The 143,126-nt window shown below is 37.3% G+C and overlaps 2 protein-coding genes and 1 pseudogene across 11 annotated transcripts; 1 reads left to right on the top strand and 2 right to left on the bottom strand.

The window, feature by feature from the left end:
• Positions 1–21,435: 21,435 nt before the first annotated feature.
• On the top strand, positions 21,436–82,072 carry Creb1 (cAMP responsive element binding protein 1). Of its 8 annotated transcripts, none has more exons than XR_013092329.2 (10): positions 21,436–21,643; positions 39,814–39,935; positions 45,127–45,273; positions 46,049–46,090; positions 53,416–53,516; positions 55,525–55,667; positions 59,579–59,761; positions 61,645–61,795; positions 75,940–76,350; positions 77,813–82,072. XR_013092329.2 is itself a non-coding variant. In XM_076866271.2 (9 exons), exons 2-9 carry the CDS (start codon positions 39,822–39,824, stop codon positions 76,082–76,084), a joined length of 1,026 nt encoding a protein of 341 aa, XP_076722386.1. In that variant the 5' UTR covers positions 21,436–21,643; positions 39,814–39,821; the 3' UTR covers positions 76,085–82,072. The 8 variants fall into 8 exon arrangements, 6 of the variants coding, with proteins under 6 accessions (XP_076722386.1, XP_076722388.1, XP_076722389.1 ...); XR_013092328.2 differs by having other exon boundaries at positions 75,940–76,525; XM_076866271.2 differs by having other exon boundaries at positions 75,940–82,072.
• On the bottom strand, positions 70,780–100,770 carry Mettl21a (methyltransferase 21A, HSPA lysine). Of its 3 annotated transcripts, none has more exons than XM_076866279.2 (4): positions 100,635–100,770; positions 99,579–99,752; positions 98,065–98,176; positions 70,780–71,709 (listed from the first exon to the last, which is right to left on the bottom strand). In XM_076866279.2, the coding sequence occupies exons 2-4, from the start codon at positions 99,723–99,725 to the stop codon at positions 71,663–71,665; spliced, it is 306 nt and encodes a 101-aa protein (XP_076722394.1). In that variant the 5' UTR covers positions 99,726–99,752; positions 100,635–100,770; the 3' UTR covers positions 70,780–71,662. The 3 variants fall into 3 exon arrangements, with proteins under 3 accessions (XP_076722394.1, XP_076722393.1, XP_076722395.1); XM_076866278.2 differs by lacking the exon at positions 70,780–71,709 and adding an exon at positions 87,484–88,809; XM_076866280.2 differs by lacking the exon at positions 70,780–71,709 and adding an exon at positions 97,518–97,821.
• A 22,656-nt stretch (positions 100,771–123,426) lies between these two features.
• Positions 123,427–124,317, bottom strand: LOC143407338 (large ribosomal subunit protein uL18 pseudogene; annotated as a pseudogene).
• Between the last annotated feature and the right edge of the window lie 18,809 nt (positions 124,318–143,126).

The following is a 143,126-nucleotide window of genomic DNA, read 5'->3' as shown; positions in this document are numbered from 1 at the left end:
AGTTTCCTTCCCTCAGCTCACACAACCGAAGCAATGGGCTGTCCGCCTGCCCTGATGGCAGGAATAGAAGCTCCGCCGCTGTTAGCTAGCGGGTAAAAGGAAACCAGACGGTTCCCACTTCTTCACTCTATGTGATAAATCACTTCAGCCCGAGAGCCGTCATGAAGTGACCTGGCAGCGGAGGAGAGAAATGTAACCCAAAAATGAAAGGAAAGAATAAAGAATCCTGTTAGTCACAGAGCTTTTCATTTGAACCACAGAACAGGCTCTTGCTTTCTGGGGAAATAATAAAATCACGGCCTAGTGCTCTATCAGCTCCTCAGAAAAAAGCAACTTCCTCGAATGTGACAATTTGGGGTTGGATTTGGTTTTCACCGGGTAAAGGCATAAATTAAAAAGAGGGATTGGGCACCCTTTAAAAAAGTCAAAGAAGTAAATAAGCTTGCCATTCAAACCAGAGAGCGCAGGCTGTGAGCAGCCCCGCTCTGTGATCTGACACCTGGTGAACAAACAACACAGCCTCTGCCCAGGCTGGAATTTTCCCACAGTGGACCAGCAACTTCAGAGGTCCCATTGAGTGCCAGGGCTGAGGAGTGAAAGAGTTATTTCATTCCAAAGCAAAATCAAAAAAGCTTAAAGACATTACAGGAGAAAAGCCTCAAAGCCCATTACTAGAGATGGGATATTAAAAGTAAAGAAAGACTTTGTGTAAAAATTGCTAAGGGGGAAAACCACAAAGAGAGAAAACCTATCATATAATGGGAACAAAAGTTCTATCCAAAATGAACAGAGGATATAGAATTGGTTGTTTTAGCATCACATAAGCCTAATTCGCATCTCCTAAGCAGAGAAACTTGGGCTCAGGACTTGTAACTTAGAAGTCTTTCTTGCAGGGAGAGGAGGGGTGCTGGGGATAGAACCCCAGACCTGGCACATGCTAGGCGAGCACTCTATCACTGAGCCATATCTCAGCCCTTACCAGTCCATCTCCCTACCCACTGCCTGCCTCTCGGCATCCCCTTCCTCCAAAGGCTTCTGGGACTCTCGGAATTCTTCCACAGAGGAGTGTTCTTCTAAATTATTCATACTATAGTGCTACTTATTTCCTGTCCTGTCCTTCCCAGAAGTACTTTCTGTGTTAGAGTGCAGTGAAAGTGAGCAATGCTCAAAACAATCAGTGACTCACTCCTGCATTCTGAAATCTCAAGCGTGTGTAGAAATGCCATGGGGTGGGGGTGGGAAGAGGAGTCTCTCAACATCCTGACTGATACCTCATATAAAAATATACTATAAATTTGATCTCTTTCACAGTGGCAATCACATTCTCTGGGTAGGATGACATTATTTTTTAAATACTGGCTTTCAAAAGTTGAAATCCCCATCTTTCAATCAAAATAGTCATGTATCTAAAGAAGGCTAACAGGAAGTTATTTATGAGCTTATTTCCAGAATTTGTTCTCAATCCTCATTTTTGAATTTTCATATCAATGAAGGCATAGGAAAGTTTTTTCAATAACCAAACAACCTTTCTAAAACCTCATTTGATCTGGCCACACTTTTTTTTCTATCAGTACACCAAAATATTTGGGAAGTGTTTTCTCCAAATTACACTCTGGTCCTGATAGAGCGAAATCCCAGTGAATAACAAGTCTGTGTCTGTATGATAATAATATTGGCATTCCGGTTCTTGTCTGTGGTGGACCATGCAGACAGCTGCAATAATTCCTCTCAACTGCATGCTTTTTTTTTCCTTGTGTTTTTGCCACTCCTCCCATAAATAGGTGACCATGGTCTCCCCTCTGCTTGAATCTGGGCTGGCTTCATGACTTGTTTTGACCAATAGAATCTGGCAAGACGAACTCAGAATAACTGGTAGGCTTGGGCCTCAAGAAGACTTTGAATTTCCATTTTGATATATTGGAGCTTCTATGTAAGGAAGTCCAGGCTATTCTGCCAGAGAGAGTTTCAAAGAGCAGACCAAAGTGCCCGCTCTTAACAGCCCAAGCATGTGGGGAGACCATATTGGACCTGCCTGCTCCAGCACAGGCACGCCTTCTCCACTAAGTCCTGCTCACATTGCAGATCCACAGAAGCATAAGCAAATGACTACTTTAAGCCTCTGGGCTTTGGAGAAGTTTATTATGTAACCATAAGATCACCAAAACAGGGACCTAATACCAAAATGACTAAATTGTGTTTAGCTACCCAGAACTTATATATCAAAGATGAGATACTTGATCTCATTAAGCCTCATCTCAATTCAGTAATGTAAATGATCAAAGACCAAATGACAGTCTGCATCAAAGACTTCTGCCCCAGTATCTGTGCTCATGGCAATGAGTCTCCAAATGTAGTCTTGGATGAGCATTATCAGCAGCACATGGGAATTCCTTAGAAATGCAAATTCTTGTCCCCTATACTAAATGAGAAACTAGGGGTGGAGCCCAGCAATCTGTATGTCAACAAGTCCTACAGATGACTTGCTATAGTTTTAGAATCACTGTTCTATAGCAACAAAACTGCTGATATTTAGTTGATATACATGCCCTGAGTAAAAACTAAGGGGCCTGGGTGAGGCCATTTTGACAGAGTTCTAGCATGCAAGAAGTAAGCAGACAGGGAAAAGGGAGGAGGTCTTTGTCCCTCTTAATTTCATGCTGGCTGGAATTCAGTTGTGACTGCTGGAGCTCTAGAAGCTGTCTTAGGCTATGAGCTGATCCTGAGAGAATCCATGCAGAACAACAAGATGGAAGGAGCCTGGGACATTGACACTACAAAACTTCCATATTAGCCCTGGGCTAACTCCCTGACATGCTGAACATAAAATAAGTTCCTTATTTTAAGTATTTTATCTCTCAGAGTTAAAATTAGAATCTAACTCAGTAGAATGAATCAGACATATGTTCATGTATGAATACACTACCAGTGTAACTCTAAATCATGTACAACCACAAGAATGGGAAGTTATACTCCATGTATGTATGATATGTACTGTCATGTAGAATGTATATAAGTAAAAAGAAAACAACAACAAAAAAGATTAGCATCTAACTAATAAAAGATCTTAGTTTCCCTTTCTCTCACCTACTGAGATATTCTTTAATATAAGGATATTTCAATTTCTGTACTTCTTACAAATTATCTTTCATAAATTTTATTTCTCTAGTTGTTTATTAACTGTCTGCCTACTTGACTTGAAGCTCCATGAGGACAAATGTTTTGTTTGTCAGTGAATTCCCAGCATCCAATATACTTCTACCTTCATAATAGGGATGTAGCAAATATTTACTGAATTGAATAGACAGATGGAAGGTTGGATGTGGGCAAGCCGAATTTTATCCAAACAGTTCTTTCAGCACTGATAAACTGACCAAGCTTTAAAAAATCAATATTTCTTTCAATAATGAATCTTCAACAAAACTTTCCACCACCCACATTACACTTCTGTTTCACATTTTAATCTGAACACTAAGCAATAACAGTAATCAACACTTTTAGATGTCTTAAAATGTGCCAAAGACAAATTTCAACAGAGAGGGCCCCTACAATGTATCTGGTTAGTGTTTCTCAAACTCTCAAGTTCATCAGAAACAGAAAAGCCTGAGAAACTGTCACAGCCAAGGGAGACTATGGAGATAACACAATTAAATGCAGTAAGTATCCTGGATAGGATCTTGGAATAGAAAAGGACATTAGGCAACAACTAAGGAGTTCTGAATGGACTTTGACCTTAGGTAATAACGATGATGCAAACAATATTGGTCATTAATTATCACAAAAATTCTATATTTTTATTTGTTCTAATAAATTGTACATGGCAGTAGAATGCACTTTGACACATCATACATAAATGGAATATAATTGCTCATTCTCTGTACATGATATAGAATCACAATATACATAGGGTAATAATGTCTGATTCATTCTACTATTCTTCCTATGCCTATACTCCTCTCCCCTCTTTTTACTCCTCTCTACCTAACCCAAAATAACTCTATGCTTCCCTAGCCCCTGCCCTTACTGTGAATTAGCATCTGCATATCAGAGAGAACATTCAGCCTTTGGCTTTGGGGGATTGGCTTATTTTGTTTAACATGATATTCTCCAGCTCCATCCATTTATTGGCAAATGCCATAATATTATTCTTCTTTAAGACTGACTAATATTCCATTGCGTATATGTACCACGTTTTCTTTATCCATTCATCTGTAGAAGGGCACCAGGGTTGGTTCCATAATTTAGCTATTGTGAGTTAAGCTGATATAAACACTGATGTGGCTATGTCACTGTGGTATGTTGATTTTAAGTCCTTTGAGTATAAACGGGGGAGTGGGATCACTGGGTCAAATGGTGGTTCCATTACAAGTTTCCTGAGGAATCTTCATACCACTTCCATAATGATTACACCGATTTGCAGGTCATTAATCATCACAAACATTCCATATCAATTTAAGATGTTCATGATAGGGAAACTAGATGGTATGGGATGGGGGGGGGTTGTCTAGGAATTCTCAGTATTAACTGTTCATTTTTTCTGTAAGTCTAAAACTGTCCTTAAAAAATAAAATCTATTAATAAAATAAGTTTTACTAGTAAACGTATTAATATAAGAAATGTGCCAAAGACTTTACCTGAGTAATTCATAGGACATTCACTCATAAAGACTGAGGTCAATGCTATGATGAACCCTATTTCACAGGCACAAAACAGTTTAGTAAGTTCTGTTTCCACAAGTCCTTAAGACTTACACTATGTTTCTTCTGGATCAAAATTTATTTGATTCAGTCATTTAAATAATGTATTTTGATTACTGTGTGCCAGGGAGGGACTGAGTTTAGGCTATTCTATAAGCAGAGTCAAAACTGGGAGGGAAGAGGGACTTAGCACCAACCCACTGAAATTTAAAGGTCACAGGCAAACATTTTCAAGAATGCACAGTTCTAAAATGTGTTATATTTTCATGTTGACAGTATATACAATCCTCCAGCAGCTAAAAACAACTAAGCTTGACATCTAATTATCAAGAATAATTACTTACATATGAAGCTAGCAGATGGCACCTATTGTTAAAAACACATAAATCATACATCATAAATTAAGAAGCTGATTCAAGAATAGGTCTATGTCTCATTCCAGGTACTAATATAGCAAACACATTGACTCTGAATACAATCCCTGGTATACACTAAAAGAATATGTCCAAGGAGAAAAACCTCTATCATAAAATTTCCTTCTAAAGATATTGAGTGTAAACTTCTTTAACTGCTATTCTGGCTAGCAGAATCTTAGAGCTGTGGACTTCTGGAACTGTGAGGAGTAAACTTTGTTGTTTAAATCATCCAATTTAAGGTATTTTGTTATAGCAGGACCAGCTATAAGACACCAAGGGAATATTTGCACCTTTGATTTCATTGCTAGTTCTTTTACCAGCCTCAGCCTTTAATTCTTAAAAGCTCAACTGAGGCATTGACTCTCAGTCTCTCTTAACCTCCTCTTTGTGTGGACTATCTCTATATCCCCATGGCACTTGTGCTGGCCTCAGTCATAGGGCCTATCACAATTGGGTGTGATTTAAGAAACATATTATGAATGCCTATAAGGTACTGTTTCAAGCACTCAGGAATATCAGTGGATAAATCAAAATGCTTCTACCCTTCTGAGGAAAGACATAATAAACAATAAACCATCATACATAAGTAAATTTTACAGTATATAGTATATTATATACTGGGATAAAGAAAATACAGAATAGCTTAGAGGGCATGAGGTGTACTGGGGCTGGAAGAGGTTCAGATCGCAGTCTTTAACAGGGGGGGTCAAAGTAGGCTTTGATGAGGACATGAGATTTGAGCAAAGTCTAGAAGAAGATGAGGGAGCTCACTGTGCAGACCTAGAGGAGGAGGATCCCGGGAAGAGGGAAGAGCTAGCACAAAGACCCCATGGCAAGGACAAACCTTGAAAAGACTGAGAAAGAGCCAGCGAAGTCTGGAGCAACATGCAGCAGACGTGAGGAAAGACGGAGAAAGGGGAATCAGGGAGCCTCAATTTTGTAAGTCCTGGGGGCCATTGCAAACACTTTCACTATAAGTGAAATGGGAATGGTTTTTTAGTAGAGGGGAAATATGGTCTGACTGAGTACTGCAAGATTTGCTCTGGCCACTGTGTTGAGAACAGGATTGTAGTGGGGCCAACACGAAAGCAGAAAAACCTGTTAAGTGATAATTATAGGCAAGAGATGAAGAGATGGTAAGGCCACAGGCCAGAACAGCAGCAGTAGAGGAGGGCAGATTCTGAGTTTAAAGCCTCATTGAATTGGATATGGGGTGTAAGAGACAGAAAAGATCCAAGGAGGACTCCAGGGATTTTTGTCCTGAGGAACTGCAATCATGGGGTTAAGAAAGGAGAAGAAGAAACAGGTTAGGAGGTGAAGAGCAGGAATTTGGGGGGGGGGTGCAGGGAGGGTTGGGGGAGGGATCGGGGGGTGGGGGGGCGGATATGAATGTATTTGTTGTCTAAGAACTTCCATTGATACTTTCTGGTAAGATGGAGCAAGCACAAGGAGAGTGGGTGTTAGTGGTTTGAGAGAGAATCTGGGATCCAGAAGAGGGGTACATTTTAGAAATGCTGTGTTTCTTATTTCCAACACTCCTAATGTGACAGACAACACCACCATGAGAGGGAAAAAAAAACAGAAATCAATGTCTCTGCAAAGAAAAATGATTTAGAGGAATTAGACTTTGAACATAAGTTCTTTAGGACTTTTAGTATCTTAAAATACTTAAAATGATTTGACTTTTTATATATAACCTAGGAAAGAAATATGATTTAAAAATCTGCCTAAATAAGTCTAAAAGTTTTTCAATTAATATAAAATAATTTTGGTGATAAGAAATCATCATGTCAAAGTTTAAATGGCAATTAATTTTTCTTAGTGACATAAGAAAGCTCTGTTTTAATTAGATGCTATGAATTATGATAATATCCAATATCACTAATCACTTCCCATGTACCAGAGACAGTGTTAAATGATGTATGTGGGTCTTTTCATTTCATTCTCCCAATATTCTTATGACATGATGACTACTATTTTTCCCTTTTTAAGAGAAATTTCAAATCAGTAAAGAAAACTTCATGTCTGTAAGTTCTATAGGTACCACATTGTACTTTATACGTTTTGGGGGAAAAAAATCCTCAATTGTCATTTAACATAGGCATATCTCAGAGATACAGGAGTTTCAGTTCTAGACCACCACAATAAAGCTAATATATCACAATAAAACAAATCACAGATTGATTGATAAAACTTATATTTATACTATACTATAGTTTATTAAGTGTAAATGACACTGATGTCTAACAAACAATGGGCATGCCTTATTTGAAAGGATCCTTTATTGCAAATGATCTTCTGAGCCTTCAGTGAACCATAATCATTTTGCTGATGGAGGATCTTCCCTCGATGTTGAGGGCTGCCGACTGATTGGGTGGTGGGTTACTGAATGCTGCATGACTGTGGAAATTTCTTAAAATAAGGCAAGAGTGAAATCTGTCACATTGATTGACTCTTCTTTCAAAAGCGTTTTCTCCATAGCATGCAATGGAATTTGGTACCATATTATCCAATTGGCACTTTTTTCAAAATTGGAATCAATCTTTTTAAACCTTGCTACTGTTTTATTAACAAATTTTAGTTATTATTCTAAGTATTTTGATGTTGTTTCAACAATGTTCACAGAATCTTCACCAAGAAACCACTTTCTTTGCTCATCTATAAGAAGCAATTCCTCGCCCACAAAAGTCTTATTATGAGATGGTAGCAATTCAGTTATGTCTTTAAACTCTTCTTCTAATTCTAGTTCTCTTGCTATTTCGGATACATCTGCTATTACTGCCCCCACTGAAGTCTCAAACCCCTCAATGCAATCCATGAGGGTTACCTTCATGTTAATGGAATCAAACTTATGTTGGTGCTGGTATTTTGACCTCCTTCCATGAATCACAAATGTTCTTCATGGCACCTAGAATGATAAATCTTTCCTAGAAGGTTTTCAATTTACTTTGCTCAAATCCATCAGAAGAATCACTATCTATGACAGCTATCCCCTTATAAAATGTATTTCATAATAAGACTTGAAAGTAAAAATTATTTCTTGATATATAGCTACAGAATGGATGTTGTGTTAGCAGACATGAAAACAACATTAATCTCATATAGCTCCATCAGAACTCTTGGGAGACAAGGTGCATTGTCAATGAGCAGTAATATTTTTTAAAGAATCTATTTTTAGCTATGCAAGATAGTACATGCCTGTAGTCCCAGCTTCTTGGGAGGCCAAGAAGGAAGTGTCACTTGAGTTCATGAGTTCATGAGCTCACAAGTTTGAAAGCAGACTGGGCAAAATAATGAGACCCCATCTGAAAAAAAAAAAAAAAAAAAAGAAGGAGGAGGGCGGGGGGAGGAAGAAGAGGAGGGGGAGGAGGAAGAGAAGAAAAGATTTTTTTTTTTTCCTGAGGAGTAGGTCTCAACAATGGGCTTAAAATTCATCTAGGCTTGCTCCATTTATAAGGCACAGGCAGAGTAGATTAGTATAATTCTTAAGGACCTAGGATTTGGTAAATGGGAAGTAAGCACTGGCTTCAATTTAAAAGTCATTAACTGGATTACCCCCAACAAGAAAGTCAGCCTGTCCTTTGAAGCTTCAAAGCCAGGCATTGACTTCTCTCTAGCTATTAAAGTCCTAGGTGCCTTCTTCCAATAGACGGCTATTTCATCTACATGAGTTTAGCCACCTTCATTAGTTATCTTCTGGGTAACTTGCTGCAGCTTCTGCATCAGCACTTGATGCTTCATCTTGTACCTTATGTTATGGATTTGGCTTCTTTCCTTAAACCCCAGGAACCAAATTCTGCTAGCTTCAAACTTCTCTTCTGCAGCTTCCTCACCTCTCTCCACCTTCACAGATTTGAAGAGAGTGAGGGTTTTGCTCTGGGTGAGACTTTGGTGAAAGGAGTGTTGTGGCTGGTTTCATCTTCTATCTAGACCACTAAAACTTTCTCAGCATCAGCAATAAGCTATTTGCTTTTTTTACATTTTTTTTTTTTAAATCACTTTTGTGTTCACTGGAGTAGCGCTTTTAATTTCCTTCAAGAACTTTCCTTTGCATTCACAGCTAGGCTAACTGTTTGGCACAAGAGACTTGGCTTTCAACCTTTCTCAGCTTTGGGTTTGTATTCCTCACTAAATTTAATCACTTCTAGTTTTTTATTTAAAGTGAGAGACCTGAACCTCTACCTTTCTCTGGAACGCTTACAGGCCTTTATGGGTTATTAATTGAACTCTTTTTAATGTTGTTGTGTCTCAGGGAATAGGGAGGCTCAAGGAGAGGGAGAGGAATGGGGAATGAACAACAGTCAGTGAAGCAGTCAGAACATAGGCAAGGCCTACCGACTAAGCTGGCCTGTTATGTGATGGACATTCATGGTGCCCCCAAACAACTGCAGCAGTAACATCAAAGATCATTAATCATGGATCACTGCAGCAGAAATAATAATAATGGAAAAACTTGAAATATTGTTAAAATTACCAACATTTGACCCAAACACATGAAAAAATGGTTTGAACAGGCTTGCTTGACATGAGTTTGCTACATTTGTAAAATAAACACAGAAACCCCACAATATTTGAGAAGCACAATAAAATGAGGGATGTCTGAAATTTCTCACCTGTAAGAATATGAGAACACATCTTCACCATGGGTCTTCCATGACTGCTCTGTTATGTCACCCCAAGCTGTGGCTGCTCTCTCTGCTCCACTTAGACTACTTATTTCAGTCTTTTGGGTCCTGTGGGTTTTTTTCCCCTCTGTTCAGGTCAAAAAACAGGCCCAGAAGAGGTATTGAGGCTAAGGGGAGGGTTCCTGGTCTTGAGGCACTTACAAAGTCTAGTGGGTTAGACAATTACATGAGTGGCTAATGTAGCTCCTAACACCTGTCAAGTGCTGTGCCTCTGTGTGTGCAGCAAGCTCTGACAGGGAAGGGATGACTTAGGGAAAACCCTAAGGGGAAGAAAGGGTGTGTTTAAAAACCTCTTTTGGCTTCATCATACATTTTGGATAATTCCAGAAAGTATTCTTGGCCGCAGAAAGCCACTTAGGGAGTGTTTCAGCTATAACCCTTTCACATTTTGTATAATGTAGGCCACAGGCACATACGGTATTTGTTTAATCTTGGACTAAAGATGATAGACTAAGTTATATAAAAGTTCTGAAAATAATTCAGTTCCAGCTTCCTGGAAAAAGCACCAGAAACTCTGACACACAATTACAAAAGCATTCTACTGGCTCAGCTCAAAACCACAATGAAAAAAACTACTTAGTATTATGCCTCAGAGTAGATATGAAACAGTAACATCTACACAGTATCAGACAGTAACATACTAGATAACAGTATTTTTGAGTTCAGTCTGTAAACCTGTCCAGGGTCACTGTACTAAAAGAAAAGAGGGACAAAAAGGGTAGTCTATTCTGGAAGATCACAGTCTAGTTAGGGAGATTGTGAACTTTGATTAAGAAGAAGTACTATTAAAATCGAGGGCTGGAAGCGTACGAGAACCCAGCAAATTCAATTTCATTTCACCATTTATAACCCTCATTCATAATTTGAGAATATATATACTAAGGGTTCTCTTAAACAGATCTCAGAACTGTAAATGTATCTGTTCTGACCAATAGGTTGCTATGGAATAAAGAGGTTTTTTTTCTGATCTACAAATATAAAACCCTAATGATAATTTTTTTTTTCTTTTACAGGAGACCTGTAGATATTATAGTTTGGATGTGAGGTGTCCCCCAGAAGATCATGTGTAAAACAATGCAAGAACATTCAGAGGAGAAATGATTGGGTTATGAGATCCTTAACCCAACCAATCAGTCCCCTGATTGGTAACTGAAGGCAGGTAGGGTGAGGCTGAAGGATGTGGGTCCCTGGGTGTGCCTTTGGGGTGTATATTTTGTATCTGACAGTGGAGTTTCTCTGTTTCCTGATCATCACTGCTTCCTTCTGTCACACCTTCTGCCATGATGTTCTGCCTCACCTCAAACCCTGAGGAATGGAGCAGGCTATCTATGGACTGAGACCTCTGAAACCATGAACCCTCAAATGAACTTTTCCCCATTAAAATTGTTCTTGTCAGAAAAAAAAAAAGTGTGTCACATTAGATTGGATAGAGAAAAAGGATGGGAGAGGAGGGGAGGAATAGGAGGATAGGAAGGGCAGCAGAATAAAATAGACAATATGATTGATGTATGTACATTCATGTATGTATTATATGTCAAAATACATTCTGTTGTCATATATGACTAAAAAAATAAAAATAAATCATATGGTTTAAAAAAAAAGAAAAGAAAAAGAAAAAAAAATTGTTCTTATCAGATCTTTTAGTCATAGCAGTGAAAAAGTTGACTAAATCACATAGATGTGTGTGTCCTCCTCTAAGTCCTATTGGCAAGAAGACATTTCCTGGAAGTGGTAACAAGGTAACAGATATGATATACACAAGCACACACACTGTATCATTGTCATGTTTGACAGGCTTTTTTAAAAGTATATCAAATACTAGACTATAAGAATCCAGTCAACATGACTAGATTCCTTGCTAAGAAAAATCTACACCAAAAAAAAAAAAAAGATTATGAACAATCATGACACTGAATTTTTATTCTTAATTGCTGTCTAAGAATGTATATAAATGAGAAGATTTATTCTTGGCTCTAGAGATCTATTTGTATAGAATGGTGACTACAGTAAATGATAATGTATTGTCCACTCAAAACTTGCTAAGAAAGGGCTGGGGTTATAGCTCAGTGGTGGAGCACTTGCCTAACATGTGTGAGGCACTGGTTTTGATTATCAGCACCACATATAAATAATTAAAATAAAGGTCCATCAACAACTAAATATATATATATATATATATATATATATATATATATATATATATATTTAAAAATTGCTAAGAAAGTGAATCTTAAATGTTCTCATCACAAAAAATAGTGTGTTTGATGATGAAAACATTACTTGATTGGATCATTTAATGATGTATGTATGAGTATATCAAAATATAACATTACATATTGTAAATATATACAATTTTTGTCAATTACACCTTCATAAAGCTGGAGGTCAGATCCTGAAAAGAGAGGTAATATTTTACAGTCTCACTGTTATAGGAAAAAAACTAAGCTTAAGGTGAAAAAACAACAGCAAACAAAATGTTATTCTTCCCTTTCCCGTTATTCTTACACATATAAATAAGAAATCCCTTCCTAAATTCTTGCAGAAGTGGGAAGGTGGGAAGAGGTTTTGAAAATATGGAACTAAAAATCTTTGGAAGAGGTTTTGAAAATACAGAACTCCCCTCTCTCCTTCTTTGGATGCTATTGATGGATATGTGCCTTTGTGTGAGAAAAATGGAGAACATGAAAACTACCCAATAAGTATTGGACAGCTGAAAAAAGATTAGTTTTAGGAAACACAAGAACTTCTACTTTGTAAGTTTACCATGCTGTGATAGCTTTTCAGTCTGTGGAGATAGGATGCTGCTTCCGGCATGGTTTGAACCACTGTTTCCTATACCTGAGCTTAGGTCATGTTAGGGCATGCGTCAGCTATGTTCTGTTTTCCAGGGTTACCACGACGACATTCATAACTGAAGGAAAACCAACACAGAAGAATTTTAGAAAGATGGGTATGAACTTCTGCATTTAGACTGGCAGAATTACTGTCCATTTTATCATTTTTATTCATATATTGAAAGAAATGTTACTTAACAAGAAATGTTCTTGGGAACTTATGGAATACATCCTATGAGAAACTGTTCTTTACTTTTATCACAGTAAAGCACCAGTTTTTAAGCCCCAAAAGATATTTAATGTAGATTTTTATTCACTCTTCTTTAATAAGCTTTAGAAAGCATGGGCATAAAGCTCAAAAAGAAAGGAGGAAGAACCTAATAAGCCAGTTAAAAAGGCAAGAGCCTCCCTGATTTTGTGTGATTAGACTAATGTAATGCCTTGGATATGTGACTAACAACATTTATATGAGAATAGTACAGTCAGAAATGCAGAATTTGGGTGGGATTACAAAAAAAGTAAGCTTGTTATCTTTGCAGAGTTCAATGTCTCCACCTTGTCAGGGTTACCAATGCTTCCTGGAAACTACCATTTTTCCCATGGCTTCTTGGAAAATACTACTGTTTTCTTTGGGTTCTTTCCAGGTGCTTTATTGAAGGGTCAGAGTGGAGGAAGAGGAGTATGTTGTAAACAACTTAATTAGGCAGGACAGGGAGTGAAGACTTCAATGTGCTTCTGTTCTTTCTATATCTAATTTCTCATGGATATAACTGTGGAGTGGAAAGGATAGTCAGAAAATGTAGTTTTGGCCATTTTCTGGTTGTTCTATCATAATAATTCTCAAATATTTTTATCCTATAGCATTTTCTTCATACCCCAAACCAATGTTTCTAAGACAGTTGGGAAGGACCAAATTTTTAAAATTTACAATGACCAACTAATACTTTTGGAAAATTCAATAAAAAATGAATTGCCAGAGAAAATATTTTTAAATGCAAAGAATAGAAAACATAAGCCTGCAAATTTGTATTATTTATTTTAAGACATAAAAATATTCTGTCAAATTACTATTAAAGATGATAGATGCTTACACTGTTTCTGTACTTGGTCTTTTTGTAGACTGGAAACAAACTATTTCTAATTACAGTTTGAGAGGCACTGCCCCATCAGACATACACACACAAACATAGGACTCATACACATCAAAGAAGCACATACCCACAAACTTGTCAGACAAAGTAGAACTAAATTTCTATCCATTTAGAAATAATTTAAATTTGAGTTATTAATTTTTTAAAAATCCACCTCATACAAAAAAGATAAGGAAAAAACAGTCTTACTTCTCCTCTCCTTATCTTCTAGACTCCACCCAGAGAGGCAGACATCTAACAACAAAACCTGTTAGAAAAGCCCACAAGAAGGTACTACTTTGATGGAGACACCATTATTCAGGCTGCAATACAGAAACCCGCTATTTAGGGGCTGGGGTTGTGGCTCAGCGGTGGAATGCTCACCTAGCATCTTCAAGGCCTTGGGTTTGATCCTCAGCACCACATAAAAATAAACAAACAAACAAATAAATAAATAAATAATTTTTAAAAAAGAAACCCGGTATTTAAAGATGCACCAGACACAATCAGCCTAAGGAAGACATGCTTGTGCAAACTAAATGCCCAAGAGATGAAATCTAGAATTTTCAATTACATTCATCCAACAAACATTTGAGTAATGACTATACACCAGGCACTCTTCTAGATGTTAAGGACACTGCAAAGGAAAAAGAGAGAGAGAGAGAGAAGTCCTTCTCAATAAACAAAGGAGATTGAGAATAGTCACCAGTATAGGACTGAAACCAGGAGAGTGAAGTGTACTACAAAGTAAGGGAAGACAATGTCCAGGAAGGAGGGAGCCATCAGTTGTGTGAAATGCTGCTGACAGGCCAAGTGAGATGGAGACTGGAATCAGCCACTGGATTCAGCAACACTGAGAGTACTTTCAGTGGAATGCTGGGTGCCAGAGCCAGCTGAGGTAGATTTAACAGAAAATGGAAGAAAGTAACTGGGACAATGAATATAAAACTCAAGGGTATTTATTGTAAAGGAACAACAACAAAATGATAGGGTAGCTGGAAGGGGGAAGTTGAAATCAAGAGTTTTTGTTTCTCCAGAGTTTTCTTAAGAATAAGTTGATTTTAAGATGCAATATATTAGGGGGCTGTAGCTCAGTGGCAGAGTACTTGCCTAGCATGTATGAGGCACTGGGTTTGATCCTAAGCACCACATTCAAAAATAATAATCAAATAAAGGCATGTTGTCCATCTACAACTATAAAATTTTTTTAAAAGATGCAATATATTAATTTACATGAGAAATTCTAACTGGCAAACAGACTACTAGTAGTTGTGAGATCAGTGTTTTCTCTGTATTTAGAGAATCAACTTAAAATTACAAGATCGTAACAAGCATTGATAATGGTGCAATCTTGCCCAAAGATTTCAACTATGAAGGGTCTCAAGCTTTCATCTACAACAGAGGGAAAGAAGTACTGAGTGGACCAGCTGCTTGTATCAGCTGGACAGGGCATGCCCCCTTGACCAATCCCATAGAAACTCTAATCATCCACTCACTCTTTCATTTAAGAAACACCACCAAGCACCTATAATGCGCCAGTCTACTAGGGATACACATCCAGCAAAACAAGCTTTGCCTTCAGAGAGCTCATAGTTCAATAAAGCACGTAGACAAGTGAATGAATAATTATAATGTCATAGTGTTAAAAGAGATGCATGTACATATATGGGACAGAAATGAATTAAGCAGTCTACTAGTGGAGACATTTGGGTCATTCATGAATTTTGGGATTTTGACATTATAGAGGGATATTAAGGATGTCAATGAAATCTCATCCAGAAATATTTGATAGCTATCATATTAACACTGTATGAAAAGCTATCAAATAAAAGGGAAAGCTATTGTATACCTCTCCATTTTAACTGATTGAATAATCAAGAAAATGAACCAAGACTGAAGATAGGCAGGTTGGAAATTCATCTGACAAATATATATCGAAAATTTATTATGTCAGGGCATGGTTCCAAAGATTCTATTTTTTTGTTTGTTTTTTTATTTTTTGGTACCAGGGATTGAACTCAGGGGCATTCAACCACTAAGCCACATCACCAGCCCTGTTTTTGTATTTTGTTTAGAGACAGGATCTCACTGAGTTGCTTAGCGCCTTGCTGTTGCTGAGGCTGGCTTTGAACTCCTGATCCTCCTGTCTCAGCCTCCTGAACTACTGGGATTACAGGTGTGCACCACCACACCTGGCTGATTCTGGTTTTTTAAGCTTGTATTTTAGCAGGGGAAACAGTCAACATCAAACATACAAAGAAATATATTAGTATGTTTGAAGGCAGTAAGCCCCATGGGTGTGGGTGTTGGGCGAGGTTAACAGGTAAGAGGATTTTGGAAAACTGGAATGCATATGGGGTGGTTGAGGAGAGTATCAGTTGTAATTTTAAGTTGTTATGAGAATTTCAAAACTTCTCAGTGGAAAGATTTGAAGGTGAGGGAGTTAGCTCTCTGGTTATTTAGGAAAAAAAGCATTTTAAGCATTAGAACCGCCCAAGGTGCTAAGGCAGAAGTACAGTTGGGCTGCAGCAAGATGCAGAGGAGCTTCTTAAGATGTCATTGCATCTAACCCAGGCAACAGATGAAAGTGTCGTGTACCAGGCTCACTTGAAGTAGTGGTAAGTCATTAGTTTGAGATATATTTTGAAGATACCCATAAAGTTTCCTGATGGAATATATTTGGGTGAAAGGAGGGCTCGATGAATCAAGATTTTTTTTAATCTCACCAATTAAGGTGGGAAAGACTGTAGGTGTAGGAGCGAAGGGAACAACTGGTTCTACTCTGGACATACTGAATTTAAAGTCTAGTGGGAATCTATAGTACCTCAGTTCCTCTTGATCTTGCTTGCCTGTGGGCCTTCAGCCACTGGTCAACCTACTCAGGTAGTAGCCCCCGACAGTGCTCTGCCTCATGCCCAGGTCTCTTTTATCTTTTAAGAGTCTATACATTCGACTCTTGTGGAGGTATGTTTGCACTAGGGCAAGGGTTAGCATTCTTTTAATGGAATCCTGACCCTCTCCCCTGATTTACTGCTTTTCCCCACCCTTATTTCCCTGAGATTTGACTCCTTAATAAAATAGCAGCATGGAAACTTTTGCCTCAGGTTCTGCTTTCTGATAGAGCACAAGCTGGAACAATACTAGTGGTTATATGAGTTAGGTAGTTGTTTAAATGAGTCTAGAGTTTGGGAGAGTGATTTGGGGAAAAAAGGTAATTTTAATCACTGTCAACATAAACAATAGTATTTATAATGAGACTAGATGAGAGCACAAAGAAGTGATCAAAAAAGACAAATGTCCAGTAGAGAAGTTGAAGGTTTTAGTTTTTTGATAGTAGAGATGATGTTTTGTTCACTGCCAGGGCCCCAGTTTCTAGGAAAAAACATGGTAAAAAGTTGGTGCTCAACAGATATTTTTAGAATAAATAAGTCATCATGACCTTGGGGTTAGGTAGGAAAGAAAATCAAGTCATGAGGGGTGATGAACTAGGAAAGACAGGGTTCCTAGAACTTAAACTTTGTGAAGGTGAAAATAAGATTCAACAGCAGGAGGAAAAAAAAAAAAAAACAGGAAAAGGAAGCTGAGGTTAGCAAAAAGCTCTCATATACCACTTTCTCCTTGAAAACTTTTATAAGCATCTCATGGAACCTTCCCTTTTTTGCTGCCTCTTTCAAGATATTCATCTATATTTGTGTTAAGTTATATCCATGTGCTTCCCTCTACTTTGATCTGTTTCTTCTCCTTAATATTGACCATATCTTCAAAATTGGGAAAATGAATTTTAAAATGAAGTGGCTTCCAAGTCCCAGAGACAAAAATCGGATGCTGAAAGTTTAACCTTTCCAGTTCATGTCTGTTTTATGGAGAGGTTGGAGTAGAATAAATGAAATTAGGAGACTGAATTTCAAATCTGGACAAAATCCAACTGAGTAAAATAACCTGAGTTTGAATGAATGGATAACTGAATGAATAAGTGAATGGGTCAAGTTAAATGAGTAGAGGCCACTAGAACAAAAATCAAGAGGAACACGATTTATTAACTTGAGTCCCACTGGTTTTACAGAATGGCACAAGTGAAAAGGGGAAGCAGGTTGGCAATTATAAAGCATGTAGGATTAGCAAAATAATAGAGATGTGATAAGGACTTCATGAAGATTAGTGTGAATAAAAGGGAATAATCATGAGAAAAATCTTAGGATAAAAAAATCATATTTGGTGGATTAATATAGACTATGGGTAGAACATTCCAAGACTTTGGTATTGTGTATAGGGCCAGGGTAAGAAAAGGAACAGGAAAATAATGAACTCAATTTTGAAAATGTACTAAAAATTATTATATGCCAAACATTGTTCCAAGTGCACTTTACATGTTTGTCTCATGTCTCATTAATCATCAGATTAACACTATTACCATTTTTATTTTAGAAGCAAAAACTGAGGCACAAGAGTAAACAATTTGTCTAAAGTCTGTAGCTAGTAAGTGGCTGAACCAGTGCAATGAACTGAATATTTGTGTTCCCCCAAGATCCATATGCTGAAACCTTAACTCTCAATATTATGGCATAAGAAGATGGTGAGTTTGGAGGTAATAAAGGGTCATAAAGGTAGAGCTTTTTTTTTTTTTAATGTTTTTGAAGTTGTAGATGGACATAATGCCTTTGTTTATTTTTATGTGGTGCTGAGGATTAAACCCAGTGCTTCATACATGCTAGACAAGTGCTCTGCCGCTGAGCTACAGCCCCAGCCCAAAGGTAGAGCTTTTATGAATGTTTATGAATGGGATCAGTGCCTCAAGAGAGCTCTTCCCTCTTTCATCATTTTGAGACTACAAGGAACAAACCATTATCTGCAAACTAGAAGAGGGTCCTCACCAGACTTAACTATGGCAGCCTGATCTCAGATCTCCAAACTCCAGAACCAGAAGAAATAAATTTGTTGTTTATAAGTCACCCAGTCTATGTTATTTTATTATAGCACCCCCCCACACAACTCACTGAGAGCCAAGATTTGAACCTAAAAAGATGGGATGGGAGGGGGGAGGGAAGAGGAAAAGAAGGCAGTGAGACAGATATGGTCTTTCCCTGTAAAGAAATTCCAGGATAAAAGTATGATAAGTATGATAAATCTGTAAAGTTCAGTAGAGGGAGTGGGTTGAGAGAAGAATTCCAGGGAAAGGGGATGGCATGTGTAAATGCCTTAAGGTGAGAGGCTAGTAGGGAAAAGGGAAATGGCAGAGGGGGCATGATACATGACACAAGGATACCTGGAAAAAAAGAAAGATTAATTAATATGGCTGAAGTACTGAGAATTAGGGGTGGACAGTTGGGCAGGCCGAGAAAAAAGACAAGTCCAGATAATGGAGCTTATATAATGTTCAGCTAGCAAAGGGAAGATACTGAAGGAATTTAAGAAGGGTAATGACTTGTTCTGATTTACATTTTTAAGATTACTCTGGCAGCAGTGTGGCAAATAGATTGGAATAAGGCAAGAGCAGTTTGGGGGGACAGAGGTTATTTCAGGACTTCAAATAAGAGACAAAAGTAGCTTAGACTAGAGTGGAAGAGAAAAGGTGGCATGGTATCACAGAGGTCAGAAATCCATTTTTTTTTTTTTTCAGGAATCTGGAAATTCTGATACGTAGTGCAGATATATGGCCTCTACATGTCTAACTTGCACCAAACAAATACTCCCAGAGGACACACTTTACAGACCCTGGGGCTATAGGAAGAGAGTTTTGGAGGGAAACTATAGTTTGATATGCCCCAGTTATGCAAACTAGAGTGTACCAAAGGTCACTGGTGAATCTAGAGTTCAAGGTAAGATCTGAGATAGGAATTGGAGAGTTTTGATATGAGTATTGAAGCACTGGAAGGGACCACCTAGTAAAGTGAATATTGTGGAACTCAAAAAGAGGATCTGAGCTTAGATCAGCAGATTCCAATATATGAGTTGGATAAAGACAGTGGGGGAATGATATCAAGCATGGTGGTGCATGCCTGTAATCTCAGTCACTTGGAAGGCAGAGGCTGGAAGATTGCAAGTTCCAGGCCAGTCTCAGCAAATTAGAGACCCCTGCCCTCCCTGTCTCAAATAAAAAGTATAAAAGGACTGTGGATGTAGTTCAGACGTAAAGCACCCCTGGACACTGGGTTGTATTCCAAGTACAAAAAAAAAAAAAAAAAAGTGGCTAAAAAGCAAACACCAAATACATGTAAAACTGACTTAAGAGCAAAAGGAAGAGTATATTTGGAAGAGGGTGTGATGCAGTGTCAAATGCTGGGATGAAGTCTGGTTGAAAACCATCTGGTTTCACAGACATGAAGCTTGTCTGTTAACAATTCAGAGCCACTTCAGGTGAGTGGTAGGGACAGAATGTGGACCAGAAAGGATAAAGCAGTGGGATATGAGAGAAAATCTATGGGGTAAGAAACAGTTGGAGTTGTTAGTGATCTAAGGAGGTGAGAAATCTTTTTAAAGAAATGAGAGACATTAGCATGTTTAAAACACTGGTAGGGATAGAGCTTGTAAAGTAAAAGCCAAAAATAAAAGGATACTCTTCAGTGTAATGTTTCTGAGAAAGCAGGATAGAACTAAGAGAACAGGAAGGGCAACTCTTTGGAACAGAAGTCATTAAGGGGCGGAGTCCAGAATGAACAGAAATAATTTAAAAACTTGAAAGCCCAGGGAGAGGACTGCAGGGTTCAATAAATAAGAGAATGAAGAGTTATAAGAGAATGGTTGGCCTTGGGCGACCTCGGAGAGCAGTTTGCAGTAGCTTGGAAGCCACGGAAGTCACACTGTCAACTTAGGATGGGTGGGTGAAGAAAAGGGTGTATGGGGTGCAAACCACTGCTGTACGAAACGGCTGAGAAAAGAAAGCGACACAGGATGTTATCTGAGGGAAGGCGGGCTGGTGGAGTGAGGACATATTTCGAGTGTCGCAGAGCAGCTTCGGTCAGGGCAGGTCATTGCTCTGCGGCTGAAATCACCCAGGGCCTTGCCTGTCCTCACTGCTGAGCTGAACCCCGCGAGATGTCACGACTTCCGCAACCTTCATCCTAGAAAACGAACAGCTCGGCCAGCGGCCACGGAGCTCTCCGAGGCGCTCGGAAAGGCGGGAGGTCGGAAAAACTCTTCCCACAGAGGCCCACAACGCCCCGACCCCTCCCGACAGGCAGTCCAGTGCAGTCCCCAGGCACCGGGGACGTTGGTCGAGGGGCAGCAGCAGGACTCCCGCATTTCAGCCATGTCGCAGCCCCGGAGGCGCGTCCCAACGTTTGAAAGTTCCCGGGCTCGCGGGGCCAGCAGCTCAGACCCGCCCCGCCGCAGCCGCCCTAGAGCCCGCTCACCGCCGCAGGGGCAGGCTAGCGCGGGGGTTTCAACACTACCCACACCCCGGGAATTCCCCACCTGGCCACCACAAACCCCGCTTCCTGCAAATTTCCGACACCCGGTTTTATGCATTCGAACGCCGTGGAAGGGCTTGAACCGCTCCTCCCACAGCGGGTCTCCTCCCACCTTCTCCTTCCCTCTCCCCGCACAGGCCCTCCGCCTCGCCCGAAGGAGCCCGAAAGTCTTCGGCAATTTTCGCCCCCCACCGCGGGGGCGGGGCCGCTCGAGCTGCTCCGGGCTGAGCTCGGCTGTTTCCGTGCGCGGCCGCTGCGCACTCGGCACTGGGCGGCGCTGGCTGGCTCCCTGGCTGCGGCTCCTCAGTCGGCGGCGGCTGCTGCTGCCTGTGGCCCGGGCGGCTGGGAGAAGCGGAGTGTTGGTGAGTGACGCGGCGGAGGTGTAGTTTGACGCGGTGTGTTACGTGGGGGAGAGAATAAAACTCCAGCGAGATCCGGGCCGCGAACGAAAGCAGTGACGGAGGAGCTTGTACCACCGGTAAGAGGAGCAGGAGGAGGAGGCAGGAGCCCGAGAGAGCCGGGGGGACGGAGGGGGGACGGGGAGGCGCCGGACACCCGCGCTCGGGGCCTTCCCCTCGCAGGAGGGGCCGCGGTAAAGATGGAGCCTCCGCCCGAGCCCCACAACATCGCCGCCGCTCGCAGCGAACAAAGAATAATGGCGGCGGACTGGAGCCAGCGGCGGCCGGGGCGGCAGCGACTCTGCCTGCAGCCAGCGGCGGCGCTCATGGTGGGGGGCGGCGGGCGGGGTGGGAGCCGGCGGCCGGGGGTGTGTGCGGGCGGCCGGCCGGCCGCGGCGAGCTGGCGCCCGCGTTCCCGCCGCCGGGCTGGGCCGGGCGCGGAGCTGGAGCCGGAGCCGGGAGCCGCCCCGGGGGAGGCCGCCCGCCCGGCCCGGCGCTGCCCCCCGCGCCGCCCGCCGGCCCCCGCCGCCCGACTCGGCCCGGCCGGGCTGTCCGGTCCGCCGGGGCGGCCGCCGCCTGGTGCCTGTGGGGGGTGGAGGAGGAAGAAGGCGACAGTTGAGGGCAGAGGAGGTGAAGGTGCCTGCCGCCTTCTCGGTCGCCTCCGTGTCCGCCGCGCCCGCTTCGCGAGGGGAAGAGCGGCAACGTCCGACCTGCTCTCCTCTCGGTTCTTTGTGCAATAAAGTTCGAAACCCAAGGTTTTCTCTGGTGCTGTATTTTTTTCTTGCCCTTTCTCCCTGCTCCCAACACCGTTGGGGAAATGTTGTTTTCTGCCCTTCGCTGCTTACTTGAGATGAGAGCTCGTGCTTTTTAAGGGAATTTTTGACTCTTTCCCCCACGCCCCCCCACCCCGCTTAAAAAAAAAAAAAGTAGTCATGGGAATGCATTCTTTTTGAGTGGAAGGGGGTGCTAAGAAAAACAAATTTATAACTTTTTTAAAGAAACTGTTGGGATCTTGTAAAAGGGAAGCTGGTGTTTGAAAACAGTTTCGGTTTTAACCCTTTTCATTAAGGTAATAATCTCTTGAAGTCTATCATTCTGAAACCCTTCTTAGAAACGAATATTAGCCAAAGTACTCTTGTTTTACATCATTTTTTTTGGTGGGGGCGATCTTGCCAAAGGTGTTTGAGTCATCTGGATCTCCCTTCACCCCGGGGTATACCACGTTTCTCTGGTATTTTGTCTAAACTTTAATGAGTAATTAATTTAATACTGTTTATTAAAATGGGCATTATAGAGATCCATTATTTGTCTCTGATGCTGTAGATAACTCCACTGGAAGACCGACAACAATTTAAGCTAAAAAACTTTTTTTTTTCCTCTCATGTGGGGAAAAGGGGACCTCATAAGTCATTGACACATTAAAGATTAAAAGGCATTTTTAAAGGACTTGCACTATGACCTATTTAAATTTGTCATACCTTCTCAAGAAATTAAAATTTCTTTCTAGCCACAGCTTGCATCAGGTCTGCCTTCTAAAGATTTAGTCTAAGATAGTTTTGATTGCTGTCTATTGAAATATTTTACGCTTATTGCTCATTTTCTAATTTAAAGTCCTCCTTACAGTTAGGTATGTGGTTTGAAAGATGAGGTTATTTTTAATCTATACCTGTCGCTGTATGATTGAATTGGGAGTGATACATACAAAACTTCTGGTTAGGAATAAATTTATTGATTGATAATAAGCACTGTCTTCTGATTTTTTTTTTCCTATCCAAGTCCAAAACCAGCTTTGCATTGCTAATTGTTGAATAAAGACGCCATTAGCAAATTGTCATTGCCAAGAAAATTAAAAGATACAGTAAAGTGAGTTTTTTTCTGTTAGGATTGGGAAAATTATTTCCAAACACTGAGGAAGTTAAATATAGTATTGATGATAAGTAGTTATTATTTGTTTAAAGATTTTCTACCAACCAGCATCGGTTTAGTAGAATTTTTTTCCTTTGTAGACAACATACAACAATGATTATTAAGAGATTATTAAAAAAATTGTTTTCTGATGTGCTCTTTCTTTAGTCTTATCCAAAAATTCTTTTAAAGTTTATTTATGGACTCATAATTTGTGATTCTTAGCAATTTCAGGTACTTTTCAAACTTTTATGTTCTTTAATATTTGAACACGCACCTGGAATCTGGTTCTAGAATGTACTTCTACTCTGGGGGGGGGGTCAGTAAAATGCTTCTTTTTTACATCCCTCCTGATGGATACATGTATTTATAGAGCAAAGAGCAAATGAATTCTTAGAATTTGTCTAAAGAAGGTTAAAAGAGGACTTCTTTTGGAATTTAAAACTCTCGTGTTTTGCACAAATTATTTTTCATATAAAAGCTTGAAGAAATGTAGAAAACCTGATCCATAAAATTCATTTTTCTGCTTTCCATAAACTCATATTCTTGATTACATCTGATTAGTAGAAACTTTGATTTCTTAGAGAAGTAACTTATTTTGTTTTTCATTCTAAGATATTTGATTTTGTTTGGGTACAGTATAGTTACAGAGAATGATGTATGTTCCACTTCACCTTATTTCTCCTTTTTTTCACAGTAGAAAGTATTATTGTAACTTAATGCTTATAGGGTATCAGTGAAATTTGTCATTTCATTTATTCCATAGATATTTTTGTAGCCATACCTACATAATTTTGCTTATAGCCAAGTCCATGAAATAGTCTTGCAAAAATCTTTATGTATGGTATAACTTCCAATAATGGACTCTTTATTTTGAATAGAGCTCAAATATGAATTTAAGAATGTAACAGATGTCAGGGAGTAGAAAAATGCAGGATTTTTTTTTTTCTTGCCCATGTGTGAACTAATTTCTATTTCAGAATCACTTAAGACAACATTTTATGGGAATTCAAATATTTATTTAGCACTTACTGTGACAGAGAATGTAGTTGAAAGAACATCTGGTTTGGAATAATCCTAGGCCTGGGTTTGAATCCCCGCCTTGCCACTACTGTCATGTACCTACCCTCAAAGAATTTTGTGACCTAGGGTAAATTTTTTTAAATCTTTCTTAGCTTCAGTTTCTTTATCCATAAGATTAGAATAATAGTACCTGCTTTATAGGGATGTAACATTAAGTACCTGAGGGAAGAATCAACTAATTACAGCTTTTCATCTTGAGCTTTATTTTAACTTCCTCTCTGTGGGACCTTCGGCAAGTTTCTTAACTTATCCATACTTAATCATGTTTAATACATTGGACCAGAAGCTGCTGTAAATCCAAGGATGAATTACACTATATTTCCTCTACCCTCAAGGAACTGTTGTGAACACAATGACTAATAAGGCAGAATACTTTTTTGTCAGAAAGCAATCAGAGGAAAGAGAAATCACCCTTAGTGAAGTAAGGAGGAAGACTGTATTTTTTATATTTTCAGCTTTGTTTTTGGAACATGTAATGTATTCACATGGTTCATAATTCATTTGCATAAAATAAGCAAAATGTCCTGTTCTCTTTCCCCATCACTGAAATGTTGCCTAATTTTTGTCTTTTCAGAGATATTCTATATGTATACAAGCAAATATGTATGTACTGTATCTGCCTTTAAATAAATGATAGCATATTGTACACTCATAATATTCAGTTCCTTTCTCATCCCCAACATGGCTTAACAATTGGTTTGTATCAACATATAAAAGACCCTTTTATTTATATAGATATGTAAATTATGAAGCATTTCTTTAGGTATGCTTATAACTGTTAACCAATTAGTGAGCTGATTTTATTTTTAGATCTTTTGGACTTTTTAAACAATGAGAATTTGCCATTATGCCATGAAAAACATTTCATTTGAATGAAAAATACAAAATAATTTGTGACCGGAAGTTGATATTTCAACTGCTTTATTTTTTTTTTTTGCTCCATTAAAAAAAATTTCTTTTCACATATACATGACAGTAGAGTATATTTTGACACATTATACATATATGGAATATAACATTCTAATTATGATCCCATTCTTGTGTCTGTACATGATGAAGAGTTACATTGGTTGTGTATATATGAGCATAAGAAAGTTCCATATGATTCATTCTACTGTCTTTCCTGTTCCTATCCCCCTTCCTTCCCTTCATTTTGTCCAATCCAGTGAACTCCTATTCTTCCCCTTCCCACCCTCTCTTTTTGTGACTTAGCATCCACATAAGAACACTCAGCCTTTTTTGCCTGGGGGGGGGGGGCGGGCGGGGGGGGGCTCCTTTATTTCACTTAGCATGTTAGTCTCCAGTTCTATCCATTTACCATCAAATGCCGTAATTTCATTCTTTGTGGCTGAGTAATATTCATACTCATATATATATATATATATATATACACACACACACACACACATACACACACACCACATTTTCTTCATTCATCTCTTGAAGGGCACCTAGGTTGGTTCCATAGCTTAGTATTGTGAATTGAGCTGCTATAAACAATGATGTGTTTTGCTCCAGTTTTTAAAAGTTTTATTAAAATCAGTATACACAAAGGAGGCAAGCAAGCTGGGTGTAAGAGCTAACTCACAGAGTGAAATTCATCTGAGTTTAACTTTGAGATTCTTACAGTCCTCAAGAGATTGCTTCCTTCAGGTATTCTGGCCAAAAGAGTTTCTAAAGGTCTCTGAAAAGAATGTTTCATGTAGTCCAGATTTTTCCCCCTTTAAAAGAAGACCATTTATGGATATTATTACCCAGTAAGGTTGATTAGTGTACTAGCTTTCTCCCTGCATTCATTGTTTTACATACTCATTAACTTACCTTGATAACCAGGTAATACACATTTCTTCTCATGCACAAAACAAGTTTCAGTTTCTCTTAGTGTATTTATCTTTAAAATACACATGCTGTAAATTTTCTAAGTTGACTAAAACTCAAAAGTGATTACTGATCTAGATACAACTTGTGTTCCAAAAAATTATTAAATAAAACAGTGATTGTGTAATTAATTTTCTGAAGTTGATAGTTAAGCAGTTGTGACCATAATACCAAAGGTTTTAATATAAAATTACCTTTTTACTAGTGTATATTCGGGTTTTGCTAGTATTTGAAATAAAATGTTGATATGTTCTATTTTTTAAACCTGCTATTTGATTAATGGGTTTACAAAGCCAGGTGTCTTTTTACAGATTTTGGGGTTGGAGTGGAATAGATGACTGGATTGTGTAAAAGCAGAAAATTTCCTTCTGGAACACATCTGCAGGCTACCAGAGAGTTAAATGATTTTGCAGCTTGACAACAGAATCAGTGATTACCTCTTGGGGTAGAAGTAAAGGTCATTGAACTAAAGCAACTAACTGATGATGTGAAAATGGCTGTATGTTATTCTTCCAGCTAATTTTAACATATAGGCTAGCTCCAGCATTTTATACAAGTCCACACCTAGTCAGCTTATTGAAGTTGTGGGAAGTAAATATGATTTTGAATTTCTTCCACATTATATCTATAAATTTTAGATTTTTGAGATGAAACTTAAGTAAGACAAATCATTTCTTTTTTAAATTCACAATACATTTCTCATCGAAACATATGCACACTCCTAGTTTTTGTTTGTTTTGCATTCTCTTTCTTTAGATCTGCCAGACAAATCCTTATGAAGATATGTTTTATTATATTTTGCCCAGATATTTGAATATTTGGTCACCTATCAACTAGGTTACCAAAATTTTAAGAAAGAGTTAAATGAGAAGATAAATCTAATCTTTCATATTCTGATGTTTATTCCAACAGATAAAAATTGCTAACCTAAAGAAGACAATATCTCCAGTGATGAATAATTATCTGTAATTTGATACAAACACTGTATATCCCCAGCAGTGAAAACTTATTTAAAAAAAAACTGTGCACTTAGTGCTTTAGGGTAGTTAACATATCTCAACTTAAAAAAAAAAAAAGAAGTTGGGCTGTGCGCAGTGGTGCATGTCTGTAATCCCAGCAGCTGAGGAGACTGAAGCAGGAGGATCACAAGTTCAAAGCCTGCCTCAGCAAAAGTGGAGTGCTAAGCAACTCAGTAAGACCTGTCTCTAAATAAAATACAAAATAGGCTGGGTTGGCTCAGTGGTTGAGTGCTCCTGAGTTCAATCCTGGGTTACCCATCATCACCCCCCTCCTCAAAAAAAAAAATAGTTGGGGCTAAGGATGTGGTTTGGTGATAAGAGTGCATGCCTAGCATGTATGAAGCCCTAGAGTTCCATCCCCAGCACCACAAAAAAAAAATAAAATAAAATAAATAAATAAATAAATAAATAAATAAATAAACCAGTACTACTCTTTTATAAACTCTTAAATGCTTACGTTGTTTTTTTCTCACTAATGAAGTAAATTAATAAAGAAATTTACCATACATGAGATTGGCTGTGTGAACAAAGATGAAAACATCTATCAGTTTTCTTTCTCCTGTCAGATTAATCTAGGATCACTAATCTAAATAGAAGCATGTTTGGAGAGGAAGAGGTCAGAGGGATTGATTGAAGGAGAGAAGACTGACATTTGGCTGAAGAAGAGTTAAGTGAGAAGATAAAATAGCTAGCTAATGACCTTTCGTAGGAGTGGGAAGCAGGTCTAGAAGTTGACTTACAGTAATAAGTTTCTTTCCCAAAGATTAGTGAATTTTCCCTGAAATTTCTGATTTCTTTTATCAGTTTAAGTGTATTCCTAATGAGCTGGTTATCTGCATGTGAGAGTGGGTTTTAATAGTATATGTAATATCTATATGATGGTATAGATGTTAACTAAAAATGTAATCTAGCCAAGGGTGAAGAAGACCCCCCCTTTTTCATTCTTAGTTGTTGACAGGCATTTATTTATTTATTTATTTATTTATTTGCAGTGCTGAGAATCAAACCCAGTGCCTCACACATGCTAGGCAAGTGCTCTACCTCTTAGCCATAACCCCAGTCCCAAATGAGTCATTTTGAGTGGTTTATCCTTGTTCATATAAATGGTAATAGGAGGCTCAGAAGTATCTTGTTTTAGAACACCATAGTGAAGAAATAATAGTAATACATGGACTTTGTGTACTGCCATTTGTCTAATTATTTATTCATTGAACCTTCATTGGCCATGAGCTTATTATAATTGGTAAAATGATCACAAGAAATTTTATTTAGGTATTTATAGAAACAATACCTGGGTATTAAATGAAGATTGTGCTAGTTTTTATAAACAATAAAGCCTGAGGTACAGCTCCTACCCTCAAAGTATTTGATGCAACAGTGGGGATGATACTTAAGGAAGAATGTTTTTTATTTTTTTTTTAATGGCAGAATATCAATTTTCACTGTTCCCTTGAAGAATTGTTAAGTTTAGAATAGAAGGGGCTTTGTGGGAAAAGTAGAATTTAAATTGAATTCAAAAGAACTTGAATAGGTGAGGTAAAAGTGTATTTTAAAGCATTGAAAGAGACAAAAATGAAGGAACTGAAGTAGAATGAGCTTACTATGAATATGTACAGAATTGGTAAAGAAAGATTATGGATTCATATTAGGAATCCTGACTTTAAGGTAGGGAGCTTTAAATATATAAGAGGGAGGAAAGGTAAATACAGAGGAATTATGTGATCAATTAGCCTAAAATGTAGATTTCCTGACTTCCAGGTATTTTAGTTTAAAAATGGACCTTACAGACTGTTTATCAGCTTCATTGAAATATAATTTACATGCCATACGCTACATCCATTTGATGGTATAATTCAGTGGTTTTAGTATGCATATAAAGTGGTGCATCTATCACCATAGTCAACTTTAGGACATTTTCACTACCCCAGAAAGGAACACCACATCTGCTAGCCATCCCTGATAATCTCCCTATATGCCAGTCCTAGGCAGCTGTTAATCTCCTTTCTATCTCCAGATTTGCACATTCTGGACATTGCATATGAATAGAATCATATTGTTCATTGTGATTTACTTAGCATAATGTTTTCAAAGTTCATCTATATTGTATCAATTTCATTTTATTACCAAATAATAGTCCATTTTCTGAATATTCAGCATTTTATTCACTCATTAGTCATATGCATTTGGATCTAAGAGACACTTATGTGGACATGTTTTCTTTTGGGTATATATATATCTAGGAGTGTAACTGCTAAGTTATGTGATTACTACACTTAACTGTTTGAAGAAATAACAGACTGTTTTCCAAAGCATCATAAATTTTTATATAACTGTTTCAGGTATTTTCTAAATATCTATAAAAGCCCAACAAACAGGATCCCATTATTTAATGAAAAATAACTAAAGCCACTAATGTATATTTGGAGTTATACACCACCTCCTAGTTTTCCCCCTATTCTATGTTCATATTCCTTTTCGGGAGTGACTGAAGAAAAGCAAAGTTGAAAATCAGGAAATGAAAACTTTGAATCAAACGTTTTAATTGGATTTACCATTGAGGATTTATTTATTATTATAAGAGTATTCATGATCTCAGTGTGGGCATAATATATTACTCATAAACTATACTGTACTGGGGAATTCAACTACAGACTTTTATGCATGAAGGGAGTAATGATTCTTCATTTTTCACGAATGACTAAACTGAGTTCTGGAGACCTTAACTAAGGTATTTGCTATGTAAAAGCCTCATAGTAAATCAGAGTTGTCTTCATTCTTTTGTAGCATTCTTTCTAGTTTTCAAGGTTCTTGTCTTATTATGACTACTGAAATTTTTGTTCATAAGTATTAGTTTGGGTTTATAAGTAGCTCACTTGAAGGAAATATTTTACCAAGTTATGGAAAAATGTATTTATTTCATTATGTTATTAATCAGATCTGTTGATCAGTATAAAGATTAAGTGGCCAGCTCATGTTTTCTTTTTTTCCATAATTCATTGTATTCTGTCATTTCCAATTAGAAGTTTATATTTTTAAATCACTTATTACATGTTTGAAGGGAATTTGTAGGTAAATTGGTCATAGGATTAGTTTGTACTTGTCAAGCTTTTTTCATATATTGTACATTTTTTGTCTCTTGTTAGATTGTAAGCCCTTTGAGGAAAAGACTTTTGTGTGCTTTATGCTATTGCCCCATAGTTTTCAACAAAACACTTATGTAGGAGGTCCCGACATTTCTTTCATGAATGATTTCCTATTAGAGGGTCACCAATTTGAAAGGAAAGGTTAAAAGCAACCCTGCCGCAGATTAAAGGAAGCAGACATGCATGTTTTGGTCAGTTTAAACCTAATAAACTTAGATACTTTTTTAAAAAACATTTTTTAAATATTTATTTTTTAGTTGTAGTTGGACACAATACCTTCATCTTATTTATTTATTTTTATGTGGTGCTGAGGATCAAACCCAGGGCCTCACATGTGCTCTGCTGCTGAGCCACAACCTCAGCCCAGATGCTTTTTTTTTAACTGAGGAAATTAGATTTATTTTCCAGTATTACCCTCCTCTGAAACACAAGAATAGCATATTATGTTAATCAAAATGATCTTTCCAGAAGTCAGGCCCATGGTGGTAAAAAAATAGTTGCTGTACCTGCAAGGTTAAACTTGATGCTGATTGTTTCAAGATTAAAGATAGAATACTTGACCTTGAAGTGAGTTTTTTGTCTAAACTGTCCAAAGAGGAAAATATTTTGTATGGTACTATAATGATAGATGCATGCCATTATACATTTGTCCAAATCCGTAAAATGTACAAGCACAAGAGTGAACTCTAATGTAAAAGAAACAAAAACAATCTGTACATAAAGTGCTGTTGACTGCATGTCATTTATCAGCCTTATGGTTTAGCCATGGACAATTTTAAAATATAGTCCAATATATCTTTGTTATCTTGAGTTCTTGGGCTTTTTTCTTTGCTGCCTGAATAGTGAGCAGCATGTAATTGAAATAATTTGCATTATTGCTTCATAGTCTATGCAGTTTCATTGCCAAATACGTAGTTTTTATAATACTGAGAGCTATGTGGTGTAACATTTCCAGTTCTCTGTGAAGTCAGGTAAAACCAGGATTCCTGTCATTATGACTCCTAGCGTAACATGTGCTGAATTTTCACTCTTCCGTGTCTTATTTGTAAATAAATCACCAACAATAGCATTTCAAATATTAGTTCAAAACAGAACCATCGAAGTAACAAATGTTACATCATAAACTATGGGCAGAAAAACCAAAAACACTTGGCTATTTATTTCCCATTTGAATGTAGTGATTTCACATAGTCACTTAGGTTTTGTTGAGTAAATGGAATAGTAGGCTATAAATATTTAAATTTAGGGTATAACTTTTTGAGTCCTTACAGTTTCATCATTGAGCTAGTTTATAAAGCAAAACTTAACATGATAATGAAGATAGCTTTACTTGTAATTCAACATAAATGTAGCCTATATAAAAGTAATTATATTGGAGGTGTAAATCTTTAAAAAAAAAAAAACTAGCTTCAAAAAGCCATGTAGTAGCACTTCATACCTCAACATTTCTTGAAAGCTACAAACATATTAGGCAGGTGTTTATAAAAAAGGGGAATGGGAAGAGATGGGATAAAAATGTTACCATCTAAAATAATGCATAGTCATGGTTGCTGCTTTGCTAAGCAGCACTGTCTCTTGGTGACCAGATACATGAAAGCTTGTTTCAGAGCTACCAGTAGTCTTACCTCAGGGAAAACAAGGCAAGTAAATTTTGCCAGTATTTTAAAAATAAGAACAAAAATTTTGATTTGAGAAAGTGCTAAGGTTTTCTTGTTGAAAATTCTATAGACTTAGTCATATATTCAGAGATGTCTATCATAAATCATGCAGTATTTCCATAAATCACATAACATTTTTCTGATTCACTTCTGTTAAATACTAACTTTGAGGAAAGTATCTTTTTCATGAGGTGTGCTACATGCTTTAAAAATAGACTTTATTAAAGTTGATAGTCAAATATCCTGGTAATCACAAAACTACAAAAATCATAAAATATGTTGAAACCAAACCATTCACTGAGTTAAATCCAATTAGTGAATAAATTGGAGAATTTGTTTATTAAATAACATTGCAAATATTTCCTTTTGCTGTGTGCCCCCCCCCTTTTTTTTTTTTTTGCTGGTGGTGGTATGGTGAGGTTTTACTAGTGTTTAATAACAAAGAATTTATGAATGTAAGGAAATCTTTAAGCTTGTTCTTGTTTTTGTCTTATAAGTAATTTAAATGTCATCAAGTCATGGAGTTAACGTCATATTACAACTTTTCTTGACTTCTAATATGAAGATAAGAGCCTGAAAGGAAGACTTGTTCCCATGAAAGACAGACAAACCTTGGTAGGAGCACAGAGAAAACTTTCTGAAAAACATCAGAATTTTTTTATTCTGATAAACACACTGGTTTATTTTATTTAAACACATTCCTGTTTTTGACTTCTTTCTTTAAGATGTATATCACCTTATTTTGTTGTGTAATCAGTCTATACATTATACAGATGAGGCTGACATATGTTTTGTTGGGTGTGGATATGTGTTTGTACACATGTGCATACATACTTGTACAGTATTTGAAAATCCTTTGTTTCCTCTTTGGTTTCAATGAAGGTATGCCGTATTTAACACCAGTAAACTATTGTTAGCATCAGAAATGTGGAGCATTGCTAAATTTGCAGTATTGATTGACTACAGATTAGACATAAAGATAAATGACAAATATGTCTAGGTTAACATTGTTGTTGATTGTTTCTTGGAAAGTCTGTTGTTTAGTACCTGAACTTTCTTTAGTAAATTAGTCATAATACATAAAAAAATTAAGACATGTCAAAGGATGTGTTAACAAAACTTTGAATCAGTTATCCTGAAACCTGAGTACAGAAACAAAATAACTATAAAAGATTATGTATCACTTGTAGGTGTTTGAGGGCATACTTCTGCAGAATATTTTTAGTTAAGGTAGTTGACAGTGACAATAAAATAGTCATTTAGTTTTAAAATAATGTGCCCAAATATGCCTTTTGCTATGAATAACCCGGAGACTTTGGAGTTTTACTTATGTGATTATCTTAAATCCCTGAAATTGGTAAGAGTTCCGGAGTTCTCCACTTGCTAGTGTGCAGAGGAAGCTTTTCCCCTCATTTTTAATTGAAGTCGTTTCCATTAAAAACAACAACAACAATAAAAACAACCCAGAATGTGTTTCATTAATTACAAAGGCATTATTTCTTCTTTAGCCAAAATTTACAGTTTATTTCTCTGAATACTTACCCCATCCAAAACAGGATTAAAGTTGTCATAAATTAAGGGGGATTAAAAAGTTGACTGTGGAGAAGGTAGGCTTATTTTTCGTAAATTACAATGTTAAGAATCTTAAGGACTGGAGCATTTCTTAAAGGTCAATACATTTTAGGGAAAACAACAAATTGAAGATATACAGCATTCCTTTTATTAGTGATTTTTAGCAAAAAATGGTGATATGGGCTTTCTTGGGTAAGCTTTAATTGCAGTTTGAAGATTTGTGTTAAACTTTCTATAGAAAAATAGGGAATTAGTACTGTCAGAATTAGTCCCTTTTTCAGTATAGTCCTGTATAGATGAATTTAAATGCTACCTTGTCAGTAAGGGTCAGTGATTAGCCTTTATAATATTGAAAATCAGTTCAACATCTTTCCCAACTTTATTTTTCTACACAGTTCTCACCATCTGACTTGTACATTTTATGTTTGTTTCCTGCCCCCACCTGCTAGATATAGACTCTAGAAAGTCAAACTTTTTCTAAAGATTTATTTTATTCATTGTTTTATCTCCAGAAGCTTGAACAATGCCTGATACATATTCAGATATGATACTTTAAAACAAGACATCTATAATGTAAATTGACAAAAATATTAGACTTTATTTTAGTTTTAGTAAAGTGTATTGTTCACTTATGGCAGATTCCTCCAGGTATTGCTATATAGACTAGAAGCAAAATCCATTGCATTATAAAAGTTCTAAACCAAATGACTTTAAAAGACAATATTATTATTATTTTTAGTTGTTGATGGACCTCTATTTTAATTATTTATTTGTGGTGCTGAGAATCAAACCCAGTGCTTTACACATGCTAAGTAGGTGTTCCACCTCTAAGCTACGACCCCAGTCCTGAGACATCATTCTTATATTCTTATTTTACCTGTTGCTTTAGAGTGACTATTCTGTATTACTGTTGTTTTTTTTTCTCGTTTTCTATAGAAAGTCTGATACCAACCACTGACTTTCACCTTTTTCTTAAGTTCTATATATAGTTTCAGCCTTTGTTTATGTACCATTTTTTTATGACTTTTCTGATAAGTTTATTAATATTGTTTATTAATACTCCAAGTTTATTAATACTGTTTTCATTCTTAATGCCTCTTTGGAATTTCACTATTTTCATGACTAATATGTTCTCTTATTTCAAAGGTCATGGAAACATTCATTTGACACTTTACCTAAACTAAAACTTTTAAATACCTGTTATTATCTTCACTGTGGAAAGGTGCAAAAGTAATTTAGCCCTTTACTCTTAGTAAACCTCCACAGATTAATAATTTCTTAGTGCTTTCTTAGAGGGAAAGGAATAATTGCTTGTTTCTTTTTTTTTTTTTCTAATTGAGAAAAGGGACTATTTAATTGTTTAATAACTGTAACAGTAGTTATGACCTGAGCAATATAGTAAGACATTGTCTACCATGTGAAACAGAGGCTCTTTATTGGATGATGGTCTGGTCTTGTAGCACTTTTTAAAGTACTATCTCAAAATTCTATTACATTCTCATGGTAATGCTTAAATGATGATACCACTGTCCCAAATCAGGAGACTAGGTGACCTATTTTTAAAGAATCTATCTTCCTTTACAGTGTAAATTTGCATCCTTCATTACGAAGTACTTCCTTAGTAGTAAATATTATTTTCTTATATGGCCTGTGTAATTATGTGTACGTACCTACCTCTCATGTGGTCTTAGTTCCTAAGATTAGAAGTTTTAAAATTGAAGCGAGGACTTTTAACCCATCCTTTTTGTTCTTACAGATGAGGAAACTGAAACAAAATTTAAAGTAATTTATCCAGCAGCCACTTGGTGACAGTGCCGCTTGGCAACAAATCCAGCTCCACCAAGGGTTAGGCTCCTTCCCCCAACTACCTACAGCAGTATTCTTTTTTCCTCAAGATTGGGGAGTAATACTACAGAATTGCTTCACTTTACTTTCCAAATTAAGATGTAGAATTCTGAGGACCATGATAGCAAAATGGTATGTATGTATCTTTGTGAATTGATTTTTTTCAAAAGTTATTTTTTAAAAATAATTTTAAAAATTATTTCTTTGAGGCATGGCACTGTTATCAATTCACAGTTTCTTAAGGATTAATCTCTCTTTAATTTTTTAGGATAAATTGTGAACATCCCCAAATCTTAAACATCGATTCCAAATAAATTTTAAAATTCAGAATAATTGGAAGAACAAAAATCACAAAACTATCAGGCCTATGTTATATTTTCAGATTCATTCTGTTTCTCATATTCCAGGATCAGTATTCATACAGCATTCTGAGTTCATATGTACCTGGTATTTTTCTTATTTTAATGCATTATTCAGTGTTGGTCCTCCGCACCCCCCAAGATTCCCCAAAAGCTTGCATTTGTTTAGTGAATTAGCAGTCTTCAAACAACCTTAGCAACCCATGTACTGGTTCTAATTAAGCTAATCCTGTGTCTGGATATAGCACTGCTGTCTAGATTGATACTGGATTAATAGAAAAACTGGAAATTCTGTACCTGATACTTGCTGTACAGTCTCTTCTCCCCATACCTGAAGATGTAAACAAAAAGAGCAAAAGCTTTCAAAGACCTGAATTAGTGTATTTACTTTAAATGTGAGTTTTTTTCCAATTGGGAGACTGCTTTTTTTTTATTACCTTCAAGTTGAAAAGTATAAAAGTAGTATCTGTTTTAGTTGTGTCTTAAGAGTTTGTTATCTGAAACAGTCGTTTCTCCTGAAATAATTCTTACCAGCACTTTGAGAAAGGCCTAAATTTTCCAGCGAAAGACTGTATTTCTGCTATTGCCCAAGTGGGTAGTATTTACTGAAGCTAAAGGTTTTTAAAACTAAGGCTGTCTCCTACCCTGAAAAGATTTATAGGCCATCTGAACTAAAGGATAAAATATTAGAAGTTTAAATGAGGACTTATATTCCTTGGAAATTTTGCACCTTAAAAAAAGGAGGGGATATAATCCAATTAAGGAGGGAAGTAAGATGAAAGCTTTCTGTTTTTAGTGTGTCTTTGTACCTATTAATAATTAATGGCTTTGTTCCTTCATTAAAATATAGTGATAAATCCCTTTTTTTTAAGAGAGAAATTTTATATATATATATATATATATATATATATATATATATATTTTTTTTTTTTTTTTTTTTTTTTTTTTGTATGTGGTGCTGGAGGATGGAACCCAGGCCGCTCGCATGCCAGGCGAGCGTGTTACCGCTTGAGCCACATCCCCTCCCCCATTTTTTTTGGAAACAAAAAGATGTAAAGATGTCCTATGCCTTAAATTAAAACAAAAACAAAGCTAAATAGTCTCCGTATATTAGATTTAAGAATGTGATTTATCTATGCCTTAGACTGCTTTTAACCAAATGGTAGAGAGAAACTGCATATGGATAACGGTATAACTAAAAAAAACATGGCTTGGAGTGAAGTCTTTTAAAATTGTTATGTATGTTTTACCAACTGTGATAAATTTGTATTTGTTTTCATTCTTGTTTAAAGTGATGATTTAGTGGAGAACAACTTATGGAGTCTATTTACTTTGTCCCATACTGTTGAATGGATTCATTTATTTGTTTTATTGTTATTGAGATTAAGTATTTGCTTAATATGCATATGCCATCCCCCACTACCACCACCACCAAAAATGTAGATAACTTTTAGGAGAGATGAACTGTTGTTGTTGTTGTGTGTTACATTTGACATTTTTTTTAAAGATTTTTCTATTTTAAAAGAGCACAGATTGTAAGTATACCTGGTATAACAGCTGAGGGAATTATGTCAAATGATGATAACCAAAGTTATTTGATAATTTTTAAAAAGTTTTCTGTACTATTTGGAAATGTAGGGTAAACAGTTTCAATTAAAAACTAGCTGGGATTTGGAAAAATTTTGTCAGCAAATATCTTGAAATCATGACTGGAGTATAGATCTGATTCATAGTTTTAAAATGTTTTACATTATATCTGATATGTTTCTTAAAATTAGCTGGGCATGGTAGTGCACACCTATGATCCTACCAACTTGGAAAACTGAGGCAGGAGGATTCAAACTTTTAGGCTACCCTCAGCAACTTAGCAAGACCCTGTCTCAAAATAAAAAAATAAAAAGGGATAGGGCTGTAGCTCATTGGTAAAGTGACTCTGTGTTCAATCTCCAATATAAAAAAAAGGTTTCTTAAAATTGTACAAGTGTAATCCTGAATCTATGTTCACAGAAGGGAAATTCAGACAATACTGAATTCTAAAGTATATAAAAAATACAAATTAAAAGTCATTGTCTTATAAAATTCTATAAATCCTCTTTCTCTTCAGAGCTACCACTTTAGTGCTTAATTTCTCATACCTTTTTGAAACATGCATGCATCTTTATAACCACTTGGTTTACTTGTATGTGTATGTGTTTTACATAAATGGTTATCTGTTAATAGTATGTCATTATATTGTATATAGATTTCATGCTTTTTTACTGCTGTAATGTTTTTAAAATGGTTCTTCTAATTATGGGTGATTATTTTATTTTTTTGGTATTAAAAAAAATCTTACAGTGAAAGCCCCTGAAATGTATCTTTGTGAACTAGTCAATAATGAGAGTTGTTTTGTAGTTTGGATGTTACTGTGTTGATTATTTGTGGAAGATATTTCTCTCAGAGCACTTTTCTTGGGGACTTCATGAATGTTTTAAATAATGATGTACTCAAGTCTGTTACGTTTGCCTTTGTCATCTGTGTTTTGTGGATTCTAATATTTCTAAACTATTTATATTCATTTCCACAGAAATATTTTCACTTCCATTTTTGTTACTTGTAAAACACTTTTGTAGAATTCTATAATGATACCAAGATGTATAAGCATGCAATATATTGTTATGATGTATAATAATAACATAAGGATCAGTAACAATTTTTAATATTAATTTCAGAGTAATAAAATAAATGCAATTTATTCTGGAAAAGCATTGGGGTTTTTGTGTTATTTGTGGAATAACTATAAGTATTCCCTCATAATAAATTCATTTTTGTTGGGTAATATGGTAGGCACTGAACGATAACAATTGTACACTAGAAACATCCCTTTTTTCCCCAAAGTTTTAGACAGGATTGCTTCCCCAGTTATCAGAAATTTCCCTAACCTAACTATTTTTGCTACTAGTAATTGCTCTTCACTTAACTCTTGCTGCCATGCAATACCAGATTACACAACATGTATACCTTTAAGCTCTTAGCAAAACAAGGTAAATTAACAAATGTCAGTTCTGATTGACTTAGCCAGAACTTCATAATTAAACATTTCAAAAAAGTAGTTTATTTCTCTGTGTGAGTATGTATGTTGATAGTGTAATGTTGCATACTATACATGAGTAAGGAGTCAGAACACTTTTTCAATATTTGGAGCCTCTACTTTGGCTTTGGTGGTCTTTTATTTCACCTTTCTGTATTGCTAAACACAACTTAGGCTCTTAAAATGTGGGCTGATTTTTGTTCTACCACCAATAATCTCCTATGAGAGTGCCTTATAATTTTTGTGCTGCTTCCTTTAGGAGAAAATACTTTTATAGGGCGTACCATAAAGCCAGTGTCTCACAGACTGTCATTTTTAGCTTGCTTTTCTTCCCTACCCTCTCTCTACCTGATGGATATTATTTGGGAAAATTACAATTGTTGGTGCCAAGAAGGGAAGATTCAAGGAATAAAGAAGTCCCTTATTTCGACATGAATTAATATCCCATTCCGAAGAATAATCAAGGGAATAGGTTGTTGTTTTTTGATGTTGTTGTTGTTGGGTTGTTTTGTTTTATTAAAGGGACTAGAACTTTTATAGCTAAGCAAATTGGGACAAGTTGGCTAATAATTCAATTACATTATATCTTAACTAGTTTTCTAAATGCATTTGCTTTCCTAACCACCACATATACCTATTTATAACTTGAAATTTGCCTTTAAAGTCACAAAAGCACAAAGCACTGTAGTGCTTGTAACACTCTTCCATATTATTGTAGGTAACTAAATGACCATGGAATCTGGAGCAGAGAACCAGCAGAGTGGAGATGCAGCTGTAACAGAAGCTGAAAATCAACAAATGACAGTTCAAGCCCAGCCACAGATTGCCACATTAGCCCAGGTATAAAATATGGAGAGATTCCAACCTGTGTCTCTTCCAAGAGGAATATGTTTCCAAGAGAATTTCGGTTCTATTGCAGAGATGTTGTTTGAATATCACATTTCCTGTTCACTTAATATTGGGCTATGTTTAGAAATAATAGTATTAATTCAGTAACATAACAGTAAAACACTAATACAGTATTTGTAGTTACATGATCCAGAAATATTGACATTTTTAACTGATGTGTAAATTAATTGTCTCTTTCAAACAAGGGCGAGAACCTTGGTTATGACAGATTTTTTTTTTTTCCTATCATAGAATCTATCAACATGGAGGTAGAGATAGTATGAAAGCCACTGCTTATATATGCTTAAACTAGAAAATAGGATAAGGCAAATAAATTGATATTTTAAAGATAATACTGAGTTCTTTGATTTTTGTCTTTGTCTTAAACATCCTGTCTTTAAGGGTATATTCTCTTGTACTAAGTTTTTGTTCTCATTTTTTTTCCCTAAAATATTTTGTTAACAACTTTGTACCTGGACACACGTGAGAAAGGTGGTTAATATAAAAAGCAAATAGGAAATGGAAATCTGCTAGGCAAGAAATTGGTATTGCCTATTTAAGATGAAAGCTCCTAGGAAAAATAACCCTGGTAGAAGTTCTGGTGTATCTAGCTGTAGTTTCCCAAGAGTTTAAAAGTTCTGAGGGAAGTTACTGAACAAGAATGAGTCTTAAAAAATTGAGGACTCATCACAATTGGGGTCGTGTGTCGTGGCTGGGGAAACTGGCTAAGCTAAAATGTGGGCCAGATCCTGGAGCTCCAGCAGGAATATAGTCAGGAGTTTTTCCTAAGATACCCAGGGCCCACTTCTAGCTCTTAAGATAAAGTGAATACACTTGGAGATGGTGAATTTACCCAGACAAGGCAGGGCATAAACATTATAGGGTCAAGTTAAACAAGCACAGATGAGAATCTGAGCTCATCCAAGCATTCTGCCCTGCAGGAATCTTAGTGATTCAATTCTCAATATATATGTTTCTGGTCACACTATTCTATCTGGTCTGGATGTCCTCTGAGTCCTCTATATAGTGTCATCATGGGAATTCTTTTCACTCTACTGATTTTTTTTCTTGTAGGGTTTGTATTCTTGATACAGAAAAGTGTGTATAGTGGTATCTTGAGAAAGGATTCTTGGTATAAAGACGAAAAAATTTTTTTTTTTAATTTTGAAAGCATTAATCCACAGTCAATTTATTTTAATGTTGTTCTTTAAAAAGACTAAACTTATGTTTCATCTCTGGTATCTTATAAAATCTCTTTGGTCATGGTACTTCAAAATTTCACTATCATGGGGATTGATAAGTTGGATCAGTTTTTATCCTGTATGTTCAATGAGACCTTTTGTAATGAAAACTCATGTCTTCTATTATTGGGCATTTCTTTAAATTATTTGTTGATGATTTTTCCCCCTTCCTCTTCCTCAATTCTTGCTAGGATTCTTATGATCCAAAGGTTATAGCTCTAGGAATGTTTTTCTCATTTTCTTTTATTTTCTCTCCTGTTTTCCCTCATTTTGTTCTGCTCTCTGGGATATTTCCTCAATATATTCCAACCCATCTGTTGAATTTGTATTTCTACTATCATGTTTCCAAGAGTTTTGCTGAATAGTCCTTTAATGTTTTTAATAGCATCCTGTGTTTCAAAAAGATAATATTTCTTCTTTATCTTGAGAATTACTTTTTGTTGTTGTTTCCAGTTTTTTTTCCTACATAGACTTTCCATTATACACTTCACCTCCCATTTGTTTTGGTCTCCATCTTTCATATTAGAGGCTTTCTCCAAATGTTTGATAATGTGGTTATCTGCTCAGGTTTAAAATTGTGGGTTAGGGATGTAGCTTAGAGACAGAGCACACACTTAGCATGTATAAGGCTCTGGATGAAGTTCCCAGCACCAAATAAGTAAATGAAAGTAGAGGACTAAGATGCTATATTAGAAGTTTTGTAGATGTGTTAGGGTCCTAATAGCTATGAACATTGAACTTTGCTATAGGGTAATTATGGTTGTCCTAATGTCAGTATCTTTAGATCTTCTTGGTAGTAAGTTCCCCAGAGGATTCACTAGTCCCCTTACAGGGAAAAGGCCTGGAGCCAAGTGAGAAAAGAAGACTAAGGTTTAGTAGCCACCTACAGCAATGCTTGATGTTAAGCAATCAAACCCGTTTTTCAAAGAATAGATCTCCATTTTTCTTTTAGAATATGGTGGATTATTCTTCCATAGGGAGTTGGGATCGGTCCCCAGTTGCTTCTCAAAGAACCTTCAACCAGCATTTCTTGTTTTCAGCCTCTTTTCACTCTTATCTCCCAGGATGCTATATATCCTGAGAGTTGTGATTTTGTGCTGCCAGTCAGGCTTGCCCCATCTTAGCTCATGAGACAGTCTCAGATCCTAATTCATTACTGTTCTCTCCAGTCTCCAAAATAACAGGTTATTACTATTACTTATTTCCTTTCGTTTTGTCCTAAACTTTGTCTGTTTCTGCCTATAAAAATTAAGCCGTTGAAGCCATTAAAGAAGATTATTAATAGTATTTATTAATAATATTTAAAGATGGAACAGTTTCATAATAGTGTGTCATAATAATCAAATGTTCCTATATGCTTTAAAACACATCTAGAAAATTCACAGCAAAATACTAATAATGATTAGCTCTGTGTGATAGGATTATAAAGGCTTTCAATTTTAGACATGTATGTGTATTTTATAAACTTAAAATGAGAGGAGCTATTGCGCAGAGTGATCAGGGTAGGAAAGGGATTATCTATTAAAGTCAGATCTGTTATTCACCCTAGAAGACTCAGTAAAGAGAATATAATTGCTTCAAATATTAGAAGAGTTTTTATGGAATTAAGGTGAGCTACTCTGAATAATCCTAAGGTTGTGACTTTAGGGTTGAAGTATCTTTGAATCCCTTCAGATTCTGACTTTACAAATGACACCCCGTATGATTAATGCAGGTAGTCCAGGGAACACATTTTGAGAACCAAATAAAACTAAGCCTTAAAGTGGCCAGAGAGAAAGTGATTAATATGGAAGGATTTCCTAATATTTTAAGATGGAATCTCCTGGTTTTAACCTATATGCCAAAGACTTTTCTTTGGTAGGGATCTTTCCCCAAAACTTTGGAGTGAAATGTTTACCTGCATGCTAAACATCTTTGCATATTCAGATGTCAGTAATTCTATTATCTTCTACCATGACTTCTGCTACCAGAAACCTTGTCCTTACGTCTTGCATTCTCTTATGATAGCATAGTTTATCCATATTCTCATACATGAATCAAGTGTGTCATCTTTGATTTTTTCCCTCACCTATTCATAAAGTCTTTGTTTTTCCTCCAGATCTTCATGAAATCTCTTTTCTCACTCCCATCCTTACCACTGCTACTGCACTGTGTTCTGCTCTCATCTCTCACCTTAACTACTGCACTGACTTTCTCATTTTGTCTCTACACCTCTATCACTCCCCATGTATAAATCAGTCATGTTGCCACTGAAAGTATCTAATACGAACTCCAAACCTCACCATCATACTGAAGAAGTTAAAAAGCTTTTCATTGCCTTCCCTAATACTCAGGATAAAATACAAGTTCTTTTTTTTAACTTTATTTTTTAGTTGAAGGTGAGCATAATAGCTTTATTTTATTTTCATATGGTGCTGAGGATCGAACCCAGTGACTCAAGCATGCTAGGTGAGCGCTCTTCCTCCGAGCCACAACCCCAGCCCAAAATACAAGTTCGTTATGTGATATATACTAAGGCTTTTATGACTAGTTTATTTATTCCCTGCCTACCTCTGTTCCTGGATGTCTCCTGATTTCGTACATGATACAGTAACAAACTTATTTGCTGTAGTAGTACTGAATTGTTTATCCCTCTCTACCCTGTATAAACTACATTGTTTCTCTTTGCTTTTGTCAGTGCTACCCTCTCTGCTTGAAATTTTGTGCCTTCTCCCCTGTAAATCATCATAAATACATGTTTAACTTGTATTCATTGTTTTAAATTCACATTCTTTGGTAGCCTTCCCTCTTAGATTGGACTGAGTAGCTCTCCTCAGTATGTTCATTTTTTTTTTTAACAAGTCTCATTACTCCATTGAGTGGCATTTACTAGTGTGTCTTCTCCACCCCATTCCTTCATAAACACATGTCAATAATTTTTTTTACTGTCAGGGACCCATATCTTTGTTTCATTTTTGTAGTTTCAATTTATACATTATTCCTGACAGTAGGTCCCAGTAACCGTTTACCAAATGAGCAAATAAAATTCCTACCCTGAATGTGTTAAGAGTGTAAGAACAATAAGTACCATCTGATACACATGACTTACAGTCCCTTTTAACTTGACTATTGACTCATTAAAATTGCATACTTTTGCTATAAGGGAAAATTGTTGTTTTTTTTTAATATTCTTTTAGCTCTATCCCATTATTCATTCAAAATGAAAACAAACTTCTAAAACATCATATATTGTCACTTTATAATCATTTTTAAGAAGAGGATTAGAAATTTTCAGTTATAGTGTCTATTAATACTTTCTTATTAATGAAAAGGTATGCTCGGGAATAGTTAAAAAAGAAAACTGAATTGCATACTATAAGGTGTATATTCTTAGGTCAGTTTTGCTCAAGTTGGAGAACAGTAAAGGTTTTAGAATGTGTCATATTTAACATGATACTCTGAAGAATTTTATGTTCCTTCAAGGCCACTATATCTGTTGACCTTGGGGAAATCCATCTCTTTGAAGATTTGTTATTAGACAGCAGTAATTATGCCCAGTCTTCGGTTTCTTGGAAAAATGAAATGATAGTTGGATATGCAAGTAGGTGGGAAAATGTAACATAACGTACAAATAAAGTGGTACTTAGTTTTTAGAAGAAGTCTGTTAGAATTTTTATATTACATTAAAATAACTTGTGTTTTTTCTTCACTTAAGAGGAGTTGTAAGTGGAAGGGAGAGGGATATGTAGGAGTGTTGTGTTTTAAAAATATTAAATCTAATCACTGGTTTCTTTTACATCAGTGAGTACTTGTGTTGCAAAAAGGTCATGTTTTTGGTTCTAAAAAGTTACTTCATATTGAACCTGAGTAATCCCAAGAAAGTATCTGTAATGGTAATTTTTTTTCCATGTTCAACACTGTAGGTTTCTATGCCAGCAGCTCACGCAACATCATCTGCTCCCACCGTAACTTTAGTACAGTTGCCCAATGGGCAAACAGTTCAAGTACATGGAGTTATTCAGGCGGCCCAGCCATCAGTTATTCAGTCTCCACAAGTCCAGACAGTTCAGGTATGTGTATAAAAAGTTCTGCATATACTTTTATATATGTTGTTAATAGCCATTTCTGTCTCCTTTCATAAGTTATGAAAATAAGGACACGTCTAGTTTAGAGTTTATTTTAGTTCACAGTAAAGGAATGTGCTGCATCTGAATAGTTACCTTATGTATAGGAACATATATACACAAGAAGAGACATTAAAAAAATGACTCTTTCTTAAGCTTCAGAAAAAAAAAAGAATTGATTGGGAAATAGTTAAATACATGAGATAAAGTGGAAATGTTTGGGAGAGACTGACACATCTAAGTTAAGGAAAATTAAGATATAAAAATTGTAATTTTGTAATTATAAACCCTCATTTGGGTGAAAAAAGAATCTTGATAAAAAATAAAATAATAATCTTACTTGATATTATTTGAACCAAGGGACCACATAAAACATTTTAATATTGACTGTATATAGGACTTTCATTTATAGTATATAACTTTGAAATAATAATATATTTAGAAAGTACATTTTCAGGGCTGTTGATTGTACTATGTGTTATCTATCCTATTCTTTGGAGAGTTTGTTCCTTTGGTTTGATCTCCAAAGGGAATAAAGGCACTTTAGACCTCTGAAGTGTCTACTCTGTTTAACTGTAGGGAACCAAGAGCAGTATAGGATATTTGCAACTGAGCTTATTGAAATTAAAAAAAAAAAAAAAAAAAAAAAAAAAAAAGACTTGAACATTCATTCAAGTAGGCCATAACCCCAGCCTCCCATTTCATATTTTTTGCTTCACAGTCTTCCTGTAAGGACTTAAAAAGACTTTTCTCCGGAACGCAGGTGAGTCCTAGGTCCTAGATTTGAAGAGAACTATTATTAGAAAGGAAGGTGAGAAATTACTGTTTATGTCTTTGTCCTTCTCTATAAACATGGAATTTCATGGTTTCAGTAATAGTCTTAGAGGTCTTCAGATCTAAGCCAAACTTGTTGACTACCTACCCCTTACTTTATTACTTGTATCCCCTATATAACATTTCCCTTCCAAATTGTAGTCCAGAATTACTTGAATACTTTCATAGAAAGGAAGCTGTATCTCTTGGCGTAATCTATTTAGAATTAGGGGTGATTGCTAAAATGTTCTTTCCTGTGGTTAGCCAGAATATCTTTCTAAAATTTTCACCTGGTGGTGTCATTTTCATCCTCGGAAACTAGATTAACAAGTAATTCCTTTTCTGTTGATCTGCTTTCTCTTCCCCATTTCCCTCACCCTTCCTATTTATAAGAAAAATTTCAGATTGGACAAAGTTTTGTTTTTCTTCAGGCTTTTTATTATATGGTATACCTTTGGTAGTCCTCTTTACCATCCTGGTTGTTTTCTACTGAGTGAGAATTGTGTTTTCCTTGAGTATGATAGCCAGAACTGCTTAATATCGATAGAGTGGGGAGGTGCCCCCTCTCTCCTGGAAGCATTCTATTAATGTCATCAAAGGACATACGAGATTTTGTCAGCCATATTATACTGATCATTGAGCTACTATTAGTTCCTCTACTTCCTTCTGTCCTTGTGCTTTCAGTTTCCTTCAACTCTTTACTTAAGCAGTGGGGATAATGTTTCCGTGTGAAATCAAGTTGGATGAATATCCATAAGATACTGGGAATAGACTTTGTTCGTAAGTAGGAGATAGTATTTCCAAATAATTATAAAAGAATTTGATGTTTCTGTGGAATCACAATGACTGATTCCTTCGCCTTAGTTTTTAATTCATTGAATGCTACCTTACCATTCTCTATACTCTTCTGTTACTAATTCCCCACCCTGTCTTCTTCTTGATGATAATGAAAAGAACTTGGCCTGCTAATCAGTCAGAACACCTAAATTCTAGATCCAGTGTGCATATTTATAAGTCAAATGACTTTGTTCATGTTAGCTTTTACTTTTTACTTTTTCAATTAAAGAAGAAAGTCTTGCTGTGAAAAAGATTACAATTTTTGGTTATAATATATGATTTAATTGATTATATTCTTAATTCTAATGTTGGCAACATAATTTAATTCTGAGGATTTTGTAAACATGAATAGAAATATGTATTCATGTTTTCAAGAACATATTTTACATTAAGGTGAATTTACAAAAGAAATGTTGAATTTCTTGAAAACTAGATTCTATAAATAGAGATACAATTATACGCTTTTTTTTTTTCTTTAAAGGGCCTCAATGGTCACTTCAGCTGGCTAACAGAAATAATTATTAATAAGTAGGCTCTAATGTCTGTCTTTCCTAAGTCATAATAAAGCTACATTTATTCTGCAAAAAATTAAAATAACTAGGAAATAATTTACATTAGAAAAGTGATCAAACAAGAATAGAAATTGCCCCTCAAACTTCTATATGAGAGAATATTGGAACATAGCAAAGTTTCAATATTATGCATGATATATACTTCTTTTGATGGGAAGAATAAGATATTAAGACTTCTGTTTATATATTTTTGTTTAAAAATATTAGAAACTAAGCTAAAATGATATTTCATACACAGCTTGACTTTTGGTACTCTAACTTTATTCCTATGTATACGCATAAATTCCCTCACACATTGTGTGAGAATGCTCACAGAAATACTGGGAGTTGCATTGTGTCTGGGGGTTGACAGTTACATTCATTACTTTTGGCCACATTTTACTATAGTGCAGTTTAAATGTGACAGAGGATTCACAGATTATATTACTTAATCCATTTCGTCAACAAATGTTTATTGATCACATCCTATGTGCCAGTCATTGTTCTAGGTGCTATCAGACAACAGTGAACAAACAGTACATCTCTATTCTCATGAAGATCACATTTGAGTGAAGAGAGACAGTCTATGAAAAAATAAAATATGTCAGGTGAGGATAAGTGCTGGAAAGATTAATAAAATGATAAAGGAATAGAGAAAGACATAAAGGGGAAGGATGTTTAATTTTATGGAAGACGGCAGTAAAGGTGGCTAAGCCAAGAAGATAACCAAAGCATATCCAAAGATTTGGAAATAAGAGTATGATTAGGATATCAAGGAATAGCAAGGTGTTGCTGGAATAGAGTAAGCAGGGAAGAGAGTAGAGATGAGAATTTTGATAGTCTTTTTAATACTTTGTAATGTGGGAACAAAAGTAAAAGTTTGTGCAACATAGTCTATTATTATATAGCAAAGTATTTAACTTCAGAATGGATTGCTTTTAGCTTTTTTGTTGTTTTTGTTGTGTTCTTTTGTTTTTAACTAAGATAATTTTCCCCAATTTTCTGATCTTTTCAATGATGGCAGGCAAGAACTTACAAGGGATATCTTACCTAAGGTGTTTTTGAAAAAAGAAATCCATTTTAATTACCTTTCATGGGGGAAGTGCTATTTTAATCATGAATGTGATAATTTTTCAAAGAAACTTTTGCTGTGGAGATAGCATTTTGAAAATAGAAATTTGAAAATTTTTTTTCTCTTGCAAACCATGAAAGTTTGCCTTAAGTCTATGTACTTTAGAAGTTGAAAGTGCTAGTAATGCTGATTAGTGGTTAAGCGCTTCTGGGTTCAATCCCATTTTTTTTTTTTTTTTTTTTTTAACATCCCCAGAGAATAGAAAAAGGAAAAAAAAAAAATAGAATTTCCTCAACTGTTCAGAAGACTTCTAGTTTTAGCAGGTGTTGAACTTAATTTAAAAAATGAAATTATAACACCATCTTCCTGTTGACTTGAAGCATGCAATAATTGACTTAAAGCCAGGGAGTGAAAATACACTAGATAGATTTCATTAATGACTAGCAAAATTTGTAGAGAAAAATGGAAAAGCATTGTTTTATTTTGTAAGTACAGTCTCAAAGTGTACTTTTGAGACTTAACTTTTGTTATCTACATATTCAGTTGAGTTCCCCTTTTCAAAACTAGCAAACTTTAAATCAACATTTAAATAACCTAAGCCCAGAATCATATTCTGAATCACTTTTATAATCTTTTTAAAAGATTATATTATATATTATAAATATATTTATATAAATACTTTTATATGTTTATATAAATATGTAGATACTTTTAAAATTTATATATTTATATAAACATAAACAAATCAAAGTTGAGGAATATAGAGCTAAAGCTTTATATCTAAAAGTAGTGACTTGGTGTTTTGAAAATTTCTTGACTTTCAAAAGTAGCCAAAATGAAAGATGTATCAAAGGAACTCAGGAAGAGATTAATAAGAGAGATGGCAAGAGGTGAGGGACAGAGGAAGTTATACTATCTTTAGAATGAGATTGATTACCTGTGATACTTCTAGTTGGAATATATGGTTGTTTTAAATCTGTTAAGTTTATATTGAACTATAATTAATAACTATAAAATGGATTTTTAATATGATTTTTATTCTCAAGTATGGGTTCAATATAATTTTTGTTTTTAAGGATTTAATTTTTTTAGAGCAGTTTTAGGTTCACAGTAACATTATGGAAAATAGAATACCCTCCCCACTGTATAGCCTCCCTCATGTTAACTTTCCCCACCAGATTGGTACATTTGTTAAAACTGAACCTACATTTACAACATTGTCCAAAGCTCATAGTTGACATTAGGCTGCACTCTTAACATTGGTGCATTACATGGTGGTTTGATTTCATTTAGGGTAGGAAGTGTTACATTCATTATGTGATATTGAATAGTCACTATTCTGTTTATATTAAAGAGTTAGTCACTAAATAGTGGTAAGTTAATTCCGTCTATCTGAATTGACTTTTTTTTTTTTTTAAATCTTTTATCTTTGCAGTTCAGTAATCTAAATACTCCCTGTAAGGAAAGGAAAGCAGCATTTTCATTTATTTGGGAATTTTGGTTTTGGCACTATTGGATATTGAACCCAATATCCAATACTGGGTTTATCACTGAGCTACATTCCCAGCCCTTTTTTGTTTTTTATTTTAAGATGTCTTGCCAAATTAATGAGGCTGGCCTGAAACATCTGATCCTACTGCCTTAGGTTCCTTAGTTGCTGGGATTCCAGGAGTCTGCCATTCAGTGCAATATCGTTTTTTAGTGACAGAAACAAATGAAACTGCAAAAACAGAAGTTAAAATATTGTTTCTATACATTGTTGGGGCATTAACTAAACTGTGAATGAAGTAAGGGATAAACCGATACTTCACAGCTTGAAGTTATCAGGAAGAATTTGTGGCTATGAAAGAACATTTTGAATTCTGTTTCTACATATATTAAAATTCTTGGATCTAGAATCTGTTTGTCCAAAGATAATGTAAATTTAGCAAAGATTTACAAAATGAATTATTAAAACGGACTACTACTGAAGGACTAAGGATAAATTATTTTAGATAATAGTTAATAAATATCCTGAAAAAATTGCTAAAATTGCTTTAATATGTTTTTATTTCTGTCTTTACCACATAATTTAGATCAGAGAAGGGCAAAATTTCTACTAAGGGCCACAAATTCACTTCGAGGGGGAGGGAATCAAAGGCCACATATAAAAAAGCAACATCATTTCAAAATTATTATGTGGGTGGTTTATATCGCTTGCTTTAATAAGTTTCAGCTTGGAAGAAAGTCCTCCTATCCTTAAGAGATGGTTTATCTCTAGCAGTTAGAAAAATGCAAATCAAAACTACACTGAGACTTTATCTCACTCTAGTGAAAATGGCAATTATCAAAAACACAAGTAACAATAAATGTTGGCAAGGATGTGGGGGAAAAGGTACACTCATACATGCTGGTAGAGCTGCAAATTGGTGCAGCCACTACAGAAAGCAGTATGGAGATTCCTCAGAAAACTTGGAATGGAACCACCATTTGACCCAGTCATTCCATTCCTCAGTTTATACCCAAAGGACATAGCCACATCAAGGTTTATAGCAGCTCAATTCACAATAGCCAAACTATGGAACCAACACAGTGTCTTTCAACAAATAAATGATAAAGAAAATGTGGTATATATACCCAATGGACTATTTCTCAGCCATAAAGAAGAATGAAATTATGACATTTACTGGTACATGGATGAGCTGGAGACTATCATTCTAAGTGAAATAAGTCAATCCCCCAAAAGGCTGAATGTTTTCTCTGATATGCAGATGCTAATTCATAATAAGGGATTGGGGCGGTGGTGGATTAGACAGAGGTGAAAGGGAGGGGAAAGGGATATTGGGGGTAGAAAGGGTAGTAGAATGAATTGGATATTATTACCCTATGTGTATATATGATTACATGACCAGTGTAATTCTACATCATGTACAACAAGAAGAATGAGAAGTTATACTCCATTTATGGAGTCAAAATGCATTTTATGTGTCAAAATGCATTCTCCTGTCATGTGTAACTAATTTGAACAAATAAAAATAATTTTTTAAAAAAGGTTATTATATAAGAATGGGCATATATAAGTGAAGCAGAGGGCAAAGAAAGAAAGCCACAGAGGAACTAAGTAGATTCTGAGTGCAGTATTAATAACGGTAACAACTATTTATCAGTACCATCCACTTTGAGTTTAGTCTTGTTCCTTGAATTTCTGACGCTCTGCTAAGACCTGTTCACAGATCCGTTATCTATGAGAAAGTTTATGCAGATGGCTGTGTTGAGTGGGCTAGTTACAGCAGCTGCAACTAATAATTGGGAAATTTTCCTTCATGTTCCTTTGGCAGTACTTTGTAGATTATTACTCTGTTGAATTATATACTGAATTCAGCCTTGCCCATCATTTCTGGATCCATTAATTGTTGCCTACTGATTCTTAGGTCTTTCAAACTAGGCTTCATATACTTTAAAGTTTGATGGACATATTACTTTACTATAGGTGTATTTTACAAAGCATTACTAGATTTAACTGATTTCTTTGTAAAGTGAATGTCTATTCTCTAGAACCCTTTGGCTCTGACTGCATACAGAATATCTCTGGAATTTCTCAAGTATCTTTGAAGTACTTATGATTTTTCATATTGCCATGGTCATATATTTTGATGTGGACCTAACCCACAGAGATCCCTTTGTCTTGGCTAAATCTAATTCTAATTCTGATAACATCATGTGCACCTCTTTCGGAAAAGAGTATGTGACCCCTACAGTTTAGACTATAGAAATCTGTAAATATGAATTTGACAGACAAGCACATTTAGGTGAGAGAACTTCTAGTTTAGAAACAGTCTAAAAATGCTACTGGGTTGTTGCTTCTGACAGTACTGGTTTCAGACTGAAATAGTCTGGAATGAGACTGGAAGGAACCACCAAGATTTTGATGATAAGGATGTCTAAAACAGAGATGCTAAGTATTAACAGGAGTTTTACTTCTTCATAGCTTTGTTACTTGGGTGAGTTACCTAACCTCTTTGTGCTTTAGTTCTTTTATCTATAAAATGGATATAGTACTATTAACTATCTGGTTCCTGATGTTACTGTACTAAGTAATGTACTATATATAAATATATGCAAGTGCTTTTAGTATAGCACCTGACACATAGTAAATTTTCAGTATTATTTTTTCTATTATCCCATATAAAATCTTTATTCACATATCTTCATTTATTTTCAGTCTAGGGATGCTTACCAGAAATGCATGATTCTTTACCTTGGATTTTAGCTTAAAAATTAATTGTAGAATGCCAACTTTTAAACTTGTCTATATGAAACAGGATTTTTCCCTTACTTGCTAGAAACAACTGGGGAATGTGGTGAGGGATCATTAATTTTACTTGTACAATTTTAAGTAGTGCATAAGTGTTTGCATCAGAGTTAAAGGGGAAATATTTTTTTGTATAGTCTCTATATAGACTTCTGACCAAATATTTAGTCATTCCTTCCTTAATGTCAGAAACCTTGTTTAAGTTGGCAGTTTTGTCCTAACAACTGACAAGAAAAACCTGACAAATAATACTGATGAGTTCAGGATTGATTATATGGAGTCTTGAAAGAAATTAAGGATAGATGTTTTCAGGACAAATATTTTAGTTTCTCTAAATTCAATTTAAATATTCTATAAGTTAAGTAAAGGGGAAGGGAGAGTGGTTGGTGCGGTTGTCTCCCATTAAAAACCTAACCATGTATAAGACTTAAATATATGTATTCTTTTGTATTCAACCTTAAAGTTAATGAAATTTTTTGGAAACTAAATTTGATTATCAAGATCAAGTTCTTCTTTATTTTCAGATTTCAACTATTGCAGAAAGCGAAGATTCACAAGAGTCAGTGGATAGTGTAACTGATTCTCAAAAACGAAGGGAGATTCTTTCAAGGAGACCTTCCTACAGGTATGAAATTTAATAATTAGAACTTGGAATCAAAGATGTACAGGAAGCCTTAGATAGTTGCAGGTAAAGATATGTCAGAAGATTGGTTTACTGATCAAGCCAGTATTATAGGTGATTTATCTTTATCTCAAGTTACTTCCCAAATAAGTTTATCATATAGAATAAGCTTGTCTTATAAAATAAATTGTTCTTAACTCTGAGCATTTCTGGATAAACACTGCTTTTTTCTGGTTCTGTTTTTGTAGACTGCTGGGTGCTGCTTTTTTATTAAAAAAATACATTTGATAGTTACTGGATTTTCTAGTTACGTGTCAGTTCTACGTGGCTACATGTTTACAAGCCATTTTTATTCGATGGTACTTAGCAGATAACTATTTATTAGTTGTTTTAGGGTGATGCTTTGCTAACATTCTCTAACTTTAGAGGCACCATACTATACTTTTTGTTTTCAGCTATAGATGTTGCTTAGTCCATGCTTTGTCTCCAAGGTAGACAAAAACCATTCGTCATATGTAGAAACATCTGCAGGAAGGACAATTCCAAAAATATTGATTAATTTACCTTAGAGTTTAATGAATGTAGAGTTTAATGACTTATAATTATCTTCCTTTTTATTAGTCTAACATTTCTATTTATGTATATGCCAATTTTTTTGATGAGGTGGTTGTCACTCCCTGCTCCCACTTGTTTAGCTACTAAGCCAACCCCTTTCTCTATCCCCACGTTTAGATTAAGGATCCTAGGTAAATATAAATAAATTGATTTTGAAGGCATAACTTTTATGATACTAGATATATGTTGTATGCTTTTATGCTAATAGTTTCTATTTTTTTAATATAACTAGTGTTAGATTTTTTTTTTAAGAGAGAGGGAGAGAGGGAGAGAGAGAGAGAGAGAAAGAGAGAATTTTTTAATATTTTATTTTTTAGTTTTCGGCGAACACAACATCTTTGTTTGTATGTGGTGCTAAGGATCGAACCCGGGCCGCACGCATGCCAGGCGAGCGCGCTACCGCTTGAGCCACATCCCCAGCCCACTAGTGTTAGATTTTAACTTCAAAGTATAACTCATGATAGTATATATAACACCTTCAATCCTGAAGCAGATCCAGCCAGGAATGCATATAGCTTCTCTATAAATTTTAGTCAAATATTAGCTATAGGCCTTTTAATGAGTTTTTTATTGAAAAATATCCTAGTTTTTCTTAATTGGCTTGCAGCCTACATTGTAGTAAAGGTCATTTAAATAGTAACACCTTAATGATCAATCAAAAGATGCTTTTAATTGATTAAAATTACATGTTGTTTGGAATCTCAACTAAGTTTATTTATTGAATTTCCTTAAGTCTAGATTTTTCTAGTAGATCATTATGTAAACCTAGAGACATAACAGTTATTTGACTTCTCTCTGGGAAATCTACTTGGGAAGTCCAGAGAAAGAGTTATTAAAGATAATGACATCTTCACTTACAATCAAACTCTCCACTAGGGCACCTTTAGTTTAAGTTTATGAATTCCTGAAATGTAGCCTCTGTGTCTTGATTATAGTACGGTATGTACTAAAGTTCTTAATATATATGTGTAAAGCTGGAGAAATAGGAATTAATTGATAATAGAAGATGCATTTTTTATTGGAACAACTTTTTGTCTTTATAGTGATAAATTTATATCCAGAGGGAAGTACTTGAAAAGCACTCTTCTTGGTCTCATTTGGCTTGATATTTTTAGCAGCAATCTAGCAGAAAAACATAGAAGTTGTGCTTATCAAATTTTCAAGTGACAGAACCTTAACAGATAAGTACCCTCATGGATAGGAAAATAAATAAGCTGAAACAAACAGGATAAAATGGTAGTGATAACTGTAAAATATCTGAAGTTGAGTATAAAATAAAAACAATTTTTAAATTTCTGTTTTAACCACCTTTCTGCCAATTTTCTAATCTTTAACTACTATTTGTATTTAGACAGTAAATTTTACTTTTAATTAAGATAGCTCTCTATTTTTCTAGGAAAATTCTGAATGATTTATCTTCTGATGCACCAGGAGTGCCAAGGATTGAAGAAGAGAAGTCTGAAGAGGAGACTTCAGCCCCTGCCATCACCACTGTAACGGTGCCAACTCCGATTTATCAAACTAGCAGTGGACAGTATAGTGAGTAATAGATATTTCTGTTTTGTAAAGAGAAAAGAAAAATTAACGTTTTATTCTCTTTAAGGGAATTATGTAATTTCCAATTTTTTTCTCATTCTTACTGCCACTTTATATTTCCTCTATTGCTTAATATGCAGAGGTCTATATGTAATAGGAGTATTTTCTTCAGAGTTTCTTCAGTTACTCAATTATGTGAGCTGTTTACACGTTCCTTTGTTTTATGCAGATGCATAATCTGAAGTTTTTTGAAGAACTAAATGAACCTCTATAGATTTTAGTCCTCAGGCTGGGAATGTAGCTCAGTGATAAGTGTGCTTACCTAGAATGTATGGTTCCTGGATTCAATTCCCAGTACCAGCAGCAAAAAAAGATTTTAGTTTTCACATAATATTCAAGAATAGCATGAGTTTTTTCAGATAAAGGAAAAAAAAATTATACTTTGACTATGTTTAAGGCCAAAGATGCTCTTACTATTCATCTATTTTAATACTTTATCTTACCTTCCAAAAGTTGCATTTAAAAATATTCATATTTAATAATGTTTCAAGGGGGGTGGGGTTGACTTTGTTGTAGTCTGCTAGCACATTCAATTATTATATCTTTTCATGTAAAAGGTAGTATAGCAAATTAAGATTATGTAAACACAAGGAAAATTAACTGGATACTTGGTTTTTTGGCTCACAAAAAGCAAAGGTTTCTATTACAAAATATTCAAATTTTCATTTCATGATGTCTCTATCTGGCACTTAGAGGTCTCTTCTTATCTCTTACTTTTTCTTATCTTTCACCTCAATCTATGTAAAGTACTTTCAAATTTTGCATTTTCAAATGCATTTGTATGAATGGTACTCTTTTATTTACTCAATACCTTTGCCTTTTAGTGTGCCTAATGCTTGACACCTAGGTTACTTTTTGTTTTTTAACCCAATGTCAGTTTGCCTAACAGTAATTTTCATTCTGTCTTAAAAACAGATTTCTCAAGTAGCAAACTTTTTAGCTCTCTCAGAGCTAAAATTTTTGATAGTCAGACCAAGCTACTGGTTTACTATTAAAACTCAGTAAGCTTAGTTATTCTTTTTTTCCTTAAGTTTCTTGTTGACAGATGCAAAGAGATACATATCTATACCTGTGTGCGTGTGTGTGCATTTTTTTTTTTTTTTTTGCTTTGTGTCCAGGTAAACATCTTTATTCAAGATGTGATTTTACAACATTAACACATGACTTTTATTTTTGCCTACTTAAGCATCCTGGGGTATAACATTCCCTTTGGTAACAGATTCACTACTGGAGAACTTCCTAGAACTCACTTGAACTAGAAAGTATGCTTTTTAGGAAACAGACATACCAGAAATCTGAAAGACGGAAGTGAAATTTAGAGAACTCCCATTATCCCCCTAAATGTCTAATTTTGCACACCCTTCTCCAGCTACCAAAAATAATTTCAAGAGATTAACATTTTGAGATTTTTAAAGCTTTATTTTTATTTCTGCTCTGTATGTGCACACACAGTTTTTGATAGAACTAGTTGATTTTTCATTAAGGAACAATATAACTAATACATTTACAACAACATTTATAATTCTTAGCTCAAAAAATGAACACGTCACAATTCAAGTGGTAAAGTATTAGAGTGTTAATAAAACTTAAAATGCTCCTCTTCAATAGTAAGGTGAAATAACCCTTTGTTCCTTCTGTTTACATACACATGTTGTCTTATACATTTACATGTTGTATGGAATCTCAACTAAGTTTATTTATTGTATTTCCTTAAGTCTAGAGTTTTCTAGTAGATGGTTATGTGAACCTAGAGACATAACAGTTTTTTGACTTCTATCTTTTTAGTTGTGTTTTATTGGAACTCTCAAATCCTTTTGGAATAATCAAATGTATAAATCAATGTTATATAGGAAAATATGTTCAGTAGGACCAGATTTCAGTTTTGAAAGTACTTTGATATACATAACCTTATTTAATGCTTACAGCAATTATATTTTGTGGCTACAACTAGATGTGTTTATTTTACAGAAGAGATTAGAGAATCAAGTAATGATTTAGTAACAGAACTTGGACTATAGCCCAAATATTTTCAAGTGTAGTTTTGTTTTTTGGGGTTTTTTTGTTTTTTCCTTTTCTAAGTATAGTTTTTTTTCTTCCTTCCTCCCACATTGAATTCATGGCTGTAACCAAAAAGAAAGTAATATGTTAAACATAATAGAATTTACATATTAACTCTATATGTGAAATTGTAGATTAATTTTGTTAACCTTCTAATTCTCTCAAGTAATCTTACAGAATTAGATTAATTCTTATATATTCCAATATTTCCCCTTGTCTGAGATTTACTAAAGTGGATGGATTATAAATGCCAATGTCTTAATGTCCATAGTATTATTTTCCTAAACTAATCATTTGAGCAGTCAATAATCAACTTTACATGTACTGATTGATGACTTAGTATATTATAGTTTCCCAGAGCTTACAGGCAGTTGATCCCAAACTAATTCCCTTCTAATGGACAGTACTATATTTAAGTCGGATCTGTTGATCTCATATTTTTTACTTATCTCTTAATTCAGTTAAAACCCTTATGTGATTTTATATGTAATACTGTGATTTTTTTTTCCTCCTCCTCTTTCTGGAAAACCTGACCCTTAGCAGGGAGATTGTGAATGAACTAAATTTCTTAATGTTAGTATCTGTGTCTTCCAAGAAAAAGAATAGCTTCTCTTTCTATTAACTTTTTCCATGTACTGTAGCATACAGGTGATTTAAGTTTTTATCAGGGATTGAAGCCAGGGGTATTGAACCACTGAGCTACATCCCCAGCCCTTTTTATTTTTGATTTTGAGACAGGGTCTCGGTAAGTTGCTTGGTGCCTTGCTAAGTTGATGAGGCTAGCCTTAAACTTGTGATCCTCCAGCCTCAGCCTCTGCCTCCTAAGTTGATGGGATTATAGGTGTGCACCATCATACTGGTTGTTTTTGTTTCTAAATAATGATCTTGAGTTCTAGTTTTAAGCTCCACAAGAGGTTTCTTGTGCTGAGTTCCATCTATTTTTCAGTTGTTTCATTGAGTGGGCTTTTGTTTGTTTGAGATGGTTCTGTGTTGCCAAGGATGATCTTGAACTCTTAAGCTCAAGTGATCCTTCTGCCTGAGTTTTCCAAGTAGCTGGAACTACAGATGTGTGCACCACACCTAGATAATTGAGTAGACTTTTGATGTATTTTATGAATTGCTAGAAGAAATAAATGGAATGCACTGATGAGCTGCTTTATTGATTACTTTTTTTTTTTTAAAGAGAGAGAGAATTTTTTTTTTTTAATATTTATTTTTTAGTTTTCGGCGGACTTAACATCTTTGTTTGTATGTGGTGCTGAGGATCGAACCCAGGCCGCATGCATGCCAGACGAGCGCGCTACCGCTTGAGCCACATCCCCAGTCCTATTGATTACATTTTAAAATAACCATTTATTGGGTGCCTATTACAGGCCCACCACTGTGCTGAGAGCATAAAGTCTAGATTTTTAAAGGTAGAGAAGAAAAATCACATTTCCTACCCTCAAGTAATTTATTTAGTTTTTGCCCAACAAATATTATTAAACAATATATTATATGGTTAACACTAGAATAAAGTAAAGTGTAGATCACAGGCAGGATATCCTTGTAACCAAATAATTCCAAAAGGAATTTGATATTTTCTCACTGTATCTAAAAAATTATTAACAGCATTATATTATAAATTGTAATGCAGTTCATAGAGTAGTAGAAAGCTACTTGGGGATACCAAGATTCATTGTGATAATTTCTCCTAGATGATGCCTTACAAATTATTCTACATTGAGTTTAGAGTGTCTTAAAGGTCTTACATGGTATTAATTAAACTTGTAACAATAAAATCCATTGGGTTTTAGTTGCCATTACCCAGGGAGGAGCAATACAGCTGGCTAACAATGGTACCGATGGGGTACAGGGTCTGCAAACATTAACCATGACCAATGCAGCTGCCACTCAGCCGGGTACTACCATTCTACAGTATGCACAGACCACTGATGGACAGCAGATCTTAGTGCCCAGCAACCAAGTTGTTGTTCAAGGTAAGGGAATTCAGAATTCACAGGTGTGATAAATTCTTTAAAAGATTAAAATTTTATAAACTCAGAAAAAGTAAGTATTGTATTATAAAGCACAACTAAAATGTAGTCAATTTTTCTTTGATATAGATAATATTTTCCATGAACTCTTCCATTATCCCAAAATTGGACCCAAATGTCATGGCATAAAAACAACTATTTTTAGTATTTAAAAATATAGTGTCTATCTGTAACACCTTTACTGTTTGGGAACAGGAGAAACAGGGTAGGTTAGAACAAAAAAATGAAATCAGAAGCCAGGAAAGATGGATTTTTAGATGTAATTCTGAATGGATCTGCTTTGTGACTGAGAAGGATCCAATTATTCTGGGCCTTTTTGTTTGTTTTTCATTTATCAAATGAAATTTCGCTAAATAACATAAGGATTTTGGAGGTCCACAATTCTGTTTCTCTTGTTTTTATTCAAAAGAAACTTAGGTCTTCTTTTCTGAAATTATTATATTTTGTATAGGAACATTATATTCCAAAAGACCACACACGAGTATGCAAGTCCACCGGTCTTGGAAGGAAAAGTAGTAGTTAAACCCTTGAGGAATTATAAAGTAGATTTTTTTTAATTTTAATTTTTTGTTACATTTATTTCAGAAATATATGGATAGGAATTGACTATTTTTCGTTAAATCTGTTTGAATATTTCAACAATATAATTTATGCCAGATTGGAAATTTGTAGATTGAGGAAATAATAATTTGTTTCTAAAAATATTTTCATTAATAATAATGCATTTTGCCTATGTTAGGAAGTGGCAGTTGTATCCCTTTGCCGTGGATAATTACCTTTGGATAATCCTAAAACACCAACTAGAGAATCATAATTTATTTAAAGGGCCCTAGTGTAATTACAGAATATATTCTGTTTTTAAACAAATAATATTTGAAAAAGATATTTTGCTTATTAATGGGAATAAAACACCTTTTCACTTTACATGCAGGTACTCAAAAAATGTAAAGCAGGATGTCAGTGAATTTGAATTCTGAACGTCAGTTTGAAGATGGTAACATGTTTAGTATATAAATCTTTTCCACTCAAACTACACATTTTAATTGATATTGATATCTAATATGAATAATTTTATATAAAGACCTTCAAATTCTCTCAAATGTTAGGTTCCTTATTCTTAGGAGAGCATATTAAGCTGATATTAGAAGAAATTTGACAAACAGTGATTGTTTCTTTTCACAAATGGTGGATTGTTTAGTTAGGAAATTAAAACTTAAGAGTTTACCTAGCCATTATCATTTATATTAAAACAATGTTTACAAATAATATAATTGGCATCAATTAGTACACTTTTTCATACTTTCAGTTTTGTTTGAATTAGAAGTTTACAATAGTTGACCATAATGCTTTATTTTCTCTTCCATTTTGCTATTTTATGAAAAATCATGGTCGTTTTTATGTCGTGGCAAGAGTCTACTTGAAATTTTTTAATATGAATTTACCAATATCAAAGGAAGACATTGAGGACTATACTCTATCTAGGAAGATCATCCAAGCTGTGCCCTACTTCCCTTTTAGACTTAAGGTTGGTAAGCATGTTAACAGAATAGAACTACATTCCAATGAAAGATAAATATAAGACCCAGCAGACATAGGTTTAGATGTATTTCACCTGAGTGTCTATACTAATAAGTACATTAAACTGGGGTTTATTTCTCAGTAATGACCCAAAGAGTGCTGATTTTTTTTTCAACATTTTAGCCAGAATCATCTGTTCTTTATTGTTTCTTTTCTAATTCAAAAAGTATGTTTAGACTGATGATTAACACAGCTGAATCGAGTCACTTCATTTCTGTGCCTTACACCTTGCTCACCATTCTTTTCAGCTGCCTCAGGAGATGTACAGACATATCAGATTCGCACAGCACCTACTAGCACCATTGCCCCTGGAGTTGTTATGGCATCCTCCCCAGCACTTCCTACACAGCCTGCTGAAGAAGCAGCACGAAAGAGAGAGGTTCGTCTAATGAAGAACAGGTACATATAATCCATTTACTTAGATCGTTATGGGTTTAGTATGTCCACAAATTCTGCCAAATGTATTTTACAACTGATAACAGGATCTTTGCCTTGAATTCCACCACCACCATCCCCCAGAATTGATGGATCTTACTAAAACTTCTTTATTTAATAAGTTGCATGTGAAATGACTAATGAGATTATGGGTCAGTCTTTAATAATAAAGTAGTTTTCTTTCATGCAGTTTCCTCACAGGAGATTTAATATGCAGCTTTGCTATGTTTGTATTTTGCTCCAACCAACTAGCTAGATTATTTACAAATCTTTTCATGAGTAGTATTGTTCATGTTCAAGAGCATCAGATATGTGTATTAACATTAAATGTTAAATTTTATTACATTTATGTATAATAAAGTAAATGTATCAATGGCCAATATTTTCTTTACTCAAAATAGTAACTTAATACCATGTTACTGACAGAAACCTTAAAATAGTTATAATTCTTGAATGAGGAAAAATCTACTTATCAAAATCTGTGACATGTAGACAAAGCCATTTTTAAATGGTTTTGACATCAAAATAAAAGTATCCTATTTTTGCATTGGGGATTGAATACAGGGGCGTTCTGCCTCTAAGCTACATCCCCAGTCTGATATTTATTTATTTGTTTGTTTGTTTATTTAGAAACAGGGTCTCCCTAAGGTGCCCAGGCTGGCCGGCTTGCTTATTTATTTATTTATTTATTTATTTATTTATTTATTTATTTAGAGGCAGGGTCTCCCTAAGGTGCCCACTCTGGGTGCTCACCCTTGCAGTTCTGCCTCACCCTCCCTGTTTGTTGAGATTACAGGCTTGTTCCCACATGCCTCGTATAGTTTTAAGATTTTAATATGAAAATGACTAAGACAAACAGAAAAAAATGAAAATAAAGATGTATGAAGTTATAAAATGTTTTAAATTGGTGACAATATTCTACTTTTTACCCCAGGATTATTCAAATTCATGATAAAGTCAAAGAAACAGATTGAATTTGGAAGATAAAGCTTGGTGTCTTGCTCCACCCTTGCTATGACTTTCAGAGAACCTATTAATCTTCTGAACCTCAGTTTTCTCCTTTGTAAAATAGGATTCCACAATCTACTTAAAGTGTTGTTCTAAGGGTCAAGTTAGATTATTTCTCTGAAAGTACTTTGTAACCACAGTGGTCTGAAACATAAATGGTGTTTTTGCCTTGAGCAATTTCGTATTTCAGCAGATCAGTCTCTTTGTTTCTAAAATATTTTTAGCTGTCACTGTATTAATAAATTATTATCTAAGCTATGAGCAATGACAGAAGCATTCTGGGATTAGGGGAAAAGTTGCAAAGGAGTGGAGTGACTTTATTTTATTTGTTCTCTATCAACCAGTGATTTTCTTTTTAAGTATTTAAATTATAATTTTAAACAAAAGTATAAAAGCTGCATTCTTATTTAAATGTATTTTAAAATATAAATTAAAGTATGCATTATTTAAAAATACTCAGTTTTAAAGTACTCATAAGGATGCTTAACCCTTTTTAAAATTAGAAACAATTCTCTTTTAAGAAGTCTCCAGCAAAAGCTTGGTTATAAAATTTAAAAAACAGCACTTACTAAAGAAAATAGTTTAAAGCACACATAGCAGAGCGATCAGAAAATAAGTCCTTTTGATTATTAAAAACAGCAGAAGAGGGGCCAGGATTGTGGCTCAGTGGGCAGAGCCCTTGCCTAGCATTCATGAGGCATTGAGTTCGATCCCCAGCACCACATGAAAATAAAGATATTGTGTCCATCTACAACTTAAAAAAAAAAAAAAAAAAGGCAGAAGAACTTTCAGATTATATCTATGTAGTTTGCCTCTGTGGGACAAAAAATGTTTCCCCCTAGTGGGTGTGGTGGCTTATGCCTGTAATCCCAGCAGCTCGGGAGACTGGAAAAGGAAGATCGTGAGTTCAAAGCCAGCCTCAGCAAAAGCGAGGCACTAAGCAACTCTATCTCTAAATAAAAATACAAAATAGGGCTGGGGATGTGACTCAGTGGTTGAGTGCCCCTGAGTTCAATCCCTGGTACCAAAATAATAATGATGATGATGATGACGTTTCCCTCTTATACAGAAAAGACTACAGAGGCAATATAATTGTAGTCATGATTTGGACTTACTTTTAATCCTTTCCAACAGTTGGATAAACTCTAGTGTCCTTTTGAAGGAACAAAATAGGAAAAAATTTTTCTATAGTATGTAAGAAGGCAGCAGTATTGGTTTTTATCTACTGTTATGTAGAGGCCAACCTAGAGCACTGCCCATTTGTGAAAACTTGTTCTTTTAGCAGACCAAATTTCTTTTTTTCTTTCATATTTGTAGCCCTCTCTGTGATCCCCATCCTACCTCTACAATACATTCCAAGTTATGGAGAGGGCTTCAGTTCTTTACAAGCTTTATTTAAATGAGATCTATAGGGAAACCACCTGATCATGTACTCTGGTAAAATACTTTTGTTTGAATTTAGATATAGTGCTATAGTTTCCTTTTTCCTTCATTATCAGATGACTGCTTTTTGAGCTTTCAGTCAAATCTGGCTTCTGTGACCATCATACCATGCAAACTCACAAACCAGGTACATACCCACATTCCAAAACACATACTTGGCAGATCCAGTAGTCTCTTTTTTGTTTGATTTCACCTCTGTGAAGTATATACCACTTTTGACTGCTCATTCACCCAAAATACTTCTTTGGTTTATTCACCACCTGGTTTTTGACTACTTTTCAGATTTCCCCTTGGAACTTTCATCCATAGTCATGTATTTCAGGTACCAATATATGCAGGTATCAATAATTCTATATATTCTGATATTGACCTTTCCTCTGAGGTACTGTTTATTAAGTTCCATATTATGTATGGGCAGTTCTAGATTCTTTATATACATTATTAATTCTTCTACAGTGAGGTGGAATTTTATTCCCACAGATACCAGAGAGAAGTTAAATGTTGCCGAACATCACAGTTTTTAAGAAACTGGTAGAATTGAGATTTGATCATGTGTCTGCTGCCAAAGCCTGTTAACATGCTACTTCACTGCTATGATGCTCTTACTAGAGCACACGGCAGTGGGGTGGATATGTAACAAGGAAATGAAACATGGAATGCTTTTCTTGGGTGTTCATTTTGCTCAAAGATTAGAGACAAGTAAAAATTATTTTTTAAGGTAATAATAAAAGATTCACACTACAGCAGTTGCTTTGGGTTGTGATCCCAGAATCCCCATAAATTTCCTTGCTTATAGTGAGTACTCGTGACATATTCACCAGAAATAATGTCTCCTATATACATCAAACATAACCTGTATTAAACTAAACTTGGACAGGAAAAGTTTGGACTCAGAAATTCTACAGTCTCCAAATAGCCATTTATTCCAAAATGAAAATAAGTGGTAAGCATTGTGAAAGAGGAAATATAAATGGTTGTTGTATTTATTTGTGTTGCTACAGTAACAATCACAAAATCTCAGTGTCTTAGAACACATATTTCTTCCTCATTTGTAAGTTACATTTTGACAGCTGCAAGTCACTTGCCCATGGCTCTTCTTCACATGCTGTCTATTTCGTGAATCCCAGCCCCCAAGGAGCTGCAGCACCTCTGAGAGGAGCCTTTGACAACAGGAAAAGGGCAATGCTTTTTAAGCGTCTGCTTGACTATGGTGAACAACATGTCTACTTGTGTTCCATTGGACACAGCACATCAAGGACAAGCCCAAAGTCAGCAGACTAGATGGGAGCTCTTTCCATAGGAAGCAAGGAGGGGCAAATTCCAAAAGTAATATAATTTACCACCTTTGCTTTTATATAACATTAGTGTGCACAGGGGGTTTTAATAGCAGACTTTTAAGGACAAAAATAATAAAGAAAAGGTTAAATAGATTTATATAAAATAGCAAAGCAAACAAACTGAAAATATTTTAACAGTGTCAGAAGACTAATGAAGATATGAAGGCAGATTCATAAATGATAGGATAAACAACGTATATTTGATATGAATTAAGGTACTTTCATTCAACTACATATAGCTGTTCATTAAGAAAGAAAATAGATGTATTCTTTTGCTGACATAGGAAGATGTTCTTCATGGACAGAAGCAGATTACTAAAGAGTATATATGTTATCACTTTTTAAAATGAATTACACAGGTAAAACATGCTCATTATAAGTAAGATAAGTATAAATTAAAAATATCAACTCTAATTAAACCATCAAAATTATTATATAGAGTATATTTTTCCTCAATACAAATAAAAACTTATATTCATTTTTAAAATATTATTTTTTAGTTGTAGTTGGACATAGTACCTTTATTTTTACTTATTTTCATATAGTGCTGAGGATTGAACCCAGTGCCACTCAATGTGCTAGGCAAGCACTCTACCACTGAGCTACCACACCAGCACTATGTATACATTTTTAATAGATCAGTTTTAACCTTTTATTTTCAAATAGCTTTAGACTTAGACATTGTAAAGATGTTTCCGATACCTTTTATTCAGCTTCCTGTATTCCTAGTATATTATATAAGCAGAATAACAGTTATCAAAACTAAGAAATACATTGGTATAAAACTATTAAGTGAATTATACATTTTATTTAGACTTATGCATTTTTTAATACCTATATTCCTTTTCTTTTGTAGAATCCAATCCAGATACCACATTGCATTTAATTGTCACATCTCTTAGTTTCTGTTTCCTTGTGTTTCATAGCCTTTTGTATCTGACACTTTTGAAGAGTAGGGATCTGACTTCTTATAGAATATCCCTTATTTGGGGTTTATCTGATGTTTTCTTATGGTTAGATAGAGGTCATCAATTTTGGGGAAAAGATTCTGCAGTGACTTATTGTGCCCCTCTTGCTACGTCATATCAGGAAACATACCAGTAGACTTATTACTGGTAATATTAACTTTGATCAGTTGGTTGAAGTACTAATTTGTCTCCACTGTAGAATTTTTCTCTTTGTATACTGCATTCCTTAGAAATGATTTCACTAAGTGCAGCCTACATTTAAGGGGAAGAGTATCAAAGAATTTGTGGTCACATGTTATAACTAACAAAGTAGTTATTTTTTTAAAGAAGATGCTTGGAAGCTATGTAAGTATCTCCCTGTAAGTTTTGCCCATTGATTTTAGTACAAGTCAAGTGTTCCTTATCCAAAACGCATAGAACTAGAAATTTGAGATTTCAGAGTTCTTCTGGTTTTGGAATATTTATATAGACTTAGCCAATTGAGCATCTTTAATTGGAAAATCCAAAATCCAGAACTTTTAAGTAACATGTCTGTTCCCAAGTTTCAGATTTTTAAAATTTGGGATATTCAACCTATATTCACCAGTGAATTTTACCACAGTAATTATTACTATGGTATTCTCATGGGAATTTTCTATTTCTCTCATCGCTTCTACTTTTATTAACTTTTTTTTTCTATAAGAATATTTTGTGCCTTCCCCATTATTTACATCAATGTAGACTCATGGTAACTGGGGGAGGTTATAATTCATTACTATCATTATTATATTATTCAGATTGTCCCAACTTTAGCCATTGGGAGCTCTTCCAGTTTGTTTTCTGTGTCCTTTGAACATGCCCTCTACCCCTGCTTTTGCACCTTCCTCTCTTGCACTACTGGATTATCAATTTTTCATCTTGTTTTCAGAACCAGCCATTTTTTCCAATGAGCCCTGTTCCTTTTTATTGGAAAATACTATTTAGAAACCAAGAACTGGGCACTAGATTATGCTGTTTGCTACTAGGGTCACACTTGTATGGCCTCAACATAGAACTAGGAAATGTGTGTAGGTATAAGTCCTTATTTCTATATCTATACGTCCTTATTTCTATATCTATACATGTACACTAAAATGAATGGATTCATAGTAACATCACTGACTAATCTATAATCACAGGGTTCATTTTAGCCTCCCCCTCTTTGCTTATTTATAATTTTTTCTGACAGAAACTAGGCTTACATGTTTGTTTAGCTTTAATGTACATGTGAAGAAAGTTCAGAGTTGATAATGAGTACCCCTGTGAGAAATAAATTTACCTAATTATAGTGCAATGTTTTGTTTTCTTTTTGTTTTCAGCATTGTAGTATTGCATGAAATTGCTGTTTTCCAAAGGTACTTAGGATTCCTTTTCTCCACCCTGCTTAGTGAAGTTACATCAACATTAGATTTCTCATCATCTTCACTCAGTCTAGGATTCCCCAACATTCTGTTTTTTCTTCTTAAATTCACATACAGCTAAGTTCACTTTTTTTATATAGTTTTATGGATTTTGACAGATGTATGGTATCATGTATCTACCCCCATAATGCCATACAGAATAGTAATACTGTCCTAAAAGATACTCCCTTGTGATACTAATCAGCTTCTACGCCTTCCCTGAATCCCTGGAAACCACTAAACGGTTATAGTTTTGATTTCCCAGAATTTCATATAAACAGAATCATATAGTCTTTTAGATCCACTTATTTCACCTAGAAAAATGTGTCTAAGATTCATTAATATTGTTGCAGGAATCAGTAGTTGGTGTTATCACTAACATTTCATTAGGATATAGATGCACTATGGTTTTTTGTTTATTTTATCCTTTTTCACTTTGAAATTTATTTTGGTTGTTTCCAGTTTGGGAGAAATAACATTATTATAAATATTTAGACAAAGGTTTTTTATATGAATTTTTAGTTTACTTGGGTAAATATTTAGAAGGAGATTGGCAGGGTAGAATGTAAATATATATTTAACTTTTATTATAAATGCCCAGTTGTTTTCCAAAATGACTATACCATTTTGTATTCCCACCAACAGTGTATGAGAGTTCCAGGTTTTTTATATTGTTGCCAGAACTTGATATAAATTAGTTCTTTTTTTTTTTAAATCCTTATCCTATAAGGTATATAAATGGTATCTCATTGTGGTTGTAATTTGCATTTCCCTTGTAACTACTAATGTTAAGCTTATTTGCCATCTGAATATTTTCTCTGTTAAAGTATCTATTAGATCATTTGCCTACTTTTTATTGGGTTGGTATTTTTTCTTTTGAGATCTTTATTCTGGATACAAGTCTTTTGTTGGATATATGATTAGCAAGTATTTTCAGTTTGTAGCTTATTTTTCATTTTCTTAATACTGTCTTTTGTAGAAGAAAAGGTTTTCATTTTTATGAGATCCAGTTCATCAATTTTTTTTCTTTTATAAATCATGCTGTGGTATTGTATGTAAGAATTATTTGCCTAATCCACAATCACCCAGATTTTTCTCCTGTTCTCCTCTAAAAACATTATAGTTTTACATTTAGACCCGTGATCACTTTTGAGTTGAGTTTTATATGATATGCGAGGGATGTATTAAGATTCATTATTTATATATAGGTATCCATTTGTTTTGACACCATTTATTAAAAAGATTATTGAATTCCCTTTGCTCTTTTGTCAAAAATTAATGGACTGTTGATTGGGTCTCTTTCTGGGCTAACATCCTCACTGATCTGTGTGTCTATCCTTTCACCAGTTCCATATTCTCATGTTTATTACCACAGCATCATAGCAAGTCTCAAATTTGATTGTGGAGTCCTCCAACCCTGTTACTCTAGGATAGAATTGTTTGGATTTTCATATAAATTTTAAATCAGCTTTTAGTATCTACAGAAAGCTTGCTTGTATTTTGATTAGGATTGCCTTGAGTCTGTACATCAAATGGAGGAGAACTGATTCTTAACAATACTAAGTCTTAAGTAGTTCTGAGGTTTTTGCTTTTGTTTGGGGGCAGGTACTACTTGAAATGATACTCAACAGTTCATTGCTAGTATATAATAGAAATAAAATTGACTTTGAGAATATGGGAAAAACGAAACCCAATTTCTTTTCCTTTTTTTTTTTTTTTGTACTGGGAAATGAACCCAGAGGCATTCAACCACTGAGCCACACTCCCAGCCCTTTTTTGTATTTTATTTAGAGACAGGTCCTCGAGTTTGCTGAGGCTGGCTTTGACTTTAAACTCTGATTCTCCTGCTTCAGCCTTCCCAACTGCTGGGCTTATAGGCATGTGCCACTGCACCTGGCCAAACCTAGTTTCTGTATTCTCACTCAACATGTAAACATAGAAGACTGTTGTAGGGCTGGGACTGTAGCTCAGTGGTAGAGCGCTTACCTAGTACATGCGAGGTACTTAGCACCACATAAAAATTAAAAAAAAAAAAAAAAGACTATTGTGACCAAAGTGTGGAGATTGTTTTTCCCATAACACCAAGCTATCAACCTGTTCTACAGGGGACATAAGCTGGGTATCCTCTAATTCAGAAACAATTCTAAGGGAATTGCATCTGATCCTTCAGATTGAGGGCTCAGTCCCACTAGACCTCTGCTTTACTTCACATTCTGATTGCAAGCTCTAGGTTATTTTTTTTCTGTGATCTTAACCAACCTGCTATTAATCGGAGTTCCCATGACTCTTCTTGGTTTGAATTAATTTGCTATAACAAAGGGAAACCCATTTACTATGTGTCACAAAGGATGTTTTACAGGATACAAGTAAACAGCCAGATGAAGAGATATGTAAGGCAAGATCTAGAAAGGTCCCAGGTTTTTGTGGAGTGGGGGCATAATACCCTACAGGCAGCTTCCCTGTGTTAAGCTGTTCAGAAATTTCTCAACCAGTTTTTTTGTGTTTTTATGGAAGGTTCATTACTTAGACGTGATTGATTAAATCACTGGCCCTTGGTGATCTACTCAACCTTTACCCCTTTTTCCTCCTCTTGTCATGGGAGATGAGATGTCTCTAGACAAGGGTACCAGGAGTTTCCAGAGCAGAGCAGGGAATTTAACTCATGACCAACAAAGTTCTTGGCATACATGATGAAAAAGAATTTCAGCTTGAGCTAGATAAAGGCATACACAAAGGTTTATTTAGAAAACAAATACACATTCAAGGGAGAATTCGGGCTGTCTCAAATGAGAAGCCTTGCCTTTGTGTGGGGATTCAATATTTATAGGGGACTAGAGGTGAGTGGGTCTACGTAATTTCCTACCAGTTTCCCCTGCATGTGTATATTCTCCTCTTTTTTACAAGGGAATGAACCCAGGGTCTGTTGCTCAAGATTTACAACCATGCTTTCTGTATCTCAGTGGTTCATGGATATTTCCTTTAAGTCTCAATGTATTATTCTTTATCCTAAATCCCAGTCTCACCCTGAGGTTCAGGAATAGGGCTGAAAGTCCCAACCTTCTAATCCTACCCCGGTCTTTCTGGTCTTCATTCTGAAACTACATAGGGATTAACAAGCCATCTGTCAACTTATTAGCATACAAAATCTTATTCCATGGAGAATCCAAGGATTTTAGGAATTTTGCCAAAAGGAGGACCAAATAATCATATTGACCTTTTTTTTACCCTATGACCTTTCTAAATTTAATTAGTTCTAGGAGATTGGGGGTGGGGGGTGTCGCAATGGGCAAAGGTCTGACTTATGCAGTTGAGGGGAGTAGAAATAAAGAATGTCCACACGTTTCTGCCCTTTTTAATGTTTTATACACTCAAATCACTTAATACAATTTCACTCTATATGTTCTTAATCAAGAAAATGACAATCCTTTAATGCTGGACAGTGCAATAGACATAATCAATTAAAGGCAAATAATTCTAAGTGAACTCACTTATACAGATACTCCCTCTGCATGCTAAGCTCAAGTGCCAGATCTAGAGTCTCAGGTCTTAGGCCTTAAGTCCAGCAGATGCACACTTACTCAAACCACAGTGATCAGGTCAGGAACCGATGGAGGCTTCTCCTGGTGTGGAGTTGACAGCCAGTTGAGGAAACCATCATTAGGAGAAGTTGCCATTCTCACCAGGGTCAGGAGGCTGCTGTAGAGCTTCAGAGCAGTGAGCACAATGAGAGAGGATCAGGCAGATGATGAGAAGAGTTGGAATGTCAGTCCAAGTCCTTCATCAGGCTCACCAGCCAGTGATATGCTTTACATGGATCAATCTGTAAGCTCTTATTTCTTTCCTTTTCCTCTCTCATTAGCATTCTGATGCTATTTGAAGTTGTTCTGATTAAGACTAGGTTTTAGGCATACTTTGTGTTTCTGTTGGTCTCATAGGTATGGTCTTCTCTTGCACCTCCTTAAAGAAATAGGGCCTCATACATTCCCCAAACTGTATTCAGTACTCATCAGTGCCCTAAGGCCAGTGGTGTTGCCCTGCCTGAGTGGATTAATTTTTTGTTCCAAAATGAAGATAAACTCCCCATAGAATTTCTTGTCCCTCCCACTCAAATGTTGTTCTACGGTGTGTGGACTCTTTGAGGTCTTTTCTATGAGTGACGACTGATAGTGTGTTCATGGAGAAAAGACTTCAAGAGCACTCAGACTTCCCTAATTACTGGAATTTTTAAAGGTTAAATACTGACCCACCAGCTTACACTCACTCTGGCCTTTATCAGATTTTCATCTTTTTTATGAGAAATGGTAAAAAATTCTTTTTACCATTGTCCAGTTGCCTCTATCCCAAGATAAGTATGTTTTTGTCTCCTCCCTTCTTGAGGCATTGCCTCCTTAAATTTTGGATCAATTTGCTGTGTAGCCTTTGGTCTCTGATAGATTTGAAAGCACTCATAAATTTGGTTAGTCCTTTTTCCCATGGTAAGAGTAGCATATCTTTCTTTTTGCTTCTCTACATCTTAGGGTAGAAGCCAGAACCAATATACCCATTTTTAAATTAATATAATAATTCATGTGGATGAAGACTGTAAAAACCTATAAATATTTAAAGGCAAACAAGAAAAAGCACATAGTAAGGAAGGATTGAAGATGCTGAAAGAGGAGTAAATAAAATATCTTATAGAAGCAAAGAACTTTTTTCTAAAAGTATGTCTAAATCAGTTTCAGAATTTACAGGCCATCTGTTTGCATAAATTCTTATAATCACAAAATCCTATTTTTGTACTAGAAGAGACATCAGAGGTCACTTTGATCTGCACACTGAGTCCCTAGACCAGTTCCTTGGGTAGATTCTTTCGTTCTCTTGCTCTTAAAATATCTTGATAGAAAGTTTCAAGAAGCTTTAATTTAAGTGGCTGTCTTCAATTTTAAAATTTTATTTTTCATTTGAATGTTGTAGTCTCCTTTGAGATATAGTATTTAATATTAAAATGCCTTCCACCTCATCAGTTAAAATTAATGCTTTAGAATGATTTACCATATTTATTCTTTGCATGTACCTAACAAAGCTAACCTATACCTTAGCTTGGGATGTGTCAATGAGTTTGTTTTATTTTTTCTTTATTTTTAAACGGATGGGAAAGCAGTTCTTGAATGGGGAAGGACCCACTAGAAATTACTCAAATAGTTAGTGTCAAAGCCAGGATCTGAATCCAGAGTTTCTGATCCTCAGTTCAGAACTCTTGCTAGTATACTATATTGTATTAAATGTGTATCCAAGTTTGTTTATTTTAAACTGTGATTAACTTGAGCATCATTCTATACATTGGTGTTATTAGAAATACATTTAGTATTTCTCCCAGCCCAAAAGAGAGTCAAATTTAGGACTGCTATGTGGAATTTCTCTTTGGAGGAGGACCTCAGTTCACATTAGTATATGGAAAGGATCCAAGAGGTCTTGCAAAAAGAAGTAAGTTAATTTTCTTCGTCCAATGTTTCATGTTTCTTTTGAGGAATATATACTTGAATATTTTACAATACTGCAGTATATGATTATAGTAGAAAAAGGTTGGAGGTACTAATCTATAGGATCATATTAATTTAGCTTTGGAAACTAACAGGTAGATATAGCATTCATATGGGCAATTCAACTCGTAGACTGTACGTTGTCAGTTAATGGAGGAGAGAAAGCAAGAGAAAAAAGACTAGTCAACTGTGATTGAAATTAAACTTGTGAATACGCGTACAGCCTACAGGTTCTGAGTGTTAGAATTCACCAAATAGAGAGCATCCAAATTGACCTTTGAATCATTCCCACTATCATCCTTTTTAGATCCCAGCTTTCAATCTAGCCCCAAGGCACCTCTTGACTTGTTTTTTTCAGTATTCATAGGAATGTTGGACCATTTTTAATTCGTTTCCAAACAACTTTTCTCAAATGGCCAAGTGATAACAGTGGATTATGTGCATGCCTCATGAAAAAAAGAAACATTATATGCAGCATTCCCCATTAACATTGATGTAATTATCCTACCATTTGAGTTATCTAGAAATAGTAGGTAACATTTTAACAATACAATAATATTTCATGTACTTTATATATGTTAACATTTATTTCTCATAAACATTTTTTTTTGGGGGGGGGGTGTGCTAGGAATTGAACCCATGGCCTTGTGCAAGGCAAGCACTCGACCAACTGAGCTATAGCCCCAACCAACTCATGAACCTTTTGAGTTTTCATCTGGTTAAATAATTTACATCTGCCTTATATAACTGGTAAGGGATAGAAACCTCTTATACCCAGGAATCTGCTACTGAAGATATTATTAACTACTACTCTTATCTTGCCCCTGTTGTAAATGATTGATTATAAATTGTTGGTTTTCATATTTTAAAGAGTTAAAATCTTTTTGCTTTTAACTAATATTCATTAAAAAATAAGTACCTACCTTTTACTCATCCTACTAGACTGAGGATATAAAAAATAAGAGGGCCTTTGACCACATAGAGCTAAAAAAGAGTTTACTAGTTTATGGTTATCAGTTTATTAAATAATAGTTTTCTATTAGATTTTTTAATAATTTTTAATTGTGGTTAAAAATATATAACATGATAAAGAATTTAACATCCTATTTTTTTAAGTGTATAATTAAGTAGGGTTAGGTATATTCTCATATGCAACAGATAGTCAGAAGTGGAATTGCTGAATCACATGACACATTCCTTTTGTAATTTTTCAAGAAACAGCTGTCCTGTTTTACATTCCCAACAAAAGTCCAAAAGTATTCCAGTTTTTTCATGTCCACAATAGGTGTTTTCAGATGGTGGAAAGAAGTGGTAGTTGTCTTTGATGATAGCCATCATAATGTCTGTGAGATAACTGTGGTTTTGATTTGCATATCCCTATAGATTAGTTGATGTTGAACATCTTTTCATGTTTATTGGCCCTTTGTTTACCTGCATTGGAGAAATATCTATTCAAGTCCTAAGCCCATTTTTTATTTTATTTTTTTATTTGGTCTAATTAATAACACATGACAATAGAGTGCATTTTGACATATCTTATATAAATGGAGTATAACTTCTCATTCTAATGTTATACATGATGTGGAGGAGTTACACCAGTTCTGTGTAATCCATATATGCACATAGGGTAAAAATGTCCAATTGATTCTACTATCCTTCCTATCCACATATACCCTCTCCTCCTTTCACTCTCCTCTGTCTAATCCAAAGTACCTCTATTCTTCTCCACCACCATCCCACCCTGCTATTCTAGGTCTTTAATTCTTCCGTATGTATTTTAGAACTGTTGATTCCAGTGTCATTGTTGTTTTTGTTTGTTTGGTTTTTGTGGTACTGGGAATTGAACACAGGGCCTTGTGCATTCGAGGCAAGCACTTTACCAACTGAACTATACCCAGCCTCATCATTGGTATTTTGATGGGAACCTAATGGAATCTGTAATCTGTAGATTGCTTTTGGTAATATGGCCATTTCAATGATATTAATTCTTATCCATGAACATTGTAGGTCTTTCCATCTTGAAGAGACTCTGTTAAGATTTTTTAAATGCTCTGAAATTATCAGTTTATAAGATTTTCTATTTAAAGAATTTTGCTTCAGTATATCTTAGTTATTACTGATATGGATACAATGTCAAGTTTTACAGGTATGATAGGCATTTTAATAAATACTAAGATGCAGCTTTTAAGTGATCACTTAACTTTTACTTATGGAGTTTTCATGTTTGTTTTTTAATCAGCCTTCCATATAGAATATAGAATATCAAAATTTGATATAAGGAAATTGCAAAGTCTTTCTGTATCTTTCAGACACCTAATACACATTAAAATGTTTTGAACTGTTTTTCTAAAAAGCAATCTAAAATAAACGATATGAAAATCATGTATAATTTTTCCTATTCTTTTTTCTTTGTAGGGAAGCAGCAAGAGAGTGTCGTAGAAAGAAGAAAGAATATGTGAAATGTTTAGAAAACAGAGTGGCAGTGCTTGAAAACCAAAACAAGACACTAATTGAGGAGCTAAAAGCACTTAAGGACCTTTACTGCCACAAATCAGATTAATTTGGGATTTAAATTTCTACCTGTTAAGGTGGAAAATGGACTGGATTGGCCACAACCAGAAAGACAAAAATAAACATTTTATTTTCTAAACATTTCTTTTTTTCTATGCGCAAAACTGCCTGAAAGCAACTACAGAATTTCATTCATTTGTGCTTTTGCATTAAACTGTGAATGTTCCAACACCTGCCTCCACTTCTCCCCTCAAGAAATTTGCAGCGCCAGGAATCATGAAGAGACTTCTGCTTTTCAACTCCCACCCTCAAGAAGTAATAATTTGTTTACTTGTAAATTGATGGGGGAAATGAGGAAAATGAAATCTTTTTTTTAAAATGATTTCAATTTTAAATGATTTCAAGGTTTGTGCTGAGCTCCTTGATTGCCTTAGGGACAGAATTTCCCCAGCCTCTTGAGCTGAAGTAATGTGTGGGCCGCATGCATAAAGTAAGTAAGTTGCAATGAGGAAGTGTTGATTGCCAAATTGACATGTTTTCACATTTTCATTGTAAATTATGTAAAATTGTTAAAAGACACACCCTCTAAAAAAGAATTTTAGTATGGTGTTGAAGAAATTAGGAATGAATTCGGAGTACTTTTCTCTGTATGTTCTTTTCTTCAGTACTGAAAAGTTGTCCTTGGTTCTTAAAAAACATTCTGTATTTAACGACAGCTCTTTCCTAGGGCAGTTGTTGCTTCTTAATCCAGTTCTGTGTGTGTTCAGCATTTTTGAATACATTAAAAGAAGTAAGCAACTGAACGAAAAAGCATGTCATTTGAATTTTAAATTAAATCAAACTAAATAAAAGTACAAAGCTTATTTTAGTTAGTATTAAATCTTAGTAAAAAGATGCTGGCTAGTAAACCATTCCTTGAGTTATATAACAAGGTTTTTAAATAAAAGTTTTTGTCCTCGTCTTCAAAAATATTTATATTGTCACTCATTGACTTAAAAAGATATTTCTAATTTGCTGCTGCCCCTTGCACTTACATTGTACCACCAACAGAAAAGCCTTCAAGATGTTAAAGAAAACAAAGTGATGTATATTTATGTGTTATAGAAAAATACTGATTTTTAAATCTTTTCCAGATTCACATACTTTTATCTAAGAGACCCTCTAGTGAATTTTTTAAGTGAAGAAGTGATAAGGATATGGTTCTAAGAAGTACAGTGTTAGATGTGCACAAGGAAAGTAATTTTCCTCAGAATCTACAGTACTATAATATTTGGACTATCATTCTTTCAAAACATTTGTTTTCTTCTTAAAAGGGTAGTTATGTTTTATGTTTCCAATATGCTGTATAGCCTTTGTCAGTTATAAAGGAGCTACCTATTTTAATTTCTGGCTATAACAGTCTGTATTTGTATGTATCATACATTGTTTCCAGTAATATTTTTAATTACTCATTTTATTCACTAAACTTGATAAATTTAAAAGTTACCCTTTAAAAGAAAAATATAAGAACAAGGTAGATTTTTTTAATTGGAGACTGATGTGATATTAGATTATGATTTTTTATTTGAGAAGGAAATTCCTTTTTAAAAAGTCAAGCAACTTAGAAAATTAGTTTCTTATTTAGTCATAGTTTATTTAAGAAAGTTAAATTTGTTTATCATGATAACATTGTGCAGATATTAGTATTAGTTTATTGGGTCCATTTTAAAAAAAAAAGATTTTTAATATTTGTAAATGTTATATTTTTGTTTGTAACAAACCATTGTCTTTTTTCAAGGATGAACAGAGTTTGTGAAGGAGCATCATTCTAAGAATTGAGTGATGTAGTCTTTATATTTGGACAGTTCACCAGATTCTCAAGAAGGCTTTCAAACGGCTGTAAAGTTTGATGTTTGTCCTGCTGAGCTTATGGGGAAAATGATAGCATAAAAATTGTTTGTATACCAGCATAGATATAATTTTCTAACCTTGGTGTTAACAGAAACCAAGCAAATATCACAAATATGTTCACAAACTGGAATTATTTCACATTTAGTCAGAATGTCAAATTGAACATATTGAATGTCTTTTATAAGTGAAAAATTGGTGTGTAGCAAGTTGTAATCTCTAAAATTGTCCATGTTTTCAAAAGTTGCGACTTTCTACTTAACTAGGAAGTTGGTGGTCCTCTTGGTCCCTGATAAATTAAGGCAATCACATTCATATTAGCTGGGTGCATTTATAAGTTATAAAGACCTGTCCTCTGTACCTTGAGTATGATTGCACTGGTTTGAAGTCAGTTACTTAATAATGAGGTGAGAAATGTATTGTGTTGCTAAATCTGTTTTAGACTCTTGGAGAGACTTGAAGATTTCAGTTTATACAGACAGAAATCAAGCATCTTTTGTGCAGGCTTTTTTTTTTTTTTTTTTTAATATGAGAATAAGGAAAAAAGCGTGTTTTTAAGCTTGTAACTTTGAGAATCTTTATTAAGAAAATGACATAATTAAAAAAAAATCTTGTACCAAGAATATATGTGGCCACATAACCAGTAATAAATGTTTTTCTCTTCATATTGGCCAAAAGGGAATGAAAATATCATAGGAATCTGTACATATGCTACTGATTTGCCTAGAAAATAGCAAGTTTGGTACCGCTCACTTTGCAAATATAGGGCCATGTGGCACTTTTATCTATAGGACAGATTAACTAATAAAAATGATTGGGGAGGGGTTTATTTTTGATATATTACTCATGAGTTTTCATGCTTTGATAGCATTTAACTGAAAAGTGGCTTAGAAAGGGCTAGATCCAATGTGCTCACATTATCATGAGATGCAATTTTAAGTTCATTCTTTTTCAAACTCAAGTACCATATTGGCAACCATAATATTGTCATAGGTGCTCTGTTTGTTTAGATATTGGGGGGGTGAAGAAATGGCATTTGTATAATATATGTGTACATATATATATATATACATACAGTATATAATCTAAAGCTCTGAGAGCTCTTAAGTCAGGAATGCTGAGTATTATAGTATATTGAGGTCAGATGAAATTTTACATTTTTGTGTGTCCTATTGCATCCCTTCTGATAGTTTCTATGACTGCATTACTCTGGCACTCAATGATTGATTTTATCTTCTAATTTTCTTCCAAGTATTTTATTTTTTTATTAGTTTTCTTTGGCTTGATATTTTTAAATATGCTACTAGTCACTTGAAAAGTACTCCCCTCTCTCCCCATTTTTTTTTTTTTTTTCTGCTTTGTCTCTGGCAGCTATTAACAGTGGTAAGAATACTTTGAAGATAGCTTTTAAAAGAAACCACTGATTTTCAAAAATCATCCTGGGGGAGGAATTTTGTTGTTTTATTTGAGCAGGGATTTTGTCAGAAAATGTGTTTTGGCAGTAGGTCAGCAACAGTGCTAGTATCTGAAAGCACAATACCAATCAAGCAGGCTGTCTGATCAGAAGTCATCTGGCTAAAGTTTGTCTTGGGACTAATCCCTACTGTTTGACCATTTGTGACAGGTGGAATCATACAAAGGCTTAGGAAAAAACAAGGCTGTATAAACCAGAATGCTCTTACTTACTTGAAGTGACTTCAATCTAGATTTCTTCTAATGTTTAATAAAGTTTTTAATTCTGTGATCAACTGTAGTCAGCTAATTAACAAATTGGCCTCTGTTTATCAAAAGCTGCTTCATTTTGCAGGACATACTCATGTAGTAGAAACAGTAATTACATACCTTTTCATTTCTTCCCAATTTTGTTGCTTTTGTAACCCAGAAAACTGTTGGTACATTATTTCCCATTGACCTAAAACAAAAGTTGTATATTTATTTGGATTATATTTACATTAATTCTTTGTAAATGTTTGGTGTAACTCGCACTTTTAAAAAAGACCCAGTTTGGGTATCAGCAACTTAAGAAATTTCCTCATCCATCATCAGTTGACTTTTTAGTCTTTCTCTTCTCTCCAAATCATGTGATGTTCTTAAATGGAAGCTTTTCATTAATTAAAACATTTAGCACCTAAAAGCTAGCCTTAAAAATGTTGTGAAAGCAAAATATATGGAAATTCTGTTTGATTATCCCAGTTTTAAAAAAGGGACTCAAACATAAGTTTTTTCATCATGGATAAAGACTGAAGGGAAATTAAAGAACAATATTTGTTTCTAATTTTGAGTAACTTTATACTCACCCCAACATTAATATCATGTGTAGTTTGCCAAAATAATTCATTTTTCCAGAATAGTAAAATGTTTTTAAAGCAATTAAGTATTATTATGGGAGACCACAATGTAGTAATAATTTTTACTAAATTATTCTCATTTTAAATTGGCTTTGTTAACATTCAAATGCTACCTAAATTTGAATTTCAGATAAGAAGGGGGAAGTATGAAGTAAGCCTTTAGGTGAAAAATTATGAAATGAATTTGTTCACTCAGTTGTACAAAGAACAACTAGAACTTTTTATTGGGTGGCTTACATACATCTTGAATATTTTAATATTAATAATATTGGGTTTTCAGTTGACTAGAGTCACTCTATGACAGGAACTGGTTTCCTTGACTTTCTAGAATCAATGGCTAGGAGAGGCATTAATCCTTGAGGGGTTGAACATATCATTAAGTTGAGTCAGTATGGAAGAATTCATACAAATCAAACAGGGTGCTGCAGTTCCATCTGTCTCATCTGCTTATGATAAGTTCTTACTGATGAGTGAATGTAGCTTAAGCCTTTGTATGGGTCCTCAGGGGACAGACAAACTTAAGAGGGACCAGATAACATTTGAATAGAAGAATTATATTTCAGGTGTTTTAGCTTGAAATTTTATTTTTTAAAAAAAGAAAAATAAAAAAAAATAGAAAAAGCCTGTGAAGCAAGTTGATATTATAAGCAGGCAGAAATGTTTAGCACAGAGAGAAAATATTGACCTGTCTGCATCCTTGTACTATGGGGTGCAGATTCCAGCTGGATAAAACATGATACATTTTAAATTATTCTCACCAGCAGGTAAAAGGAAAAAGAACAGTCTACAGGAAATATCTTTAAAAAGGGTCAAAGAGTAGGCAATTCACATTTTGCCTACTTTTACAGGCATTAATTTTTAATTGTCTGTAGAAGCATGGCATTTCTAAGCTGTCTGAGGAGCATCTCAGAGCTGTGAGAATAAATCTGAGATAGTTTAAAAATTGGTAGGGAAGGAGGAAAATCCCTGTAGATAATGATCTATGTTAATTAACCACACGAAATAATCTACCATTGTGTTGGGAGGTTTTATTTTCTTATGTTTTAAAAATTGAATTGGTAAATGCTTTATAGACATTTTTATCCAGGTTGCCACTCCAATGTGTATGTAATAAAATTATTTATATTAAAAGTGGGAAATAATTTGTCAACATTTTTCTGTGAGTATAGATTTATTAGGGGTGGCAAAGAAGAGTGCTAGTTAGCAATTTTCCATTGTGAAGTTGTCCTTGACCGATTTGTATGCATCCCTTGTAATCCTCCCTTCCCCATCCAGCAAAAGGAATTATTTCTAACCCAGATGCATCCCTTGAAACTTTTTAGAAACAGAATAACCAGGGAAGTTCCTAGAAAGGTGTTTGGAGAGTGTGTGTGTGGTTTTTTTTTTTTTTTCCCCTTGAGGATTAGTGTAAAGAATACCTCCCCAAAAACTATCAGCACAAAACAGGGTATCAATTTTTAGCTCTGATGTTTCTATTGGAGTTGAATACTAAGTAAATATAAGATTCCCTACATTCTAAAAACATCCCTGTTTTAATTTTTTATCTAAATCTTTTTGTGCTTTATGTGTAAAGAAAAAAATGTACTGAGTTACAATGCATTTTATTAACACTATGTACATAGTAGCTGCTTTGTGTTCAGAATGGTAGCAATTGCTTTGTATATTAAAGTGATTCTTGTGAATTTGTGAAATATTGTCATAAAGTGCTTTTTCTTACTGTAATCTTTGTGGTATCAACTGTCATAATGCCCTTTTTACACAAACATTTATGTGCAGACACATAAATATGCTTTTTAAAACTCTGTAAGTCTCTTTTTTGGGGATGGGAATCTATCTTTTTATACTTGCTTGTCAATATTAAGTCATATTTTCTTGGACTTGTGTTTATTTTGTTAAGCAAGCAGAAGTTACATTAGAGTATTATCACAAGCTTGTGTTGCACAGCAGTTAGAATTACATCTTCAGTTACTTAATTTTACTTCATTCCTAGTTAGCACAAGACTTTTTGAGTAAGCTAGAACAGTACCTATTTGAGGATTTGGAGATGTTATTGTTCTCCTGAGATACTAAGGAAAACATGGCCAACTCTCTCCAATGTCATAAAATGCATTTTTTGCATGGAAAGAAAAGCGAGAACGTCTGTGATTCCCATAAAATGGAAGAGAAAGGAAGGAAATGTGGTTATTCTTTGCTTGAGGCCTAAGAACAAAAGATTCTCTCCCATTATATCTGAAATAAGGTCTGGGATTTCTGAAAGTAAGTAGTTAGTTAATTTATTCCTGTGTATGGTATTCCTTAATTGCCAAGATATGTTTTAAGCCTGGTATACCTGCCACTATATTGAAAGAATTACATTTCATTTTTCCTCTTCTACACAGAGTGACCACATAATTTATTGTACAGAGGAGATGTTTTTGAGCATGAACCAGTAATATTAAACAACAGGCATAAATCAGATTGTAGCTGAGAATGTCAGATCCTGTGGTCACCCTGTAAGCTGTGTTCAGATGCTTAGACCACCAGTAAAATCAAAATACGTATCTTCTCTTCATATCTTTGTTGTTACTTGACAAATATTGAGAACACACTTCCGAACAGTGAAGTAACAAAGAAGAAAAGTCCCTTTCTTCCAAAACATCCAAGAATACAATTGTGATAACACAGGGATGACTCTTTCCTCTGAATTCTAGACTCAGGATTTGTCGTTTCCACTCAGATTGCAAAACATGGGTCCCAAATAAAACTAATTTCACCTCCCGGTCTTCCTTTAGCTGGCATGTTCTATTTCATAAATGGTGCTATAGTCCACTAAATTGCCTAAGGCAGACCCAGAAAAGTACTGCCTTATAGAAGTGCCACCCTTAATTTCTCTACCTTTTTTACATACTAACCAAACCAGCTGACAATTCTAACATCTAGTGAAAGAAGGGTAATTTCCAGGAGTTTAAAGGCTCTTTTTGCTTGGTTTTAATTGTATAATTCATGTAACAAAATTAACCACTCTAAAGTGAACAATTAAGTAGTATTTAGTGCATTCACAATGTTGTTCTACTGCCACTTCTATCCAGTTTCCAAATAGTCTCATCATGCCAAAATAAAACCCTGTACATTAAATAAGTTTTCTTCCCATTTCCTTCTCCCTCTTGCCCCGGGCAACCGCCAGTCTGCTTTCTGTTTCTATAGATTGGCCAATTCTGGATACTTCAAATAAATGGAATCGCACAACATGTTTGACTTGTGTTTGGTTTCTTCATTGAACACATTCCTTGAGGATTATCCACATTAGACATGTATCAGTGCTTAATTCCTTTCTATAGCAGGATAAGTTTCAATTAAGTGTTTGATATACTCAGTTACCCATTCACTCTGTTGATGAACATGTGGGTTCTTTCTACCATTAGTTATTGTGAATAGTGCTATTATGAATGTTTGTGTCCCTGTTTTTCAATTCTTCAGTGCATATACCATGGAGTAGAATTACTGGGTCGTGTGCTAGTTCTCTTGAACTTCCTGAGGAACCACCAAACATTTCCTCAGCAGCTGCACCATTTTACATTCCACCATGGACGTACAAGGGTTCTCGTTTTGACACATCCTCACCAACACTTATTTTACTCTCTTTGAATTATGACCACTCTTATGTGAATGGACTCGTGTTTTTTATTTGCATTTCCCTAATGACTAATGATGTCAAGCATGTTTTTGTTTAATTGTTTACATATCTTTGGGAAAATGCCTATTCAACTCCTTTGCTTGTTTTTTAACTGAGTTATTATTAGAATTTCTTATATATTCTGTATATTAGACCCTTATAATATTTTCTCCAATTCTGCAAAATTGATAATATCCTTTCTTGATAATAACAAAGGATATTGTTTTTTATCATTTTTTTAACAACTTTTTTAAAGTAATACTTAAACTTGTAAAACACTTAACTGTATATGCCTGATGCAGTGGTATCCACCTATAATCCCAGCAATTCGGAAAGCTGAGGCAGGAGCCTAGGCAATTTAGTAAGACCCTGTCTCAAAGAATCAAAAATGGTGGGGAACGTACATAAGTTTGTAGAATACCTCTGCGTTCAGTCCCCAGTACTGGGGAAAAAACACCATAGTGTAGCCATGTACTGTGGCTGGCACAGGCCTATAATCCCAGTACCAGGCTACTTGGGAGGCTGAAGCAGGAGGATCACAAGTTCACATTCATCCTGGGTAATGTAGTGAGACCCTGTCTCAAAAGTTGGGGCGGTGCCAGGGTTGTAGCTATGTGGTAGAGTGCTTGCATAGCATGTAGTAAGCCCTGGGTTCAATCCCCAGTATCATAAAAAGGAAAAATTAAGATATAAATTCATGTGATTTTGCCAATAGAGCAGGGAGAGGACATAGAGAAGTACTGGGGAATGAAAGCAAACAAAATCTGCTATGTACATGTATGAATATGCCAAAATGAATCCAGCTTTTATATATTTGTATATAATGTAAATGCACTAATTGAAATAATAAAAGATAAGCAGAGCAAGTGGATGAAGGAGGGAAAGTAATGGTACTGGGAAATAGATCAAATTATATGCATGTATTAATATGGTATAACAAATCCCCCTATTGCACTGATATATATATATTTGTGTGTGTGTATGTCGTGTGCTGGGGATTATGCAGGGCCTTGTGCATGCAAGGCAAGCACTCTACCAACTGAGCTGTATCCCCAGCTCTGTACCAATAATTTTTTAATTCACATAAAAATTCATGCAATTTTGTTAAGTGTATGCTTTGTCTCACAATAGCTAAACTATAGAACCATCCTAGGTGTCCTTCAACAGATGAATAGATAAAGAAAATGTGGTATTATACACAATGGAATTTAGCCTTAAAGAAGAATAAAATTATGGCATTTGCAAGTAAATCAATGGAGCTGGAGAACATCATGCTAAGCAAAATAAGCCAATTCCAAAAACCAAAGGCTGAATGTTTTCTCATCATGATATGCAGATACTAATTCACAGTAAGTGGGGAGGGGGAAGCTAGGGAAGAATAGAGGTACTTTGGATAGAAGGTAGAAGGGAGTGAAGGGGAGGGGTATGGGGGTATGGAGGATAGTAGAATGAATCTGGGCATTATTACCCTATATACATATATGACTATACAACCGGTATAATTCCACCTCTTGTACAACTAGAATAAGAAATTACACTCCATTTATATATCAAAATGCACTCTACTGTCATGTATAACTAATTAAAATTTTTTTAAAAGCATATGTTTTGTTATTTTAATATTCCCGAGAATCCACTTCTCTTCCCTTGGGCAAGGAGAAATAAAGCACAGATATTGGGTAATTTATTAAGGTAACTGAAGGAATCTATTTTCCATGCGTGTTAATGGGGTTCCCTTTATGAACAGGGCACTATGTTAACACTTAAAATACAAAGTACACAGTATCATCATCTTGATCTTCTGGGACCATAAATTGTATTTGCTAAGATAAAACATTCCAGAAAACACTATTTTGCCCTAAAAAAAAAAAAAAAAATCTAGTGTTCAGTTTAGAGAAAGCAAGTATTTTGATGGGCTAGAATTTTGATCCTTTTGTGTGAAAAAACTTCCTGCAAATGGTATAGCAAGGCTCTGGCTAGCTCTGTTATAACTAAATCAAGCTATCCTTAAGAGGGAATCTGCTTAGACAAACAACAGCATTCATTCCAGTGGAGTGCTAAGAATCTGGTGCCATAAATATGTTTTAACATAGCATCTGGGCAGCAGTATATGACATTAATTGGGGGGAAAGTTAACTGATACACACTGGATTACCTAACAGCACAATTGTTTAAAGAAATTAAACAATGCAAGAGTCAAAGTTTATTAATAAAATAGGTTTGGACTAGGTTTTTATCTTTAACTTGAGGACAAAAACAAGCACACTTATAGTGTACATTTATCAGATAAATGAATACTTTTAACACAGTAAAAGGTATGTCATAATTTCATTTGTGGGACACTGTAGTATGATACTCATTCATTTTCCCCTCCCTCCATTCCTACATACACCTCTAAAGGACTCATTTCCCTGGCTTTTGGGGATGTTGGTGGCTGATGGCTCAACTTTGTCCCTCTAGTGGTACTGTCTTTAGCCCAGGGTTGTACCCCTTCCATTCAAACTAATCCACACTAGGGCATGAAGGCCCATCACCTTGCCTCAATATGGTCTAACTGCAGGGCTATTGCAGCTCTGAAGAAGGAGATGAGGACTTTCCTGACTGCATCACAGCCCAAATGCTCCCTCTATCCCAATCATGGCTTCTTTCTCTCAGAATGTTGATCTTGGGAGCCTTCATATTTAAACTTTCTACAGCCTAATCTCCATCTCTCAGTCTGTTTCCCCAAGGAACCTGTCCTACAATGACATTTCAAACCCAAAGCCAAGAAAAGTCACTTGATTTTCACTCAGACAATCAAACTATTCCTGCTGATTTTTTTTTCCTTCCATGTTCTCTTTGGAGAGCATGATAGGGGATTTTTCAACCTTTCCTGATTCTCATGTTAATATTTTATGAAAATGTAATATATAATTCAATAACATCTTACCTCACTTTCTCACTTAGGACAGCATCCAGATACCTTCCTGATACAGCAATAATAGTCCAGGGAATGTATGGACTTCCTGAAGCTCCCTACCCCTACCACTTTAATACCTACCTCCAATGCCAAAGAGCTTAAAAGAACTGAACTGCAATATATTCATTTCTAATATCAAACCTAAATGAGATTGGGTTTTCATTATAGTGTTGGTGATATTGCCAGGCTTTAAATTTGTTTAATGAGAGTGTCCATGTTCATGGTATGTTAGCATCTTATAGACTCAGTGAGCCAGGACATTTTCATTCATGTGTATTTGTCAGAATTGTGTAGAACTGGTATATCACAGAATACCCACAACTTTGAATTCACATTTATTAAACCAAAATCTTTATTTTAAATATATGTAGATACTAATATATTCTTGGGCATTTTTCATATCCAAATATTCATCAAAAGGTTAAAAAGAAGGAGGTCTGATTGATAATATTTTGTAAAATGAATTTACCTCTGGTGCCAAATACCATATTAAGATTATAATAGTCTTGTGGTCTAAATTTGTTTAAGCCAAAAGTTCATGTATGGTGACTTCATCCACAAAGTCTATCAAAGATAATCATAAAACAAATGTGGCAAACACATAATCCAAAGATCAATACTTTTAATTTGGTTGTGACATACTAGATACTGAGGAAGCAACAATGAAAGAAGCAGAAATATTTCTGACCCTCCAGAAGCTGTCACCTTTTGGGGAATACTGACATTGAATGAGCAATTCCAAATACAAGACAGAAGCTACCTTCTTGTGGAGGGATGAGATTTAAAACTTTTTTTTCTTTTAAACTTTCATCCTATGCATTATAAGAGCACAAGGAAAAGGGAAAGCTTAGGAAATAAATAAACAAAAGCATGAGAAATGGCAAAGCTGAAGGGGAGCCACAGCTTTCAATTCGGAGAAGACAACTTCTCCAAATCTTTCAAGACTTCAGGTACTTCCAAAAAATAAATAAGATTTTATTTTTACTTATTCCTTTGTTTACACACCTAAGCCTGAAACTAAACTAAAAAGCAAGATATGAGACCACACAGAAAACTCACAACTTAATTTCAAACAGCCAAAAAAGTGCTTAGAATCTAAATGGACAAGATTTCAACAGCAACAATAGTCCAGGGAATGTATATTAAACCTCAAGAAATTATGAAACTGGAATAAACATTATGTATCTCTGAATGTGTTTAAAATAAGCTACATGATTTAACCTTGCCAAAAACAACTCAGCTGGTTTAAAGTCACCTTTATACCAGCCCTTCACCAAGAGGGAGCAATGCAGGAGACAGAAACAGCATAAATGACAATCTCACACTTTCCTTTAATGTTGATGGAATTTCAGAGTAAGATAGGACTAAAATCACAGCAATAGAACAAAGCACTGCTTATGTGCTTTGTCCCTTGACAACCTTTGGTTAGAGAGATGTGTACAACAACCATTTCATTTAAGTATGGTTAGATTCCCAGTCTAAGACCTTAACTGACACACTCAATGACAATATTCTTATAAGCGTAGCCAACTATAAGTCATCCCTTGGGTTTCTTTTCTGTGCTTTGTAAATATGTACATCTTTTTCAGGATCATAGTGAGCCTTACTCACAGTAAATCGCTTCTCCAGCATCGCTAAGAAGTTGTTATCTCGTTCATAGCGAATTCGGCAAGATAAAAGTATCACTGAGTGGTTGCTAGAGAGATGTTCCAGAGTTTGAAGAAGATCTGTGAATGTCTCTTCTAAATATATGATGTCAGCTCCAAGTATCAGGTCAAATTCTCCAGGTGAAAAATTCCCCAAATTGTGCCCCCAAGTCAGCTCCTTAACAACAGCTTTGGGTTGGATATGGGGAGGTAAGTTGGCTTGAACATTGGATTTAAGAAATTCTAGTGCTACTTTTCGATCTGTGATAGTCACGTGAGCACCTATAATATGAGATAAAGAGAAAGCAAGGTGTATATCAGTACAACTGTAGGAAGGAGAGAAAGGGTCAAGTTAAAACATAGAACACTATAAATATTCCACTGACATGCAGAATACCACACCCTTTGTGGAGAGTTGCAATGGATCAGAACAGCAACTGGTTGCTCCTTTTGCACTGCCGACTGGTAAAAGTAACCCTTTGACTTGCCCCTATGACACGACTGCTGTTGCTGAAGTTATGCCTATAAATTGCAGAGTCACCAGGTGAAAAGAAAGCTGATGTTTTTGAATGCTGCAAACACAACTAGCTCACCCTTCATAGGTTTCTTCTGCTTCATGAACTCAGGATAGCAGACCTCATGGTAAAATGTAATCCAAAAATGAAAAGTCTGGGAGCAGAATATTATTACAAAGATGACAAGATCCCCAAAATGGGGAAAGGTTGTTTTGTGAGGTTAAACTTTTTAAAACAACACAGAAGTGATACTGAGAAACCCCAGTTCATCTTTCTTAATGTTGTTTGAAGCAGCCAACCTGTATGTGTTTACATAATCATCTTTAATTATTGAAAATTCTTAAATTTAAGAATTATTGTAGGGCTGGGGATGTGGCTCAAGCGGTAGCGTGCTTGCCTGACACGGGTGCGGCCCGGGTTCGATCCTCAGCACCACATACAAACAAAGATGTTGTATCCGCCGATAACTAAAAAATTAATAAATAAGTGAATAAATATTAAAAATTCTCTTTAAAAAAAAAAAGAATTACTGTATAGTAGTGAAGCAATCTAAGATCTAAGTTAAAATGCCAGCTTGTGTTAACTGCTAAGTTACTAGATATGGTGTAGAAAATTAAGGTGCAGTATTTTATTAATGTTCTTTTTTGTGTGTGTGTGGGGGGGGAGTGTATTGACAATGAACTCTAAGATCTAAATTTTTTAGCCAATGAAAGAGAAAACCTGAACTGTAGTTACCCTTGAAGTGAAACAACAACAGCCCTAATACAACGCCATCTACAGAAATGAAAATCCTGTTTAGTTTTGGCCCCTGCAATTCTAAAATTTAAAAATGTTTCATTCTTTCATGAAAGTATTTCTAATTTGCACCTTTTTCTGTTTAAGATTTCAGTTTAGGATTCCAGACCAGCAATGGTTAGCACCACTCCAGTGGTGGCTTTTACCCAGAATTTCTTATCTTGACACATAACATTTGACATTTATAGTCCTAGAGCATGATACAATGAAAATTTTCATGCTATTAGATTTCACCAGCCTAGAACTACTACACTTGGCTAGAGAGTGAGCTACCTGAGGAGCAGGATTCGATGATAGTTTTATTTTCTTCCAATAATGCAAACTGTACACAGACTCCTCCTGGTTTGACTTAGGATTTTCTCTCTGGATTTCTTTTTCTTTCATTCTCTCACTATGTTGTCAAAGCTGGCCTCAAGCCATCCTCCTGTCTCAGCCTGGAAGGAGCTAGGACCTAGGCATGTGTCACCATGCCCAACTCTCTTGGCAATACTAGAATGATCTAGTCTTTTCAACATCACTTCTGTATCCCTTTTAACAGCTCCTCTAATGCCTATCTTGAGGGTTTTGGAGGCTACTTCTGCCCAACTAGGTATTCCAGAAGTTTGAATAGGATCTGAATGTCAGTTGACTATTTCCCATAACATCCTGAGAGAGCTCTACAAATAGCTAAGTGCTACCATCAGCTAGATAACAAAAATCCTACCCGCACAGAGTTTAGTTCAAGTGAGGAGATAAGCACTATGGTTATTTTAAGGTATAATATCTGTTTGTTGTTGACATAAGATAAGGAAAAAACAAAGCCAGAAGAGACATGAAATGTCAGGAAGTAAGGGAGGCAGGTGTGGAATGCTAGATTGGGTAGAGGGAATGCCTGACTGAGGTGACCTGGGAAGACCTGAAGGTGTGTGGGGATAATCAAGTGCATATCAGGGGGAAGAACATTTCTGGCAGGCTGAAGAACGAGTGCAAATACTCAAGAGTGTGCAGGCAAGCAAGGAGGTCAGTATGGCTGGAACAAAGTAATAAGGGACAAAGTCAGAGGAGATGAGGTCAGAGAAGTCATGGGGAAGGTAGACAATCATGTATGGCCTCATTAGCCATGTTTCAAAAAGATGTCAGTTTTCTCAGCCCAGAGCAGTAGCACAGGCCTGTAACCCCAGCGGCTCGGGAGGCTGAGGCAGGAGGATCCCAAGTTCAAAGCCAGCCTCAGCCAAAGCGAGGCACTAAGCTACTCAGTGAGACTCTGTCTCTAAATAAAATACAAAATAGGGCTGGGGATGTGGCTCAGTAGTTGAGTGCCCGAGTCCAATCCTAGGTACCCCCCGCCAAAAAAAAAAAAAAACTTTTTAAAAAAGACTTTCATTTTCACTGAGTGAGACAGAAAGCCACTGGAAAGTGCTGAGCAGAGGTACAAATGGTGTGTCTTGGGTTTAGCAGAATGTCTGGCAGTAGCAAGGCCAGTAGCAAGAAAACCAGTGAAGACCCCCCCCGCCCCCCCCCTCCGTGGTCTAAGTAAAGGATGCCAGTAGCTTGCACATTGCTGAAACCACCCTCAAACACCGGTCTGGCCAGCTCCCAAACGCAGCCCACCCTTCAGTGCCACACCAGCTTTCCTCGGAATCTGCCTTTTACTGTTGACTCAGGATTTATCACCCAAGTGTCTTTCCCTACCTGTTACAACTTTGTCCATGGTTTTTTTCTTTTCTGCCTGGTTGGGGAGGGAGGTGTGGAGGACATCTTGAGTCTATCTTCTGAATATCAGCTTCTTTTTCATCCTTTTTTCCCTTGCAGTTTAAGGAAGAAACAGATCACTTGTCCTGTAGATTCCCGTAGTCTGAATTTTGTGGACAGCATCATTTGTTTGGACTCTGTCCTCTGCATCTCCTATAAATTTGGGTTTTGTTGTTGTTGTTTTTGTCTTTTTTTAATGGGACTACTTCAGAGATAGCAGTGTGTTCTTTATCAAGAGGTATGCTGTGTCTGGTAGACTCTGTTTTTATGTCATGAGAAGCCACTGGTGCTTAGTGCCCAATCCTCAGTTCATTCTTATTCTTTTTGTATTTGTTAAGAACATTCTATAAAGAGAAATGGCTACTCATTTTGTATATCAACTGTCTGAATAGGAAAGGCAGGATACATTTTGCTTCTCCATCCCCTTTAAAAAACCCTATTTTGAAATAAAAAGCTGGTTTCTCAGCATTCTCCAAAAATACCTAGGTTCATTTTGTTGCTGTAAACTCATGAATTAAACATATTTGACATACTTTAATCTATTGAAATTATTATTATTGATGTTCAAATGGAGCCATTTTTTGCTAGTGACCTCTGATCTGACACAACCCTGGTCATCTTTGAAAGCTTCCTTGCTATCTGGTATGGCAAGATATTCCTGGGTCATTTAATGCTTTCCCTGTCACAGACCTACAACCAAGCACTTAGGTTTGTATTTCTTGTTTTGTAAAGATGGGAGAAGTAACAGCAAGTTTATATGCTGATGGAAATGATTGGGTAGAAGGGCAGAAAAGCAGCAATGCAGGGACAATGTCACTGAGTAGGTGAGAGTGGGCAGGATCTGAGGCACAGAGAGGTCACTGGCCCTAAAAAGGACATTCAACTACAACCTCGGGAAGAAAGGCAGAGATGGTGATCCACCAGACACTGGTGTGGTTAGAGGCAGCGGGGCAGGGATGGGGGTGGGTGGAAATTCTCCTCAGTTGGTTTCAGTCTCCCCTGTGAAAGCAGAAATGTCATTGGCTAAGGGTGAGAATGGAGAAAGAAAGACTGGAGGCTTGAGAGCAAAATCATGAAAGAGTCAGTTAGCAGAGCAAGACAGGAAGCAGAGTATGACGGTCCAGGAGTCAAGGCCCCCCTTGATGTAACAACGAGTCCCACCATTAATGCATAATTATAATTCACCAATAAAAAAGGTATGGAAAACAGAACCCCTCTGAGGTTTCTGATCTGAATTTAAAGTGAAAGCCAACAGAGCACTGCTCCTGCCAGCCATACATACATGCACGTACCAGGCCTGGAACAGGGAAAGCATCTGACCTGGGTTTCTTTAGCCTGGAGAGTAAGATGAAGCAAGGAACTGGTATCAGTGATAAGTGAAGATGGGGCAACATGACTGCTCAAGAGATTTACACTGAGCAAGGAGGGGAAATGAACTCCATAAGACAACACAGCAGCCTGTCATTCACTTAGAAATTAAAAAAAAAAAATTAAAAAAAAAAAACAGACATCATTAATCCTAGTTTTTTAAGCAACATTTATTCAAACATTCAAGCACATACTATGTGCCAAAAAGATGAGCAAGAAAATACTAGAGCTCAGAGCCGCATGAGGGATATAAGTAAATAAAAGTGTGAGAAGGAAAATAAAGGAATATGGGTGCACACAGGAAATCATGTGTCACAAAGGAGAAATTCTTCAAAAGGAGCAGAGACAAAGGAATATTCCTGAAGGAAGGGAAACCTGCACTTACACTTAAGATACAGCACAATCCAGGGAAAGGAGTGAAGAAAGCATATTCGGGGCAAAAGGCACAGGCCAGAGCAGTGTGTGTGTCCCAGGAATGTCTCAAAGCATGAGAGAGACCAACAAGATTGTAAAGCTTTGCTGGGAGGCCTGGCATCTGGCCTGCAGACCGGCCATGGGAAGGCAAAGAAACATTTAAACACAGGCCACCCCATCAATTTCACCTTTCAGATGGAACACTCTGACAGCTGTTGTGAGAGTGGGTCTGAGGAGACCCACCGCAGAGGCAGAAAGGCCAGGTGGGAGGGCTGAATGATCATGTGGGAGACAGATAACAAGAGCTCAAGCCAGGCATAGGGAGTGGAAAGCAGGGTGATTGGAGGAAGAGTTAAAAGACAGAATCTGCAAGTTCAGGAGAACTAGGTGAGGGACAGTTCACCTAGTTCACCTAGTTCAGGATGCCAACTCACAACAGAGGAGAAAGAATATATTTGGGAAGGGGAGAAGCATCAGGAGTTAGCATGTGGTGCTGGAAATTAGTCAAGTAGAGAGATCCAGCTTTAAGTTACATATGCAAGTCAAACAGTCAGTGTAGATGTGAACTAGAATCAGAAAAATAAAGGCAGATTCTTCCTAAGTGTTGTATTTTAAGACAGTGGCTCCTAAGCCTAGTCAGGTTTCAAATCACCTAGAAGCTTCTAAAATCCAGATTCCCTGACCCCAACCTAACTCATCTGAGATATTCTTCTATAAGTAGTTTCCAAGTAGCATAACACTTGGGAAAACTTTCAAACTAAACCAGGATTTGAGAGTCAGAACCAGATTCTAATTCTAACCACAATCTATTAACTCTGTGACCTTGGGCAAGTTACCTACTCTCTGTTAATAACCCTTCATTTTCACACTTGAACATTACTATAAGTGGGTCAGGCCTATTTACCATGCAGGCTGACAGTGAGAATGAGACTGCAGACACACAGCCCCCTCTCAGAACACAGAAAGTGCTCAGTGATCAGCAGCCCTATATTAACATTCTGTAGAACACTTACCTCTTTTGGGGGCTTTTTAATGTCAATTTGTCTCTATCTCCCTTTACCCACCCACCCATGGACTCAGAACATAAGCTTCCCAAGACTTTATTTCTACCTGCCTGGCCCCTGCTCGATCCACACTGATTCCACCAGGCACTTGGTAGGTGCTCTCTGAATTCAGAAATAAATGACGAAGATTACAAAAAATGAAAACACTCCCCCACCACCACTTTTTTTTTTTTTCACTATGCAGACCCTGGATCAGCTAATGTGAAAATATTTTTCAAAGGGGAACAATCAATTCCTTTGAGATGTTTCAAAATTACCATCCTTTTTTTTTTTTTTTTTAAACCCACTGGTATGGTTTGTATGTGACGTGTCCCCTAAAAGCTCCTGTGTGAGAAGGCTTAGAGGTGAAATGTTTGAATTGAGAGCCTTAACCCAATCAGTGAATTAATCCCCTGATGGCATTAACTGAGTGGTAACTAAAGGCTGGAAGAGGTGGGTCATTGGGGGGTGTGCCTTTAGGGTATATATTTTGTATCTGGCTAGTGGAGCCTCTTTCTGCTTCCTGGTCATCATGTGAGTTACTCTTCTCCACAACACTCTTCCACCTTGATTTCTGCCTCACCTCAAGCCCTGAGGAATGGAGCAGCTGTCTGTGGACTGAGGCCTTACAAACTGTGAGTCCACAAGTAAACTTTTCCTCTAATAGTTCTTGTCAGGTCTTTTGATCACAGCAGTAAAAAAGCTGACTGAAACAACCACTGACTCCATTTTAAAAAGATGATTTTTTCTTACCTCAGGTTTGAACATCAAAATTTTTCTAGCCTAACACTTGCAGTGATTACAAACAGTCAGTATGAAAATCACTTAGCATCAAAGAGAAATGCTTATGATGTAAAGGTAAATTAACTATCATTTGTATATGCATATGTATGTATGCAGATATATACACATGTGCAGACATTACATATATAAAATCATAATTAAAAATACAGATGGAGGAAAAGAATGGAATACACCAAAATGCTAAAGGTAATTATGTTGTAGAGTGATGAGGAATTATTTTTGTAATAGAATTACATCGAGTTCTATAATGAAAATATTAACTTTCCTCATTTTCAAAAACCCTTCAATCTAGTTTTTCCATCTCTTATTCCAGAATTATTTGAGCATGTACTGAGCAACGGGTGCTGTACTAGGGCCAAAGACGCCCAGACTGAGATGTGGTCCCATTCCTCAAGAGCCTCAGCCTACCAGAGACAGATATATGAAACAACTGCCTACATACAGGGAAAAGAAATAAGGCAGCAATGAATTCCCTGGGATAGGGCAGGAAAGAACTTCAAGAGGTGAGAATGAAGGGGGGCTATGAAGCACGTAAGTATGCTGTTCTACCTTTCCAGCTCACTCTCAGAACCAACCAAGTCCTTTGTGGCAACAACTAACTAATCCTTTGCTCTGTGACAGAACTAAAATACCTTATTCCTAACTTTCCCAGCCCCACAGATCCAGATTTCTAAATTAGAAAAAGAAATACTCAGAAGAACAATTGACACACGGTATTTCACTTGTACCAGTGAGCTAACAAATTCCATGCACAATTTCTGTGGATCCTCATTGTGAAGTAAATACTCTTATTAACCTCATTTTACAGATGGGGAAATTAACATTAAGAGATTAAGCAATTTGCCTCAAGCAAAAAGAGTTAAAAAGAGGTGTCAAAACCAAGTACAACTAAACTGTGCAGTTTACCACAATAACATGTCTCTCTACCAGCCAAGGTCCTGGTTCTGAGGAGAAAACAGAAGAAACCTCATTTCCCCTTCAAGTGAACTCTTATCAGCAGGGAGAAAAGTTGCTAACATAGAAAGACAACAACTTGGGCTGCTGTGTCTATTAAGCCTGGTTTTGAGTCCCAGATCATCACTAATTGGAACTTCAGAAAGTGCCTCAGGCCCAGAATGCGTTTCATTTGAAAAATGAAAAATTAAAAATAATACCGAACATACCTGGGGATATTATAAGGCCTACCTAGGAAAATAAAAGCAGAGGACCACGAAAGGCCTCATAGAGCACAGAAGGCCATGGTTCAAAACAGAAAGGGGCCTCAATCAACTGATGTCTACTTTTAACCTTGCCCAAGCTCCCCATCAGATTTGGAGAAAAGATACATAAGCAGAAAAAGCAATACTGAAAAAGAAATGAGTTACCAGCAAAAAGACAGAACAAAAAAGGGGTTTTAGCAGGACCTGGATACCTGCAGATAGAGTAATGAATTCAGTGCTCTCAAAATCCAGATCATTCCCACCAAGTATGGTCTGATATCTAGCAGGTTATCATTATTACTGGGAATTCGTTAGAAGTGTAGGCTCTCGGGTCCTGCTCCAGACCTTCTGAATCAGAAACCACATTGGAACAAGTGCCCCAGCTGACAATTCTGGTTAGTAAATATTATATGTGATATCTTAGCAGTTGGTCTATTCTCATCATTGAGTAGCTTCAACTGTACAAGTTGTAGAAAAAAGTCAACAGCAAACTTTTAAAAAATATTAATAAAGCTTAAAAATGCCCTAAGCTTAAACTAATGTCTGTATACCAAACAAGAAAATAACACTGCTATCAATTCAAAACTGTATACCAGTAATTCAATTTCTTAAAACAGATGTCTGTACAAACATTGGAGGGGCTGATACTCCCAAGAAGGAAAAAAACCCTCAGTTCCCTTAGATGAAGGAGAGACTGATGCGCCACCAACCTCACAGGGTGTTACTGTTTAGATATTAGGTGTAGCCCCAAAAGCTCATATGTGAGATAATACAAAAAGATTTAGAGGTGAAATGATTAGGTCATGAGAATCTAAAACCCAGTCAGTGAATCCATCCCCTGACAGGGATTAACTGGCTGGTTGGTAACTGTAGGCCAGTGGAGTGTGACTGGAGGAGGTGGGTCATTCAGGGGCATACCTTTAGGGAACATATTTTGTTTGATGAGCAGAGCTCTCTCTCTCTGCACTACCTGACGTGATGTATTGAGCCATTTCCCTCCACCACACTCTTCCACTATGATTTTCTGCCTCACCTTGGGCCCAGAGTTAATGGAGCTGGTCATCAATCAACCATGAGCCCCTAAATAAACTTTTCCTCCTCCAAAATTGTTCTTGTCAGGTATTTTATTTATAGCAGCAAAACAGCTGATTAAAACACAGAATTATATCCAATAGCATATGGATTTAAGCACCTTAAATTGGAAATCTATATACAAGGATGACACTATTCTTCTTGAAATCAAATCACGTTAAGATCATACTATCAGCAACATGGAAGTAAAGGAGGCAAAGTGATCTTCTGTGAAAAGTAGAATAACAGGGCTGGGGATGTGGCTCAAGCGGTAGCGCGCTCGCCTGGCATGTGTGCGGCCCGGGTTCGATCCTCAGCACCACATACAAACAAAGATGTTGTGTCCACCAAGAACTAAAAAATAAATATTAAAAAAAATTTAAAAAAAAAAGTAGAATAACAGCATGAAAGATTAGCCTGTTAGCCTCTGGAGTTACTATGAACATTAGCAGTTGGCCCACAACTCAAGATATGTGCAGGCAAAAGAAATTAACCCAGGAAGGGGGGGAAAAACAATGGATATTATGTGAAGAAAACAGCAAACGCAGCTCTCAGTGAGTTCTGCTCACTATGGAATAAGCAGTGCATCACACTCACCCAGCAGGGCAGCTACTATGCCCACAAGCCCTGTGCCAGCACCCAGCTCCACGGCAGAGCAGCCCCTGAGCTCCACAGCGCCCATCTCCAGATACGTGGAAAGGACAACAGCCTGAGTCAAAACACAGTGTGAGTATGATTAAGGTCAGCAAGTGCTTCAGGAGCTGTGGGGTCAGGATGCCTATGTGCTACTGGCGGGAAGAGATTACATGTGCACCCCTCTCCCCAGCCCCACACTGCCCAGTTCACTAATGTGCACAGGAACTTAGCCACTGCTGCTATGAGGTCACCCCCTACAGAGGCACCCACACAGCAGACCCAGCACGCCAACAGGGGACTGCACAGCTAGCTAGGAGCATGCTGAATCTATGAAGCTTAAATTTTTTATTGTCCCAGCATTTTCACACTGAGACTTAGAAAATCATTCTAAAGAACTGACATGAACAGTATTATTTAAGGCATGTTCAATTCCTAAGTCAAGCCAGGTCAACAAGGCCACATTTCACCTAGAAGGAAAAAGCAGCACAGTGCCCAAGGCTCCCTGAACTGCATCCCTGACTCTCATCACCCCACAGGGGCCCTCACCACACGTTTTGGGCATCAGAAGGTAAGTTTTGGCCAGTTTTGGAACTTGTGTCAGTTAGCATTTGCTTATAATCCTATAGAAAAAATGGTATAGTGCTAACATAAATTTTTACTAAAGTTTGTTTTTCACAGCCATGTACTAGGAGTATAATTGGCAATTCCTCTCCTCAGTCAGCTAATAGGAGGCATCCTATTTCTTGTTATTATTTATCATTGGTACTAATTATGGGAATAGTTTCATGCAGTTATTCAGAAGTGGATTCCCAAAAGTGGTATTACCAGGTCATATTAATATTATTATTTCTTAATGTTTCTTTAACAGCCCTAATACAATCTTAAGAGTGTAGAACGGTATTTAGGCCAGTTATTCAACAGGAATAACTAGGGGGCTACACACACACTAGGGGGCTGAGTCACAAGCCACCATTCTCAAGCAAAGAGAACAGTGTTTAAAGAGGAAGAAGTAGAAAAGCAATTATTATTTTACAGCTACAGAAAACTTAAAGATAAAACATGATATTCATTTTGGGCTTTGTCACTTTATGTATTCTTTGGTGCAGTGTTTTAGAAAGAGAACTCAGTGAGTGTCCAAAGCAGTCAGGACTTCAGTCTTCTGTTACTCACTGGGTAATTACTGGCAAGCCATTTCACTCCCCTCTGTTTTCAGTTAACCACGATTAAAATGCAATGTAATTGGGGGGGTGGGGAATAAAGGGAATGACTGGTAAGGGGAAGGGGCTTTGGGGTGATGAAAATGTTTTAAAATTAAAGTGGTAATGGTTGCACTACTGTGAATATATTTAAAAATTTTTTTGAATTTGTGTAGTGAAGTGCATGAAGTGCATGGTACCTGAATTGTATCTCAATAATGGTATTTTTCTTTTCAAATAACTGAGGGTGTTTTCAGAGACCCTCTGGGGCTTGCTTACCGCATCCCAAACAACTGCAGCGACTCCAAGCTGCCTCCAGTCCTGCCGGATTTGGATCGTGTGGTTTGCAAAGGAGAAAGTGGCAAGAGGCTGGTGGAATTTCTGGAGCCCCATTCCCCTGGTCTCCTCATAGGGCACCAGGGCCATTTTGTCTAACCATGCTTCTGCTGAGACCTGTCGTACAAAAAGTATCCTGTGTGACACTCTGGCCAGAAATTGCATTATCTTTTAAGTAACTCCAAATGATTGTTAAGTTTGTTTATAACTTCAAAAGAAGAAGAAATGAGCTGAAGCCCGTCTAATTCCTTTAGCATGGCTCTTCCTTTCAGTCCTACGGGAGGTAAGATGTGGCTCTGAAATCGTGCCAATGGATATCTTTGAGCAAAAAGTCCTTGAGTATTCCAACACCCATAGGATGCCCTACAGTTCCACTGTTACCACTGCGCATATTCGGAGCTGCATAACAGTGAACCAAGCATTGGTGACTGCTCAGGGACCCCAAACTGCCTGCACTGCACTCCACTGCAGCTGCAACCAGCCTCGGGTTTGTTGCTTTTTTGGCTGGGGGGAGGGGGGCGGGTGTTTTATTTTGGTCCTCTGGTCTAAACCGCCAGGTTCAATAGTGATAATAATGGAACTGAGTGTTAACGGTTTGAACAACAGCCGGATTTATGCGGTGGACACTGTACCATCTTCTAGAGACTGGAAGGCAACCACACTAGCGGGTTCCGAGTCGCTCGCCAGCAGAGCGCGGCTGTGGGGGGCTCCGAGGCCTCCACTAAGTCCCTTACCTAAACCTGCTCCCGCCCGCCCCCAAAAGGACCGACAGGTGCCCCTTCCGGCCCGTGGGCGAGAGCTCCGGGAATAAGTCAGGGGTGGGAATGGGAGACGAGGGGTGCTCTACAGGGCCCTCTGGGATCCCCCGGCCGCGCGGGGAGCCGGCTGCACCCTGGGGCTCTGGGAGCTTCCGGGTAGAGGCCACAGAAGTCTGAGGCCGCCCCGCAGCGGGGCTCACGGGACACCCAGCCCCGGGGGCGAAGCCACGCGGGTACTTACTATCTGGAGGGTGCCTGGTGCCGCATGCGCGCTACGTTTTCCCCGCCGGGGTTGGCTGCGGAGAGGACTGGCCTTAAAAAGCCCCAGAGTCGGGAGGCGGTCGGAGGCGGGTCCCCGGCCTCCAGACACGCGTTTCCGGCGCTCCTCACCCCCTCCCTTCCCTGGGCAGGTGCTACCACCCCGCTGCGCCGGGAGCCTGGGGGCGGGGCGTGGAGGAGGCGCTGCGGGGCGGGGACCGATGTCCCGGCTTCCTAGCTTAAGTCCCTTTGAGTATTTGGGTGCCATAATTTAGTTAGCCCAGGAAATTGGAGGTAACTTGGTAGAGAGAAGCAGGAGTTGGGGAGGGAGAATAGGGAAAAGGGTGGGTGCAAAAAAGGGTGGAAGAGGGGCGGGGGAGAAGAAGATGGGGTGACGCGGGGGAGAATAGGGATTGGGGGGAAGGAGAGAAGACGAGATGCAGAGCAGTTGGATTGTGCTCCGAGAGCCTGAGTGATCTGGTGACAGCGAGAGGGAAGCCTTGCACCGGATATGCTCTTATGCTGATTCTAGCTTGTTCGTTTGGCTCTTTTGGTTTTTATTTTTAAAGGCGTCCAGTTTAGCGGTGAAAGAGAAAGTTGAAGAATGCGTCCCGCATCTCCTAAGTGGGGTCCAAAGAGGCGTAACCGCCCATTGGGTGGCAATGAGCGGAAAAGTCTCAAAACGCTTTTTAAAATATTTTTGTTTTTATTAGCGCGGTGTAGCTATACATATAACAGTGGGGTTCATTTTTGTCACTCACAGATGCATATAATTTGCTTCATTTCAATCCCCAGTACTTTCCTTTTCCCACCCCTCCTCCCTCCACGTGATCCCCTTTCTCTGCTGGTCTTGCCAAGCACTTCTTAACTAAAGCGCTAACCAGGAGTGGGCACGTGCCACCCAGGTCTGTATTTTAAAATGGGTCGGGTGGGCGCGGCAGCGGAGACCCTAGACCCCGATCCAGGCAGTTGGTGCAAATTGTGATCCCTGGCGTTGCTCCTCCGGGAAATCCGGCGGCACCCAGTCCGCAGGCCTCGGGAGAGAGCGGGATCGAAGTGAGCACACGCGAGTGTGACCGCGCGGGGACCAGCATCCTCTTAAAGATTTAATTCTTTTCCCCGGACCCACCCTATCCGGCCAACTCTTTCCCGGTGGTTCTTAGCCAGGGCTACACGTTAGAATGAACTGGAGCAAACTCCCGCAACCCGGACCCCGCCACCTGAATGCCACTTGGTATTTCTAAAAGCTCTCGCAGGAACCCCAGCTTACGGTGGGTGCCAGCCTCGGGCGTGGCCTGAGCCGCTCGGGGTCCTCACTTCTCCCAGCCGGCAGGGGGCGTCCCGGCCTCTTCAGATTCCCAAGGTGACTTGAGTGAACGTTGAAGACTACCAGTGAGAGCCTTTCCCCTCTTTGTTTCTTTTGTGGACTTCTCACACTCTCCGTTTTTCTTTTAGTATATCCTCTCTTACGCCCTCTACGACTTTGGGTTGCTTCTGCCTCTCGATTTTTTTCTTTTCCTTTTTTTTAAACCTCCCTTTCCACAAAGAGAGGGAAATGCTAATTACCCTGATATATCAGTGCACACTATGTGCATGTGTTGAAATATCACACTATTCTCCATTATTATGTACAATTATTACATGTTAATCGAAAAAACAAAGAAAAATCCATTTCTTCCCTTCTTTTTCTCTTATCTCTTTAGAGAGAAAGCACTAACGGAATGAAAAAGTATGGACTTTGGGGCCAGAGAAACTTTGAAAATTTAAATTCTGCCCCTGACACTTTAAATGGGATGGCCTTGAGTAATTACTAAATGCTAGGTCTCAGGTTCCTCATTCTAGCTAAAGCCTGGCACAGAGGGTTTGCCCCCTTTGCCATTCCTTCTCCCTGTTCTCCATCTTTTCTACTCAAGTCATATATGTGACTTTAAATCACCTTCCCCACCTCTTCAGCACTCTTCTAACATAGGATATTTGCCTCACTACACTTACCTACAATTTGTCTACAAAGATGTTGTTCACTTTTTCTCAAAGGCAATAGACAAGAAAGTCATTTAGCCCTTCCCAATGTTGTAATTGGTACCAACTGGCTCAGGAAGTGTGTGCATACACACGATTGAGAACATATGCAACTTGTACAGCAGTGTAGACATTAAACAGAGCTCTGTTTCTATCTAAACAAACCAAAACAACCAGTGGCTCCTTGTGAATATTTGAAAATACATTTTAATCCTTTAAAAAAAATGGTGTGTGGTAGATTACATATTACTTACAATACTCAGCCTTTCACAGGCCAGTCCCTTCCGGAGGGAAGAATGTCTCTCCACCCTATTGAGGTCAAGCCTGGCCATATGACTTGCTCTGGCCAACAAAATGGGAGTGGCATTTGCCACCCATAAGCAGGAGCAGTGGGTACCTCTTATGCTGTGCTGTTGCTGTTCTGCTGCTATTTCAGGACTACAGGTCTCAAGTTAGGAAGCCCTTTGCACCAGGGTCCCCAGTTGGAGCAAGACTAGAAACATGAGAGATAAACGTCTTTTGTAATGACTGAAATTTGGATGTTGTTACAGTATTACTTAGAAGCTATCAGAACACAGGTATGAACAAGCCATGACATTCAAAAATTAGGTAGAATTTTTTTAGTATGGATGTTTGGCTATTCAGCAAAGTAGGTACTTTTATCTTTGGAGGTCTGCCTTGCTCATAAAGACTTCCTTCATTGCCCTCCATCTAACTCCCCACCCGCCTCCCCCATCAGCATGTACAGAAAGGTAGATTTACTTTTTCACATTATCTGTGAGTGACTCCAAAGTACAGCTTAATCATAATAACAGGTTAGAATTATGGCTTTTCTTTAGAAAAAGCAGAGCTGGGCTCCTTTCTCTGGCCCTCTCTTGGACCTTTACAGTCAAAAAGGAGCCAAGCTTGGACATGCCCTCCAGCTCTGTGGATTCCCTGTGCACCTTCAGATTGCTGAAGTCTTTCACAATCACTCCATCCCTGTGGGGAGCAGAATTTAGGATGGGCTAGAATATAAATAACCCCAGAGACCTTTGGTGACAGTAAAGGAGTTTGGAAATGTCACGGGAATTGTGAAGCCTTGGGATGGTGATTACTTCCTACTGAGGGTGGGGGTGGGGTAGGGTAGGGTGGGGGTGGGGTAGGGTGGGGTGGGGTGGCAGGGATGATCAGTAGATGCTAACCAGGCTTTCTTTGAACCTCCCTCATCTCTTTGGTTCTTCCAGAGATCCTCCAAAAAGGAAACCAATTGACATGGATCCTCTCCCCTGGGAGAGTCATCAACCAGGAAAGATCACATCACAGGAAAAGAGACCCCCTGGGTCATTACCTTGCCCAGATGGGCTGCCACCTTGGGCTAGCACCTATTCTTCTGACAAGTCCTCCTTGAGGCAACCTTCATTAACTGAGAAATGTTAGGTACACACCAAGACAACTTTTATACGCTGTACGTTTCTTCCCCTCTCTCTCCTATAGCTTGTCATCACTACTGCCCCCAATAAGCCTCTTGCCCCTATTGCTTTCAGTAGTCCAGGATGCTATATAAGCTACCAGATCTCACTGGGCTTGGGAGGTATTCACTTTTCTTTCATATGAATCCCCCATGTGTGTGACAAATTCGTATGCTTTCTCTCCTGTTAATCAATCTACTCAGCTTGTTTTATAGACACAATTATAAGTTCCCTCCCCCATACACCTTTTTGATTTGCATGACTAAAATTCCCTACTCAGATGACACCTCACTAGACAATAACAATAGAAGGACACTTGTTCTTTCCTCCCTTCTATTTTCTGAAACTAGTCCATGTTCAAGGTCACAGTAGAAGCAAACACCTTGGTACAACTTGATCCCTCCATCCTCTCCTGAACCCCACCAGGGTGGTTATCCAACCATGGGCTGGGTAAATGCTTCTCTGTGGAACAAGAATCTAGAGTGACTGTTGGACATCTGTTGTTTTTACCTGCCCAGCATCTATCTCCCAATTTCCTGACAGAAGTTCCCTTCTGATAATGTTTAGGACCCCAGTTTCTGGTGTCCAAGTTCTGGGTCAACTTCTAGCTCTGCAATTTACAAATGCTCCATGACTTACAAAGTGATTACATGCTGATAAACCCATTACAAATTGAAAACACATTGAATACACCCTACCTAATAAGTATCATAGTTTAGCAACACAGAACACTACAGAGTAAGTTGTTTCCTCTCATGATCAAGTGGCTGGCTAGAGGCTGCAGCTTGATGCCCTGACCAGCATCCCGAGTGAGGATCATACTGTGCATATCATCACTAGCACGGAAAAAGACACAAATTCAAACTTCAAAATACAGTTTCCTCTGAGCGCATGTTGTGTTTGCACATTGTAAGTTGGAGACTGGTTATCTGTGAGGGTTTGTGTCTCAGTTTCTCTGTGTATCAAATAAGGATAACATCATGATTAAATTAGTTAACAAAAAATAATAATAACCTGAGGTTAAAATGAGTTGCCTACTTAGAACTGATCCAAAACACAGAAAACTCTATAAAAATGTGCTGTTACTGTTTTATATTTGGAGTAGGTTAACCTCAACTCAAGCTCCATAACAGGCACATGTCTCAGGCCTGGCCAAATAAGCACATTCCTCCCTTTGGGCTATAAGTGATTTAGAAGTAAACATGTGACCAACACTAAGCTTGGCCAGAGCCCAGCTTTGTTGGGAAAGGAGAGAAACCTGGAGGTCCTATTGGTCTTTTGTCCCAAGAGGACACTACCAGCAGGGAATGTAGACAATGTGGCCTTAGTGAAGGGAAAGGCTGCTTCTGATGGTGCCCTTTGACCACCTGGATCCAGCTGTCCTAGAATTTTCTGTTATATGAGCTGTTAAATTCCCTAATTAGCTTAAGCCCTTTGAGCTACTTTTTTTTTTTTTTTTCTGGTCCCCTGTAGAAGAAAAACAATCTTAATACATTCAATCTGGCTGGTCCCTTAACAAGGAAAATATAAAGTCAAGCCTGTGCAGGACTGTCCTCAGACTGCTGTGTAAATGGAGAAGCCAGCCTGCAGAAACCTGAGGCAGAGAAGATTCTGCAGAAGCTTTGGTCAGAGCTGACAGACTTCCCGATGATCCTCTGGGTCCTGAGCCCTTCCTGGCTGTACCTGGACCCTCAGGTCCCATGGGACACCAAAATAATCGAATAAATTTCCCTTTCTTGCTTAAGCTGGTTTGAGGGCCTAATACTATCCCAATAGTTTTTGTTGTCTTTAGAAATAATGTAAACATCCTACAAATTCCTCATACATGATTTGGCTGTCATATTTTACATAAATAAATAAATATACTTTGATCCTAACAGGTGGATGATACTGGGAAGACATATGGCTCATCACCACACTCACTATCAGCAACGACTGGGGCTAGCACAAAACTCCATAAATAGGACTGGGCGATAGTCAGCAGCAGAGCGCCTGTCTACCATGTGTGAGGCACTGGATCCCCTCTTTTCCTTATCACCCTTCTCTCTGGAGAAATGAATTCCCTGAGATTCCTTTAAAAAAGGTTGTGCTATTTATATCTCCACACACACAGTTCCTGAGGTGGTGGTCCCCTCCCTCCTCAAACACATCTGAAATAGTAGGACAAAATCTACTTCTGTCATAAAGAGAGATCACCTTGAGGGAATCACATTTGGGGAGCCTACTCTCCCCAAGTTCAGTAGCCTGCCACCTCCTTGCACAGAACTGGTTGACCTTCCTCTGGATCATCAGTTTATCTTATGTGCAGGGCTGGTCATGAGCATTGTTTGTTTGTTTGTTTAATTATCTGTACCTCACCTTCCTCAGCCAGACCATAAGTTCCTTAAAGTCAGAGTTAATAATATTTAACTTTCAAACTCCAAAGCCTAGCATGAGGACAGCCATGAAATCTGTATTGTTAAATATTTTCTGAGAGAAGGAAATAAACAAAATAAAGGCATTCTGTCCATCTACAACTACCAAAATTTTTCTTTTAAAAAAACTCCATAAATATTTGTGAAATGGAATATAATCTCTGAATACATCTTTCTATCCATTCTAGGATGAAGAAGTGACACCACCACCCACAACCACCCACCAGTACAAATGGCCCTGGGTGTTCTGTTTCTTTCTCAGTCCTAAGGAGGCTTGGTCCCTGACTTGTTCCCTGTTACCCAAAGACACTTGAACTACTTCTATGGCCTCTCCACCATCCTGTCTTTCTCCCACCCTCAGGGTCAGGATTTTAAGAATGACCAAGGCTTGCTGTCTCCGGGTCCCCCACCTGCAGGCTGTCTTCTGCTCTCTGTGACCGACTGAGATTTTCTCTCTGAGCTATTGCCTGGACAACACCAGGTTTTGCCCCATCTCACCCGAAGATTTCTCTACAGCATGGGCTTGAGGTGGCCCTTCTGGCTATGAGGATTTATTTTCTTGACCTCAGGAGCACTGGACTCTGGTATGGCCTGCCAGTCCGGTCCCCCTCACACCTCCTCTACCCTGTATTTCTGCTTCTCTGGACATTTGCTTTCCCCTTATCCCTGTACTCTTGCCTACCTCACTGTTTCATTGTGATTTCAGATTCAACCTGTTCAAAAAAGCCAAGTACTCTGCGCAGCAGTCACAGTGGTGCCGTGGAAAGAGTGGGGAATCTGTGACTGCAAGACTTGAGCAGCAGCCCTACTTGGCCATCCTCTAACCATATGACCTTGGGCGAGTCACTAAAACTCCTGGAGCTTCAGTGTCCTCATCTGTAAAACAGTCTTCATGATAATACTCACCTCACCTAAAAACTTGTGGGGACATTGCTGCATATACAATGCACAAGAATTAAGAGAACAAGCTTGGAGTCAAAGAATAGGATGCTCCTAATTGTACAAACTATGACCAATGAATTAGTGTTTTGGCATCTCATTTTCTTCATATGCAAAATGGGGGTGTTACCAGACCCCATGGGCTTGTTCTGAGTAGGAAGGTGCTAGAACAGTGCCTAGCACGCCCTAAGCATTTACTAAATGTCAGCCTTACTCCCTCATTCTCGTCTACTGCACCAACTTGTCCCTAGTAAACAGGATATGAGACCTGAGTCATACTTAGCCCCTTCCTCCTCTTCAGTAAAATGAGAAATTATATCCCATCTATGTATGATATATCAAAGTGCATAAATGCATTCTACTGTCATGTATAACTAATTAAAAACTAAAAAACAAACAAACAAACAAAAAAAAAACACTGCCCATAATCTGAAGGGCGTGTCCTCTGGTGGTCGGGGTATCTCCAGGGGCCCTGTGCCCTGTTACTCAGAGCTCTTCCTTTGTATCGCCTTCTAAAAACTCACAGCCATCACCTTGCCTGCGCACTACCTTTGTAGCTATGCATTTCAGAGTCTCCCCACTGCCTACAAGTTTGCTGTCTCAAATTGAAAGAGCCACTGGTTATTTCTAAATTCTGCTTTGTTCCAGGAACTAAAAGGCAAGGTTTCATTATTGTGTTTCTAAAATTCTCAGTGATCATACTGCAAAACTTGACCATCAAAATAGGCTCATCAACCAGATAAAATTAAGGGCTCAGTTCTTTCGGATCCTCCTGTCATTGGACGGCAGTCTCTCCCGGGGTGTCTACTCTTGCTGGTACCACAGTGCTGCAGTAGTCCCGGCCCCACTGGCAGGATCTTGTGCTTACCTGGGGCTCCAGCCCAGGAAGTCATTGTATTAATTCCCAAGGCTGCTAAAATGAGGGACCCCAAGCAAAGTGGCTTAAAAAACAAGACAAATGTCTTCTCTCAGTTCTGGAAGTCTGAAATCAAGGTATCAGGTGATGCTCCCTCCAGAGGCACTAGGAAAGAATTCCTTCCTGGCTTCTTCCTGGCCCTAAGCATCCATTTCTTGGCTGTGGCAACATACACCACTTTCTGCCTTGGTCTTCTCCTGGTAGTCCTCTCCCTGTGCTGCTGTGACTCCAAATCTTCCACTCGAAGTCTGGTACAACTTCATCTTTACTTGATTACATCTGTGACTACAAATACATGGCCCCCAACTTACAATGGCTCAATTTACAGTTTTCCACTTTATCAATGATGTTAAAGTGAGGTGCATTCAGTAGGAACTGTACTTTGAATTTTGATTCTTTCCTAGGCTAGCAATATTTGGTGAGATACCCTCTTGAGATGCTGGTTGTGGCAGCGGGCCACCGCTCCCAGTTGACCCCACCATCGCGATGGGCAATACTCTACAGTGAGACATGGTTGCAAAGCTATGATGCAGATGAGGAGTATTCAGCGGGGTTTTTTTTCTAGGGGGGGTGGGTACCAGAGATTGAACTCAGGGGCACTCAACCACTGAGTCACATCCCTAACCCTATTTGGTATTTTATTAGAGACAGGATCTCACTGAGTTGCTTAGTGTCTCGCTAAATTGCTGAAGCTGGCTTTGAACTCGTGATCCTGCCGCCTCAGCCTCCCAAGTCTCTGGGATTACAGGCGTGCACCACTCTGCCCAGCTTCAGTGAGTTTTTGACTTGTAATTTTATCAACTTTCAATCGCATCATCAGGACAGAACCCATTATAGGTTGAGGGTCATTTATATTTGCAAGTAAGATCACATTCACAGGTGTGCGTGGTTAGGACTGCAACATATCTTTGGGAGGGGACACAATTCAACCCACATTAGCAACAACCAAAAATGCAAAGACAATCAAATGAGAACATTTTGATGAAAATGTTTCTCTTTTTAAAACTCAGAATGTTTTAAATTCACAATTTAATAGCGGAAACACATTGGTTACTGATTGCATGCATGGGCTAATGACTTATTGTCTGTGTTTAAATCCTGCAAAGATTAATTTCTTCACTTTTGTAAAACTGGAATAACAGTAACATCATTGGAGTGTTAGGAAGTGGTGGTGAATGAACTAAAATGTGTCAATCACCACATATGACACCTGCATATGGTAGTTACTTACTCAGTAGTACAGCTATTATTAACTTATAGCAGTATTGGATAAATTCTTTTTCTTGCTTATTATTTCTTTAATCTCTTTAATTTTAATTTTTTGAAAAGAATACTTAAAATAAATCCATTGTCTTTAAGTCTTTATTAAGTATTATTGTGTGCTTGGGTAAATCTTGTGCCCATACAGGTTACTTTCTATATTAAGGTCACATGGATTATAAATATGAAGTTTTGTAATATCATATAGCATGGGAGAGAACTGGAAGAGAGTAGATACATGATTTTATTTAAACTGAAATTTACTATAATGACGGCAGTACAGGAGAACACACTAAATGATCAGCCAAGTTCAAACACAGTCTGTTGGGCTAGAGACGTAGCTCAGAGGTAGAGCACTTGCCTAGCATATGAAAGGCCCTGGGTTTGATCCCCAGCAAGGAGAAAGAAAGGAAGGAAGGAAGAAAGGAAGGAAACCTGTCTGTTTACACAATAATGCAGTTAAAATGAATTTTGTCAAAAGGCAATTTCACCTGTAGTGAATTTTCTTTACTGTTGGTCAAGGTAAATTGATTGGAAAATTAATCTCCAATAAATAGAAGACTTCACTGATTGAATGTCATGGTGTTAACAGACTGGATTTGTTTTCTCACTACTCTTGAGAAAAAAATGGAGTCAAGGAGAAAGAGAAGGGATTATGGGATGGGATATAGCCCGGTGGTAGAGCACTTGCCTAGCATGTGCAAGACATTGGGTTCAATCCCCCCTCCCCGCCACACACACACAGGAAAAGAAACAGAAAATTGAGGAAATTTCTTAGAATTCATTGTTAATATTCATCTCTGTCTTCATAATTTAGAACTCTAATCCAGGTTACTATGATTGATGTTCTAAATTAATCTTGTATTCCATGAATACTGCAATTAATATTATAAATATAATATGATTTCATTTAAAAAATAAAGATATTGAAACATAAGCATGTTTGAAGATTTTAATTGTTTTAAATTAAAAATTTAATTTTAATCTTAATTGTTATATACTTGAAATTAAACTGTCAGAAAACACATTGCTTTAAGCTATTTAAATTCAGAGATTCTCAAGTTTTTGGTCTAGGGATTCATCACACGTTTTAAAATTACTGAGGAGTCCAAATAACTCTTTTTAATGTGTATTATATCTGTTGATATTTATTGTTAGTAATGTTGATTTTTTAAAAAATTGTAACCTAAAATAATAAACTGTTAGTCCATTTAAAAGTAACAACCATATCTTCATTACATATTAACATCACAGCAATCACATCCTCACATATTAAGGAACCTCTGGAAAAATCCAAAGTATATTCATGAGAAAATGCAAAGGGCAAATAACATCTTGGGATTATTATGAAACTAGTTTTGATTTTACAGATGCACTGAAAAAGTATCAGTGTTCCACAAAAGCTATAGACTACATTTGAGAATGATTAGTCTAATTGTTCCTTAGCCTTCTTAGCAAAGCTATCTTTTCAATCTAAACTACTATTGTTCAGGGAATAAATTGTAAGAATACTTATAAAACTCTTGAATTTCCAACACCAGAGGCAAATATATAATTGGCATGTTATCGATTTTCTTATTATCTTTGACATGAAAGCAATACAATAAGCAATACAGAGTCTACCATGCGGCCAGCGCAATGGTTTCATTAATGAGGTTCTTGGCATAAAAGTTAGCTAGCAGAGATCGAAATAAACACACAGACTCAGTTACCTTTTTCTATGACCAGGTCCCAGAGGGCTCCCCTCTCTGGTTTCCTCCTCTAACCGCCCGGCAGGGCAGCAAGGATTACTCAGGGCTAGCAGGAGAGAGAGAGCGAGCACGCCAGGGAGTAGCCTTTTATTGGGGAGCAAGAAATTCAGGGGATAATTCCACCCAATGAAGGTTGAAGGGGGAGCCGCACTCCAAGGTCAGGGTCAGTGATTGGGCCTCCGGGGTCAGTGGTCAGTTACACCCCCACACGGACAGGTTCTCTCAACAGGAGAGGGCCAGGAAAGCTCCGACACAGCCAGAGCGCCTCAGACCCTGACCGGGAGTCACCCAGTCACGTGTGAGAATGGCTCCCAACAACAGAGGCTGTGTTCAGTGTGGCCTGAGCCCTGCATTCTAATCCTAGTTCTTTGCTGTGGGGCCTTTGGTATGTCAGTTACCCTCTCCAAGCCTCTGTGTCCTCTCTGTAAAATGAGTATGATACTATGACTTTCCTCAAAGGTTTGCTATAATGATTAAATAAAATAGCCTATGTAACAGAAGACTTGTTTTCCAGCCCTTTTCCCCCTTTCAAATAACTTAAGGTTCTAACCATCAGTAGGTAGGCCATAATACCCCTGCATGAAAGCCCTCTCTCCCTGATCTGCACACCCTCAGACTAGGCAAACTGAGGGGCTGGACCCCTGAGTCACTGCTTGGAGGAGAGCTGCTCAACTGACACTGAGTAAGAAATAAACCTTTGTTGTGCCAGGCCCTCACAGTCTGGGGTTGGTTCACTATTGCATACAGTCAAGCCCATCTTTACTAATACACAAGGGCAGGCCATTTGAGTGGGGGAAATAGAGGACTCCAAGGAGGTGACACTTAAATAGAAATTTCAAAGTTTAGAAGGAAACAGCTACCTAAAGTGCCAGTGGAAAGGCATTCCAAGCAAGGGAACAGAACATGCAAAAGCCCATAGGTAGAGAGAAAAGTTCAGCTGCCCAGCCACAAGCAAGGAGGAGCTGGTGCAAGGTAAGCCTGAGGAGAAGTCAGAAGATCAAACTCTCTGAAGTACCAAGACTCCCAAACAGCTGATGCCCCAAAGAAGAGGTACTTCTGTATCATCACTACCCAGCTCCTCCGTTTGAGTCACAAAACCCTGGGTGACTCAAGCGGAATTAAATGCAGGTGGTACCAATGAAAAGATAACTGTAATGGGGTCCTGATATTACTGCTCCTTGCCATCTTTACGTTTTAAGTGCCTCTGTAGGAATTGACCGTGTAGGAAAGAGACAAAGGCAACTGCTCTGCTATTCTGAAGCAATATGCTGCAGAAACTGCAGCATGCGGGCTTTTCATTTTGCTGGTCAATCACATTTGTTCACAGCTGCCTGACAACAACCGCAGTGGTGCCTGATGCTCTTGTTCAGCCACACAATGGAAGCAGCAGCTTGGGGAGAAGTTTCCAGTCTTGTGTGCTGGTGGGTTTTGCAGTCACATTTGTGGCTTTCAGATGAACCATGCTTAATGAATATTTTTTAAGCGGCTTAACGAATGTTACAATACAGAACCATCACACAAATTATTGCCTACCTCACAACTACAGATTTTAAGTTCAAATTCCACTTATTAGATACCTTAGAGTCAACGATGCTGAAGAATTAGTGGTTGTTTTCATTCTTTGTAATTGCCACTGATGTGGTACATGTTTGGGCAAGAAATCATGACAATCTATCTTTTGACAGTGCCAAGAAGAGAGATAGAGCCATTTGCCTTTCCATCCTCTGTATGCTAAGTCAAATGTAAAAAGTAGGTACATTGCAGGACAGATCAAATGATTTCATCCAAAGGAGAACAGCAAATTATCAAATGAAGCTGCTAGCTTGTAGTTCCAAAGGAACTCATACATTACAGCAGTGCCCCTTCCCAGACATCATAGGGCATTTGGAGTTCAAGTTATTCTAATAGGATGTAAGAAAGTGAGGGTCGAATTACAGTAAATATGACCAGGGAGGATGCAGTGCCCAGGATCCCTGGTAGGATCCCAGATTGGCAGCCACCACACAGTCATGGGCCAGAAATATGTTTTATGTGTCTCACACAGACTTGGCTTTCATGATGTCTTGTTTGTTTGTTTGTTTTTGTCAACATTTAAAAGTAGGAGCACGCCAGATAAAAAATCATGATCTCTGGATTTCTTTGAGAACTTTGAAATGCATGGGTCCACATGCCCACAAGAGAGCAATGAGCTAGAATGGAGCTGCCCCTCCCCTCGTTGGGTAGTATGCTCGCTTCAGCTTGCCACTGTCCCCTCCGCTCCTTGTGGTCCCACCTGTGCCAGCTTCATTCAGTCAAAGTCCTGTTGGAGTCTCCAAGGGTGCATCCATAAATAGCATCTTACTTTTCCTTCTCTGGGTTCTAAACAAGATGATAAAGAAAACAATAGGTAAAGCTGAGGCCAAACCGTCTCTTTATTTAGGAAGAGAGAAGAGGTGGGAGACCATGGCTTCTGCGGAACACCACACTAACTTACCCAGCTGGGTTACAGGCAATTAGGTTCAGGGCAGGGCTCCCACATAATTCCTACAGCACAGAGGAGCAGAGGAAGAGTGTGGGCTCTGTGGAAGACCGCCTTGAACAGGACACCTCTTTAAACCTTGGGTAAGGAGGTATTGGACTGGCATTGTACCCGCTGCATGCATATGGACTACCTCTGCTCAGCAAGAGAGGTGCAGCTCTGGGATTGGGCATCACCCGATGGGGCTGAACTACACCCACCTGTTTGTTGTAGTACAATCCTTTGCCTTACTTGGGTAGAATGTTCCATGGAATGCCTCTCCCTGTATAAAACCGGGGATCAGAGAGTCTGGTCGTTCTCTTGCTGCTCTTGCTCCTTGCCTCCTGCCTCCTTTGCTCCCCTTGCCTTCCAAGAGGGGAGCTTGAGCTTGCTGAGCCATCTCTGACCCCCCCGCCCAAAGGTATTTCTGTGTCTGGTCTTTTCATCGCCAGCCCACATTCACACAGAGCAAACGTGAATCTGTCAGTCACATGGGACATGGACGCCAGGGCTCTGCCTATAGCCTACTCCAGAAGGAAAAAGGAGGGGACTGAGCCACGCATCAGAAGTTTATTGTTCCTGAAGCATGTGAAAGGGCAGAGAGGCCTACAGGGACAGGGAGCTCCTTGCCCCTGCATGCCTCACTAACCTGGTCCTCAAGGCTCTGGAGTTGATGAAGGCTAAAGAAAGATATCTTAAACATGCCAAGCCAAGACCACCCAATGCCCTGCCCATGGTCATTCTAACTTTGTTTAAGGGGCCCTTAGCTCAAGAAAATATGGTAAAATATGGTAACATTTAGTCACCATAGAAACAAGAACTAAAAAGAAAGAATCAGAGCCCACCATCCACTGGAGTAAATCAATAGGAGTGAAGAACATTGAAAGCTACAGCAAAAGCCAGGAACTAGGGGTAGGGGGCGGCACACAAGGTGTGCTGATGAAATAGATGCTAAAGTCAGGAAAACAAGAAAAGGCCCAAGCTCAAACTGGTGATCAAGCAGAGGCCCATGGCCAGTGGGTAAGCTATAATCTTCACAATCACTGAGACCTGGTGGGTCCTTCACTTTTGGGACCCTGCAAAGTGGGGTGAGTAACGCCTAGAGTGACCCCCAAAGACCAGTTGAGGGATTACAGAACCAGTCTCACTGGCTCTAAACCCTTTCCGTCTCCTGGCTTGCTTTCTTAACCAAATGTAAGTGACTTCCCTGAGAGCAGGTGCAGCCTGTGGCCTGCGAGGTGGCCAGGATTAGTTCATTTATAGGACTGCAGCTCTGGAGCCAGGGCCCTGGGCTCGGGCTAGGACACTCTGGGCCAGCCATTCAGGGCCAGCCAGAGCTCTGAGGCCTCTCCCTGCCAGCGTGCGCTCTCTAGTCTCTTGCTGTGTACTTTCTGGCCTGTGGTGCTAGATCTGACGGCTCCCAGTCTCTGGCTGCCCACTCCTCACCTCGTACCACAGAGCAACACCTGACCAAAGGAGGAAGGCAGGGAAAAGCGGAACCCCTGGGGGACATGAATTGACCTCCACAGACACTGTGTGTGGCCCTTCGCAACAAAGGTTTCAGAAAAACAGGAAAAGCCATGTGGCAGGACAACTGTCTGTAAGGAGCTTCCTTGACTCCTGGGTCCGCCACAGTGCCACCAGCAGACAAGCCCAACACAGACCTACACAGGGTCACATTCACTCAGTGGTTCTCCAAGGGAGCAACTGTTTGAAATTCCTCAATAGGAAATGTTTTTAGAAGGAACATATGGGGACTCAAAGAGGGGCTAAATATAAACCTGTATATACAGAAATGAATCAGGAGCAAAGAAAATTTGAACAGAAAGAGCTGGATGGTGAGGTTTTTCTCCCAAGACAGGTTTTTCAGTAGGTGTGGGGTATGTGTTTTGCTATGTATGTGAATATCTAGAACACCAGAGTTACCTAAAATTAAAAATGAAAATTTAAAAAAAAAAAACCATATTCTGAATGCCAAGAATAATTCTGATGCCAATTATGTTATAGAAGTACCTGAGGCTGTATGTGCCAGCTTTCATCAGAATAAAACCCATTTGGTTTTGTTATGGACTTAGAGGTGATGGAATGGAGCATAATGTTTCTAATATATGTTTCAAGATTAAGCATTTTTTTTTAAGCTGAAAGAACCCTAGGAGAAATTTCTACATCATTTAAACAGAAAGACGAAAAGGCAAACTTTGAAGTTAAGGAATGAAAGAAATTTCTATGCCTAATAAAAAAGAAAGAAAGAAAGAAAGAAAGAAAGAAATGAATAATATTTCCTGAGCAACTATCACATGCAAGATCATTGGTGAATATTCCCTCATTTGATTTTGAAAATATAGTAGTCCCCACTTCTCTGTGGGGGATACATACCAAGACCCTCAGTGGATGCCTGAAATCATGGATATTACCAAATCCTGCCATGTTTTTTCCTATACATGCATGCCAGTGATAAATTTGAATTTATTAATTAGCATAATAATAGATTAGCCATAACTAAAATGGAATCATTTTAACAATACAGTATAATAAATTATATGTGACTATGCTATCTCTCTAAATATCTTATGGTATGTTTGCCTTTAAAAAATTTTTTTTTAGTTGTAAATGGACACAATACCTTTACTTATTTTTTTTTAATGTGATTCTGAGGACAGAACTCAGTGCCTCACACGTGCTAGGCAAGTGCTCTACCACTGAGCCACAATCCCAGTCCCATATGTTTGCCTTTGCATTCAAAGAAAGAACTGTACAGCTTCTCTTTGGCATAACCATATTACCAGTATCATCTCTCTTGTTACTTATTATCCTTTGGGGCCATCATTAAGTAATAAGGGTTAACTGAATAAAAGCATTGCAATGCCATGACAGTGCATCTAATAATTAGATGGCTGCTAAGTGACAAACAGGCAAGTAGTATATATGGTTTGGATACACTAGACAAGGGGACAAGTCACATTCGAGACTGGACAGACAGGGACTGAGCAAGATTTCATCACACAACTCCAAATGGCATATAATTGAAAACTTTTTTTTTTAATATTTATTTTTTAGTTCTTGGTGGACACAACATCTTTGTTTGTATGTGGTGCTGAGGATCGAACCCAGGCCGCACGCATGCCAGGCGAGCGCGCTACCGCTTGAGCCACATCCCCAGCCCCCAATAATTGAAAACTTATGTATAGTTTATTTCAGGAATTGCACATGTCATATTTTTGAAGGATGGTTGACCAAGAAGGGTACCTGAAACTGCAGAAAGTGAAACTGTGGTAAGGAGGGAGTACTGTCTTGCTATAAGGTAAAGAGATGATTATCCTCTCTTTAGAGTCCAAAAAATCTCAATGCTGAAGATCACATTGTTAATATGTGACAGACTTTGGATCCAAAGCCAGATGAAATGTGGTTATATGGCTCCAAAGCCCCTTGACCTTTCAATTACAACATGAATTCTCATGGTAGCATCATTGGGCCCTGGTTCCGTTTGCCTCGTTTCCCCTAACCCAAAGTTTCCAACTAAAATCTATGAGATGATTTTCCTTTTTTCTTTAAAGAAAGGTATCACCGTGAACACACTTGTTAGTAGATTTTTCTGGAAAGAAATTTCCTTGTAACTTTGATTTGTATGTCGTTATTTTTATTATTTTAGTTTATGCTTCTACATTATATGACATGAATATTTCTTTGAACAGAGACCTTACATGTTTTCACAGTATGATGTGATGTGAATATTTTACTCAATTGAATCATTAGGAAGCAAAATCTAACAGCATTGGGCGGGTTCTGTCTAGACTCATGCTTTCCCTTAAATGTCAATGGCAATTTTTAAGTAAGCAGAGGAGTTACTTTGAGGCAGTGGAAAATGGAGAGACTGGGAAAGAATGCTACTGCTGCTTGCTCCTTGGGTGGATCCATATAGAGAGTTTGCATTAGATGGCACTGGGTTCAGCTTGCTGGATAGTAGTTTCAAGTGCTCTCTGTGACAGACCATAGAAAATGCTGGTTTTGTAGACAGCTGACTACAAAACTCCTTGAGAAATGTATGTCTTGTGTCTGCTCACACAAAACACAACCCATTTTTCTTCAAATGCACTAGATCAGTGGATTCCAAAGCAAAGGAGCCCAAATGGAAATGTCACTGAACAAGAAGATATATATATATATATATATATATATATTGCCCTTGAAAATGCTGAGTTCTGTGTGATATATGTGTTTAATACGTTCATATTATAGTACCTGTATAAACTAAAGGTATAGACTTTATTAATTTATATATGTTGGAAAGGCTTGACAGAAAATTGCTTACCACCATGAGTGCAAAACTAAAAAAGCTTGAAGACTATCTATCTAGAAGAAGGTGAACATCAATGCCAGGTGCAGTGTAATCCCAGTGACTTCAGAAGGAGCCTGAGGCAGGAGAATTGCCAAGTTCGATGGCATACTGAGCAACTTAGTGAGACCCTGTCTCAAAAAGAAAACAAAAAGGACCAGGAATGTAGCTCAGTGCTTAAAACTGAAGGAAAAAAAAAAAAAAAAAACCCTGAATTGCCTAGGTTGTGATACAGAGAGAGGAGAAGCTGCTGAGAGCAGGGTACAACTGGACCTCTTCCTGCTTTCCTCCTTACCAATGAGGGCAACCCCTGTGAGGCTGCCTTAAAAGCAGGTGGGTTGGGCCCATCACAAACAATCCTTTCACTGCCTGAGCAGCCACAAGTTGCAGTCCCTGGACCCTCCCCAAGTCCATGTGCTTGGGTCCATCAAGGAAGAGAAATGGCAAAAGACTTAAAAAATGTAATGTATTTAGTGGGTTAAGGAAGTAAAAAAAACAATTCTCAAAAGATATACAATTGATCAACAAATATATGAAAAAACGTTCAACATCTCTAGTAATTAGAGAAATGCAAATTAAAACTGCTCTAAGATTTCATCGCACTCCAGTCAGAATGGCAGCTATCAAGAATATAAACAACAATAAGTGTTGGCAAGGATGTGGGGGAAAAGGCACACTCATACATTGCTGGTGAGACTGCAAATTAGTGCAACCCCTATGGAAAGCAGTTTGGAGATTCTTCAGAAAACTTGAAATGGAACTGCCATTGGTCTTATTTATCCCACTCCTTTGTTTATACCCAAAGGACTTAAAAACAGGGTACTATAGTAATGCAGCCACATCAATGTTTATAGCAACACAATTCATAATAGCTAAACTGCAGAACCAAACTAGATGCCCTTCAATAGATGATTGAATAAAGAAACTTCGGTATATATACACAATGGAATAGTACTCAGCATTGAAAGAGAATAAAATTATGGCATTTGCAGTTAAATGGATGGAGTTGGAGAATAGCATGCTAAACAAAGTAAGCCAACCCCCGCCCCCCCCCAAAAAAAAACAAAACCCAAATGTTTTCTCTGATAAGTGGATGCTTATCCATAAGGGGGTGGAGGCATTGAATGAGTGGAGAAACTTTGGATTGGGCAAAGGGGAGGGAGTGGAGGGAAGGGAACACAGGGATAGGAAAGATGGTGGAGTGAGACAGACATCATTACCCTAAGTACATGTATGATTGCACAAAAGGTGTGATTCTACTTCACGTACAACCAGAGAAGAGAAAAATTGTGCTCCATTTCTGTACGATGAATCAAAGAACATTCTGCTGTCATGTATAACTGATTAGAACAAATAAAAAAATTTAATGTATTTGACTTATAAGAAATGTGCATTAAAACTGTAAGAATGCCCTATTCTTTAAACACTAATTTCAGAGATTTAAACCAAGCAGCAGATGGTCAGGTTAAAGAAGAGGCATTCCTGTGTTTATCCAGTGGGGCAGAGATTGGCAAAATCTTTATGTAGGTAATTTGAAAATACTGATCAAGAGTTCAAAAAGTGTGTACATCCACCCACTCATCATTTTCTCCTCTGGGGATTTCTCAAAGGAAATACTCAGATTTGTCAAAAAGGTTTAAATACATAAATGCATGTTATTCAAACACATTCATTGGGTGCCCTTTACCTCTCTACTAGATGGTGCAATACAACAAAGAACAAAATAAAAATGGTTTTGGTCCTTGCAGAGGTTATTAATAATCTCTGAAATACTTAAAACAGGGAAAAGTCAGAAATCAACCAAATGACCAAAATTAGTATTCCTTTTTGCCATTATGAATTACCATGCAGTCATTGTAAATTATATTATTGCAAGACGCTGGAAAATGTTCACACTGAGGGATTGAATGGGGAAAAAAAGTAGTTAACAAAACAGTGCGTAAAATATAAACCTTCTCATGGCCTTGAGTATTCAGAGAAGAGCCTGCGGCTCAGCCCAGCTTTCGAGACAGCTGTAACACAGAATAAGCAGATTTCCCTTTCATAAGGAACAAAACAGAACCAACAAAAAACTGTTCGGAAATATGACCATTTCTTTCAACTTCATGAATATTTTACTTGGAGGAACTAGAAGACAGGTAACACCGAACAATGAATGGATAAACAAGATATCTTGTGTCCTTACAATGGAATCCTATTTAGCCATAAAAAGGAAAGAAGTATTGATACATGTTATAATATGGATGAACTCTGAAAATACCAACTAAACATTTTCATGCTACATGAGAGAAAACAGCAACAAAAGACCATATGTATGTATGTTTGGCTATATGCATTATATAATGCTATTTGTGTGAAATGTCCAGAATAGAATAAATCTATACAGACAGAGAATGAATAGTGGTCGACCAGGTTTGGGGATGATGGGGTGGGGGGAAGTCATTGCTAACGGGTGTGAGATTTCTTTTTCAGATGATGTGCTAAAAATGCGCTAAAAATGATTGCACACTCTATCTGGGTGAGTTTTGTAGTATGTGGATTATAGTTCAATAAAGCTCTTTTAAAAAACAAGTCTTTAAATCTAATAATTCGTCAAATTAATGTGTTATATTAGTACATATGACTCCAGTACAATGTGATAATCTCTTCATGAATTTTATGACTGTTTTAGAAAACATTTTTTGAAGTTTTTCATTGTAAATTTTTTTTACATAGGATTATTCTATGTCTTCATAAAGGAATTACCTCTATATCTTCATTTTAGCACAAGGAGCAACACTATTAAAAACCTGAGCTTACCATTTTTTTTCCTTCCCCAAACCTCAATAAGGTAGTTAAATTATAAATTCTATAATAGCCAGAAATATATTTGCCAAGTCAATGGGTTTCAATTTTTTTAATGCAATCCATAATAAGAAATGTTTTATTTTGCCCTGTAGTACATAATGTCATAAAATAAACCTAAACAGAACTTCCATGAATTGATATTTTCCACAACTATAATACACTACTACTGTAACTACTGCTATACTAGACTCTGATATTTTATTTTTTATTTAATTTATTTTATTTTATTTTTGGAAATGTGCTTGTAATTCAGTAAGTTGACTCACTAATGTATCCCCCCAAATAGATCCAAATCATCTTTAGCTCACTGGCTATCAGAAAATATGAGTTCATACTTGGAAAAAAAAACTCCCAAAAACAAATGTATAGAAGTTAACTAGCATTTTTTATGGGAAATGCACAGTAGATCAGTCTGGTAAGTCAAGCAATCTAGATATAAAGATAAATCATAAGAAAATGTCTTTGAACTTGACTCCATGGGGAAGTCTTTTTATTGAGATGGAAAAGAAAGAAAATGGATACCAAAAGCTGTCTACCAAAAAAGACAGAAAGTGTTAAATGATGGTGCATGTCTGTAATGATGGTGCATGTCTGTAATCCCAGCTGTATTGGAGACTGAGGCAGATGGATCGCAAATTCAAGGCCAACTTGGGCAACTTAATGAGAGCCCATCTCAAAATAAAAAAGGCTGAAGGTGTAGTTCTGTGGTAGGGTGCGCATTCTTAAGGCCATGAGTTCAAGCCCTAGTACCAAAAGGAGAGAGAAGGCAAGCTGTATGCCGAGCTTCTGATTACCTTATCTCGTCCCTCATATTCTTCAAGCTTTAGATTCTGATATTCAGGGCCCAGTGACATCTTGGCATTAGGACTAACAGTTACTTCCCTTTTCTAGGACTTAGCTCAACCTCAGAAATAATACCAGGGCTAATAACATTATCACTTTATAATGAAAGTCTAATAGCAGTGTTGAGTGGAAGTGCTGTTGGCCAAGGGCCCCTATTTACTAAATATGTCTCATTTGAAAAATCTGACCCAAGTATCTGACAATCAAAAGGAAATATCTTTTCATCCTGCCATTATTTGTTCACAGTTATGCCATCTGGTTCACATTACCAGAAGAAAACTTGGCATGCATATTCAGCCAGAATGACCATCAGTTCTCAAAACATCTTATTTTCTCTTTGCCAGAAACAAAGTGACAACTGATTCCAAAATGTAACTACTTATCATGTAAAGCAAATGACTTTTTTTTTCAGTAATACTCTCAATAGAAAGATTGAAAGAGAATTTTGGCGCCATCAGATGTCTCAAACTATGTCCTAACAGTGTAATTAATTTATATTTTCCTGCGTTTGACTCTGAAATTTTAATTCAATTTAATAAATACTTTTTGACCACCTGCTGTATGAAATGGAATGAGCTAAGCACTGAGAGGATACCAAATTGTATTAGCCAGGGAAATGGCTCTAGCTCTGTAATAAATAAAACATTCGATTACAGTGGCTTAACCCAATAAACTTTTATTTCATTCACTTAACAGCTCAGGGTTGCTGTTCTAGGTCAGAAGGCAAATTTCTTCCACATGATAAAGCAGTGATCCCAGTTCCTATCTGGAGTTCTATCCTGCACAGTATGAGATTCTTCTGTTTCAAGCTAAGAAAGTGAAAGACTTGACCACTTCTTAAAACGCCCAGCCCAAAAGTGACATCCACTACTTCCATGTGCATTCTACAGTTAAGAATAAGTTGCACAGCCACACTTGGATACAAACTATTGACCCATACAGCCATAACAGGATAGTCACTTCTTTACAACAAGTTCACAGTAGAAATGGATGGGAACAAGCTGGAGATGTCTGATTCATATCACATAAGAAGTGGCTTCTACCTTCAAAGAACCTTTCTCAGAAGAAGTATTAACTAAATGAAGAGATATTTACAGATAGGAAGATGCAGTATTGTCAAGCAGTGTTTCCAAATTTGATCTACAGATTCAATGCAATCACAGTCAAAATCCCAGCAAATTATTTTGTGGATATCAATGTGCTGATCCTAACAGACAGGCAACGAGACCCAAATAGCCAACACAATATTGAAGGAGAAGAACAAAGTTGAAGGATTGGCTCTATCCACTTCAAGACTTATTGTAAGGCTACAGTAATCAAAAAAGTGTGGTGGCAATAATAGAACAGTCAGTCTGATAGATTGATGGAACCGAATGGAGAACCCAGAGGGGACCCATGTGGATACCCTCAACCAGTATCCCAGTCTTTTTTTTTTTTTATCTGCTTGTTCAATAAGTTTATTATCTTTATCTGAAAAAAACTTCATAGAAAAACTGTTATTTGGTTTAGCTCTCAGCAGCCAGTTCCTGAGCTCTGAGGAAGCTTGCCTTCTTTTGAGCTACCCGATCTATCTTGTGAGCAAGGGACATTTTAGGATAGTCCCACCTCTTCTTTTTAAACTTCTGTTTTGGGCTTCTTCTCATAGACTGGATTCTCTCATATAGCAGAATGAGCTTTCTTGTACATCTCCTCCATGTCAGGGGTAATGTTGTTCTTTATATACTGAGAAAATTGTTTCTTGTAAGCATCTTCATCTTCTTCCATTAGATAATGCATATAATCTGCAACATTCTTACCCATAATGTGTTTCCAGTGTATTTCTTCATTGAACTCCTTGCTTTCAGAATCATAACCAGGGAATTGTTTGGTACTATTGGGGATAGACAAGCCTCCATCCACAGCTCCCTTCAGGGCCCCCAAAACTTTATTGCCAGTTGTAGTTCTAGCAAGGCCTGCATCCAAATAGCAGGTGAAGGCACCAGGTTGACCATTCAACGCTTTCCATTGTATTCATCTCCAGTCACCTCCACTTGGCCTTCATAAATCTTGTCCATACCAAACTTATTGAGAAGCCTGCAGACCAGTAATAGGCCAGTACAATATGCTGCAGCATAATTTGTTAGGCTAAATTTCACACCATATTTTGGTAGTTCATGTGCATATGCTGCGCAGACTATCATATCCCCTTCTATACAGGCATAAGCAATCTGGCAAATGATATCTCTGTCAGTTACACGAACTATCATCCTGTATTTGGGTGTGCAGTACTTACTTTTGTTCTGGATCACCAAGCGTTTCTGAGCATAGTAATCAGTTTTGCCCTCTCATCTTCTTCTAAATTTCACCTGATATCTCTTAAAGTAGGCCTTATTCTTGACAACTTTAACAAACCCCATCCTGCGGAACAGAGACCCGGCCAAGTCTGCAGATCCAACAGACCTGCAGGCCCAACAGCACTACAGGGGAGAAAAGATCAACCCATCTTTGACAAAGGAACTAAGGCAATACAATGGATCAAAGACCGTCTTTTCAATAAATGGTGCTGGAGCTGGACACTCACATACAAAAAAATAAATACATACATCTAGACACAGATCTTACACTCTTTTTTTTATTTTTTATTTTTTTTTTAGTTGTCGATGAACCTTCATTTTACTCATTTATATGTGGTGCTGAGAATCAAACTCAGTGCCTCACACATGCTAGGCAAGCACTCTGCCACTGAGCCACAACCCCAGCCCCCAGATCTTACACTCTTCACAAAAATTAGCTCAAAACAGATCATATATCTAAAACACAAAACTACAAATCTTTCAGAAGATAACATAGTAGGAAACCTAGATTACCTTGAGGATGGTTATGACTTTTTAGACAAAACACCAATGACATGATCCATGAAAATAGATGAGTTGGATTGTATTAAGGTCAAAAACTTCTTTTTTGAAAAGAAAATGTGAAGAGAATGAAATATCCCTACCCCACCCCACCCCACCCCTTTTTTTTTTTCTTTTTTTCAATGCTGAGGATTGAACCCAAGGCCTTTGAACATGTTAGGCAAAATATTTTTATAAGATGCATCTGATTAAATATTCCTATTTAATCAAAATATACAAAGAACTCTATTTTTTTGTAAGAAGGATGCTGAGATTATTACAAAGAATTCTTAAAACTCAATGATGAGAAAACAAACAACTTAATTTAAAAATGGGCAAAAGATCTTAACAGACACCTCACCAAAAAGATTACATACAAGTCAAACGCATAAGAGATGCTCTATATCATTTGACATCGAGGAAATACAAATTAAAACAACTATAAGGTACCACTACAAACCTATTGGAATGGCTCAAATCCAGATCAATGATAACATAACAAATACCGGCAAGGAAGTAAAACAATAGGAATTCTCCTTCATTGATGGTGAGAATGCAAAATGGCACAGCTGCTTTGGAAGACAGTTTGGCAGTTTCTTACAAAACTAAATATACTCTTATCCGGTAGCTATTGGTCTCCTTGGTACTTTCCCAAAGGATCTAAAAATGTATGTCCACACAAAAATCTGCCCAGAGATACTTATAGCAGCTTTATTCATAACCACACACACTTTGAAGCAAAACATCCTTCAGTAGGTGAATTAATAAACTGCAGTACATCCAATGGAATTTTATTTAGCACTAAAAAAGAAAAAAATTATCAAGCCATGAGAAGACACTGTCATGGTTTGAATCTGGAATGTTCCCCAAAGGCTCATGTGTTGAAGGCCTGGTCCTCAGTGCAATGTTCAGAGGTGGGGCTTTGGGAAAGTGATCCGATTATGAGGACCCTATCCACATCAGTGGATTAATCCTTTGAGGGATTCATATCCGATAGGACTATTGGGAGGTGGTGGAAAATGTAGGCAGTAGGGTCTGGTTGAAAGAAGGAGGTCCCCGGGCAGGGTTGGGGCTCAGTGGCAGAGTGCTCACCTAGCATGTGCAAGGCCCTGGGTTTGATCCTCAGCACCACCTAAAAATAAATAAATAAAATAAAGATATTGTGTCCAATAACAACTAAAAAATATTTAAAAAAGAAGGAGGAGGAGGTGCCTGAGGATGTCCTTGGAGACGATATCTTGTCCCTGCGCCCCACTCCTTGACTCCTTGCTGCCGTGAGGTAAACACCTGTCCCCCTACCATGCCCTTCTTGCCATAGTGTCCTGCGGGTCCTCAAGCCCAAAACAATGGAAACAGCCAACTCTGGACTGAAACCTCTGAAACCATGAATCAAAATAAATCATTTCTTCTTTAAATTGTTTTTCTCAGATATGTCACAATGACAAAAAGGTGACTAAAACAGACGTGGAGGAATCTTAACTGAATATTACTGTAACAGTGATTCACTATATGTTTTGACTATGTTCATTGTTGCTCCAAAACTGACACTTTTTTTTTTCTCCTCCCTGACCTTTTTCTCTCTGATCTTTCCTCCCTGTCTTCTCCTCCCCGATCTTCTCCCTCATTTCAGGAAACAGATTCCTCTGAATCACCTCTTTAAAAGGCCCCTGCTTCCCTTAAAGGGGAGCATGGGAGTCCCCTGTGCTTCTCCTTTGTTAGCAAAGTAATAAAACTTCTTTTTCCTTTTGCTGAAAACCCTGTCTTGGATTGGCATCAGGGATGAGGACTAAGCTTTTGGTAACATTACCAAGTTAAAGGAGCCAATCTTAAAAAGATACCACTATATGCTTCCAACTGTATATAATTTCAGCTATATGACATACAAACAAAAAGCAAAATTGTGGAGAGAGTGCAAAAATATTAGTGACTGCCAAGGACAGAGGGATCATAGGACTGATTAGGGAGTAGTACAGAGAGGATTTTTAACACACTGAAAACACCCTACATGATACTGAAATGGTGGCTATATGTCATTATACATAAATCCATAGAATATACAACATCAAGAGTAAACCCAAATGTAAACTAAGGGCTTTGGATGATTATGATGGGTAAGGGTAAGCTCACTGAAACAACCTTACCAATCTGGGGACATTGATCATGAAGGAAGCTATGTATATGTGAGGAAAAGGGGTGTATGAGATATCCTTGCACCCTCCTCTCTATTTGCTATGAACCTAAAACTTCTGTAAAACTATAAAATTTTAAATTAAGAAATGAAAAAGGAAAAAAAGAACTTGCATCAGAGGGAAAAGAGTTCATGGAAGAAAAATGCCATGAGGAAATAGCATTTGAAATGATCCTTGATTGATGGCGAAACAACAGCAACAACAACTTGATGCTTGACTGTATCCCTTGTGGCATTGAAACATGCTTTTTTCTTATTCCCAACTTTCTCTCAGATCTTCTTCTCCCTGATCTTTTTTCCTAACCTTTTCCCTAAACTTCTCCTCCCTGATCTTCCTGATCTCTCCTCCCTAATCTCATTTTCTCTGAATCACCTCTTTAAAACCCCCCTGTTCCTGCTGATGGGCAGAATCACAGTCTTTGGGATAGGAGTCCCTTGTGTTTCTCCTTTTTCTAGCAAAGCAATAAAATATTTTCCTTTTTCTCAAAACCGTGTCCTTGTTATTGGATTGACTTTGGGGACAAGGACGAAGCTTTTGGCAACAAAAGGAAGAACTCCCAGACAGCCTTAGTAAGAGAGGCCATCCAGATGGAGGGACCAGCATTAACAGGGTATGGCCCTCGGCAGAGGGAAGGGAATGCTGAGTAACTAGTTTTCCTAGAGCAAAGCTTTGCACAGGGTCGAGATCAGGCTTCAAAGACTGGTTAGGTCACCGCTATCTAAGGCCTTGAATGTCAAGAGAAAGAGTTGGAATTCCATACTTCCATTATCATGATTATCATGCATTTTTAACACAAAGGCTTCAGAACAATGATAGCATTGATCGCAGACAAGCAACAGTGGCAAACCACAAAATACATTCAGAAGGAAGAGATTTCATTTTCAGATGGCAACACTAATGACAGCATCATATTGCATTCACCAGTTGTGATGGATTTCAAAGTGTTACACTTGTTCCCACGTGTCTTGAGAGTTACGAAATACAATCCAGGCATTTCTACTTGACTCTTGCTCTACTTCTCCCTCGATTATCTCACATAGTTATCTAGAGAAGCTTTGCACACTGACATCACAAACCAGCTGTCCTGTCCCTAGATAAGGAAGAGGAACCTTCTCGGGGCTGTGTACTCTAAATACTGACCCCACACTCTGACTTTCCACAATTGTTCTTTCTTCTCCCCTTGGACAGACAGTGCAGTCACAGTAGTAGGATCAACAATGGTGTCTCATTCATACTAGAAATTTAGCTGGCATAAATATCTGTTCAAAAATGCTCAGGCTTAAAGTACTGGAGGAGCACAAACACCAGCAGTAGGGAGTCTGGGAAGGGCAGTACATGAACTGATAATCAGCTTTTTCTGAAATCCTTGTGCTTTGTGATTCTAGTGTATAGGGAATTACGTCTCTGGTGTAGATCCTCCAAATCAGGTGTGGCTGCAAAGTATACCAAGTAAGATACCTAAGCAATTTTGATTGTGGGTGGGGTCAGACTGCTTCACCAGGTGCTGCATGCAACAATATGTTACTTGCTGTCTCTTTTTGGAACATGGCAGGAAATAAATAGATAAACAAATTAATATATTACATAGTGATGCTGAGGTTCTGCCTTACCAGGTGCTTTCTTGTTCTTTTGATTCCATTTAATACAATGAATGCAGTTTTGCAAAACTGTATGTAAGTCATTTTCCCCTTGGTTTAAAAGAGTGTAAATAGGCATGATAAAAAGTAGAACTTAATTATATTGAGCTCTTAATAGTATATGCCTAATCTTGTTTGCCCTATAAAATAAGACAATTATAAGGGAGCAACACTATTCACAACAACCAATATTCGTTTTTTATTAGTTCATGCTTACAACCATTTTTCCCACTATAAAATTAGCAAAAAAATTTTAAAAACTCAATATATAAAGTTGATGAAGACATTATGAGATAAACATTCTCATCTCACTGATGTTATTAATTTATTTTTATTTATTTATTTATTTATTTTTAGAGAGAGAGAATTTTATTATTTATTTTTTAGTTTTCAGCGGACACAACATCTTTGTTTGTATGTGGTGCTGAGGATCGAACCGCGGGCCGCACGCATGCCAGGCGAGTGCACTACCGCTTGAGCCACATCACCAGCCCAAATTTAAATTAGGACAAGTTTCTTCAAAACAATTTGGGAAAATGTGTCAAGAGTTTAAAATGTCTATTCCACTTGTCTAAATTATATACATATGCAACAGAAAAGATGACCCCCCCACACCACCAAAACAATGTAATGGTGGCATTAGCTCTTGATGGTGGGCTGAGGTCGTTTTTATTTAGGAATTATACTTTTTAATGTTTCTCCTCAATGAGACAGTATTATTCACTGATTATGGTAAAAAAATAATTTCTATCAGTTAAAAATATTTATAGAGAATTCTAAAATAAAATAATCACAATACTCAGTACATGTTATAAAGAAAATGATATCTCTGCACACACATATATAAAAGCTGATATCAATAAATAACCATTCACCTAATACATCTGTTTACTAAGGCCTGAATATAAGACACAAATGAATTCATTCTCAAACCACATTTATCAATAAAATAATATTATTGATATATAAAATGTGGATCATTTTTAAATTCTGATTTTATTGAGTTTTAAATTTTTCCACAATGGGCTTGTATTCCTCTTATATTCAAGGGGTTAAAAATAAAAAACCTTTAAAAATCTCTGCTGAGCATGATGGTATTATAATCCTATACATTGTTCAGTTTACAAAACTGTCAAGTTGCTAGCTACCTTGTTCATAAAAGAAGGGGACTAGAGGGTCTCTAAGACATCTCCCAGTTCCAGGAACCTCTAAGATGATGAACCCTTACAGCAGGCAACCATAAATATATCTAGGTGCCACATAATGATATTTCAGTCAATGACAGACGGCACCTATGACATAAGATTATATATGGAGTTGAAAAACTCCTGTCAGCTGGTGACACTGGAGCACAATGCATTGCTCCCATGTCTGTGGTGGTGCTGGTATGAACGAGCCTACTGTGCTCCCACTGGTATGAAGTATAGCACATAAGGCAGAATACAAAAAGCTTGATAATCATAATAAATGACTATGTTATGGATTTGTTATTTATTGTTATTTTAGTGTGTAGTCCCTCATTTTGTAAAATATTTTTAAAAAGTAGACTGTAAAAAAAAAAAAAAAAAAAAAAAAAAACAGCATACAGCATTACATGGTCAGCAGCTTCATATATCCCACAGTCACTGTGGCTCAGTAACTGACCTGTGGTAAGTACACTCTATGATGTTCTGCAGCAATAAAATTGCCTAACAATGCGTTTTTTCAGAATGTACCCATCATTAAGTGGCATACAAGTGTAATTATTATAACAGTGAAAGGTGTCCATTATAAATCTGAAAAGACTCCAACCACGAAGAGTCATGGTATAATCATCAGAGCATGAGTTGAGAATCCTGGTTAGTCTTACTTTCCCCATTAGGAAAGTGGGGATATTAACTCTTCTCTCAAATGACTGAAGAGGCCAGAATGTGGTGACACATCTGGAGGCCTTTATGTGTTAGCCAGCATGGATCAAATGCTTCCTAAACAGTGACTTCTCCTCAGTTACCCAAGGCTTGATCTGTAGAGTGGCCAGATTGCACTGGACACTCCGTGTGCAATCCCTGGCTCTAAGTTCAGGTCTGCTTTGGTCCCCACAGCTGGAAGCAGAAGGGTCACCTCTGTGAGGATTCAAGAATGCTTGGCTTCGGAAGTAGAGACAAGGGTGTATGTGAGGCCTGAGCGCAACCACCTGGCAATTAAGTCAAGTCAAGTCTTCTAGTCCTGATCAGAGAGCCGGCAGGACAAGGAGTCAGGTGGGGACAGGGGAAAGCCTGGTCCTGTGTCTCTCTTTGCGCCTGCTTGCCTACCCACCCACCAAACTTTCCTTCCCTCAGAAAATATTTAACAATACAGATTTCATGGCTGTCCTCATGCTAGGCTTTGGAGTTTGAAAGTTAAATATTATTAACTCTGACTTTAAGGAACTTATGGTCTGGCTGAGGAAGGCGAGGTACAGATAATTAAACAAACAAACAAACAATGCTCATGACCAGCCCTGCACATAAGATAAACTGATGATCCAGAGGAAGGTCAACCAGTTCTGTGCAAGGAGGTGGCAGGCTACCGAACTTGGGGAGAGTAGGCTCCCCAAATGTGATTCCCTCAAGGTGATCTCTCTTTATGACAGAAGTAGATTTTGTCCTACTATTTCAGATGTGTTTGAGGAGGGAGGGGACCGTACCACCTCAGGAACTGTGTGTGGAGATATAAATAGCACAACCTTTTTAAAAGGAATCTCAGGGAATTCATTTCTCCAGAGAGAAGGGTGATAAGGAAAAGAGGGGAATGAAGCTCAAGACCAGAGCATGAGGGGGTGCAGGGCATGCTTAAGAACTGGGCCCAGGCTCTTGATGGCAATAGGCCATTCCCTGAAAGATTTTAAAGCTTGGAAGAACAGGCTCACACCTGCATTTTAAGCAGCACCTCCGAGGACAATGCTTCACAATGCTTAGAGACTGGAACCTGGAGACCAGCTGGAGGGCCTGGGACAGTCCAGACATGGGCTGAGGAGGGTGGGGACAGGCTCAGAGAGAAACAGGAAGGAGATATGACAGCACTCAGGAATGCAGGAGTGGCTGGGAACCACTATCATTATTCCTGAGGTATATAATCATGCACATTGCCGGGCTGGGTAATTCTGGGCCTTGTCCAGCTGGCCATCCTACTGATAATGCCAGAGAGGTAGTTTGATACAGAAGACTCACTGCCAGGAATTTACAGTAACTGGCTTGTAATTTTTGCTCTGCGTGACTCTGGGAAAGAGAAAAGGATCCATCCACCTCTTCTTACTGATTTCTTTCTTTTTTAACAACAGTATTGATTCTCTTGAATATTATCACTTAAAGTTGCAATTCTCCTAAATTAATTAAAGTTCTAATTTGGGGACTAGCTCCAGAAATTCATTAACTTTCATCTTTCTTTTATCTCCATTGTATGGTATTTTCCAGAAATGGCATGTCATTTTCCAGAAGCGCATCCTGGGTGAGCCCATTTTAAATCTCCCTATTTGAGGCACAGCACAGTAGTAAATGCTTTCCTTCTCATGACGTCCCAGATTTAGCATGTGACTTCTGCAAGGAAAGTGGGCCACACTGAAATTCAAGTACTGAGGGTCTGCTAGAGTTTGAATGTGGGTGTCCTTTCCAAAATTCATGTTTTGATACATAATTGCCAAAGTAACAGTATTAAGAGGTGGGGCCTTCTGGAGGCGATTAGGGCTTGAGGGTGGAGCCCTAGTGAATGGGATTAGATGACTTTATAAAAAGGTTTGACAAATGGAGTTCGTCACTCTTGCCTTTTCTCCCTTTGCCATGTGAGGACACTGTCTTCTCTGTAGGATGAAGTATTTGATGCGCCATCTTGGACACAAGAGACTAGGCCCTCACCAGCCAACCGAGCTGTCTGCTCCTTGATCTTAGACTTCCTAGCTTCCAAACTGAGAAATGAATTTTTGTTTCTTAGAAGTTACCTGGTTTGTGGTGTTTTGTTAAAACAGCACAAAATCCATCTAAAGTGTGTGTGTGTGTGTGTGTGTGTGTGTGTGTTTGTATATTGTAAATTAAATTGTTTTCAACATTGCTAGCATTAAGAAATAAATTCAGAAGGGGTTTCACTTCTCCACAAAGCAGATAATTTGCATGTTTTGTAAACTGCTTACTATGGCATAAATATGAGGTGATTTAAGCCAAAGAAAAGGATTTTTTTTCGCTCCACCTCTCCCTTGGAAAATGTTTGAAATGTGGTAGTCATATTTCTAGTTTCTCTTTGAAGGTACTTTTGGATAGAGTCCAAGAAAATGATCCTTCATAAAACAGATGAATGTTTCATCAGAAAAAAAAAATGGTTCACTTAAAAAAAAATTAACTGCCAAGCGTGTTTAAGAGTCTATGTTAGTTACTGTGGTACAAATTATATTCAGTAGAAGTTTCATGCTGAGAAAAACCATGAAGTACATAAGATGAATACATTCACTGTGATTATTCTCTTCAGGAGCTAGAAAATAACTACTTAGGAAGATTATGCATAAGAGTAATTGCTGTTTAATGGAGAAAAACTGGGGGAAATAATTATAAGAGTGAAGAAGATATTTCCTAACCATCTGTCATTGAAATCTAAGAAACAAACAACAAAAAAAAAAGCATAGTAGGTTTTTCAGAAAGACTTGGAAGCAATGCCAAAAAGCAGCACTCTGATGGTGTACACATGAAGAAATCTGAGATTACAATATAAAGGGTCTACGCCCCTGAGGTGTGTTTCACTGTTACAGTCAATTACCTTTATTTGACATTCTTACATAGCCAAGGTGAAAGAACACACCCAACTGCAATGTCAGTAATTGGAAGCAGGAGTCACCAATAGGAAAACATTTCTCCTCCCAGGAAAGATGAAGGTGGCAATACAAAAAAGCAATCTTTAATTTATCTCTTCAAATTTCCTATTTCCTTTAACACACAAAGAAATATTAGGAAGTTAATAGAGGGCTGCATTGTTATAGGCTTTATTCGAATGACATTTGATTGACATGCTCTTCTGTTGAAGCAGGTGTTCTTAAGCTTATAGCTATTAGCCTCTGCAATATGCCCATCAGAGTTCTCCAGCCCTGCCTTGGAGGAGCTGGTGACCTGGATGTGGGGGAAGGAGCAGCGCTGTGGATTGTTCAGTGTGACTGCTTTGCTGTGGTTCAACATCAGAGTCAATAACCAGACAAGACTACAAGAGATGTCGGGAGGCAGCCTGTGATTAAGGGTGCAGCTGGAAGTAATCTCTCGCCTCTGAATTTCCAGAGCACTTTTTCTGTGCCCCTTATGGCACGTTCCTCTTTCTCTCTGATGTGACTGTGATTTCCTCTCAACTAGAGAGTGAGCACTCAGGGCAAATGCCATGTCTGAATTTTCTTTGATCCTCACCCCCCATCCCCCACGCCTGCCAAGGCCTGCTGCTAGGAAGCATTTTTTATTGGAGTAAAATGAGGGATACAGAATAAGTTTGGGGTGTAAAGGGGAGAAAGGCAAGAGTATGGGTTAGTGTGAATATTCTCACTTAGGAAAAAAGTAGATTTAAAACAAACAATAAATATCTGAAGCAGACATTGGTTTTGTTTGTTTTTGTTTTTTTGTTTGTTTGGGTTTTTTTTTTTTTTTTTTTTTTTTTTTTTTTTTTTTACCTCTGTAGCACCCATTCACCTTTTCTGTGGTGAGACTGCCACCTTGATTTTCTTTTGGGGACCTACCTCTCCCCTATTGCATGTCTTTAGTGGAACTTTCATCAGGGTATTCTGCCCTCCCCTGGCCTAAACAGTGACACTCTCCCATGAATGAAACTCACGCACAACAAGGACAAAAGCTGCCAATCACGTAAGCCAGTGGTAGCCTATCCACCAGGATAATGGAGATTATCCGTGTGGCCTACCATCCTTTTGCACATTAAAGATGGCTGCTGGTTCTTTGTCACTTCTCTCAGATATCAGGAGGTGGAGTCTAGGTCCCCCTTCTTTAGTCTGGGCAGTTCTTCAACTGCTCTGTTCAGTAGAATATAGTAGAAGTGATGGCAACTAGTCTTGTCTCTGTGCCCAGATCTTAACAGACTCACAGCTGCCACCTACCCGCGACGGCCCTGCCCCAACCCCCCAGCTCCTCTTCTTGTTTCTTGGAAGAGTCGCTTTTGGAGTCACAATGTAAGTCCAGTTTCCCTGAAGCCACCATGATGTGAAGAAGCTCAAGCTGGCCCTGTTTCTATGACGAAACAGAGAAGCCTTCTTCCGAAACAGAGAAGCCTTCTTCTTGTGATTCAGCTGTCATTTGACTCACCTGCTTGAGTCACCCACATAAGAAATGCCCATCAACCCCCAAAACCATGTGAGATGGTAGCAACTTGTTGTCTTAATCCATGAAGTTTTGAAGCAGTTTAGTTACACAGCTTTACCAAATAATATGCTGCCATAATTTTGACTATGTATCAGAATAAAATAAATTTAAAAATAAATAAATACAATCTGTACAATGTTAATGTTTTTGAAATTTGTTGAGACTTATTTTGTGACCTTGTATGTTGTCAATTTTTATAATTATCTCACTTATTGTGAAAAGAATGAACATACTCTGTCTACCAATTCTAGGATTCTATATATCCCTATCAGATCAAGCTTGTTAATTTTATTCTCTAAATATTCTATATCCTGCCTAAAGTTTTTTTTTTTTTGTCCCCTGTGATAGATTTAATAGCTTCTGACAAAGAGCTTCCCATTCATGATTTTAGATCTTTATTTCTCTTTCACTCTATCACTTTTTGCCTTTCATGTTTTATAACTATGTTGTTAGATACATACAAGTTTATGATTGAATGTGATATTTCCCCCCTTGATTATTTTGTATCATCCTTGTTATCTAAGTGTATGCTTTGCATTCTATTTTGTCTAATATCAGTAATTGTTACACTGGCCTTTGTTTGGGTATTTCTTCTATTTCTATATTCACCTCTTATGTATCCTCAGACACACTTTCTTCCATCCTTTTAGTTTTTGGTTTCAAATTCATGTGGCTTTGTTCTAGGTGAGACTGTAAAGATAGTGTACAATTCAGCAGTTTTTGCTTTAGCTGTATATTAAAAGCCAACTAGGAACTTATAGAAATTCCTGTTGCTTTCCTTCCCTACTATTTGCCTGTCCCTACAGAAAAATTAAATTGGAATTGCTTGGGGCCTGAGAATGAGCATTTTTATCATAGTAAAGAACACACAACATAAAATTTACTATCTCAACCTTTCTTAAGTGTACAGTTCAGTGGCGTTAAGTTGTGTTTACTTTGTAGTACAACAGATCTCCTGAGATTTTTCATCATGAAAAACTGAAACTTTCAGATCCACCTATTTCAAATTTTTTGTGTGTCATACTTTCATGCCCTTTTTAAATGAAATATCTTCAATTACTCTGTTGAACATCATAATCGCATTTATTTTCAATTCCTTATCAAATAGCTCCACAAAATTAATTTTATCTAGAGTGAATTGATGTTTCAACAGGGACATGGGATTCATACTTTTTATTATGTTAGATATTTTAGTGTGGCTTTGAAATTTTACTTTGCAGAAGGCTCATTTTGAGTGGAAAGAGTTTTAATCTTTTGTTAATTTCCATTTGCCCCTTTCCTGTGTGCTTACTTGTCTCCTACCTGATAATGTTGCTTTTGCCTCCACAGAGCAGCCTGGGCACCCCCGTTCAGAAGGAGGAACACAGCCATATTTTGGTATTCTGCCTTATTTTCATATTATAGATGTCACAGATTCCATTACTACATCAGGCTTCAAGTTCCTACTTTCCATTTCCCAACCTCTAGGACTTCCAGTGAGCCCATTGTTCTAAGCAGTGGGTGAGCCAGCTTCTTTTCCAATCTCCTATCCCAAAAGGGAGCCTCAGCCCTCAGCCCCAGCCTCAGGGTTCCCTGTACCACATTGAATACTGTCTTCACTAACCTGTGTTAGCTGGAGCTCTAGACCTGGGAACACAAAGCCAGCAGGTGTACAACTATGGTTCAGTTCTTCAAGGGGCCATTTTTGTTTGTTTCTGTGCCATAGAAGTATTTATATCTATGCTTTCTGAACCAAATTATATCATTTTGATTTTCCCTTTTTGTATCCTCCTTATGGTTGCCATGTGTTTAGAAAGAAGTAGGAGAGGGAATTTTATCAGAGCATGAAGCTGCTGCATGTTATTTGTTCACTTTTGTTTATATTTTGTATGCAAAAGTTTGGGGTTCAACAGTATTTCATTCTTCTTTTGATTTTTTATCATTCTTGTAACACTCTTTCCTCCAATGTTATGTGTGTGTGGTGTGTGTATATGTGTGTACACACACACTCACACACACACACACGGTATTAAACCCAGGGGCGCTTAAACACTGAGCCACATCCCCAGCCCTTTTTATTTTCATTTTATTTTTAGTTATTTATTTTTGAGACAGGGTCTTGCTAAGACTCACTAAGTTACTGAGTCTGGTCTCAAACTTCCTCCTGCCTCAGCCTCCCAAGTCTCTGGAATTACAGGATGAGCCACCACACCTGGCAATATTCATTTTTCCCTACTTTGAAAATTTTACTATTTTATCTTTAAACATTTTTATCTTTTTATAATTTTACTTAGAGCACATTTTATTATCAAGTGGGGAGCTTCTTTTATAAAAGCTAAAATTTTCTCAATGCAATTTATGGAAAATTCTTTTTCTCATCATTTACTAAAAGTGCCATACATAATAGATTTTTTTTTCTGCAATATCTTCTGTTCTATTAGTTTGCCTCTCTATCTTCCAGTAGCTTCCAGTAGCTCTCTATCTTCCTGTAGCATTCTGCTTTAATTATTGCAGATTTTATATATCTTTATATCAGTCCCATTGCATTCTTTATTCAAAATGTATTTTAATTCTTGTTTAACTTTCCTAAATAAACTTCATTTTTCTAATAAAAAAAGAAAATTTTATTAGTATTTGCATTAAACCCTATACTAATATGAAAAAAGAGTATAGGAATATGGCATACATTAATTTTTCATTTTAAAAACCTCCCATTAAAATGTGATTTTCTTCTTATAGATGTCACATCCATTTTTTAAAAAATTATTATTAAGGTAATTCTAGGTCTTTAATGCTTCTCCCCCACTTCCATTACTTACAAAAATTTAATTATTTGCAGTCTATAGGATAACTTTATGTCTTGTTGGTGTTTCCTATATTACCTGGAAGCATCTCCCTTTGAAATAGTGTAAGTATTTAGAAGTAGAAATACACCACTTTGGTTCTAAAAGAATTCCCTTCCCTTTTCAAAAAGTTTAGTTTATATTTTATCTAGTAAGATATTAACTAATTTTAATCTTTATTTATGATTACAGAAACACTAATTTTTAATTACAGAAAACTTATGAAAATTCAGGAAAGGGGAATATCTCATTTGGAGAACAGTGAGTAGGAAGCTTAATGAATGCCTTTTTTTGGAAGATGTGCCTTGAAAGATAGGGATTTTAACAGTAGAATTTGGGACGAAAGAAAAGAGGGCATTCCAGTGTCCCCATCAAAAAGTGTGGAACTAAAAAAAATTTCAGCACGGTTCAGAGGACATTGGTGGTTATGCAGAATTAGAATGGATGTAGACAAAGTTGGAAATGAGCTTGGATGAGATTTTGCAGATCTTGAACACCAGGCTGAGGAGATTGCCATTTATTCTGCAGGAAATGAAAATCTAAGTTTCACATTTGTCCTTAAAATCTCAACTTCCGGAACACACGAAATTCCTGTAAAGCTATGTTTGTTCTGCAGCACTGAGAATTACAATGTTATAGTCAAGAATCATTATTTGTTTATTTCCTGTGAGACAAGTTTGAATGTAAAATGGGAGGAAAAGCCTTGTATTTAAGTTCCTTCCTGATTTTTTTTCCTACGAAGGGAGGGGGAAAGTTATGTATTTATTCTCCTCAAGTGAAAAAAAGTCAAAATCCACATTTATACCCAAATGTAAATTACACTCATAGAAACAGCACTTTAACTATAAACATAGAAAAAGTTTGAAATGTCTACAAGAGCAAACTTGTAATCTGTAAAAAAAAAAAAAAAAAAAAAAAATTTGTAATGTTATCTAAAACCTGAGAGGTCTACTTTTGGTTCTCTGCCCAGTAAGTTGAAAAAACTTTTCTTGGTCTAGGCCCAATCTATCAGAACTGGTAGTCATAGGATGCCTGAAATAGTTCTTGTAAAGTTGTCTGTGCTCATATCTTATCATCCATGGATGGCCAAGACAGTTTCTTATTCATCTATTTATTTCACCAAAGCTCAGCAAAGTGTTCCTAGATTATTAAATATTCATTGAGTTACATTAAAAAGGGTTCAACTCTTCTTTCAAAAAGATTCCAATTCATCATTCAAAAATTGTCAGATGAGCCCGGGTTGAGGGTATACACAGGAAATATACACAGCTATTCAGGAAACTGAGTCAGGAAGGTTGAAAGTTTGAGGAGAAAGCCTGGGCAACTTAATGAGACTGTCAGCAATTTAGCAAGACTCTGTCTCAAAATAAAAAATAAAAAAGGCTGGGGATGTAGTCAATGTTCAGTGGTAAAGTACCCCTGGGTTCAAACTCCAGTATACCCTGCATAATGTCAGCAGACAACAGGTAACATTCTGTGATATGTTCATTGATGTGAACTCTGTTAGAATCATAAGGCCAACCGTAACCCTGCAGTTTCCTGATCCCTTTCCCTGGACTAGGAAGAACTGGTCTATGAGTGCTATTCACTGATGAGGAAAATGTTCCAGTTAATGATACTTTTTCAAAATATTAATGTAAAAGTAAAAACATCTCTTTTCAGAAAGTGATTGTCATTAACTAGAAAGATTGAATTACACATAAAATAGTGGTATATCCCTTATGGGGTAAGATAAAGTAACATAGAAGTTGAATCTCTAATCCCTTTCCAAAATTCTAAAAGGTAAACAAAAAAAAGGAAGAAAAATAGGTTGAGTAGTCAATAACACGCTAGTGGTGGTCACACAAAAGAAGGCCACAGATTTCAAAGAATGTCAGGATGAGGAAGAGTGGGAGAGTCTGAGGGCCTTCTCATATCTCACTTCTGCCAGCCCTCCACAGGCTGCGGAGGCCAGAAGGAAGAACGGACGCTCTCAGGCTGCCAGAACATTTTGCATAGGTAATGCTGGTGTCCCAGGGAGAGCCTCTGTTGGCCATGCACATAGATGTCACCCAGAGAGCATGAGTGTGCAGGAAGGGGCCCCTGCAAAATTGTCATTGAAGGTCACCACAACACCAGCCCGCAGAGAATAAAAGACCCCTTGCTCTTGGCATGTTTTTGCAGGGGGAGTGTCAATCTGCTTGGGTGGCTGCAACAAGAAGCCATTGAGTGGGCGGCCCATAAACAACAGGAACTTCTTCCTCAGCCTTCTAAAGTTTGGGGCACCAGCAGAATTGGCATCTGACGAAAGCCTACTTTCTGCCTCATAAATGTCACCTTCTCTCTGTGTCCTCACATGGTGGAAAGAATAAGGCAGCCAACTCTGGCTTTTTTTGTTTGTTTAATATGGGAACTAATCCCATTCAGTAAGCCTCTGCCTTCATAAACTAATCATTTCCAAAGTCCCCACCTCTTACAACCATCACAATGGAAGTTAAGTTTCAATATCTGAGGAGCGTTTGGGAGGCAGGAAGGGCACAATCATTCAGACCACAGCAGGAAGGTGATTTGGTGTTGCTCTAAACTAAGGAAACAGGGAATGCTGGAAAGTGTTCCTCCTGGACTTTTTCATTTTTTCATTCTTTTTTTTGGCGGTGGGGTACTGATGAATGAACTCAGGGGCTCTTGCCTACTGAGCCACATCCCCAGCCCTATTTTGTATTTTATTTAGGGACACGGTCTCAGTTGCTTAACGCCTGGCTTTGGCTGAGGCTGGCTTTGAACTCGTGATCCTCCTACCCTAGCCTCCCGAGCTGCTGAGATTACAGGAGTGCGCCACCGAGCCCCAGCTCATCTTTTCATTCTTGCTGTATATCTCCCCTCAACGGCTGTACTGCCCTGGTTTAGAAAGCAGCATCAGTCATGCTCTCAATTTGCTTGTAATGTGATAACAACGTTCACTCAATGCATATGCTGTGCCCACAGTGTGTGATGAATGTTCGTGCTGGGATTCAGGAGGTGGTCTCTGGGGGCCACCAGCCTGGGGAGATGCAGGAACTCCCAAAGGAACTGGGAGCTGCAGAATGAGCAGAAGCTGGACTGGAGGAGGGGGAGGAGGTGGTGCTAGACGTGCAGAGGTGCAGAGGTGTGAGTAAACCACCCAAGAGAATTTACACTGGGAGGCAGGGGCTCCAGCCAGATTGGGCAACACCTGGGGGTGGAGAAATTCAGGGGGAAAGAAAGGCTTGGTAGGCAGAGTTATGCTGTCTGACTTTACCGGATTAAATTAAAGATCTTGAGATGGAAATGATCATCCTGGATTATCCAGGCTGATCCTAAATCCAATGACAAGTGTCCTTATAAAGAGACACACAGAGAAAGGGGAAGATTATGCAACAACAGAAGCAGAAACTGAAAATCTACCGCCACAACCCAGGGGATGCCTGGAGCCACCAGAAGATGGGATGAATTCTCCCCTGGAGACTTCAGAGGTAGCACAGCCTGCAGATAACTTGATTTCAGGCTTCCAGATAACTTGATTTCAGACTTCCGCCCTCCAGAGCTCAGAGAGAACACATTTCTGTTGTTTTAGGCCACCAAGTTTGCACTCTGGAAATCTCGCACCCTTACAAGCCATCTCCTGTGCCCAGGCATTCCCTTTTCTGCTCCTGCTCCTCGCCATAGGGGTCACCTCTGCCTGCCTCCCAGATGCCTTCCTCAGCCACCTCAACTCAGCACTCCACTCCAGGTCGCCCTCTATGTGAATGCCCTCCTCGTGGAAGTCTCAGGAAAATACAGGATGCCCACTTAAGCTTGGATTTCAGATAAACAACAAGTAGTGCAGCGAGATTTGGAACATATTTATACAAAAAAAAAAAAAAAAATTATTCATTGTTTATCTGAAATTCAAATTTCATCAAACATCATGCTGTTTCTGTTTTTTTTTTTTTTTCCTTCCCCCTACACACAGTATCTTAGTTTTCTGCTTTTATGATAGAATAACTCAGACTGGTAATTTATAAAAAAATTTATTTCTCACCATTCTGGAGACTGGGAAGCTCAATGTTAAAGTGCTGATGTCAGGCGAGGGCCTTCTTGCTATGTTACAACATGGCAGAGGACATCACAAGGTGAGATGGAACCAATGGGTATGCTCAGGTCTCTTTTCTCGTATCATAAAAACACTAATGTGATCGCTGGGACCCCCAGCCTCCTGACCTCATCTAAAATTACTTCCCAAAGCCCACCTCCAAATCCATCAGTATATTCATCATGTAATCATAATATGCCATCAACATATGAATTAGGATTAAATTTCTAACACGGTTGGGGGTCATGTTCAGACCATAGCATCTGGTCATTCTTTCCCTTCTCAGTCCACGTCAGTCTTTCCATGAGGATGGCCTCCACTGGGGCCCTGAGGCTTGAGCTAGGCTGCCCTTCAGACTCCTGCACCCCACCCCGGGGCTTCGCAGGTCCCACACCCCTACCTCAGCCACCACAGGCACAAGCCTCACTCGTCCCACCCAATGGCTTTAGAACCAACTCGTTCAGGAAGAGGAGAGAAAGGAGGGAAAGAGCATGCAGAGAAAAAGGAAGAGGAAGAAGATAACTTCTCAGGTTTTTTTTTTAAAAAAAATTCTCCCTCAAGTAGAATGGTTTTTATGTGAAGAAATGACACACGTGGGAAGTTGAAACCTCTTCATCAGTTGTTAAATGGAAAATAATTTTTTTTTTGAGGACTACCTTGAAATTGTGAGATTTAAAAAGGTTCAAATGCTAGAGGAAATACCACTTGAGGGTGTTCAGTGTTGCACATTTTTATCTCTTCGTCATTTTTCAGCTTCTGTCTGAAAAAAAACTCTCTCATCTCTCACATGGTGTACTTGGGATTTTTTTGTTTCTTTCATCATGGCATATTTGTACATACATATAACATACGTTGATCCCCCCTCACTGCCCTTCTTTACTTCCACCCTCCCTTGATCTCCTTTCTCTTCTCTCAGGAATTTAAATGAGATTCCTGAATAAGAACCTGTAAGTGCTAACTTCCAGATTTCTCACCTATTTTCACAGTGGCCATAGTTTCTGCCTCAGTCTTGTGATTAAAAAAAAAAAAAAAAAAGTGGGCTGGGTTTGTGGCTTAGAGGTAGAGCGCTTGCCTAGCTTGTATGAGGCACTGGGTTCCATCCTCAACAGTGCATATAAATAAATAAAGGTCCATTGACAAGTAAAAAAAAAAAAAAAAAAGTTGGGGAGAGGAATTTAAAATCAGGTGCAATATATCTTTTAAGTGTAGCAAAAATACATATCTTTTTATCCTCCCTGAAACTGCCAGTTTCAGTTACTCTTCATTTT

Source organism: Callospermophilus lateralis, chromosome 9 (genome assembly GCF_048772815.1).
Source record: "Callospermophilus lateralis isolate mCalLat2 chromosome 9, mCalLat2.hap1, whole genome shotgun sequence".
Lineage (NCBI taxonomy): Eukaryota > Metazoa > Chordata > Mammalia > Rodentia > Sciuridae > Callospermophilus > Callospermophilus lateralis.
The sequence above is the reverse complement of the archived record's forward strand: the minus strand, read 5'-3'. Positions and strand labels throughout refer to the sequence as shown.

Coding starts and splice junctions, on each gene's coding strand:
- Creb1 (XM_076866271.2), top strand. CDS start 39,822: ATGACCATGGAATCTGGAGCAGAGAACCAGCAGAGTGGAGATGCAGCT. Junction 55,668..59,578: donor AACTAGCAGTGGACAGTATA/GTGAGTAATAGA, acceptor ATTGGGTTTTAG/TTGCCATTACCCAGGGAGGA. Junction 59,762..61,644: donor CAACCAAGTTGTTGTTCAAG/GTAAGGGAATTC, acceptor CATTCTTTTCAG/CTGCCTCAGGAGATGTACAG.
- Mettl21a (XM_076866278.2), bottom strand. CDS start 99,725: ATGGCCCTGGTGCCCTATGAGGAGACCAGGGGAATGGGGCTCCAGAAA. Junction 98,177..99,578: donor CTGCAGTTGTTTGGGATGCG/GTAAGCAAGCCC, acceptor GTTTTGACTCAG/GCTGTTGTCCTTTCCACGTA. Junction 88,810..98,064: donor CATAGTAGCTGCCCTGCTGG/GTGAGTGTGATG, acceptor CTCATATTATAG/GTGCTCACGTGACTATCACA.